The sequence below is a fragment of the Tachypleus tridentatus genome, chromosome 3 (genome assembly GCF_004210375.1).
Source record: "Tachypleus tridentatus isolate NWPU-2018 chromosome 3, ASM421037v1, whole genome shotgun sequence".
Lineage (NCBI taxonomy): Eukaryota > Metazoa > Arthropoda > Merostomata > Xiphosura > Limulidae > Tachypleus > Tachypleus tridentatus.
This window is the reverse complement of record NC_134827.1, coordinates 74,903,130-75,047,308: the sequence shown is the minus strand read 5'-3', so window position 1 is coordinate 75,047,308 and position 144,179 is coordinate 74,903,130. Positions and strand designations below refer to the sequence as shown.

The following is a 144,179-nucleotide window of genomic DNA, read 5'->3' as shown; positions in this document are numbered from 1 at the left end:
TAAAAGTGTCGGGTTTTCAGTTTCCATAGCTCAGTGTTAAGTCACCGACACGCAATACAGTTACGCCAAGACTGACTGAAGCACAACGCAACAACGCCATTGGTCGCTTTAAAGCAGGCGAATCTCGATCAGATGTTGCCAGAGCAGTGAATGTCCACCCAAGCACCATCACAAGGCTATGAAATCGTCACCAACAACATGGATAAACTCGTGACCGTCCACGATCTAGCAGACCTCGTGTGACCACGCCCGCACAAGATCGCAACATCCGGTTACGTCACCTTCGGGATAGGACCACCACTGCGACGTCTACTGCCTCAACCATACCAGGGCTGCGTAGGATTTCCGATCAGACCGTACGCAACCATCTACGAGATGCAGGAATCCGACTTCGACGTCCAGTCAGAGGCGTCATCCTCACCCACCAACATCGTCAAGCACGGCTGCAGTGGACTCGGGCACATCGGGTATGGCCTCATCGACGATGGAGGCATGTTTGGTTCAGCGATGAATCACGTTTTATGCTTCGTAGGCAGGATGGAAGGACCCGTGTTTACCGTCGCCGAGGTGAACGTTTTGCAGCAAACTGTGTGCAGGATGTTGACAGATTTGGTGGTGGCAGCGTCATGATGTGGGCTGTCATCGCCTACAATGCCAGAACAGACCTTTTGCACATTCGAGAGAATCTTACGGCTCAACGATACGTCGACGAGATTCTTAGGCCCCATGTGCAACCCATCATGGTGAACATTAACGACGTTTTTCAACATGACAACGCCCGTCCTCACACAGCCCGACTCACCACTGTCTTCTTGAGACACCACAACATCAACGTTCATCCCTGGCCCTCCAGATCACTAGATTTAAACCCCATCGAACATCTTTGGGACGAGTTGGACCGACGTCTGCGACGGCGACAACCTCAACCGCAGACTCTACCTCAGCTTGCAGCAGCTTTGCAGGCTGAGTGGACAGCCATTCCACAAGATGTGATTCGTCATCTCATCGTTTCCATGGGCAGGAGATGCCAAGCTGTTATTGATGCTCACTGGGGGCATACTCATTATTGACGTTGAGTGACGTTAAACTTCACCTAGTGTGCGTGGACTTCGCCTTTGCAGACTTTGGATGTTCAGCAGTGAATGTGCAGAGTTTCACACATGTCATTCAGAACTACCCGGAATAAACTTGTTAACAAGTTGTCTCATATTTTGCCTTTTGCGTTTCTTTTTTTGAAGAGCATATTAATAACCACTTAAGTTATTTTATAGAAATTTCCTAATAATATTACAACAATGTAGTATTTAACAATATAATGTACTTACACTTGTAATCGTTTTATAAAACTAGTCAAGTCTAATAATGCCAGTTAAATTTCAAAGAATAATGCGAAACGTTGGTTAAAGCACTATTCTCTAGTTTTAGCGTTCTTTCACTGTTTTTTCTTTTCATTTTTACTTCAGTGTAGCAGTAAATATACATAGCATTAGGGCAATGTTAATTATAATTAATTAACAGTAATAGATAATTGTTGCAAAAACTCGCAATCTAGACATAATTGCAATTAACACAAAATAACATTTAGGATATAAGTAATTGTGGTGTAGACCAGTTTATATGAAATAACATTTACCATGTAATCCCTTTAGTAGGAAACAGCCTTTTAAATGTGATTTAATAACTCATCCAGTTATTAGAAAGTAATATTTAACACGTAGATAACTGTGAAACATGCCAGTTGTTACAAACTGATTAAAACGAAAACAAATAGTCGTGATATATTTCAAATCCCATTCTCCGAGTGTATATTGGTTTCCGCTCTTGTAACTTTACTCTGACGATACGTCTATTACACTTTTAACTTAATATGTTTTAGATAGTTCTGTAATTGACGTCAGAGGGCTTATGGGATTAAGTGGTACTTATTTTGTCAAAGAATCAAAAGTTTATTGTCTCTGAACGTAAGGCAGAATTCTAAGCAGCTATTGAGTATTTACTTTAGCTCTCGTTTCCTTTCTCCTGTTAAATACTTTAAGACTTTTTAAAGATTCTGACGTGCAGCTGCCGATAACAGACATTCGACCCAGCGTGGACTCTCCAACAGCTCTTTAAAATGTTAAAAGTTCGCAACAAGACTTGGATGGGAGCTACTGTTATTTAAAGACACGCAGATGGAAGCACATTAGACTCGGAGTTGGAACAGCACGTGATCTGTCTAGTTCTCTTACTTTAAAGCTAATCGGCTTAGATAGTTTAGTTTCTGTGGTGGTCTTAATCTGCTTGAAAATTCATGAAATGCGATAAAATTAAAATGACTGAAAGAACATCGCAGTGAACCACCGAAACATTGTTCCACTAAGTTAAGATTGAACTTCTTTGTAATACAATAATGTACTCCTGCACATTGATTATACGTGTAAACAAATCCAAGTTTAAGTGTGATCAAATAACCAATGATAAAAGAAATCTAAGTTGTAATGATTCATCAAAATAAACCATTATTCTTACAGACTAGATAAATATATATAAAGATGGTATTATAAATTTAACGTTTGTTTGTTTGTTTGTTTTGGAATTTCGCACAAAGCTACTCGAGGGCTATCTGTGCTAGCCGTCCCTAATTTAGCAGTGTAAGACTAGAGGGAAGGCAGCTAGTCATCACCACCCACCGTCAACTCTTGGGCTACTCTTTTACCAACGAATAGTGGGATTGACCATCACATTGTACACCCCCACGGCTGGGAGGGCGAGCATGTTTAGCGCGACGGGGGCACGAACCCGCGACCCTCGGATTACGAGTCGCACGCCTTACGCGCTAGGCCATGCCGGGCCAAATTTAACGTAAGGAGGTGTTCTTCTCAAGTATAATTATTTAAAAATAAAACAACTAGAAAATATTACATGAAGAATAATTTGATAAAACTCAAACTTCCAAGATTGAGACGGATACGTGACCACATTTCAGTAAATGGTGTAATTTGAAACATGTTTCGGCAGCCACGTTTCAGTAAATGATGTTTTATGAAATATGGATACGTAGCCACGCTTCATTAAGTAACTTATTGTAAAATACGTATAGGTAGCCACGTTTCGATAAGTAACGTGTTATGAAATATGTACAGAAATTGATATACAATAAATTTTAAGCAATGAAATGCAAAGACAATGTTTAGAAGTAACAATGCCTATCGGTTCTTGAAATATTAACACCAACCAACACCTTATCAAACACTAGTCAACACCATATGAAACACATGCCAACAACTTATCAGACACCAACCAGCAGCATATGAAACAATGAAATACCACCCAACACCCTATTAAACGCCAGTCACCATTCTACGAGACACCAACCAAGGAATTATCAACACCAGTCATCACTCTATCAAATACCAACAAACAACTTATCAAACACTAACGATCAACTTATCAAACATTACTCAACACCATGTCAAACATCAACTTATCAAACATTACTCAACACCATGTCAAACATCAACTTATCAAACATCACCCAACACCATATCAAACATCAACTTATCAAAAACCACTCAACACACTATCAAACACCAACCATCAACTTTTCAAACATTACTCAACACCCTATCAAACATCAACCATCAACTTATCAAACATTACTCAACACCCTATCAAACATCAACTTATCAAAAACCACTCAACACACTATCAAACACCAACCATCAACTTTTCAAACATTACTCAACACCCTATCAAACATCAACCATCAACTTATCAAACATTACTCAACACCCTATCAAACATCAACTTATCAAAAACCACTCAACACACTATCAAACACCAATCCATTCATTATCGAAGATTCATCGGAAACATCTTGTATATTGCTAATAATATGTTTAATTTCTTTAAATTTCGCGCAAAGCTACACGAAGGCTATCTGCGCTCGCCGTCCCCAATTTAGTAATGTAAGCCTAGAGGGGGGGCAGCTAGTCATCACCACCCACCGCCAACTCTTGGGTTACTCTTTTACTAACGAATAGTGAGTTTGACCGAACCGTTATAATGCCCCAACGACTGAAAGGGCGTCCATGTTTGGTGCGACGGGGTTTCGAACCCGAGACCCTCAGATTACGAGTGGAACGCCTTAACCCACCTGGCCATGCCGGGCCATCTGTTTAAGAGAACCTAAAATGAAAACATGAATCTTTGAAGAATAATTCATTTCCTAGTCCACATTTCGTTGCTAGGGTAAAAATAATAATTTTCACTTTTCATTGTTTAGAAGTAAAATAATGTTTTCTCGTTGCAAGTCATTGCTACGCTGAAAGGCCCGGCATGGCCAGGTGGTTAATGCACTCGACTCGTAACCTGAGGGTTGTGGGTTTGGATTCCCTTCACATCAAATATGCCCGCCCTTTCAGCCGTAGGGGCGTTATAATGTAACGGTCAATCCTACTATTTAGGGTTGTGGGTTTGGATTACCGTCACATCAAATATGCCCGCCCTTTCAGCCGTAGGGGCGTTATAATGTAACGGTCAATCCTACTATTTAGGGTTGTGGGTTTGGATTACCGTCACATCAAATATGCCCGCCCTTTCAGCCGTAGAGGCGTTATAATGTGACGGTAAATCCTACTGTTTATTGGTAAAAGAATAGTCTAAGAGTTGGCGGCAGGTGCTGATGACTAGCTGCCTTCCCTTTAGTCTTATACTGCTATATCAGTGAGGTTTGCGTAGGTAGCCCTCGTGTAGCTTTGCGCGAAATTCAAAAATAAACAAACAAACAAGCAGTGCTTAAGATAAGTTTTTCAGTGATTTTGTTGTAAGTGTTTGTAAAACAATTTTTCTCCTTTTCCTAAAGTTTGTTCTTCTTTCTTTCCCACACACTTACTACACTTTTTGTTCCTCTGTAGATTGTGTTTGTCGCATGGTGACATTATATGAAATAATGCCCTTTTTAACAGCTTCTTTAATGGGTTTGGGTCTGAGATATTGTCGACAAACGTTAATAATTTTCTCCTAAATGGACATCTGGAATATATTGATTAGAATTCAAGGTGTTACCAGATCAAAGAATTTGCAAGTTATTCGTTTGAATTTTGTGAGTAACTGTCATTCTTGTAAACCTCTTTACATGTGAGTAGAAACTACCAATGACCGCATTTTTGCAGTTTGTTCTCAGCTTTAAAAAATCTATTGTAGTGTATTTTCTTTCCCAGTTTTACATTAGAAACAGTTAAGTATTTCAAACAAGTATAAGCTCGATAATTCTTTTAAACCAATATTTGAAAATTTGCAGAATTAATACTGACTTCTAATCAAATAAATCTACCTTCATAGGTCATGAGTAAAAACAGTTTTATTAATGAATACAGATAATTAAATATACTTTTTAACGCTCTACTTTATATTGATTAGTCACTAGAATACATTTTTTTTAACTAGCTGAGTACACTGAAAAATCAGGTGTAAAGTGTTTGTTCATGCTTTCCTAGTTCATCTTTTCCAAGAATAAAGTTAACATTGTTTATAAATAACGGAGTACAATGTTTAATGTACTTTTTATATGCAAAAACGGCTCGTTTGGGTTGAGAAAATATTTTACAAAGAAGAGCGAACAACGTTTCGACCTTCTTCGGTCATCGTCAGGTTCACAAAGAAGGAGGTAACTGACCGGAAGCTGACCACATGTTTGAAAGGGGTTGTGCATCTTAGTGTCGGAATGTAGAGGGCGGTGTTAGATGTTTGAATATATAATTTTTTTTATTTTATTATATTAATATAGGTATAAAGGCGCTCCTTTATATTGGTTTATTTTTGATTTAAGTTGTTGTATAATTAAGGCTTCTTTAATTTTGCGTTTGTTTATGTTTGTTTCTTTATTTAGTATTTGAGTGTTTTTTATGGTTATGTTATGTTTATTTGACTTGCAGTGTTCGAAAACGTGTGAAGGTGACTTTTTATGTTCTTTGAATCTGGTTTCCATTTTTCTACTTGTTTCTCCAATATAGAAGTCGTGGCAGTTATCACATTGTATTTTATAAATAATGTTGGTGTGGTGTTTGTCAGTGTAGTTTTTACATAGTATAGACCTCAGTTTTGTGCCTGGTTTTTGAATAAATTTGGTATTAACTGGAAGGCCATATTTTGTTACTAATTTTTGCCAAATGTTGGTTATTTGTTTGCTGATGTCAGGAATATATGGTATACAGCAGTATATGGTTTCGTGATTTTTTGATTCGTGAGATATATTTACTTTAGTTGGTTAATTTTGCTTTCTGTCCAGGTGTGTGCGTATAATGTTTTCTATGGTTTGTGGGGGAAACTTATTGATGTTGATGAAGTATTGTTTTATTTTGTCTAATTCATCGTTAATTTTATCTGGTGAGCATAGTTTTATGGCTGTGTTTATTTGGTTTCTTAGTATGTTGAGTTTTTGTTTTGTTTCATGTGCTGAATTGTGTGTCGGTTCATGTAATTTTGAGGTTAAGAAATGATATTTGATTGCTTTCTTCCTGTTCACATGTGAAGTTAATGTTGAGATGTATAGAGTTATCACCCATACTGGACTATACATTCCTTATCGTTCTTGAGCTGCATTCTGCGTCCGTAAGGGCCTTAATCTGGTTCAACGATCGACTAGTGTTTTGCCGGACAACCCGTCGAATCATCCTGCGCAACGCCGGCCAAATTTTCTTGGGCCGACCACTTGAAATTCTCGTTTCGTATCCATCAGGGTCTTTTAAGAAATTTGCAACAGCAGTTTTACTACGCCCAATCTCACCAGCGATGGCACGTTGAGAGAGACCTTGCTTTTGCAGCTCAACAATTCTGCCACGTTCAAACTCTGTCAACTCTTTTGCCTTTGCCATGTTTTCACTCAATTTAACACAGGAGATGTCAGTGAGAGATGTTGACAATGCTAATGTATGAACACAAATGACTAAATTTCGTTACGTGTTTATCGATCAACGATTTGTTTTAGCATGGTCTTATACTTTTGACCAGCTAGTATTTAGGCTAATTTCATAGTGTTCACATTTTCCCTATTAAATGCTAAAAACGTTTTTTATTTTTATTTTTCCCTCTTCTTATTGTCATCTTTCGAAGCTCTACTCAAATAAGTGGTTGAATATAACAACACAAAATGCATAGTTTTTTTCTTTATGTTCATTGGCCTTAAGATTTTGACCAAGAGTACATAGAACGACATTATTATAACGGCATTCAAATCACTGAATAAAGATAAAATGTATGATATTAACATCAACTATTTTTAAGGGTTTTGTGAAATCAGTAACTTTTGCTACATGGAAATAAGAGGTAGGCAGTAATCATATTTATGTGAAGTTTATAGTCTCAAGGAAGAAAGGACGATTAAAGATGCATTTCTTATTCTCCTTTAAATGTGTTTATTAGTTACAATATTAATAATATAGTTACAAAGCTAGACGTTGTGAAGTCACGAGAATTAATAATGTAGTTACAAAGTTAGACGTTGTAAAGTCACAAGAATTAATGATATAGTTACAAAGTTAGACGTTGTAAAGTTACAAGAATTAATGATATAGTTACAGATAGTTTTAGCAGAGATAGAAAATAATTCACTAGTTTCAGTAAGTTTGCAAGATAAAATTCTTCCAGCAGATGATCACTGTGGTTCCGTAAGTTATATAAAGACGATGTGAAGATTTAGGCACAGTTTTAAACTCGTGTTTTTGTAACGTGGACACCAGTAGAGTGTGTATGATGGCCAGGGTGCCAAATATCATTACTGATGATTTTGATTGGTGTCTATTCCAAAATAAACAGCGTTAGCGTGAAAACTGTTTACCAGCAATCCTGTCGAGATATGTATGAAATTACCACTGGGGCACCAACACTTCATTGTTAAAGAGCTGTTCTGTTGAATGTTTTTCATCTGGATAGGATGTTTAACACAGAGTTGCTGCTATTTCAGGAGAGAAGAGAAATTTCTAGACTAGAGTGAATAATATTAGTACATATAATACGTAGACTCAAGAGTCATGATATTTGTCACTATTTTTAACTTCGTAAGGTGTTCACTGAAACTTTAGGCGAACTTGCTTGAGTTGGTTTTGGTAATGCGTTAAAAAGGTTCATTTGTATGCTGTCAAGTTACCAAATCGACGTCGTGTGACGTGGTTACGTCGAAATTCTGTTCGATTTTCTTTCACTTAACTTGCTGTGATTTATCAGTTGCACGTTATCGGTTATATTACTTTATCAAGCCATTCGCAAACTGATTAAATGAAATGACAAACCGCTAATAAAGGACGAATATAAATATGTAAGAATTGCTTGAACGGACTTGGCGTTTTAGTTCAAAGATGTAAGCTGTCTTATGGAGATTTAGCAACTTTTAAAAATCTTTTGTAATGCTGGAAATATTAACAAAGAACATTATATCGACGAAGTTTGCATATAACACACCGCCCATATCGTTAAAGTCTCATTAAACTTACACCACGTAATGAAAATGGTGTAGAGGCATAAAAGAGAGTCATTTTTTGAGAACTTTAGGCATAAACATAGTATACAACACTGTAATTGCATACAAGCTACAAGTAAAAGCACGCTCGTTATTAGATTTGTACTACTGTCCTTATACGTAGTTTCTGTGCATTTTGTGGAGCTTACACCTAATTCGGAGAACTAACCCAATATGTTTCTAACGGGAAAACCTTTTATTTGTTGGTTTGAGGGCGTGATAATACAGCTGATTTTGTTGTTTAAATGCAGCAACGGAAGCTTTAAAACGCATTCCTTGAAATGATATACTTTTATTTTCAGTTGCATCCGGAGAATTGTGGTCCAAGACTTGTTACCACAAAAATGCGTTCTGAACAATGGATCCGTGGGTTTTGTTTGGTTTAGATATCCGGCTAAGCTATATAAATAATAATTGCTTTATCCGCCGCTAACTTTTGAACTACTTCAATGTAGAATTGTTATTTGACCATCTCTCTTTTTACGCACCCATTTTGAGACCTTGGAAGAGTTGTAAAAGTGTCGGTCAAATTTAACCATACTAGAATAGTGGTTCAATAAGTTGTCGGTGAGTTGAGTTACTCTCTTTCCTCTGGTTTATCACTTCAAAATTAGAGACTGCTGACGTATGTGGCTCTCATGTAGCTCTTGAGAAATAAACGAACAAAAACAACTTTCTGTCTCGTGTTAAAAATTGTTGTGAGGAACTTAGGTCGATATTAATTTGATAAGTACTCGGAGAAACAGTTTTAATTTGGTTGTTATATCAATTTTACGGTTTTAATGTCGTGGATGCCCCCTAGTGGTTCAGCGGTATGCTCTGAAAGCTTATAATAATAAAAAAACAACGGGTTTCCATATCCGCTGTGGGCGCATCACAGATAGCCTATTGTATAGGGCCCGACATGGCCAAATCATTAAGGGATTCGAATCGCAATCTGAGGGTCAGAGGTTTGAATACCCGCCACGCCAATCATGCTCGCCTTTTCAGCAGTGGGAACGTTATAAGTTACAGTCAATCCCACTATTCGTCGTTAAAAGTTTAGCCAAAGATTTGTCGGTGGGTGGTGATGGCTAGCTGCCTTCCATCTAGTTTTACGCTGCTAAATTAGGAACAGCTAGCGCAGATAGTCCTCGTGTAGCTTTGCGCGAAATTGAAAAAGACAAACAAAGAAACCAACTGTGTAGTTTCGCGGTTAAAAATAAATAAACAAGCATGTCGCCAGTAATTAATAAAAGTGAGTGTGTGAAGAAACATGTATATTATACGAAACAGATAACTGATTACAGAGACTCCCAAAATAAATTTCTTTAAATAACAGCAGACTTGAAACTGATATTCAACTGGAATTTTAATCTGGAAAACCAAATACTGAAACGAAAGGAAATGAAGGTACAACGGGTTAGTGTGGGTTATGAACGAACTAAGATAAAAACATTAACTACGAAACATATGTTGTTAATTTTAACTTACGAGACTGGTGGATGAAAACTGAGTTAATTTAACTCGTATTGTAATGTTGATCTTTCATATCTAACGATTTAAACTCAGACTTTGGCCTTTCAAGAATGATTTATTTAGTTCGGGTTCTAATGTCGGTCTTTCACTCTTGGAACACATTTCGCTTAATTAATTCGAGTTTTGATTATAGTCATTCATTGTATTTTAAAATTTACGCCACGTGAAGTTCACTGTTATTATTTCACCGCAAATAACGTAAGTTGTTGTTTTTTGTCTATGATTATAGCTACTAATAAATCAAACATTTAATTCCCTTTTATTTTTTGTTTATTAATTCAAGCTCTTCAGCTCTCCAATAAAAATTTCAATAACCCATCAGTCCAGTGTTTCAAGTACTAATGTAATCTCCGAGTTATTATATTTTTGCTGCATGTTGAATATAGATTACATTGGAGAACAACTAAGTTATGTAGATATGATGAACCATTTCTAAACACGCATGCGCTCTAGCTAGACTTCATCAATATTTGTTTTTCTCTTCAGTTTATCTACAAAGCAAACTGTTGTTGCATTGTTAAAAGGAGATCATGGCTTCGTTGCAATAATATGGAAATAATTTGTTCTCGAGGTTAAAAGGTTCAAAGTCAATACTAATATTTTCAACCATTAACCTTTTATTTTACTTAACCTTTACACTGAAGGTGACCTAAGAAGGTAGAAATGTTGTTCTCTACTTAATTTCAATTAAAGTTTTAATACCCATAGCAGAACACATTTGTACTTCAAGTGAGTTATCAAGAGAATTAAAGACTGGTAACACGCTAGCAGAAATAAGTGTACAGAATACCTGGGTTTGTCGTGCCTTGTTGTTGCTTTAAGGCAAAGCTACACAACGAGATAACTGTGCTATGTTTATCGTGGGGAATCGAACTCTGAATTAAAACGTTATTCGTTCATGAAGTTAAGCAGACTTCCAGGGCAAATTAGACTTGTATTTTAATAATAACATCCTATCATACTAATTTGATGTGTTATGCAAGTATCCATTGGTACTGTTTTGACGCCCTATTCCGCCGATATCTTAACTTTATTCTTCCTTACGATGTTTCATTATTTAGTTATTTAATTACAATTAAGCCCAGAGCTACACAATGGGCTGTCTGTTCTTTGCTTACAACGAGTATCTAAACCCGGATTTCAGCTGTGTAAATCCGTAGACATGCTGATGGGCTATTGAGGGGGTTTCCTTATAATGTTTTTGTTTGATTCAGAATGCCACACAAAGACTGTCTTTGCATAAATGTCCTTTTGAGATAATAGACCTTAGGAATGGTAGATATCCATCGCTTGAACTACTTTTTGTGTAATCGTCTTAACACAAACTACGGAGCTCGTTCTTGAGGTAACGGTTCGCGGACAATGATTTTTTGTCGGATTCTAAGTCCGATCCTGTTAACCTTTTGCTCACCCCTATCTTTTATGGTGAGAAATTGAATATCGTTCTAAGCTCATGCACATGTTTTGGTTGTCGTTGCGTTTTTTTTTATGTCTGTAAAAGAGTAGCCCAAGAGTTGGCATCGGGTGGTGATGACTAACTGCCATTTCCCTAGTCTCACACTGCCAAATTGAGGACGGCTAGCGCAGATAGATCTCGTGTAGCTTTGCGCGAAATTCAAAACAAAACCAAATCTAAATGTCATAGGAGCAGAAAAGTATCTATAGACCTGTATAAAAAAACACCAATAAACATTCGATGGTTTCTTCAAAGGAGTTTAAGCGTTATTTTTTCTTTTGCTAAGAATGATTGGATCACCAAACATTGAACACAAGTGGCTTGCTTACTCATGACTTCATACTTTAGTCGTATGATTCGAACAATAAATGGTGTTAAGGTGTATATATTAATAATGTCAACACTTGGTTCAGAAATACCAAATACAACAATTTTCAATGACGCTACTTTGTTTCGCCCATTTCCAATCCACTTTATTACATAGTAACTTTAAATTTAACACACACAAACACAATTATATACATTACGTACATGTCGTAAATGTTTCTAAAATACTGCTTATCTTATCAGTTTAGCTTGATATTCTGAATTTTAAAAAATGTATAATTTACATGTGTAATAAAGAAATATGAAACCTAAAAATAAAGAAAAAAGCCGCGTCAGGCTAAATGCTGTAATCAGCAAGTGTAACCAAACCTCTTATTTTAGCGTTGTAATTCTCAAGATTCCTACCAGGGGACAAAAAACAAGAGAAAGAACACAATAATTTTAAATGTCGAGCAAATAATTATTGTTTATTATCTAGTAGTTAAATAATTAAAAACTGATATGATGAGCTGTGATACATTAGGTACTGACCTGTAGGCTACTTTTTAGTGTCTTTATGGCAACAGAGATATATCGACGGTAAGGCTAGGGTAGATAAGGTCTTGTGGTTTATTTATATTTATGAAGAGTTTGGTTCGCTTGCTGTTAAACACAAAGCTTCACAATGGAACATCAGTGCTCTGCCCAGCCGAAACCCGGGGAGAGTAATCCTTCGTGAAATAAAAATTATTTATTATACAAGTTTTGTCCAAACTATAATTGTCCCCCGGTGCCTCAGCGGTATGTCTGCTAAAAACCGGTTTTCGATACTCGTGGTGGGCAGAGCACAGATAGCTCATTGTGTAATTTTGTGCTTAATTCAAAACAACAACAACCAAACTGTAATCAAACGAGTATAATTACATATTTCTTGAGGTTTGAAATTTAAAATTGTTTTAATGCTAAATATGCCGCCAGGAGTCCAGTAAACTTAAATATAATCACAATTTTTGTTTTCGGAAAGATAATTCTATCAATATTTTCATTTCTTGTTGCTTTTTTAATTTAGAAATGAAAGATAAAGTAGTTAGATTGCAATTTTTAGCCCTCTCCGAATGGCTCAGTGGCAGAGCACAAATAGCCCATTTTGTAGCTCTGTATTTAATAACAACAGTCACAACAAAATTATTTTAAATGACCACCTGCTTCTAAACTTTTTAGTTACATGCACTAAATTTTTCAATTACAGTACAGTAAAGCCAGTGCGTTATCAGCGAACTGGACAACATTTATAAAACGATGGGGTATCCAGTAGATGATGTGTTCCCGCGTGATATTCGATAAATTATACATTTCTAAGTAGTATCATGTTCACATGTGATATCCAATAAATTCTATGTTTCCAAACCGTAGTGTTATTATTCTCAAAAAAACCAAAGTCTGTCAAGTAAAAGGGCACCATCGCTTCAGAACAAAACGTTTAGGTCATACAGAAAAACCAAACGACTCTAGTTTGCGTTTGACCCCAGTGCTGGTCCATACATTTACAAGACGATTATTACCTCGTTAATTCACTCTCATCTCCTGACACGTGGTTTACAGTTAGATGGGTTCGAGAGTAATAACCATTAACACTTCTTTTTTGTCATATCACCAAAATAAAAGCCATTTAACTATTCTCAACCTACTAACACTTCTTCATCTAAATTTTCATTTTACTCAACGTAACTGTTCAGAAAAAAATATTTTGTTTTATTATATCCTGTTAAGCACAAAACTGTACATTAAGTTTTTCTTTGATAGATTGTTTAGGTAGAATATTCGTGATGAAACTTTGTAGAATGGACGGTAACTGCCTGTTGTGGAGACACAAGTGGAGAGGATGATGTTTTGAAAGTCGTATTTTACACATGTGTCTCCACAACAGGCAGTTGCCATCCATTCTACAAAGTTTCATGCACAGGAGGTTATCTGTGTTGAGCCCACCACGGGTATTAGAACTCGATTTTTAGCGTTATTAGCCCACATGCTTACCGCCATGTTGGTGTTGCAATAGAAAGGCATGTCTGTTATTTAATTTTATTGTCTGTTGAACTTTTTCTAATGAATATAACCTACTAACCACTTTTGCTGCGAACGTAACCTTCATTTTGTGTCAGATATAACCACTTCTTGTTCTCCCCACTTTCCTGTCATCTTACTGAATCAACTCGTTCTTCCCACTTCCCTATCATCTTACTGAATCAATACTCGTTCTTCCCACTTCCCTATCATCTTACTGAATCAATACTCGTTCTTCCCACTTCCCTATCATCTTACTGAATCAATACTCGTTCTTCCCACTTCCTATCATCTTACTGAATCAATACTCGTTCTTCCCACTTCCCTATCATCTTACTGAATCAATACTCGTTCTTCCCACTTCCCTATCATCTTACTGAATCAATACTCGTTCTTCCCACTTCCCTATCATTTTACTGAATCAATACTCGTTCTTCCCACTTCCCTATCATCTTACTGAATCACTATTTGTTCTTCCCACTTCCCTATCATTTTACTGAATCACTATTTGTTCTTCCTACTTCCTCGTCATTTAACAAAACCTGATTCAGCAATTTAAGTAACTTTCTATAACTTGTTTACAGAATAACCAGAGGTTTGTCCATAGAATTGCTAGCAGCCACTAGGACTTTGTGCAACGTAGTAAGCTAAAGGTGAGTTCGATCATAAGCAAGACACAGGATCAATATATACTATCCGCTGGCATCATTTTAGGTTATCGATTCTTATGGAGTTATAAGTCTGTAATCTGCTAAAAGATAGATCTTCAAACCGTCATGATTACTCGTGTAGATAGAGTGATGTAAGAAACAACTACTTTTAAAAAAACGCTAAAAACATTTAAATCAGACGTTTCAAAGAAGGATATTTTGTAAACATTATGTCAAAATATTTCTGTTGATTATTTTAGACACGGTATAGTTATCAACCCACGTCTACAAAGAAAATAAATAAAGCAATTCGCAGTTTGAAGCTTTAGGTATGTTATAACAGTTACGACCAACTCCCATTTTTCGGGCTGACAAGATTAGCCCAAGAGTCTGAGGTTCCTTATGTTCGTTAGTTTCCTTTTCTTTAGCTTATTATTTCAAAAATTGCGCGGGTTCCGAAACGAAACAAGGTTCTCCTCTAAAGAGCAACAACCCGAAACCTGTCATTATTAGCGCCATCTGTTAGAGTAACATGAATTTATAAATAGTTATTTATTATAAATAAACCAAGTGACAGAAAAATACTTGTTCACAAAACACTGCATAATAGCATTACATACTTCTTAAATAGAGCATTAAAATACATTCAACCGTGTGATACACCATTCATAAACTTTTAACATGCTATGGCAATTTTTTACTTTGTATAAACAATGCACCATATTTAACAGCCTAAAATAATAATTTATATACTCGGCTTAGCGAACTTCAGTCATGGTCGTCTATTTTAGAAACCAAAAACTACTGAGATATGAGAAGGATCTCTCTTCAGAACACACTTGATGAGAATGGTGGAGATGGGAGTAATCAGGCTACTTCTAACTTCCAGAACCATATTTGAGGATGGAGATAATCAGGCTACATCTCCATAATGAGCTATCTTTATTCAGCTCACTACCGATATTGAAACCTGGTTTCTAGTGTCTGTAGACATACCGCCGTGCCACTGGGGAGAATTACCAACCCCATACCACATTATTAGCGACATATATTACTAACGACATGCCATTAGCGACGTATCACATTATTTACGACATATCATATTAGCGACATGTCATGAGCGACGTATCACGTTATTAGCGTATTCCATTTTATTTGTTTTCATGACATAAAACGTGTTTATTTGGGCTTATAAAGAGTTTGATTTGAAGAACTGAATATACCTGTGTTATTCCTAGACACCGCAAAGGATACTTAATACAATTTTATCAATATATAAATATATCACAATAGTATAAAGCTGAAAGAAAACGTAGGCGGTTTCCTCGTTCGATTGTAGACTGTTACAAAATTTTCTCTTGATACAACGAAACGTCAGAATTAAACATACACAATTTTTCTTTCTGGTTATTAGCCATAACTATTTCTATTTTTGTAATATTTGTTTTCTCCAGGCTACATTGCTATCGTATAAAAACAATAGTTCTTTTGTTTGTTTCGAAGAATCGAGTACAGCAACACAAAAAACAAACTTGTGCAAGTCGTCCCAAAAAATACTGAGCTTGTGGACTAGATAAAAAGGTACGTGATAAACAATTACTGAGGTATTTTACGATTCTTTTATAATACCCCCACACCTACAACGTCTGGGGCGATGAACCAATAATAAAAAAACAATGACGTACTATATTAGTATCGCATGAAAAGCTGGAAATTTGGTTTGTATTTGTAGGTAATGTACTCATTTCATACTGAACTGTGCTTGTTTCTTTGATTTTGGATTTCGCATAAAGCTACACGAGAGATATCTGTGCTTGTCGTCCCTAATTTAGCAATGTAAGACAAGGCAACTAGTCATCACCACCCACCGCCAACTCTTGGACTACTCTTTTACCAACGAATAGTGGGATTGACTGTAATATTATAACGCCCCCACAGTTGAACGAACGAGCATGTTTGGTGTGACGGGGATTCGAACCTGCAACCCTCAGATTACGAGTCGAGTGCCTTAACCATCTGACCATGCTGGACCAGACTGTATTAGATTTAGCGTATTTAAGCAAATTATTTGGTTATTAATGAAAGTATTGCAAAAGTAGAGTTGCTAATACGTTTCACACAATTAAACTAAACACATGAAGTCGGTAACAGTATCTCAATGTCGGTATTCACTCACACAATTCATGTAAAAACAGAAGTCAATAACAATACCTCAAGGTCGGTATTTATTTACACAATTCAAGTAAACACACGAAGTCGGTAACAAAACTTCAACATATGAAGTCAGTAACAATGTCTCAAGATCGATATATGTCCAATAGCATCAAAAGATTTATTTTAAAAGAATAAAACAAATACTACGTTTTTACTACAGCGAAAGGTAGAACTATTAGTTTCGACAACACGTTTAACACCAACAGAACAAGTTTTTGCAGTGTTAGTTTAGTGTATACATGTTACTCTAGATAATGACGATAACTGTGTTACTGAAACTAAGATGTTGTGACTAATACTGAAGTATTTTCTTTTTATTGTGCCCCAAAAAGTCGGTTTTTGTATTTGTTACAGTGTGTCAGAAAATAATTATTTCTTTTAAAATATAAGCTTTATTAATTAATAGTTTGAAATTAGTAAATTGGTTTTTTGAGGTGTCTTCAACTCGGCACGGCATGGTCAGGTGGTTAGAGCGCTCAAATGGTACTCTGAGGATCGCGGGTTCGAATCCCCCATCACACCAAACATGCTCGCTCTTTCAGCCGTGGGGGAGTTATAATGTTACGGTCAATTCCATATTCGTTGGTAAAAGAGTTGGGTGTGGGTGGTGGTAACTAGCTGCCTTCCCTCTAGTGTTAAACTGCTAAATTAGGGACGGCTAGCGCATATAGCCCTCTTGTAGCTTTGCGCGAAATTAAAAAGAAAAACAACAGCAACAAAAACTGAAGGCAAGCATTGCAGTTCTTCCATAAAAAAAGTGTTCGTAGATCAAGGGCATTAGTTGACACATTATTTGACCGCTAGTGAGTACGTCATTTTGAAGAAGACAGCCTTCAATGTTACAGAATGAAACTTGTATAGAGAAGTGCTTAAGACATAAAGCGTGGGTTTCAGAGCTACACTTCAAAACAACTCATGGTACATAATCTAACTAAGACATAATTGTTGTTAACAAAGTAATATCCGTTTTCGTGATAAAAGATGGTCGAAGAAACGGGAACAACAGCAGTCCTATTGGACCACATACGTGTCAACACTTCCCTCCCATCATCTCCGATTAACCTCTAATAAACTCTTCATACTCCTTTGATATTGGAAGCTGAAACCAGTGGAAGGATTGTTTACAGATATTCGTGGTCTAAACGGATTGTTTACAGATATTCGGGGTCTAAAAGGATTGCTTACAAATATCTGTGGTCAAAACGGATTGTTTGCAAGTATCAGTGGTATAAAAGGATTGTTTACAGATATTTGTGGTCTAAAAGGATTGTTTGCAAGTATCTGTGGTCTAAAAGATTGTTTACAGATACCCATGGTCTAAAATGATTGTTTGCAGATATCGATAGTCTATAATTGGCTCGGCTGTTTTATGAAGCAGCTTATTATATATTTAAAAAACGGCTGGTATGGGTAGAGAAAGCTTGTTTGTTTGTTTGTTTGTTTTGGAATTTCGCACAAAGCTACTCAAGGGCTATCTGTGCTAGCCGTCCCTAATTTAGCAGTGTAAGACTAGAGGGAAGGCAGCTAGTCATCACCACCCACCGCCAACTCTTGGGCTACTCTTTTACCAACGAATAGTGGGATTGACCGTCACATTATACACCCCCACGGCTGGGAGGGTGGTAGAGAAAGCACTAGTAAAGGATCAAACAACGTTTCGACCTTCTTCGGTTATCATTCGCTCCTCTACTAGTGCTTTCTCTACCCATACCAGCCGTTTTTTAAATATATAATTTTCTCTACAAGTGGGTTTTCTCGTCATCACGGATTATGAAGCAGTTTGTTACGCTGAAATAGGGTTTCAGGTAACAGCACGTAACCATGACCACCAGACTGAGTCCGATCGATGATAGAGGAAGCACTGAATGACATCGAAAATTGTTCTTTTAAAGTGCAACACAGATTATCAATGATAGTACCAACGACAAATATCGGTTATCAAAAATAATACCAATGATGCACGTACATATCACTAAAGATAGTACCAATGACACGAACAAATTATCAAAGATAGTAATAATGACACATACAAATTACATATTCTTTAACATCAAACTAAGGAAGCAAGAATGATTCTTTAACATCAAACTAAAGAATGAAGGTTGATTTGTTAATATTCAAATGTTTGTTCTAGAGGTCAGATATTGTAGGCCATGAAAAGTTTGAATATATTAGGGCCTAAAGAGCAAGTATAATTAACCAGTGTAAAAATGTTAATTTTTTTTCAATATTAGAACCCTCCCTATTCTGTGATAGAAAATACTGCAGTTTTTGATTTTAAATTGAATATCGATTAAAAAAATCTTGAGTTAACTCTTTTTTTATCCAGACCTTCTATTTTTGTCTATGTTTATCAACAAGTGGAAATGGTACCGCCTGATTTACAGCCCTTATAATAAATCCTGGAATTATTAATTCACAAGTTATAATAAACTCCTGGAATTATTAATTCACAAGTTATGTTGTGAGAAAGATGAATAATTAGAAGGGTTTGCGAGTTAATTACATGTCCTATTATCCATTTATCTATAGAAAACTAAAAACAGATAATGAAATCGTTAAGTCAGGGATGTTTTTATTTCAGAGCATTTGGGTTAAATTCCGTTCAGATAACGATAGGAAAATATTATTTTTGTGCTCTTGTAACCGTTTTGTGACACTTGCAGTTGAGCTTTAACTGAATAGTCACGTTTTGAATCTCACATAATAACTTGGTACTTTACATCTGTTCATTCGTATTTTAAAGTAAAAAATATTTTATCTTAAAAAAAGACTCCCTTAACTTAGTGTTGATTACATAAAGTAGAACTTCTGTGACTTGTTCATCAACAGCTGAGTACTCAATGTAAACTGAAGATTTATATAAGGTTTTCATCTCGCTGGAAAGCTACACAGACTATACAAGGAAATATACTTAATAATTACACCTCCGTAAGAGCGACCCCTCCAACGACATCATTTCAGTGAGCCCCGGCAAATTAATGTTTGGTATGTAGTTAGGAGGTGACCCCTGCTAGTTTTTTCTCTCACAACACCACCTGCTGGATGTAAGTTCTAGGTTCTTAACAGAGAAACAAAGTTTGTTTTTTTATTTAGTTTTCACGCCAATTGCAGTTCAGTTTTATTTCATAAAATTGTATATAGTTTTAAAAGACAACATGAGTTAAAAATATATTCATAAATACGTGTGCATATTTATATATAATGTTTTATTCTAACATCCTTCAATTTTCTCATAAAATGTGATAAAAAATAACTGTTTTATAGCAGTTGATGTACACTGTAACTTTAGCGGTACCTTAAAATACAACCAAGCCAGGAACGTTAAAACAGATAAAAGTTGACTGAAAATATAAACGTAGAAGTATAAATGAAACTGCTGCTTTATAAATATTTTATCTTAGACTTAACATTAGATCCAACATTAAAACTTTGGTCAGAATGAGTTAATAAATATATACGGCTATTGTTTCATGAATAGCGTAAATGGAATTGTTTTATTAAATGTATCAAGAACTGAGTTTTAAATATTTAAAAACAATAGTTTTACCAAGAAACTGGAACGTAAATCGAATCATCACTATTATAATTCCTGAAACCAAAAGCTGCTATTTCAAAGGTTGTTTCTGATAAATTAAACGAAAATGACGTAGTGGGATTTGCATTTTAATATCTTTATATATTCAACTCTTTTCTTGTTTTGAATTTCGCGCAAAGCTACTCAAGGGCTATCTGCGCTAGCCGTCCCTAATTTAGCAGTGTAAGACTAGTGAAGGCCGTTATTCATCACCACCCACCGCCAACTCTTGGGCTACTCTTTTACCAACAAATAGTTGGATTTACCGTCACATTCAAAGAGCGAGCATGTTTAGTACAACCGGTATTCGAACCCGCGCCCCTCGGATTAGAAGTCGAACGTCTTAACACACTTGGCCATGCCGGGTCCGAACTGTTTTCTCCTATCTCTTCGGTATTTCAGAGCTAAATCTGTGAACTTACAACACTAAAACTCGTGTTTCGATACTCATTGTTGGTACATGATAGACAATTCATTGTGTAGATTTGAACTTAGCCGCACATGTATTAACAACAAACAAACAAAAATATATATTAACAAAAACAAGCATATATATGTATTAACAACAAACATACACACATATATATCAACGACAAACAAACATACGCATGCATATACAAATATAATCATTAGTTTGACCTATGAAAGTAATAAAAAAATAAATAAAAATCTGTTTTCAAACACGTTTTTCTGTTTATACGTAAAATTTCACAAAAAATTGATAGAAATGAGGATCGTTTGTAAGCACAGAAGACTTTTACTGCTAAAATCCGGGATTCAATACTTGTGGTTGGTACATCACGTATATCCCATTGTTTAGTTTTGTGTTTAACTACGTACAAATAAGCAAGAAAAATCATACTGCATTTTTGATAGTATAAAATATCATGTACATTTTTGAGTACGTTTGAGTGTGTGAGAGCCTTTCACTAAATGTCACTAGCCTCATTGACTAACTTGTATAGAATATTATCCATATAACTATTTAGTTGTGAAAGTGTATAAATGCGTCTTGTTCGTCAACAATAATGTGAGTATAATTCATAAATAGTACATTTGCAATAATACTGGTATGATTAATGAAACACATCGTTTAGAAATTCTTCACTAAACTAATAATTTTCAAATATTTGTGAAAATAAATAAATAAAATATAAGGGAAATCGCTCGCGTTAACAGTGGTTTAGTAGGTTGTATAGATTGTGATTACGGCTGAAAATCTCGCCAACACGAAGACCACACAATTAATGAAACAATGCATTATAATAATTATAAGTAAGAATGGTATATTAAATTAGGTATATTTGTTACTGGGTTCATTTTTTTAGTTTTGATTTTTTTTTCTCATCCATTATCGAGTAAAATCAACTCAGATAGTTCATCTGGAAGGTGGTTTGTGGTTAATCACAAAAGCGCTCTGCACACCTTGGGCATCGAAATCCGTTTTCTAACTTCCTAAATACTTACAGTTTCGGATTATAACAGAATTTTGCCAGTGGTTTTAACTTTGTTCTATAAGTCATTGGTTCACCTTTCGTGCACACAACAAAATATTTAGAACAATTTACTTCATAAACTATAAAATCACCATTTAGACAAACAAACACACAGAAGATACGCGTGTTCCACTCCGTCCACCATTTAGACAGACAAACACACAGAAGATACGCGTGTCCCACTCCTTCCACTATTTAGACAAACAAACACACAGAAGATACGCGTGTCCCACCCCGTCCACTACTTAGACAGAGGAACACACAGAAGATACGCGTGTCCCACTCCGTCCACTATTTAGACAGACGAACACACAGAAGATACGCGTGTCCCACTCCGTCCAATACTTAGACAGAGGAACACACAGAAGATACGCGTGTCCCACTCCGTCCACTATTTAGACAGACGAACACACAGAAGATACGCGTGTCCCACTCCGTCCACTATTTAGACAGACGAACACACAGAAGATACGCGTGTCCCACTCCGTCCACTATTTAGACAGACGAACACACAGAAGATACGCGTGTCCCACTCCGTCCACTATTTAGACAGACGAACACACAGAAGATACGCGTGTCCCACTCCGTCCACCATTTAGACAGACGAACACACAGAAGATACGCGTGTCCCACTCCTTCCACCATTTAGACAAACAAACACACAGAAGATACGCGTGTTCCACTCCGTCCACCATTTAGACAGACAAACACACAGAAGATACGCGTGTCCCACTCCGTCCACTATTTAGACAGACGAACACACAGAAGATACGCGTGTCCCACTCCGTCCACTACTTAGACAGAGGAACACACAGAAGATACGCGTGTCTCACTCCGTCCACTATTTAGACAGACGAACACACAGAAGATACGCGTGTCCCACTCCGTCCACTATTTAGACAGACGAACACACAGAAGATACGCGTGTCCCACTCCGTCCACTATTTAGACAGACGAACACACAGAAGATACGCGTGTCCCACTCCTTCCACTATTTAGACAAACAAACACACAGAAGATACGCGTGTCCCACTCCGTCCACTTTTTCTGTTTGAATTCACTTCACTTTTAATTTCCTTTTCTACTCCAAAAGGTTGGGTTGTTATTCTATCGTATCACATCTGAAACGTACCCTTCTCCTTTCTTTGAATTTAATGTGACATAGAAACGAACGTAATTTATTAGAATTTTTACATTCATGACACGTTTTTGAAGTTTCACCAATTTATGTTTTGTTTGTTTTAAACTCGCGTGAAGTTTACAAAATTTCAACATATGTCACTAAAGTTTAATTGATCCAGCAATCACTGAACAAACAACTCGCTTTTGTTTTTGTTGTTTGTTACCAATCTTTTATGTGCATGAGTATTGTGGGTGAGACTAGTGGCAGTAAGGGACAACGAATGGAATTGAACTTGTAAGAGTAATAAACAGACCACGTGAAGTTCCATGAGACAGATGAGATCCCAACTGGTACCAAAAGATCTGTGTTTACTTTTATAAATAGAGTCTTTTGAGAAATCTTCTATCATTCCATGAATATAGTTTATAAACAACATAAAATACACCCGTAATAATATTGGAAAAAAATAGTGAAAGAATTGCCTTGGGCACTCTGAGAATTAAAGTTAAACTGTTAAAAGGTCTTTTCTGTCCAGGGAACATAGAAGAAGTAATAAATCAATGAATGGCACGAGAAGTTGTGATGTAACTGGTCGCTAGGGTCATCCTACAAAATAGACCAACTAGAGTTGTTTAAATTGTTTTCATCAAGCGTTGCTATAGATCGAAAAGCTATGTAATATTTAAATTTAAATTATCCCCAAATTACTGTGTAAATTCAATAAAGATTGTAATATCTTTTTTATTATTTGTGGCAAACGAATATTGACTTTCACAGTAGCCACGCTTTATTAATGGGCATGTTATGGTATCTTTTATCTTATTGGAAGCTTATTTTAATTTCAAAAATAATGGTAACACAGGTTCAAAGCAACTAAAGGTAATCCTATATTTCTGTAGATTAAAGGAAACCTAAACCCTTTTAATTTCCTTTTCCCATTCTAGCTGATGCATTCCCAAATAATTGTATGTTACTATAACATAAAACGCAATTTAGAAAATGTTATTAGGATATTATTCTACCTATGCTAAATACAAAGCTCAACTGAAAGACGTAAGAAAACATAATGAAATGGTTCTCTTTTTCTTTTGTGTTGAAATTTATAAAAACACCTCATGGTTACTCCGTAATTCATCAGTTAAAAAACCCACAAAAACAGTGTTTGTTCAGATAGAAAATCCTTCACATCCAAGTGGCATGTCGGTATATTTGTGGACTTATACTGTTAGAAACCGAGTTTCGATACCCGTGGCGAGAAGAGCACGGATAGCCCTTTGTGTGCTTCCTGACAAGCAACAACAACAACAGATAGAAAAAACTTTAGACTATTTCACTGTTATTTAGCATCTTGGACGAACAGATAGTGAAGACCTCAGAACTTTAAACATTCTTAACATATCCTGGAACAGTTGGATAATTATGTTCATAATCTTTTCTTGATTCCTATTAGGTGGAATAATTTATTATGAGTACCTTGACTATAGAATGCTTGATTGACTGACTTGTCTTTCTACGGCTTAGAATCTTCAGTTAAATTATCTCTAGTTTTTTAGACATCTAATCCAAGTACCATTTATGTATAGTAATATGTAACAGATTCCCTCAAAATAATCGACATTCCTCACGCAATTTTATCAAAGTACATCACAACATTCGTGGTACTTCATGAAAGTACATCATAACATTCATGGTACTTCATGAAATTACATCATAACACTCATAGTACTTCATGAAATTACATCATAACACTCATGGTGCTTCATCAAAGTACTTCATAACATTCATAGTACTCATAGTAGTTCATCAAAATATACATCTAATGTCTAAATGTTTATCAAACCATTAATTATATCATTATATTCACTCAAAAGTTAAGCCTTTCTTTGCCAGATGGGGCTGTAGAACTTGAAATAATTATATTGGACCTGCAACTCAGCTAACTGTCTATTCCTGTTTTGACCATTGTGATTCTGACATTATTTTTAATGAAATATCTCCCTCACTAATCCTAAGATTAGACTGAGATTCCCAGGGGATAAAAAAAAACATTTACTGACTAAATATTTTTTACGTAAGACAGTAACTCGTAATTAAATCTCTAGCAGCTTAATCCTCGTAAAGAATTATTCATCTGAACTAGAAAATTTTTCCCGAAATAATAGCTTAAAAAATCAGTTTGGAAATGTTCACTGTGATTAGTCGTTTCCACGATGACAGAACAAATGAGGAGATTTTTCACCTACATTAAAGTAGGTTCTAACTTAAAGTAATGAAATGGGAATTAAGTAGCGTTGTGATGAAAAAAAAATTATGTATTTAAGACCGAACAACCTCTTGCACGTGCTTCGACTAGTTGCTATTCTTCGTTTCAATTTTTTCTATCCTGTTGAACACTTCAAGTTGCTTTGTTTACTTTCCGCCTATAAAGTGAAACAAAGTGACATATTTTAAGAGCTGTAGTTTTAAGTTAGATCTTTTAGTTTAAATATTTCACATTCGTAGCTAGAATATTTTATTTCATCTGGCAAGTTTATTAAGAGGTTTAAAGTGTTATCTTAATTTAATAGAGTTCAGGAAAAAATCGTGACTTAACCGATATCAGAAATGGACTAAACAGGGATGGTCTTGGTGTCTTAACCTATGTCAGAAATGGACTAAACAGGGATGGTCTTGGTGTCTTAACCTATATCAGAAATGGACTAGACAGGGATGGTCTTGGTGTCTTAACCTATGTCAGAAATGGACTAAACAGGGATGGTCTTGGTGTCTTAACCTATATCAGAAATGGACTAGACAGGGATGGTCTTGGTGTCTTATCCAATATCAGAAATGGACTAGACAGGGATGGTCTTGGTGTCTTAACTTATATCAGAAATGGACTACTCAATGTTTAACGATAGCAATAGCGGGTACTTTGATGGAGTTTTATAGCATAAATCTTGAGATATCAGCGACCAGTATTGTCTGCTTTGATACCCAAAGTGCCATCGTATAGCACGGCAACACCGTTATCGTTGTGGCTTTTGATTCCCTATTAAACAGTCACTAAATTAGATAGAACACAGCGTTTAGGAAGTAAATGAAAAGTTTGTTTGTTGTCGAATAAATGGAAGCACCAAAATAAAAATAAAACAAAGCTTCGTGAGGAGTTTGCGTGAAGTACGACAATATAACTGATGTTTGTGACCCGTACTTTACTTGCTTATATAAGCTGCACTTAAGCTGAGACGATGTAATAATTTCTATCTTATTGGAAACAAAACTTTTAGCCAAACATAAACTGAACGTATTCTGTGTAAAGTGTTGAATGTTAACAACAGTTCTTTCCAATCAGAGTGATTCAACATTTTGAACGTTAATAATATCCTAGTCCAACCAGACAGATGCAGTAGTGTCAGTGTTAGCGATACATTAATTAAATCACAATAATGTAAACGTTATGAATGTTTCACTTGTGATTGGTTACCATTCAATACTGTATAGAAGGAGAATAAGCGATACTTATTTAATAATTGTTTAGTCTCCAAACTACGTAGAACAAAATCAACCACACTTTACAACCATTGTTTAATTGTAACATTGTTTGAATACACTTACAATATATCTTTTATTTTTTTTATCATTTGAAAACCAATTATTTTAATCATTTAAAAAGAAAACTCTTTTTAAGTTAAATTAAGTTAAATTTATAATATAGTTTATCGCATGTTTTAGTTGGTCTGTGATTTTTTAATGTGAAGATTTGTTTTTTCAATTTTGCACAAAGATACTCAAGGGCTATCTGCGCTAGCCGTCCCTAATTTAACAACAAATAGTGGGATTAACCGTCACATTATAAGGCCTCTACGGCTGAAAGAACGAGCATGTTTTGTGTGACGAGGATTCGAACCCGCAACCATTAGATTAGGAGTCGAACGCCTTAACACACCTGGCCATGCCGGCTCTAAAGGTAAAGATAATATATCTTGTTAATTTGACTAATCCAGTGACATATCTCTCTTCTCAGAGAGAAATAAATTGTTCATTTGTTATATCTCCAGAATTGAATTGTTTTTGTCACATATCTTGTCAGATTTAATTTTCATTGGGAACATACTTTTTGATTTACAAAAACTTATCTTTGGAAAACAAAGATATTTTGTGATAGCATATAATTGTGGTTGGAAAGATGGATTACATATATCAATAATAAAATTGCATTAAGTATAAGATATATTAGTAGGATGTGATTTTTATCACATAAATGGTTCACTCTAAGTACATAACCAATTGTTTGGAAATTTCACACAAATAAAAAATAGTATGAAATATCTCAAATACTACAAAGTTTCGTAAATCACCACAAGGGGTTTTAAAAAACTTGTGTGTTTTTCTTATAGAAAACCAGGAGGCTATCTAGTGAGTCTATAGAGGGGAATCGAAACCCTGATTTTACCTTCGTAAATCTGTAAACTTGCCGTTGTATTAACGGAGGATATTTTAAAAACAATTAAATTGTACATATTCTTTATTTTTTTTACCCGTCGTTCAACCACAGATAAATTTAGGAAAACTTTGAAAAAATATTAATTTAAGGCATATTAAATATTAGCTTCAGATTATTTCCAGGAACTCCCAGGACTTAGTTCACATTTCACCTTTCACACGGTCAACGTTTTAGCCAAGGGTTCTGGTCATTTTATCTACTAATAACATTTTGATATCCGTGATTGGTAGAGTGTGTGTGTTTTTTCTTATAGCAAAGCCACATCGGGCTATCTCCTGAGCCCACCGAGGGGAATCGAACCGCTGATTTTAGCGTTGTAAATCCGTAGACTTACCGCTGTACTAGCGAAGGGGGGGCGATTGGTAGAGTATAGATAGCTCATTGTGTAGGTTTGCGCTTAGTTATAAGGAAACAAACAGTAAATGAGAAGTAGAAGGCGTTTCCCTCGAAAAGGTCTTCATGACACAGATACATGGAGAGTATCTTTACACGTGACACAGTATTTATTTATAGGCCTGAATAAAACATCGTGTCAAAACGCCGTTTTCGTGCAGAATATCGATTAGAAGCTCCCTGAATAAGGCTATATTCTTCTTTAGTTCACAATATTTCCACCAGTGCTACTAGTACTTATTCATGCAATCTGGACTTTTCTGTACATTTCTTGAATCCTTTATAAAGCCTAAAAAACAGTTAGTTACATCGATCCATGATCCTCAGTCCGACCAACCTAATGTTCGTTGACTCTTCCAGAACATTTCTTGATCTTTTGTCGTCCACTCACTGGTCAATATTGATAAAACTACCAGTTACATTAATAATACGTGTGGTGTTAGCACTTTTTTCTATCATTTTCAAACATTTAAATACAGACACGTATTTTAAACCATCCATATAAGTGTGTAGTTTTAATTTGTGTTAATTCAATCCACTCGTACATTGAATGATAACATTTCCACGTTACCACCAAATTTTTAGAAGTGACAACATTTCAACTTTAACACCACATTTTTAGAAGTGACACCATTTCAACCATAACACCACATCTTTAGAAGTGACAACATTTCAACCTTAACATCACATTTTTAGAAGTGACACCATTTCAACCTTAACACCACATCTTTAGAAGTGACAACATTTCAACCTTAATACCACATCTTTAGAAGTGACAACATTTCAACCTTAATACCACATCTTTAGAAGGGACAACATTTCAACCTTAATACCACATCTTTAGAAGTGACAACATTTCAACCTTAACACCACATCTTTAGAAGTGACAACATTTCAACCTTAACACTACATCTTTAGAAGTGACAACATTTCAACCTTAACACCACATCTTTAGAAGTGACAACATTTCAACCTTAACACCACATCTTTAGAAGTGACAACATTTCAACATTAATACCACATCTTTAGAAGTGACAACATTTCAACCTTAACACCACATCTTTAGAAGTGACAACATTTCAACCTTAATACCACATCTTTAGAAGTGACAACATTTCAACCTTAATATCACATCTTTAGAAGTGACAACATTTCAACCTTAACACCACATCTTTAGAAGTGACAACATTTCAACCTTAACACCACATCTTTAGAAGTGACAACATTTCAACATTAATACCACATCTTTAGAAGTGACAACATTTCAACCTTAATACCACATCTTTAGAAGTGACAACATTTCAACCTTAACACCACATCTTTAGAAGTGACAACATTTCAACCTTAACACCACATCTTTAGAAGTGACAACATTTCAACCTTAATACCACATCTTTAGAAGTGACAACATTTCAACCTTAACACCACATCTTTAGAAGTGACAACATTTCAACCTTAACACCACATCTTTAGAAGTGACAACATTTCAACCTTAATACCACATCTTTAGAAGTGACAACATTTCAACCTTAACACCACATCTTTAGAAGTGACAACATTTCAACCTTAATACCACATCTTTAGAAGTGACAACATTTCAACCTTAATATCACATCTTTAGAAGTGACAACATTTCAACCTTAACACCACATCTTTAGAAGTGACAACATTTCAACCTTAATACCACATCTTTAGAAGTGACAACATTTCAACCTTAAGGCCACATCTTTAGAAGTGATAACATTTCAACCTTGAGGCCACACCTTCTTTAATGAATATCAAACCTGCACATTTTCAAACCCTAGCGGCTACATTAAATATCACAATTACTCGTACTATTTGATTAGTGACATCAAATTAATACATAATTCAAATTTTGCTACTGATCGTATTAATCTCGATGGAAGTAGCTTTCTAATGTCCATTATAAAGCACAATTATATACAATGGGCTACTTGTTCTCTGCCCACAACGAGTATAAGCCCTCTGACTTACCGCTGAGCCACCGGGATACGTTTTTGAATTTTGTTTTGTTTGTATTTCGCGCAAAGCTACACGAGGGCTATCTGCGATAGCCGCCCCTAATTTAGCAATGTAAGATTAGAGGGAAGACAACTAGTCATATCACCCACCGCCAACTCTTGGGTTACTCTTTTACCAACGAATAGTGGGATTGACCGTCACATTATTACGCCCCCACGGATGAAAGGGCGAGCACGTTTGATGTGACGGGGATTTGAACCCGCGACCCTCGGATTACGAAACCAGAGCCTTAAGTTTTTGAACCTAGCTGTTCATAATATCGTGTTGAGTTGAATGTGGTAATTAACACATCTGTTTAATCCTTCTACTTGTATGTTACTGATACTATTCATGTATTATCTAAATGCGAGACAAGATAAAATAATAGTTCTAACGAGATGCTACGTGAAACTGTACGCTTCAATTCTTAATAGATATAAAATATACATTTCATAAATTCAAAACGGTATTTCGAGTAGTTCTTAAACTCTCTATCAATACAGGCTAAAGCAACGTCATTAAAGATCTCCTAGCAACCACAAACAAAAATGCTTAGACGTCGTTATTAGTGTATCGGTTTTCTAAATTACAGCTTCGAAAAATCATTACATTTATTTCAAAACCTGCCATATGTCGTTTAGCCTTATAAAAATGTATTGAAAATTATTTCCATTAAAATATATGTATTTTCTTATAACAAAGCCACATCAGACTACCTGCTGAGTCTACCGAGGGGAAATGAGCCCCAGATTTTAGCGCTGTAAATCCGAAGACTTGCCGCTGTACCAGCGGGGGACTCATTAAAATATAATCCAATAGCTTTTAGACGAAACGATCGTAGATATGTCGTTTAAAATATATTACATGATAAAGTTATGTTCTACATCGTAGGCGGCTGGAAAATGGGGACACGTTCCCCCATTTTGACACTGTAACGAAGTATTCCTTTCAATAGGAAATAGACTTGTTACGGTATATTTGTTGTTGAAGGTTTCAGTTTCAATTTATAATTTAATGGTCACGGTTAACACAGAAAATAAATTCCTTCTCGTCGTCGGTGTCCCCTCCACTTCAAATTGAAATATACTCATCCGTCGCTTTGTGATAATTCATATCGATGATGTTAGTACCACTACACAGTAGTTGTTCTCTGTATTTAAAGTATCTTATTCGTTTCAAACAGGATTTAAATTCTTAATTCTTGTGTTTACTTTTCTGTTTATTTTTTCAACCATCATTTTTTTGTCCATCTGAAACCAAACTTCATGCTCGCAATAAAAGGAACCTTTTAGGCTAGAAACCCGATATTGTTCAGACTTTAGTATTATTCAGTTTTAAACTGTTAACCGAATAGCGAGGCCAACTGTTACTGTTTTAATGCACATATTAGACGTTTTACGATAACATTTATCGATTTATTTTTTATGAATTTAATTATCATGGTTAAAATAATTTTTTTGTCAAAATACTGCTTCCCTCCTCTCCTCAGTAATTAGACTAAGGGTGTATAAAGACCTCAAGGACAGGAAAGGCACAGACAACTCGTTCTATAATTTTGAGCTTAAGAAAAAAAAAGATGAAAACATAAAAGTACATTTAAATAAATGCCAAACAAACAGTTCATAAAAATACATTTGAATGGATACCAAACAAACAGTTCAGAAAAATATATTTGAACGAATACCAAACAAACAGTTCATAAAAAATACATTTGAATGGATACCAAACAAACAGTTCATAAAAATACATTTAAATGAATACCAAACAAACAGTTCATAAAAATACATTTGAATGAATACTAAACAATCAGTTCATATAAATACATTTCAGTATATGCTAAACCAACAAATTTAATGAAGATAAGAATCCCAAGTCATACAAATTGTTGTTTTTTGTTCTCAAATATGATTTAGAAGAAAAATGTCGATGCATTCCGGTGAACAACAATAAAAAAGACAAACATGCGTCTTCTAGAAAAGTAATAAAATAAAAATAAATTAGCCCAGTCTGCATGGATATTTATATAAAATAAGTCTGAAGATACGTCTGAAGAAAACATAAGAAATAGAGTTATAGAATTTGGAAAGGACGTTTTAGTTCTTCGAGTTCATAGAACAATGTAAATATTATTTATACCTAACCAGGATTTCTGTTGCAATAACTATTCCTATTGATACCAAACACAATACGTGTATATTTACAAAGTTAATTAAAAGTTATCTTTCACAGAAAGTGTTAAGATAACAGATTTTTTTCATCTTAGTTTTACGTAATTTTGTAATTTAGCAGTGTAAGATTAGAAAGAAAGCAGCTAGTTATCACCACCCACCGCCAACGTTTAGGCTACTCCTTTACCAACGAATAGTGGGATTGACCATCACTTTGTGTCGCGTCCACGGCTGAAAGGGCGAGCGTGTTTGGTGTAACGGAAGTTTGAACCCACGACCCTGAAATTACGAGTTGAGCGTACTGTGTACATAAAATGTAATTGTTTACAGTTTAAAAATACGAAAGTCAAGAATATTCTTGTCTACTTCATTCAATACAAATAATAACCTACGTTTTTAACGTTACTGGTTAGTCACCAAACACCACGCATTCTTAGTTAGAGTGTCACACATAAGTAATTCCTACGTTTCTCTCTGTTTGAATTAGAAATACTTCGTAGTGTGTTTATCATGATCAATACTTAACCGTCTAACTACGAATATATTTAATTCCTTATATAATTATCTTTGTTCTAAAATATTTGCGAAAAACTACACAGAGCTCTGACTGAGCAAAGGCATCTTAATTTTGAATTGATGGACTAGAGAGAAGGCAGTTGGTCAACAATATGTACAACCAACTCTCTTCTGATTGAATAGTCGATTGTGACTGTCACTCTTATAACTATGTCCTTAGCTGGCGGAGCAAGTTTTTTTTTTCAGGAACGAGACGCGAAATAAAAAAATCGGTTTATAGTTTACTACAAAACTGGCCTGGTTCTAGCTTTTAACCTTTACAGCCTACGTCACTGAATATGTAAGTCGTTGTTGATACATTTCGGAAGCATGAGCACCGAGCAGGGTTGCCATGACGATAGTAAAGTTGTTGTTTGTTTTTGTTTGCCGATTTTGTCAGAAATATAATAACATCTTGAAAATTTAAATTGCATCAAACGAATATTCACTGTATGCCCTCCCCTCAGCGGCACAGCTGTATATCTGCGGACTTATAACGGTTTAATCCGGGTTTCGATACTTGTGGTCGGCAGAGCACAGATAGTCCATTGTGTTTCTTTCTGCTTAACTTCAAAACAAACAAACTTATTTTCTGTGGAAAACAAAAACGTTTCATAAACACTTTTTTCTCGTCTGGATATTTGTGCACAAGTATTTTTAATCACATTTTAGCATCTTTTTTGGCTGTTGAATTAGCGTTTGAAGGTACGTTTTGTTTCGAATACACTGCCCCCCCCCAAATGAAATTTCTGCTTTGTCTAACATTACAGCTAAACAAACTTGTAAGCGTTTATTTATTCGCAGTATCTTTGTACTGAAATTACCACTAAGTTTCTATCTTTTAAGCAGATGTATCACACGTAAACATATACATTTAATTTATATAAATATATATACATTATTCTTTTTTTTAAGAGAATAGCAACATAATTTTACTTTTACTCAGTATATAATTTTCTTAGTCATCACGAGTGTAAAATGTAATTTATTTTAAAATTTGTTTCCTCCTGCACAAGATGCTCCTGTATTGATTGTATATCTTGGCGAAGCCGTATGAAAAGACTATTGCTTGAAATAACATCCTGTACGCCTCAAGCCTGGTTCGCAATTTCCTGTTCTAGTATACCTAACAAAAATATTTCAACGAAAGAGGTCGCATCCGTTATATTAATTAAACAAATAAGGTATTTTTAGTCACATTGTCCTTTCTCACATATACATAATACTAGATTTACTATAGCGGTAAAAAACTAAACAAAAATATTAATAAAATCCTTACTTTAATGTACATTTTTACACTGTCGACACGACAGCGTTTTAGACAAGTATAACAAGAAAAGTGCTTTGAAAAAAACGTATAAAATGCGAAGGTAGCCTTCTGTAATGAGGGGAGAGATTACATTAATGGGCATGTAATTCAAATGAGGAAGAATGAGTGTGGTGAGCCTAACAAAGAAAAGGTTCCGCAAAGTTAGTAAGCCTAAGAAGGAAAAGGTTCCTTAAATTTATTAAACCTAAGAAGGAAAAGGTTCTACAAATTTAGTAAGGCTAAAAAAAAAAAAGAAAAGACTCTGCAAATTTAATACTCTAACAAAGAAAAGGTCCCGTATGTTTAGTAAGTCTAAGAAGGAGAATACTCCACGAAATGTTTTTTTGCATAACGAGGAAGGTTTAGTAAGCCTTACAAGGATGATGATAGGAGAATTTAGTAAACCTAAAAAATAGGAAAATCCACGAGATTAGTGAGCCCTCGTTCAACACCTCAAAGGTGTTTTAGAAAGACAAATAGATTCATACAAATTTGTTATATACTGTTAAATAAAATGTGTAATTTGATGTAATTTCAAAAAAATTTCACCAGTGGCACAACTATATGTCAGCGAAATTACAATACTTGAAAGTGGGTTTCGATACTCGTGGTGGAGAGAGTACAGATTACCCATGGTGTATATTTGCGTATAACTAGAAACAAACAACCAAATCAAAGAAGCTGTAATTAATCACGTATTGAAAATATGAAAGAAGTTAGTGTTAACATCATACAATGGTAGAACAAATTAACTATTATATTATTATATTTTCCAATTTGACGTTTTTATAATCTACTCCATTATCGGGCTTTTATCAAAATATAATCGCTATTTATAGCAAAAAACTCTCTCAAACAATTAAACTGGACCATAATAATTTATATGTTTGTTTGTTTATATGTTTCACTTCGTATATCGAGTAAACTAGGTGTTAAGTGTAAAATTATTTTTATATGCGAATTCATCTATAGATGGAAAACGTCTATAAAAGACTGCAGTGTCTTCACATTCGAACAGAGTCTAAGCTAGTCTTAAAACATTGAAATCAATAAAACTATTGTCATAATATGAATGTTTTATTTACATTTGTTTATTACTGAAAACTAAAAGGTTTCATGCTGGTAACATATAAATAACATAATAAACAAGTTTTAAAAAGTTCTAAATTCTCTACAGTTCTTGTGTTGGAGCATAATAAACAAGTTTCTAAATAGTCCTAAAAACCTATAGTTTTTGTTTTGGTAAAACATAAAGAATGTAATTAAAGAGTTGTAAACTCCTTACAGTTTTTGTGTTGGAACATGATAGACAAGTTTTTAAATAGTGCTAAAAATCTATAGTTTTGTTCTCATAACACATAAAGAATGTAATTAAAATGTTCTAAACATGATTTTTCAGTATTTCTTCGGAATTATGTAATATTCGTCATTATGCATTGAAAGTATTAGAAACCCTGACAAGTTGTTGTGTGTTTTTTTCCTGTGGTTCTTTTACATAAACCTCAATTCATAGGTTGAGAGAAAAACACGAAGGCATTCTACTTTGTTGAGATAATGATGCGTTTTCTCTGCATCGACGAAGGAAACACGCAAAAAAACAACACAACAAACGTTGATTACCCTGGCCATGTTTGTATACTTCAACATTGAATAGGACAAAAAAAAATGAATTCGCGGAAGCACATGGTAGTGTCAGCTAAAGAGTACATAGTTACCTTTGCTCTCGTAATAACATAAACGAGTTTCTTTTACAAATAACTTAAAAGTAAATATATTGGTCTGTTTAAGATAGATACATGACTGTAAAGCTTCGAATATTGTTTTAATTTTGTTTTTTTTAAATTTCACAAACAGAAACACCTGATCGAAATTACTTTTACAGAGCAATTTTTCGATATTACTTATATATGTAAAAACATTATTTCTGTTATTGACGAATCTTTTAAAATTACCGATGCTTAAAAGTGCTAGGAAAAAAATACTTAATAAAACGTAAAGGAATTATTGAACACTAAAGTAATATGATAAGATAAAATATATTTGTAATTAATGAAGCAAGAAGGTGTTAAAATATTTACCATGAATGAAGTAAGAATATAATGAAACTTGTTTGTTATTAAAAACTTAATAAAATGATAAAATAATTTTTAATAAACCACTGACTGTAATTACTAATCAGAAACTGTATACATCTTCCTATTAACAAGTCACTAACACTCACGAAACATTGTCAGATAAACACTTATGAAATATTGTCAGTGAAACACACTTGAAACATTGACAGTCAAACACACTTGAAATGTTGTCAGTCAAACACTTATGAGACATTGTCAGAGAAATAGATATAGATCATCTTCAATACAATCTACATTTTTATAGTGATATATATAATAAATCTTTTCATATGCGAATTTTTCAAATTCTTATTTCAATAACAAATTCATAATGTGAAGTGTATAGTTATAACGTATAATTGTATGTAACATATGTGTAAATAAATGTTCTTTAAAATATAAAATCAAATTAATTAAACGGCTTTAATTTTACTTGATTTGTAGATTCATAAAACATAAGACATAAACAGGCTGTCAACATCAATATACCTACAGAACTGCACTGTTTGCATACGTACTTTCTCAGGATATTACCAGTTAGTCTCATAGTTTGGGCTAGGAGCTATAAAGAGGCAATGTTCTGAATCAGTGATATCCAACTCTTTGATTTGTGTGTCATAATAAAAACAAACAAACCTTAGTGAACAACTTCAGGTTGTTGTCAAAGTACAAAAATGAACAATTATCCAACCTTTTTTTCTCACCAACTCACTTAAAGTTCTTTACCTTCCGAAGAAGAGCAACATTGATGACTATCGTTTACTCCTATTGGTCGGCCTGCTCTTCAAATTGGTTTCATCTGTCCGATCTGCTCTCCTGAGGGGTTTCATTTGTTTGTTTGTTCTTTATTTCCTTTTGACCAGTCTGCTCTTCTAATGAGATTAATTTAATCCTCCTGGTTCCAGTGCTCTTCTGATGGAATTAACCTGTCTGGTATTTCTTTAATCCTCCTGGTTCCAGTGCTCTTCTAATGGAATTAACCTGTCTGGTATTTCTTTAATCCTCCTGGACAAATTGCTCTTCTAATGGAATTAACCTGTCTGGTATTTCTTTAATCCTCCTGGACAAATTGCTCTTCTAATGGAATTAACCTGTCTGGTATTTCTTTAATCCTCCTGGACAAATTGCTCTTCTAATGGAATTAACCTGTCTGGCATTTCTTTAATCCTCCTGGACAGGCTTCTGTTCTAATGGGATTAACCTGCCTGATATTTCTTTAATCCTCCTGGACAGGCTGCTGTTCTAATAGGATTAACTTGTCTAATCTTCCTTTTCTCTCGTTGGGCAATTTAAAAGGCTTATATTGTCTTATCTTCCTTTATCTCCTATTGATAGATCCATTTTTAAAAGGGTATAAAGAATCTGACATTTCTTTAACTCCTACTGTTCAAACTGTTTTTTAAAAATACTTCACAAGTGATCTCGAATCGTCAAGTTCTTGAGTTACAATCGTGTGTGGAGCATGAATTAGGAGCCGGCAGATCCATTTTGAGTCATTATCTACTTTTATCTTTGATTATTATCCATTTGTCTACACCTGCACCATCTAGGAACTGGAAAGCGTGAAACATGTTAACAATTATAATTACTAACCAAAACATATGAAAACTTCATAACCCACATAATCCTGTTAGGACCATAATTTCTTCTTGTAGCTATTCAACTGAACTGTCTTTTCCTCATTCAATTGTCTTTCCCGCTGTCGTACAAACATTTTCGATCTATTCACTTGATTCAAGGTCTTCTTACATTTCTTCCAAACGTCTATAGATCTGATCTTATGAAATACCATTTTTTTCGCTGCTGACATCAGTGATCATAAGAAGATGAATGTTATAGCTCTATGTCGTCTCTGAGAAGAAGAGGTTTTACTTAATTAAAACGTCTCATTAATATTAACATTTGTCATTCAGTCAGTAAGAAAACTTGACTTACAAGTGCTAACCACCAACTTCCTAAATTTTATCCTTTCCTAACTGGGACATTTCGATCCCAGTGTACGCGACAGATTCACTACTTATGTTCACCTTAAAATTATAAATAAAACTATATCTAACAAAATAACATTCAAAAACACTTCCAAGTGACGATAAGCAGCGGTAACTGCTAGCTTACAAATTATTGTTAAAGGACACCACCAAATGACGAAAGACAGCAGTAGCTGTTAGCTAACAACTTAACATTGAAGAACAGTCCAACTGATGATATACACTATTATACAGTAACAACTGTTAGCTAACAAATTAACACTGAAGAACATTCCAAGTGACGATAGATAGCAGTAACTGTTAGGTAACAACTTAACATTCAAGGACACTTCCAACTGACGATAGACAGAAGTAACTATTAGCTAACAAATTAACATTTAAGAACTCTTCCAACTGACGATAGATAGCAGTAAGTGTTAACTAACAAATTAGCATTCAATGACACTTCCAACTGATGATAGACAGCAGTAAATGTTAGGTAAAACTGCTCTTGAATAGCAATAAATTGATCAATGCTCAAATAAAGACTTTGCGTGTGCGCAATTTATCAAAATCCACGTTTAAATAGAAACTACAGAAAACGTGACAGTAAAAAATCTTAATATTCTAGTTTCTGTGTTGTATTACTTCTAAAGCTGTTGAAATTGGTGTTGACATGTGTGTCATTAATTCATACGTTACTTTAAGAGTTGTGAATGTAGTATTTGCAGGTGTTCATTAGCTCTTAAAATGTTTAATGTTACAACAATATAATGTTGGCAAAGTGTACCATTGGTTCATAAGTTAGTTATTTTAAGAGATTTCAATGTATTGTTAACATGTTTCATTAGTCCTTAAAGTATTTAGTGTTGGTGGCGTGCCATTGGTTCATACGTTATTTTAAGAGATATGAATGTATTGTTAACAGGCCTTTAAAATATTTAGGGTCACAATAATATGGTGTTGATAGATGCATCATCAGTTCTTTACTTACTGTAAATCTCTACAACATGTCAAATGACTTAATAATTCATGAATTACACGTAATTCTATTACAATGAAGTAGATTAGACCCTGATTTGTGTATTGGTTCTGTTGAACTATAAGAAGAAAAGTTCCAAATTGAAAACAGTGAACTGCTTTGATATACGTCCCCCGCTGATACAGCGGTAAGTCTACGGATTCACAACGCTAAAATTAGGGGCTCGATTCCCCTCGGTGAACTCAGCAGATAGCCCGATGTGGCTTTCCTACGTTACATAGTTTCTAGCTAATGGCGTACTGTAATATTTTTCTAGTTTCTAATTTGTAATCTTTATGCGGTTTCTACCTAACGACATATTGTGATTTTAATCTTTACACAGTTGAGCTAAATTTAAGTTAAAAACGAAAGCCAAGTCCTTATGTCACTCTGATTAAGGTGTCATTAAAAATGCAAGCTAAAATAACTATTTGTTTTTAGGCTTGTTTTTCTGACAAGGACTATACGAAAATTAAACGTTTGATATTTCTCAGTACTGATTGTAATTTTAAATATTATGTTCTCCACTTGGATTCAACGTGCCACTATTCATCTTACGATAAAACTGGGTTAACGAACACTTCTCAAATGGTAAAGATTTTTTATAATCACGCCAATTCCTTATATTCGATACTTCTAAGCCTGGCTCTTCTAGCTTATCACAGTAGACGTAACTTTGTAAATAGGGTTTGAACGTTATACCTTGTCGAAACGTTATAAAGGTGATGGTCAAATCACAGTGTTTCGACAAACAGAAAGCAGCCAAAGAAATAGCGGTGGGTTTTGTTGACTAAATTAGGGCGGGTGTTGGCAGGTGGCGTTACTGTATCGTTTGGTGGAAAATTTAAAGAAACACATTAACATGCTTGTAGAACTGGTCTCTTTATATTAATTTATTTGTCATTTAACTGTTTTTTTTTTTTTTTTTTACGTATTTGGCGAAAGTTAAGCTCGGGAGCTTTAAGTGGTTCTTTCTCGTACACCGGCACCTCGTGGTTGTGGCTAGAACCACTCGTGTGTCTTTACGGTTCTGACTTAAGTACTTCTGGTACGCTTCGAGTACCCTGTCAAAGACGTATTATAGAGCTAAAAATAAAAGTTGTCTTATTTATTCCTTCCCAATATGTTTTATAAATAATAAAGTAAAAATAAATGTAATGTCGGAGAAGCTACAATATATGTCATCTAACAATTCTCTTCCACGTTTTAACCGTAATATACTAAAGTAAAACTTCTCAAAACGAACTAGATCTAAAGCATTAAAAACGCGGCGTACGCTGTTCCATTACGAGCTCAATCAGTGAATTCAGTGAGCGAGTGTTTTCAGATGGTGACTGGCCTAATTTAGGCTTAGCATGTAGCGATTTTACGATAATATGTATTGTTATTAACGTAAACAGGGTGACTTCAATAGAATAAAACAGGTCCTTTGAAATGAGTTACGTTGACAGAAGATATGAAAAACTTTAGGAAATTTTGAGTAACTGTCTTATTGGTGTTAGAACCATTATAATAAATCATAAGGTTACATTTCCCAATAAAGTTGATTCATCTGCTACTTACAAAGTTTAAGAGATTCTGAGTTGGAAAATAAAATCGTTGAATAAGGTCATAATTAATCCTGGATCTGTGAAAGAGATCAGATAAAGTTAAACTATAATATTCAATGTTCTCCAAATATATTCACCTTTACATTCCATTTATAAGAAAGTGTAATTGTTGATGTAATAAATAATATATTAAAAAAGACAGTTTAAAAAACAAGCATATTACGCCTCAAAATAACATTTTAGTATAAGTTAATCAAAAATATGCATTTCTCTAGTTGTTATGGCTTAGACATTTACACAGAACTTAAATGGAAGAATCTGTAACAATACTCAAGTTTTTTTATTAATATATATTACCCACTATTTTAATAGTTTCTGGAGTGTTATTAGTTGTTACTTAATACATATTCCCCACTATTTTAATTTTTTCTGGAGTGTTATTAGTTGTTACTTAATGCATATTCCCCACTATTTTAATCTTTTTTGGAGTGTTACTGGTTGTTACTTAATACATATTCCTCAGTATTTTAATCTTTTCTGGAGTGTTATTAGTTGTTACTTAATACATATTCCCCACTATTTTAATCTTTTCTGGAGTGTTATTAGTTGTTACTTAATACACATTCCCCACTATTTTAATCTTTTTTGGAGTGATTCTACCATGTGAAAGGTTACTCTTTATACTTGCTGTTAAGTGTTGGAAACCAACAGGCCTAAAATATGTGATAAAAAACCAATTATATATGGTCTACATTGCTTACTTTGTATATTCCAGATTGAAAGTCACAAGGGTGTGAACCTAGCATTTCATATCTATTTTTGAAACCCCGAAATATTATATACAAATTTATTTATTACATATGGTAATCATCAATATGACTAGCGTCATTGAAACGATTCTTCTCGGTCGTGTTACGAATAGAAATAATATTCGCGGAACATTTCAGTACGAGGCCAATTATTTAAAGGCCTACACTGAGCCGTGTTATGTATTTAAATAATATTCACGGCACTCTTCAATATAAACTAGTGAGTACTGACCCACCAGGACATGAAGAAAAATCTTGGTGGGCCACTTTAGTAAAGTGTGTAACAAAATGTATTAACCCTCTAGGCCCGACATGGCCATGCGTGTTAAGGCGTGCGACTCGTAATCTGAGGGTCGCGGGTTCGCATCCCGGTCGCGCCAAACATGCTCGCCCTTTCAGCCGTGGGGGCGTTATAATGTTACGGTCAATTCCACTATTCGTTGGTAAAAGAGTAGCCCAAGAGTTGGAGGTGGGTGGTGATGACTAGCTGCCTTCCCTCTAGTCTTACACTGCTAAATTAGGGACGGCTAGCACAGATAGCCCTCGAGTAGCTTTGTGCGAAATTCCAAAAAAGCAAACAAACAAACAAAACATTAACCCTCTATCAGCACAATGAAGAAATAAGTATCTATATATTGTAATCAGCACGTGTGTATTCTACCAATGATGAAAATTATTTTACTCAACAATATTACGTTATCAAAATTACTCATCTTGTGAACTATGTATCAGTAGAACAAACACAAAACTACACATATTTTGAAATGCGTGTTTTTTGTCCTTTAAAGGCGGACAACTTTCAAACATTTGCTTTATTTCGTCTTTTTCTAAGCAGATTGTGTTTTTAAGCCTAAAATAATCGTTAGCGGAACATTAATGTGAAGGTTGTTTTTTTTTCAATAAGTACAAAAGTTCAGTAACCAAATTCCAGTTGAATTATGAAAATTTATAAAATTGTGAGACCGCCTGAGTAAAGACTGTATAGAGACGACTCTAGATCGCATACATTTTCTCCACTAACAAACTTTTGTAGTTGTCCAGTGTTTTCAGTTATTATATCCTATGGTAATAACATGGTATAACAAATGTATACTTCAGAGCAGTTTCCAAAATGTTTGTTTTTTATTGACCATATTGTATTTTTTGATCAGGGTTAAAATAAGTTTAATGTCTAAACTAAACTAACGTGGCAGGGGTTCAGTTTAGAGAGAGAGAAATCGAAGAGTTCTCTCTCCAACTGGGGTGTTCAGGAACTTTGTAGTTCCTCTTCGTCCCCTTTCGTGGATTGTTATTAGGATTAAGTGGTGGGTTTTTTTTTTATTATTATTTTAATAAATCAATTATCGTTATTATTCTTGACTTTTTGGGTGGGGAATGTCTCATTAAATGGTCTTTTGGGTGGAGGCAAAGGTAGCAGTGGAAAGAAGGAAAGGTCGGGACCTGTCTCGAAAAGAAAAAGTTGGGTAGATGTGAACATGAATGTAATTCATTCAAGTTCAGATCAAATCAAACGGCCCGATTCTGGGTCTGGCAAAAAGGTTGCCTGGGCTGGGATCTAGAAATCCAATGCCTGAAGATTTTGATGTGGGGGGAAACGGGAGTACCCCGAGAAAACCCACTTTCACACGACAGGCGCCGAAAGTTTTGCCTGTCGTGTGCCCTGTACCTGAAAAAAAAAAGGAATTCATGTTAATAACATAGTTTTTATGTATTTAGATTCTTTGCTGAGTGGATTGTGATTCTTAAAATATGTTGTTTGGTGATATGTATTTTGTTGGTGCACTTGATAATTTGTGTAGTGATGCCGTTAGTTTGTTTCTGTTTTCTGCTTTTCGATAATATTTCATAGAAAGTTCTGTTATTCTATCTCTTATAGTTGGTAAATTACTAATTTGGTGTAGATAATTTGTTGGTGTAAAAGATGGTGAACTGAATGCGGATTTTAATATTTTGTTTTGTTGCACTTGGATTTTCTGGAGTGTGTTGTTTGACATATTGTATGTTACTTGATATCCGTACTCTATTAGTGGACGGATGTAAGCCTTGTATATTTGTATAATGGTGTTCGGTGCGCATTTTGATTGTTTACCAGTTATAGTCTTTAGATATGAAATCCTTTTTCTGATTGATGAGTGTATATTGTTTATGTGTTTTTTCCATGTTAGTTTTGTGTCGAAAGTGACGCCAAGGAATGTGATGTTTTTGCTCATGTTAATGGTTGTGTTTCCAAGTGATAGATTTATTTTTTCTAGATTTTTTCTTTGCTTCTTTAGTTTTCTATAGAAGGTGATTGCTTGTGTTTTTGTCGGATTTAACACGACCCTCCACTTGTTGCTCCATGTTGAGACGTTGTTTAGTGATTTTTGTACGCGAGACATGGCCATTACTGGGTTTCTGGAGAAAACTCAGGGTTAAAATAAGTTTAATGTCTGTTTCATCATTCTTTTATATAGAAGTTTGTTTTGTTATGAAACAGAAAGCTGAACAATAGGGTGTAATAGTAGAAGAGAGCCCGGAATTTTATTGTCATAGCTGTGTCAACGAAAAAGATTACCGAAATGGTCTACAATTAATATTAGTCCAGTTGTTTGTTTAATGAACAAAGTGTATTTTCCATGAATTACAATAATACATTAATATTAGTGCAATTGTTTTGCGAGACAACAAAAAGTATTTACGAAAACAATAGAATACCTGACGAAAGTTTAAGTTGGTTTTTACTGTATGCTACGCATCAAGTAAATTTCAGATAAATTATGTTAAATAACAAATCATTTCACATATTTTGTTCATTGATTTATGTTAATAATTTGAGGTGTTTATTTAATCATTACTTTCACTTATCCCTCAAGTACCGACGTAATTATTCAATAATTTCGTGTAATATCTGCTACGACTCTGACTCTGACCACAGTACTGGGTGAAATCATAAAATAAACAGAAGAACACGACATTACTCAGCGTTATTTAGCTAATATTATTTTTATACACTATTTTCGAATACCATTAGGCATAGATACTCGAGAAATTTGATGCGTAAATAATTTAGAAGAGATACGTTAAAACCGGTATGGTCATGCAGATTTTCGTCGATAGTTCTAGGGTTACTAATTACATTTTTCGTCTTGAATTAATGTTAGTGTTTTATTTCTGTGTTTCATATTTAGTAATATTACACCAAGTGCAACTCAGTCTTGAAAAAACACATCTGCTTCACTATATACGACGTAGTCTTAGAAAAACACATGTACCTCACTATACATAAATTAATTTGCGTTTCTAATGAGACTTAATAGAGAAATAACTAAGGAATCGGAACTTATATTTGTTTGGAATTATTACTTGTACTTACCTATTGTGTATGAAAACCCGTCCAGCTGAAAAGTGGCGCTTTTACACTTTTTGAACTGACGAGGACCTTTTCGTGAAGCCATTAAGGAAAAGTTTGAAAGGTTCAATGAGCAACTCCTCTCACAAGAAAATGCATTACATAGAACACTTGGCTTTTGCTCCGTAGACCAGCAAATCGTAATAAACCACCAGTGAGGTTTAATGTTTTGGTTGTTGTTGTTCGTGTTTCACTGTCTGTGTGTTTTAAGCGCCATTTTGATTGTTGTTTTAGGGAACGAAAACGGATTATTTGTGACAAGTATACAACGGGTAGCTCTCTTCCTAGTGGATTAGTTGTGGCAAGTATACAACGGGTAGCTCTCTTCCTAGTGGATTAGTTGTGACAAGTATACAACGGGTAGCTCTCTTCCGAGACAACGACTTCTGCTGATGATTACCTAAACATCATTTCATATAAATTATGAGACATTGAGAAAACTGACGGTAAATTTTTCCTGAGTAGAAAATCGTAAATCGCATGACGAAAGCTCCATCTTATAGAAACTGTCTCTATAGAAACTGTCTCTATAGAAACGGTCTCTATTTCTTACTCCTTCAGTTTGTTTTGACTTCAAGCGATCCTAGTGAACTTCATACGCTCAACTGCACGTTGGAAAGAGAACGGTTCACTGTCACAGTCGTCGGCTACATACAAAGAGAAGATATTAGAGGAACCGCCCAGGCTGCATGACTCCGTGCGTAAAATATCGCGCACGCGTCTATTGAGAATCACAACCAACTGTTGCTACGTTGTTGTGGGACCTCCACAGAGCACGTTCAGCCATAGAATGGTTGATATAAAAATAGGAAGACCTTGTGTGAGAATCACAAATATCTGTTGTTGTGTTGTTGTTAGGTCCTACTTCAGAACAAAAAAAACGAAAGTTAACTCACAAGTTAATTAATCTAACCATGTAAAACACACTGTTTGAAATGCTGTCATAAATCAGCACAAAATAAAACTGAAACACACAACAATTAGAGTGATTCATATAATGAGTAGGAGTTTCAGACTAGTCCTAGCTTCATATGTTAAACAGGAGATTAAATCAGTCTTAACTTTATACATTATATGATTACGAAGTCTGTCATTTTCACTGACCTCGAAAAGAGAGTCTGTGATGATTAAAACATGTCTTGTCTCAACTTGGCTTTATTTGTACGTAAGTCCTCGGCTCTTAGACTACAAATACCTATCCTGACAAGACCACGATATTATAACAAATAAATTGCTTCCTTGGAGTCAGGAATATATATCTTCCAATTACAGTAATATGAAAGTCAAGTATACATTTCACATATAACATTAAATTTTGATATTCAAAATCATGTAGGGATGATCTATGAGTTTGCATTCTGTTTTGACATTTTCATCCTTACAATATTTAACATTTACAAAATGTTTTTACAACATGGTTTTTGACGTTTCTCCCCCTTACTGAAAGCTAGTGTATTCTCTGATTGTGTGTAATAAAATTCTATATTATTTGTATTGATAATGTTCTGTCACTAGCTTACACACATCCTTCGCTTTTCTATTGTTTCCTTAGAAAATGAATAATGAAACACCATGACATTCACCAGATATTGAATATGCTTTACCTTAATAACTTTGAAGCCAGTACAACAACACAGTCTTCCAAATTAAAATGCAATAGTAGAAAATACATACAAAAGGTAGATCTATTTTCTAGTCACGTGTTTTTTTGTCCTAAGGTAGATATCCCCCTGCATAGCTTAACGCTAATAAAACATCAACACCTATTCAAAACCTAAACTCATCTTAGTGGGTTTTATCTTAAGTCATCTAAACTCTCTTCCTGAAGGGCCTAGCATAGGAAGATGGTTAGGACACTTAATCCTCAATCTAAGGGTTGTGGCTTCGAATCTCCGTTCATCCAAACATACTCTCCTTAGCTGTCGCAGCTATATAATGTGACTATTAATCCCACTATTCCTTGGTAAGAAAAGTAACCCAAGAGCAGTGAAGATTAACTACCTTCCCTGCAGTCTTTCACTGCTAAATTAACATAAAGTTACAGACTAGTCGTGTTCAGCTTCATTACCAAGAACTACAGCCTCTAACACTGTTGCAAGTACAAGCTAACAGTGGTAGTATATATATTGCAATTAGACATAGATCGAGATGATAAAGAACCTTACCTTTACTTTAATGATGTCATCGCTCGTTTGTGTCAGATTTCGGTGCTGTATTGTTTGATATTCGACGTAGCTGTAATTTTTCTCAGAAAAGAAGAAATGACAAATACTCGAGAGAAGGGTCGAAATTCTCGGTTTATAAGCGTATAATATTTTGTTTGGGTTAAACAGGAGAGAACAAAACAAAATTGCGTTATAAAATAGAATGGCAATGTTCTAAAACTATTTCAATAATACCAATGAAGGTTCTTCTAAATATTAAAAAGAGAAAAACTGATACTTTACCTGTTTAATTAAAAAGAGAAAAGAAACTACACAACTTACCTATAATAGCGAGACAGATCAGAACTGTAACCTCCAAGTGTCACACTTAGAAGTAGGTTAAGAGTTCATGATAGGCTTAGCGGTTTAAAAGTTATACCCAAAAACACTAACACACAAACGTTTGTCAGGTAATGAATTAGATGATAGTAATATAGAATGAAAAAAATCATACGATAGATAAATACTGAACCTAAACAATGTCTGACACATTTCCATGTCTTCTACTATATCAACAATGTACAAATCTTTCTTGGTCTTTTACTATATCAAAATATACAAATATTTCCTGATCTTTTACTATATCAACAATGTACAAATCTTTCTTGGTCTTTTACTATATCAAAATATACAAATATTTCCTGATCTTTTACTATATCAACAATGTACAAATCTTTCCCCGTCTTCTATTAAGCCAACAATTTAGAAATCTTTCATTGTCTTCCACTATAATAACAATATGTAAATATTTACTGGTCTTCTACTATATCTACAATTTAAAAATCTTTCCTGTCTTCTACTGTATCAATAATATACAAATATTTACTGGTCTTCTAGTAAGTCAACAACTTGAAAATCTTTCCTGTTCTTCTACTATATCAAAAACGTAAAAATCTTTCTTTATCTTCTATTATATCAACAATATACAAATGTTTCCTGGTCTTCTACTATATCAACAGTACACAAATATTTACTGATCTTCTAGTATATCATTAATGTACAAATCTTTCCCTGTCTCCTACTAATTCAACAATATACCCATATTTCCTGGTCTTCTGCTAAGTAAACAATGTACAAATCTTTCCCAGTCTTCTATTAAGTCAACAATGTACTAATCTTTCCTGGTCTTCTACTATATCAACAATTTAAAAATCTTTCCTGGTTTTTTACTATATCAACAATATACAAATATTTCCTGGTCTTCTAGTATATCAACAACATAAAATATTTCCTGGTCTCTTACTATATTAACAACTTTAAAATCTTTCCTGGTTTTCTGCTAAGTCTACGATGATCAATCTTTCCTAGTTTTCTACTAAGTCAACAATATACAAATCATTCTGGTATTCTACTATATCAACAATATACAAATATTTCCAGCTCTTCTATTATATCAACAATGTACAAATCTTTTCCGGTCTTTTACTAAGTCAATAATTTAGAAATCTTTCCTCGTCTTCTGCTAAGTCAACAATGTACTAATCTTTCCCGCTCTTCTACTGAGTCAACAATGTACAAATCGTTCCTGGTCTTCTAGTATATCAACAATATACAAATATTTTCTGGTCTTCTACTAACTCAACAATGTACAGATAGTTGTGCTGACCTCAATTTTACAGCGCAAAGTGTATCGCGTGTGTTTTTGTGACAGCAAGACAATAATCGTGAATCCATCGTGCAGGTGAACACCACTAAGCCACACCTGACGCCTTCTACTAAACATCTTTACCTAAAACAGAAACAAACTGTGAACACTGACTATATAGACCAAATAAGGGTTAGGTTGTCGCTGAAATAATATCATTCTCCTGATGGTTAATTTTAACAAATGAAACATATGTTTACCTCCACGGAAATATTAAACCTAACTTGTGATCAATAAACTAGTTAATGGTGTGTTGTATAAAACCCTTTAATATTCTTTATATCGTAATTATAAGATTATCAGAGATATAAACTTTTATATCTATAAAGTTTGGTTTAAATTTCGCGCAAAGCTACACAAGGGCTATCTTCGATAACCATACCTAATTTAGCAGGGTAAGAGTAGATGGAAGGCAGCTAGTTATCACCACCCATTTGCTCTTTTACCAGCAAATAGTAGGATTGACCGTCACATTGTAACGGCGCCACTGCTGAAAAGGCGAGTATGTTTGGTGCCATGGGGATTCGAACCCGCCGCCCTCTGATTACGAGTTGAGTGCCTTAACCACCTGGCCATATCTATAAAGAATAATATATTGCTGTGTGTGTTTGTGTGTGTGCGTGTGTAGACGCCTTCTGGATGTGTTTATATAATTGTAAATCATAGAAGTAATTTATATCAATAATGAAGAAATTTCACAATTTAAAATCAGTCTTAGAAAAATGTTGCAATAATTCTGTACTAGGTAATGCTATGTTTTTTCTTGCTTATTTAAATGAAAATAGAAATTAGTCATAATGTTGAGGGAGGGAAAGATTAGATGGATAGGTCGCTCGACTCGTAATATGAGTTTCGTGGTTCTAATCATCTTCGACACCAAACATGCTCGCCCTTGGAGGCGTTTTGAATGTTTCACTCAATCCCGCTATTCGTTGATAAAAGAGTAGCTCAAGAGTTGGCGGTGGGTAGTAATGACTAGCTGCCTTCCCTCTAATCTTACACTGATAATTTATTGACAGCTATCCCTCGTGTAGCTTTGTGCGAAATTGAAAACCAACCAAACTGTCAATACGAGTAGTGACGTGGTTTTATTCTGTTTAAAATCACGAGTAATGACGTCATTTTATTCTGTTTGAAATCTTTAGAGTTAATTGTTATAATTACGATATCTTAAGATTCCAAAGTGAGATATCTTTTCAAAAATCCAAAATACAATACCAATAGAAAAGAACCCAGATGAGAGAACTTTAGAATAGTATCAAGTGATTTATCTTTAAAATAATCTCAGGTGTGATAACTTGAAAAAATAATCATTATATGATATCTTAAATAAACTTTATATGTTCTAACCTGAAAATCAGTATACGGTTATTTTCATAGTTTATGGTTCTACATTTTTATTTTGTATTCTACTAATTCTATAAATCTTCATTCTGACAATATTCGGGAAAGTTGTTGTTTATTACTGCAAGCTACCCAATTGGCAAAACAGAAACTACGTACATTCAACCACTAAACAAAACCACGGCTGACGTAGAGACGAACGACAAACTTTGTACAATGGCTGATTTTCCCATCCAGAGACGAGATTCTTGGATATTCGTAGACGCCTAACTTGAGTGTAACACATTTTTGTACTCGAACAACCTGAAGACGAGAAACTCTGTGGAGCTACTTAACCTACATACATCATAAACAGTGACCAACGTTTCCAGGTAACGATTTATCGAATCTTTTTCGTACTTCCTCGCGGCCTTCTATTTTTTAAAGCGTTGATTTGTAGCTGCATTCTAAGCGCTAACTATCAGGTTAACCGTTATTAACTTTTAGGATGTGTGATAAATACTCTTTTATTTTTCTTTCCATGCAGTTCATAACACCAAGAGTCACTTTGTCTTAATAACATTTACAGTAACGATCCGTTGGAAACTCAGTCTTATAAACACTAAAATTGTAGATTTCTTTACCTTCACTAATCTACTTTCAGCAAAAAAGCTATTTTCCCACACTGTTTTTTCTTCGCTTAAATCTTGAGTATTGCAGTTCTGGTCCTTACATACGAGTTGTGCGGAACACGTCCCTTATTTCTAAAATGCAGGCACGAATACGCGTCCCACTAATGAAACAACTGCACGGATTCATCGTATAACGCGGAACAGAAACGCGTTAAATTCAACCTTCTTTTCCTGTCGTGGTATGTTCAAGCTTTATGAGTTCCAGAAATGTCTTTTAACACTCCTACGAAAAGTGGGGCCTAATAGGCCTCAGAGCAACTTGAAAGGTTATTAATATTAGGCTAATAATTTTGTATTTAAATGAAATTGCCATTTAAATCCATTAATGAATGGATTAATGAGATTCCCACTGTCCCTATCTACTATCTAGCGAAACCACAGCCAGGGGAACGGGCTTGGAGAAATCAGGACTAGAAACGTCTTTTCGTAGGAGTGTTAAAATATAATGTTCCTAATGACCACTAGGTGCAGTTTAATAATCCTTATTTTTTTTGTATCCCACACGCACCTAATAGGTTTGGTTTGTTTTGAATTTCGCGCAAAGCTATTCGAGGGCTATCTGTGCTAGCCGTCCATAATTTAGCAGTGAAAGACTAGAAGGAAGGTAGCTAGTCAAAACAACCCACCGCCAACTCTTGGACTACTCTTTTACCAACGAATAGTGGTGTTGACCGTCACAATTATAACGCTACCATAGCTGAAAGGGAGAGGATGTTTGGTCTGACGGAGATTCGAACTCGTAATCTGAGGGTCGCGAGTTGCACATGACAATACTCTGTAAAGCTCAAAACATAATGGAAAAGTTGTAAGAAAATAATACCTATGTAGCTCATTATGTACTAAATAGAACTTTTTTGCAAGATATTTCAATATTTTAACATTGTTTCAAAATTTTCAGGAACTATATATATATATATATGTATGGATAGATAGATAGATACACGTGTAATAACATGTTTCATTAAAGCTTTTGATACCACTATATTATAACAGGTCTCTCTGTGGCACAGTAATATGTCTGCGGACTCATACCGCTAGAAATAGGGTTTCGATACCCGTGGTGGGCAAAGCACTAGTAGTTTATCGTGTAGCTTTGTGCTTAATTCAAAATAATTAAATATTACATGAGTAGCCCATGGCAGATATGTTGATATCTTTGATTTCATGGGCTTCCTTTATCCTTTTGATTTCGTTTTCTTAGTATATTAGGTTTCACTTTCTATTTTAATGTTTATAAGTAAGCGTAAAAATGTTGTGTATAAGAGACAGGAAAACCAACTGACACATACAATAGCATTCCTTTCATTTTCTGATAATGTTATCGTTAGATAGTGCGTAATGGCATATGCTATCGTTAGAGGGAGTAGACAATAGAGTCTAAGAAGAACAGTCGAGTTAAAAATTACTCTAGGGGTCTTTGATATATTACTGAGATATTACAGTAGTTGCTGCATTTTTCCTATATATCGGTAAGTTTATCTTTAGAGATTTTTTATGGCTTTTATCGTACCTTCTTAATTACATACGGGAACTCCTGATAGTTTGGGGGTTTGAATGTGGCACATTGTTTGAAATGATGTCAGTTAAAAAATCATCTTAATACTGAAATATAAATCTGATACACTGCAGATAATCGCGTCTGTTGTTTGTGTAATATATATAGTGTACTAAAAGTAACATATCTAAATTAAACTTTTAAAAAATGTACTCGGTAATAAAATGTTTTCCTTTTCTGTATAATTCATTATCAGCTCCTAGTTAAACTTTATATTGATCAGTGACCAAAACCATTTTTGAAAAATTAAAATTTTATTTAGTATGAAATCGTTTAATATACAAACAAATCGAAGATACGCTGACTATTTCCCAGAAATAACTAACTGTGTTAGTGAGTTGTGTTAATGTAAGATGTGTCCGTTGTTCCAGAATTACAAAGAGCTTAAAAGTGTCTACTCTCACAACAGATGTAGAAGTGTCCATTGTTTTCCAGAAACATAAAAATTAGTTTCACCAGGAACTTTCTTTTGTGGAAATTGTCATGTTAACCCTAACGTGTTCGTAATATTTCACAGAAAGACAAAATTATGCAGGTATCATCAAAGCGCATATAATTATCTCTCTTCTTGCGTACAGAGTCATTTAACCTAAGGAAAATAAAACTTAGTTAGGCCTAAGACCTGCTTGATGAAATTGTTTTCCGTTTCTTCTTTCTACAATGAGTGTAATTTTTCTCCATTCAGTTTCCTCTAGGGGATATATGTTACTTTGTTTCCTATATATTTCTTTTGATCTCTGTTTGTTTCTTTTTCATTTTCCTTTGTTTATTTCTTTTGATTTTTATCTATATTTTTATTTTCCTTTTTTTATTGTTTGTTTCTTTTGATTTTTCTTTGTTTATTGTTTTTCCATTGTAAACAGAAAACCACACAATAGACTACTTATGCTCTGCCTACGACGGTGTCGAAACCCGGATTTTAGCGTTATAAGTATCCAGGTTTACCTTTTTGGTCACGGGGATGGCGGGGAAGAGATAACTTACAACTGTGAACAGATAGGAAATATATTAGTTTTGTCGCTAATTGTTAGAGGTTGGGAGTTTGTATAATTTAATATTTATTAAGTGTGAAGTAATGAGATTTTGATGTAGCTTTATATGTCAATAAGGATAACATTTAATCATAACAAACATCCTTTTAAAGCGAACTTAAACTAGTCCGTAATCGCGTGTTCGTTTGCTTTTAATAGGCTCACGTGTCGTGTAGTCTCGTTAAGGCGAGCATAGGCTAAAGTTTTACTATGTAAATAGCTTTTGTTACTTGAATAATAAATTTCATTTTATTTCTCTGCTTATTAGCCCTGGCGACAGCGAGATGGATCTGTTTAGCTGACTTTTGTTGCAGTGGATAGAACATGTGGCTGGATTCTCAAGTGATGCCGCTATACTCGAAGAGACAAAGGAAACAAAACATTAAACAAGAAACTGGGAGAACATTAGAACATCTTACGAAAACAAAACATAGATAAGTAACAGAAAAGTGTTAGTAAAAAAGATAAAGACAAGAACGATTGGAATTTCAAACTTGGAACCTTCGAAACTTACACATTTATTTACTCGTCTATATTTCTGTCTAAACATTTATCTACGTGCAATAATATATAGCATAATTAACCTTATGAATGATATAACAACATTGTTATCTAAAAACTTGATTATCAAGTGGTCATTGGCCAATCACTCTATCTACATTAATACAAGACATAGATTATCTTAACATATGAGAACCTTGTCATCTCATAACTTGATTCTAATTTATGTAAAGAATATTGTTTTGGTTACTTGGTTATCAAGTGAAAAGTCCAGAATTTACGTGAAAAGTTAGAAAATGTACAATTATATATATATATATGTACGGAAACTACAGTAAGCTAACTTAGATTGTTTACCTAAAGAAAAAGAGTGGCTTTAAATGTGAAACTTAGACTGACGTCGGAGCTACAGGTTGAAGCCAGTATTAATGTACCGGACATCTCTTGTCTGTTTGATACATAGATAACAAATGCTTAAGGAAATATCATAGACCTTGATATGTTTTATAAGCCTGAAATACAGCAAACTGTATTTTTCATCACATCTCAGCTGAGAAACATGAAGCCTAGATTACCTTTTGGAACATGTTTGCCACATAGATATTCAAAATAGCCCTTCCTAATTGAACAGTGAATGACTCTTTGGCTACTGTTTTACCAACAAATGACTGTCACATTATAACGTCCCTACGGCTAAAAAAAAGAAAGAGCATATTTGGTGTGACGAGGACTCGAACCTACGACTATCAGATTATGAGTCGAATACCCTCATCACTTGACCAGTAGTTTTTGTTAATTGTTACGTGCAAAGGTATACAATGGGCTCTCTGTGCTGGACCCACCACCAGTATCAAAACCCGGATTTTATCGTTTACATTTACGCATATACTGCTGACCCACTAGGTGCAGTTACAAAAGATTTTTTCATGATAATTTTTGTTACCTAGAGCCAAAAATATTTAATAATTGCCTTTAATTATAAAAAAATAAAAATAATATAACTAAATTTAAGATGCTTGTAATAAAATATTTATTGAGCTCTAAAAAATAGAAGATTTATTTAAAGTAATAAAATAAATGATTGTTCTTTCATGTTAAACGAGATTAAATAAAACATTGAATAAGTGTTGTTATCATCACAGTTGGGGTTTAAACCCCTTCAGTTGACTATAATTTAATGTTTATTCAAACTTACTATTGTGATGAATTTCGTCACATGTGTAATAAATAACTAAAAGTACGGGATGTTATACTATGCCCAGTAGTAGCAGTGCCTTTAGGATGGTTCGCAGTGTTAAAATACCGCATAACGAGCTCTGTGAAATCAAAGATTGGAATTGGTTTAAGATACTCCATGAGAAAAAATTGCGATAGGACCTATGTTATAGTAAGAGTTGTATGAAATACTTTACAAAGGGTTCTTCAAATGGACATTGTTAGTTATAAAAGAGGTAGAAGTTAAACTAAATTCTCCAAAAGAGATGTGAAGTATCTAAGAGTTCTTTATAATTTAGTTCTTGCTAACAACCTTGTTATAAATACAGGTGTGAATATTACCCCGAGTACAATATGTTTGTTTTGTTATTATGCAAAAAATACCACTGGTATTGAAATCCGATTTCTAGTACTATAAATCTGCAAACATACCCGAGAACAGTAAAATATTAGCAGAAAAGTTGTTTCTACGAATGTATAACTTCTCGAAAACCACTTCTAAGAATAGGTTAATTTGTTAATTTCAAATAGTTGTTGAACTATAAATAGTGGAGTGAGCAAAAATAGAAAAATTTCCTCTTTACAAATGCATCCAAGATTGAACTATTTAGCAGCAACAATCTGTTCGATGATAAAAAGGATGAAATGGTATCAGAGCAAGTGTGTAACAGAATCTTTACTGAAGCATGATGGCTGCTAATCAGTATAAGTCTGGAGAAAATTCTAAGCCAATAAAGATGGTTCTATTCACAAAATTGATGGCACTTTAGCTCCTGACACACACAGGCAAACACTGTTCCATGATACCGATCCATCAGAACTCCGACTCACCATGCAGAGACAAACAAAGATTCCTAGCTTACAGCAATGTGATAAAAGATGCACCTGAATGGGAGAAAAATGCTCTCGGTCATATCCTGGTCTGTAGAAAGACCCGAGAAAAATTCTTCAAGTCGTAAGGATTTAAGTGAAAAACAAAAGTGAGAAAGACAAAAAACGACTAAACAATTTCACAGAATTGTAAGGATGGACAAACTAAGCTTGAAACAATACTGTACAACAGCCTTAATCTGGTACACTGTAGGGCTGCACGAGAACAAAATGTAATATTTTGTATAACCTGTGGTAAGGTCTACCTTTACTAATCTAACCACCTATTTTCACTACTTGTTCTTTGCGACTCACGGATGAGTATCGCTTTTATGTTCCCGCAATTATTTTCATTACATATATATATATAAATTTATCAGCTAAATGAGCAGTAGACGATCCATTACAAAATATATACCAATAAAGTTATCTACTTAAAATTAATAATTTATTTGTTTGCAGTTAAACACAAAACACACAAAGGGCTATCGGTGCTCTGCCAATAAGTGTCGAAACCAATTTCTAACGTTATAGCGCTGTGCAACTGGGGAGAACACCTCTTTAACTTAATCTATACCTCGCATTGCAACACACAGACTAACAGACAGGTAAGCCAATAAAGCTTGACAATCAAGATATCAAATGATATTTTTTCTACGGATTAGTTTAATCTACGTCTTGTATTGCAATATACAGACTGACAGACAGATAAGCCGATAACGCTTGATAATCAAGATATCAAACGATATTGTTTCCACACATTAATTTAATCTAAGTCTTGTGTTGTTGTGTATAGACTGAAATATAAGCCGATAACACTCGATAATCAAGAAATCAAATAATATTATTTATACGCATTAGTTTAATGTAGGTCTTGTGTTATTGTATAGATAATAAAGATAAACTGATAACACTTGATAATCAAGATATCCAGTGATATTGTTCCTACAGATTAGCTTAATCTACGACTTGTGTTATTTAAATAGACTAAATCATGAGCCGATAACAGTTCATAATCAAGATATAAAATGATATTCTTTTACGGATTAATTTAATCTACGTCTTGTGTTATTGTATATATAATAAAGATAAGCCAATAACACTTGATAATCAAGATATCAAATGATATTGTTCCTATGTCCTATGGGCAAGTTTAATCCACGTCTTGTGTTATTCTATGTAGACAAAAAGATAGTCTAATAACGCTCGATAATAACGCATTAGTTTAATTTACGTCTTGTGTTATTGTATATAGACTGAATAAAAATCTGATAACACTTGATAATTAAGATATCAAATTATATTGTTTTATCGCATTAGTATAATCTACGTCTTCTGTTATTCTATACAGACTGAAAGGTAGACTGAAAAAAATTGATAGTTAAGATATCAAATTATATTGTTTCTACGGATTAGTTTAATCTACGTCTTGTGTTATTGTATATTGACTGAACGATAAACTAAGAACACTTGATAACCAAAATATGAAATTATATTGTTCCTACGGATTAGTTTAACCTAGGTCTGAATCATTGTGTCTGTATATTGTTCCTATGGGTAAGTTTGATCCACGTCTTGTGTTATTGAATAAAAACTAAATAATAAGCTGATAACACTGATAATCAAGATATCAAATGATATTGTTTCTACAGATTAGTTTAATTTCGACTTGTGATTTTGTGTACAGAGTGAATGATAAGACGATAACACTTGATAATCAAGAAATCTAATGATATTGTTTCTAAGCATTAGCTTAATCTACGTCTTGTGTTATTCAATATAGACTGAAAGATAGCCTGGTAAAACTTGATAATCTAGCTTACAAATGTTATTTTCTCGACAGATAAGCTTAATCTACATATTTTGATATTGTATATAGACTATAAAATAAACCGATAACACTTGATACTCAAGATACAATTGATAAACAAGATATCGAATTATATTTTTTATGGATTAGTTTAATATTTGCTTGATGTTATTACGTATGGAATAAATGATAAGCCTATAACACTTCATAATCAATATATCAAATGATATTGTTTCTTTGGATTAGTTTAATCTACGTCTTGTGTTATTGTGTATAGACTGAATGATAAGATGATAATAGTTGATAATTAAGATATGAAATGACATTGTTTTTACGGATTAGTTTAATCTACGAGTTGTGTTATAGGATGATAACAATCATCATTATTGTTGAAGTTTAAGAAATGTATATCATTAATAAATTACATGCCGATAAGTAGATGACAGTTGATAATCCAGATATAAAATAATATTGTTTGTAAGGATAAGTTTGAACTACATATTGCGTTATTGTATATATACTGAATGATAACCCGATAACACTTGATAATCAAGATATCAAATGATATTGTGTCTACGGATTAGCTTAATTTACGTCGTCTGTTATTGTGTATAGACTGAAATAAAAGCCGATAGTACGTGATAAAAAAGTTATCAAATGATTTTTTTTATTAGTATAATCTATGTCTTGTGTTATTCCATGGAGAGTCAAAGATAGACTGAAAAAACATTAATAATCAAGAAATCAAATGGTATTGTTTCTGTGGATTGGTTTAATGTACGTCTTGAGTTATTTTATATAGACTGAAGGGTAGATTCACACCACTTGATAATCAAGATATCAAATAATGTTGTTTTTATGGATTAGTATAATCTACGTCTTGTTTTATTCTATACAGGCTGAAAGATAGTATCATACCACTTGATAATCAAAATATCAAATGATATTATTCCTGCTCATTAGATTAATCTACGTCTTGCATATAGACTGAATGATAAGCCGATAACATTTGACACCCAAAACATCAAATGATATTGTTTCTACGCAGTAGTTCAATCTACGTCTAGGGTTATTGTATATAGGCTGAAACATAAGTCGATTACACATGATAATCGCGATATCAAATAATATTGGTTCTACGAGTTAGTTTAATCTACGTCTTGTTTTATTGTATATAAACTGAAAGATAATCTGATAATACTTGATAATTAAGATACGAAATGATATTGTTACTACAAATTAGTTTAATCTTCGTCTTATGTTATTGTGTACAGACTGAATAATAAGCCGAAAACAGTTGATAATCAAGATATCATATTATACAGTTTCTACGGATAACTTTATTCTGCATGCTGTGTTATTGTGTATAGACTGCAAGACAAGCCGATAATTATTGATAATCAATATATCAATTTTGCCTGTTTCTACAGATTAGTATAATTTACTCTTGCGTTATTGTGTATAGACTAAATAGTCAGCTGATGTAATTGAATAATCAAGGTATGAAATGACATTTTATTAAAAAATTAGTTTGATCTACATCTTGTGTTATTCTATACAGGCTGAAAGATAGACTGAAAAAAATTATAATCAAGATATCAAATCATATTGTTTCTACGGATTAGTTTTATCTACTTTTTGTGTTATTGTATATAGACTGAAAAATAGTCTCATACCACTTGATAATTAAAAAACCAAATCATATTATTTCTATGGGTAAGGTTAATATACGTCTTGTCTTATTGAATAAAAACTAAATGATAACTCAATAACGCTTCAAAATCAAGACATTGAATGATACATTTTCAATAGATTACTTTAATCTTCATCTTATGATATTGTGTACGGACGGAATGATAACACGATAACACTTGATAATAAAGATATCAAATGATATTTTTTCTACGGATTAGTTAAATCTACGTCTCTTTGTTATTGAATATAGACTGAAAGATAGTCTGATAACACTTGATAATCCAGCTTACAAATGATATTTTTTCCACAGATTAGTCTAATCTACATATTTTGATATTGTATATAGATTGAAAAATAAACCGATAACAATTGATAAACAAGATATCGAATTATATTTTTTATGGATTAGTTTAATATTTGCTTGATGTTATAACGTATGGAATAAATGATAAGCCTATAACACTTCATAATCAATATATCAAATAATATTATTTCTTCGGATCAGTTTAATCTACGTCTTGTGTTATTGTGTATGGACTGAATGATAAGATGATAATTAAGATATGAAATGATATTGTTTTTACGGATTAGTTTAATGTACGCATTGTGTTATAGGAAATAGACTGGTAAATAAGTAGATGACAGTTGATAATCCAAATATAAAATAATATTGTTTGTAAGGATTAGTTTAAACTACATATTATGTTATTGTATATATACTGAATGATAAGCCAATGGCACGAAACGATCAAGAAATTAAATGATATTGTTTATACGAATTAGTTTAATCTACGTCTTGTGTTATTGTGTATAGACTGAATGATAAGCCGATATCATTTGATAATCAAGAAATAAAATTATATTGATTTTACTATTTTTTTTTTATCTACGCCTTCTGTTATAGAATATAAACTGGAAGATAAGTAGATGACAATTGATAATCCAGATATAAAATGGTGTTCTTCTTGTTTGTTTGTTTGTTTTGAAATTTCGCACAAAGCTACTCGAGGGCTATCTGTGCTAGCCGTCCCTAATTTAGCAGTGTAAGACTAGAGGGAAGGCAGCTAGTCATCACCACCCACCGCCAACTCTTGGGCTACTCTTTTACCAACGAAAAGTGGGATTGACCGTCACATTATACGCCCCCACGGCTGGGAGGGCGAGCATGTTTAGCGCGACGGGGGCGCGAACCCGCGACCCTCGGATTACGACTCGCACGCCTTACGCGCTTGGCCATGCCAGGCCCTGGTGTTCTTCGAAAGGATTAGTATAAACTACATATTATGATATTATATATAATTTTAAAGATAAATCGATAACACTTGATTATCAAGATATCAAATGATATTGATTCTACGAATTTGTTTAACCTAGTCTTGTATAATTGTCTATATACTGAATGATAAGCCGATAACACTTGATAATCAAGACATAAAATGATATCTTTACTACGGACTAGTTCAATCTATGTCTTGTGTTATTGTGTATAGACTGCAAGAGAAGCCGTTAACAATTAGTAGTCAACATATCAAATAATATTTTTTTTACGGATTTGTTTAATCCACGAGTTATATTTTTGTATATAGACTGAATGATAAGCCAATAACACTTGATAATCAATAGATGAAATGATATTACTTCTAAGGATAGTTTAGTCTACGTCTTGTGTTATTGTATATAGACTGAAAAATAAAGTGATACCTCTTGATATTGAAGAAGTCAAATGATATGGTTTCTACGCATTAGTTTAATTTACGACTTGTGTTATTGTATATAGACTGAAACTCAATCAGATAACACTTGATAATCAAGATATCAAATTTTATTGTTTCTGCAGATTTCTTTAATCTACGTCTTGTGTTATTGCATATAGACTGAACGATATCCTTATAACACTTGATAATCTAGTTTTCCAATATTATTGTTTCTACAGACTAGTTTAATCTACCTATTGTGTTATTGCATATAGACTGAAAGATAATCTGATAACACTTGATAATCAAGATACGAAATGATAATGTTACTACAAATTAGTTTAATCTTCGTTTGTGTTACTGTATATAGGCTGAATGATAAACCGATAACAGTTGATAATCAAGACGTCAAATGATATTGTTTGTTCTGATTAGTTTAATCTACGTCTTCTGTTGTGTATAGACTAAATGATAATCCGATGGCACTTGATAATCAAGATATCAAATTATATTGTTTCTATGCATTCGTTTATTGTGTATAGACTTTTAGATAACCCGATAAAACTTGATAATCACGACATCAAAAGATATTGTTTCTTTGCATTAGTTTAACCTACGTCTTGTGTTATTGTATATAGGACAAAAGGTAAGCCGATGACACTTGATAATGGTGACATCAAATGATATTGTTCTTACGGATGAGTTTAATCTAAGTCTTGTGTTTTTGTGTATAGAGTGAATATAATCCAATGACACTTGACAATCAAGATATCAAATTATATTGTTTCTATGCGTTTGTTTAACCTACGTCTTGTGTTATTGTATATAGGACAAAAGGTAAGCCGATGACACTTGATAATGGTGACATCAAATGATATTGTTCTTACGGATTAGTTTAATCTACGTCTTGTGTTTTTGTGTATAGACTGAATGTAATCCAATGACACTTGACAATCAAGATATCAAATTATATTGTTTCTATGCGTTTGTTTAATCTACGTCTTGTGTTATTGTATATAGGCTGAACGACAGGCCAATAACACTTGATAATCAAGATAACAAATAATATTGTTTTTACGGATTTGTTTAATCCACGCTATTGTTATTGTATATAGTCTGAATGATAAGGTGATACCACTTGATAATTAAGATATTCAATAATATTGTTTCTACGCCTTACTTCAATCTACTTCTTCTTTTGTTGTATATAGATTAAAAGATAAACTGGTGATACCACTTGATAATTAAGATATTCAATAATATTGTTTCTACGCCTTACTTCAATCTACTTCTTCTTTTGTTGTATATAGATTAAAAGATAAACTGGTGATACTGGATAATGAAGATATCAAATGAATGTCTCTACGTATTAGTTTAATCTTCGTCTTGTGCTATTGTATATATGCTGAATGATAATCTGATGGCACTTGATAATCAAGATATCAAATGATATTATCTTTATGCATATTTTGATATACGTCTTGTATTATTGTGTGTGGACTGAATGATAAGGCGATAACACTTGATAATCAAGGTATGAAATGATATTGTTTTTACGGATTAGTTTAACCTACGTCTTTTGTTTTTGTGTATAGACTGAATGATAAACCGATATCTCTTAATACACAATATATGAAAAGATATTGTTTTTAAGGGTTAGTTTTGTCTACGTCGTTTGTTATTGTATATAGATTGAAAGAGTCTTATAATATTGATAATCAAGATATAAATGATATTTTTGTACTGGTTAGTTTAATCTACGTCTTGGGTTACTGTATATAGACTGAAAGATAAGCCGAGGACAGTTGACAATCAAGTCATCAAATGATATTGTTGTTACGGATTTTTTTATCTATATCTTGTGTTTTTTTTATATAGACTGAAAGATAAGCCGACAACATTTGATAATCGAGATATCAAATTATATTGTTGTTACGGATTTGTTTGATCTACGACTTCTGTTACTGTATATAAGCTAACAGATGCGATGATTACATTCCATAACTAAGGCATTACATTTTGGTTAATCTTTATAATATACCATGGATATTTCTCGAATTTATTATTTTTATTTTCTTTGTTCTGTAGCTTCAAATAATCGTTTAAATGTCTATTGCTAGGTTTAAAAGATTTGTGATTAATCTTGTATGTTGTTTTTCCGAACTGTTTGTTTTTGAATTTCGCACAAAGCTACTCGAGGGCTATCTGTGCTAGACGTCCATAATTTAACAGTGTAAGACTAGAGGGAAGGCAGCTAGTCATCACCACCCACCGCCAACTCTTGGGCTACTCTTTTTACCAACGAATAGTGGGATTGACCGTCACATTATAACGCCCCCACGGCTGAATGGGCGAGCATGTTTGGCGCGACGGGGATGCGAACCCGCGACCCTCAGATTACGAGTCGCACGTCTTAACACGCTTGGCCATGCCGGGCCTTTTCCGAACTTTATGTTCTTAAATGGTTATGTTTGTAAATTATGTATTTTCTTAACTTCTCCTGTTTTTGCCACAAATCCTTTAGAATTACTTGTTAACAGCTGTGTAAAAAATAAAGTGAGTAAATATAAGTATATATATTATACCATCAAGTACGAAATATTTATTTATTATTAAAAGCGTGTTATTCTCGTGCTGACAATAATGGATAAATCAAATACGATATTAAAGTATTAAAACAACGGTTTATTTGTTTCTTTTAGACTTTCACACAAAGCTACACAAGAGCCATCTGTGTCAGCTGTGTATAATGTTGAGCTGGAAGACTAGAGCGAACGCAGCTAGTCAACAGTATCCACCGGCAACTGTAGGGCTGCTCTAATTAAATGTAAAATATTTTCTCAACCCAAACAAGCCGTTTTTGCATATAAATTTCTCAACAAGTGGGTTTCTCGACATCACTGATTATTATTTCCGTTACTCTGTTAATGAAGGAATTAATTTATCTTTCTGCAATGACAAGAGAAGAACCAACCAGTAACCCTCGATAAAACACAGAATAGCATGTTAATTAGTAAGCCAGATTAACTTAAAACAAGGTAAAAGCACTCAGGAGAAATGCAAACACATGAACAGCTATTGCTTGTTTATGTGAGTCCCCTGGTGTTGAAAATATAAACTTCGTCACAGTGATAGTGTGGTGTTCCTCTGATCACAGTGACGGCACCACCTTAAAGTCTCAACTCCGTCACTGTGTTTATTTAATCCATAACGTTAAGCTACTGTCGTCACTGTGTTTATTTAATCCATAACGTTAAGCTACTGTCGTCACTGTGTTTATTTAATCCATAATGTTGAGCTACTGTCGTCACTGTGTTTATTTAATCCATAACGTTAAGTTACTGTCGTCACTGTGTTTATTTAATCTCTAACGTTAAGCTACTGTCGTCCCTGTGTTTTTTAATCCATAACGTTGATCTACTGTCATCGCCATATTTATTTGGTCCCTAACGTTGAACTTATTTTTTCTTCAACGTCACAAACCTATTTGTTTTCCACAAAACTGAATAATGAAAGCCCTAGCGACATGTAAACAACTCACCAGTGATACACTATTTGTATTAATGAGGTCTATTTTATTTTCGCGACTTAAAAACACAAGATATTTTTGTGAACAACCAGTTCCTAAACAAATAACATGATATGTATAAGATAAACAAATAAAGGTCTGTTTGAAACTAGAAGTATTAAAAAGAAAAAGAAAGGTTGAATGTCTCCTCGTGAGAGAAGTATTTACCTTAGAGAAATGCGGGTGTGTATGTAAGCCCACATTTTGTTAAACCACTGGTCCTGAAGGAATTAGTGCAGCGTCGTTACTGTAGGAATGTAGAAAAATTCCAGTTTTGTTTGTTTCAAAATTGTTGTTTTTATCGTTGACGTTTTAAGTTTTATTACGCTGTTCACGTGAATTGCAAGTACATTTTGATTTATTATCCCTAGAGGTCGTGTTTCAAAATCGTCTTAATAATAATTATTTACTGGGAAAAATTCATGCTTTGCTTACGAAATTTATGCTTTTTATTTGTTTTATCTCGTGTTTAAATTCACAAAGTTTATAAAATTCCAAAGACAAAGCTATGTATTTAAAGTAACTAAAACAGTTAAGTGTCTCCTGAAATAATATTGTTTTATTTACGCCTCTTTTACTTCTTATACGATGTGTGACACTTTTTGTTGGTATTTCAGTTTGTTATAAAATAAATGACTAATGACACTTAGTAGCCTAACAGTAGTAATTTCTTTTACAATTAATATTTTCAAATCAATAACTAGAATAAAATCAATGAATCAAATTATAGCTATAGGTCAAATTAATGACTGTGAAACAATAGGTCGTAGTAAGCTCAATAACTCCTGAACAATATTTTGGAGTCACCTCAATGAATCTCCGTCACACCAAACATGTTCGTTCTTTCAGACGTGGGGCGTTATAATTGACGATCAATCCTACTATTTGCCGGTAAAAGAGTAGCCCAAAAGTTGGCGGTGCGTAGTGATTACTAGCTGTCTTCCCTCTGGTCATACACTGCTAAAGTAGGGACGGCTACCAAATCAAGCCACCTCAATGATCATGAAACAATAGCTCGTAGTCAGGTCAATAACTGTTGAACAGTGTTGAGTCTTATCAATCACCATAAAAATAAATTGATAAAACCCAATTATTAGGGAACAATGTTTAATATATGACATATATTCCGTGTAAATAAACCCATTGTTGTACTTTTTGTTCACGATACTTCAGCTTTATAAATACTTCACAGAAAATCAAGTTATTCAGTTAGGCCTAAGTAACAAACTTACTTTGTATTTGCTTCTGGCTTTGTAATAAGACAATTCAATGATACTCATCCCAAGACAAACAATCTGAAGTACCCTTTTTTTGTTACAAAATTAAATTAACACTGAGAAAGTTACATAATAAAGAGTAACATAAGTCCTTTTAGAAAAGTTGTTTTAATTTCCTATTGTATGAACTCAGATCATGAAAGCAAATGCTTGAGTCTTCAAACGTCTTCTTATTGGCTTCTACTGTTTATAAACGTTGCACAGTCCCTTATGTTAGTCCTTTAAGACCTAAATTAATAACGTAACACTCAATTCAGGTTGATCTGATGAATGAATACGGTTTCACCACTTTACCCCATAGGACTAAACCTCGCAGCTCATGGTGGTGAGTGTATTTTACTGCATTATTAATTCGTGTGGCCACGTGAAGCTAATAATTTTTTCTTAAGTAATGTCTTATTTTTTCAGATTATTTATCAAGGCTCTAAATATAGTAAGTCACTAAAAACGAGTCTGTTTGTAATTAAGCACAAAGCTACGCTAAGCAACGGGCTATCTCTGCTCTGCCCACCATGGGTATAGAAACCCGGATTATAGCGTAGTAATCGTCTCTTAAGACTCGATAACAAATCTTTTTATTCTAAAAACACGGTCTAAAACAAATCGTTTTTGTAGTTTGAGGTTTACAAATAAAAATAGAAAAATAAAATGTTTCAGAATTTCGTCGTTGTGTTTCAGTTGGTAAATTACGTTTCATGAACAAACTGATGTTGTTTTGTTTTAAATATATCTCATAACCTACGAACACTAAGTTCCATCAAAGACACGTGGAAAATCGCGGATTTTAATCGGGAAATCTTGGACACAGGAGAGGGCGTTTGAAAAATTGTCACTGACAAAGCCCGATACGGTTTCCGCAACTCGTAATCAAATATGTTTCTTAAAGTATTATCCATTTTTAAGATGTGCGTTTTGTTCAAACCATTAATTTAGTGTTGTCGAAAGAGAGCGAGAAAGAAAACAAGGTAAAAGATAAATCCAAGAATAGTGATTTACGTCTGCAGCATACGTAATTTTTATCACATCGTTAAGCCTATTATTACAATTAGCATAAGCAGTTGTTATGACATCATTAAGCCTATTGTTACCGGCCCGACATGGCCAGATGGGTTAAGGCGTTCGACTCGTAATCTGAGGTTCGAGGGTTTGAATCCCCGTCGCACCAAAAATGCTCGCTCTTTCAGCCGTGGGGGTGTTATAATGTGACGGTCAATTCCACTAATCGTTGGTAAAAGAGTAGCCCAAGAGTTGGCGATGGGTGATGGTGGCTAGCTGCCTTCCCTCTAGTCTTACACTGCTAAATTAAGGACGGCTAGCGCAGATAGCCCTTGTGTAGCTTTGCGCGAAATTCAAAAACAAAAAACAAACAAACCTATTGTTACCATTAGCATAAGTAGTTGTTATTGCTTCGTTAATTCTACTGTTACCATTAGCATACGTAATAGTTATCACATCGTTAAGACTATTGTTACCATTAGCATTCTTAATTATTATCACATCGTTAAAACTATTGTTATCATTAGCATACGTAGTTGTTATCACACTGTTAAGCCTGTTGTTACCATTAGCATAAGTAATTGTTATTGGTTCGTTAAGCCTGTTGTTACCATTAGCGTACGTAGTTGTTCTAGTTTCGTTAAGCCTATCGTTACCATTAGCTAGGAAATGTGATCGGTAAATGCAATTAAGGCCAATTTTCAAAAAATAAAAAAAAACTTTTGTGCATGTTCATTTTGAATCATTTTGACTTCGTAATCTATAACATTAATACACTCGCGAAATGTTGATTTATGTTAAAAAAGATATAATCTAAGAAAAAATTCACTAACATTTTATCTTATATTCTAATTACTACAGTCGCTTTATGGCGGGAACGCGATAAGGTTAAGTTGAAGTCTTTGTTATCCTCTGCACAGAGGGAGCTGTGTTGAGTTGTTTCTTTTTTTTCCAGCGGAAGTTCATTTGTTATTTTCTTCCTTCTCGTAAAATCTCCTGAGGATTATTACTTACGACTTACTAATAAAACAAGAATCTTAATTAATCTGTTAATCTCCATTTTTACTAAATCTTATTTATTAGGCAACTTAAGAAACCTAAGATTTATACCTAAAAGAGAATATCGTCTATATGTTTTCGCTAAAGCATAAATTTCCATTAGTAACTTAACTAAACGCATACAAAGAAATTTCTTCTTAAGCCAAGGCAAGACGAAGCCTCGAACCTAGCGTGTAATGAAGGCTTTGATCGATAAATCTGGGGTTTGAGGCTATCTCTGTCCAACACGGATATCAAAGACCGATAATGTTACAAGTCCTAATATTTTAAGTGAAAATAGAAAAAAAAACGTCGAGAAAAAAAAAACAGTACAATCACGAGAAAAAAGTTACACTAAGACGTTAATCGAAGGCTTAGTCTTAGCCGTATGAAAACCTTTTTAAAATAATTTGATGCCGGCATGAAGTGGTGGTTAGGGCGCTCGATTCACAATATGCAGATCCTAGGTTCGAATCCCCTTCACCTAACATGTTTGATTTTTCAGTCAAGAAGCCTTATAATATTACAGTCAATCCTATTATTTGTTGGTAAAAGAGTAGCAGTAAAGGGATATTGATTAGCTGCCTTCCCTCCAGTCTGTCACTGCTAAATTAGGAATGACTAGAGTAGATAGTACTTATGTACATTTGCGCGAAGTTCAAAAATAAGCAATGAACCTTTATGAAATGGGTGGGGAGGATTATAACGAGAGCTAATGAAAACAAAAGGGAATCCTAAATAACTCAGTTGTGTTTATATTTCACAATTGTCAAGAAATGGAGATACGGGCTAAAAGTTTACACTTGAAAAAACACAAAAACTTGGAGTCATTATGCTTCGGCTGAAAAGTTTTGATTCTGTAACGTATGTACTCTGACCTCCAAAATATGAAGAGCTAATGTTAGCCGCAAGTATATTTGTGTATTTTATAATATAAACGTGTTATATTTCATCAGGATCTAGAACGATATGGAGAAGATCAATGCATTAGCCAACTTAGTGGTTGAAAGAAAGGGAGAGACATAAAACTCCTCTCTTGTGGGAATGCCAAAGGAAAGCCAGATCCGAATTTTGACTTTTAATTTCCTGGGGTGTCTGAGTTTGTTAGAATAGTAAGGGCAACAGACAGAAGGCCCAATAAGTGGCATAGGGAGGTGGAGTTCTTGAACACCAATAACCATTCTGCTCCACAGGGAACTCGTGTGCGCGAGTCGAGTTTGAGTGAAAATTGCCAAAATTTGTAAGCTTGAAAGGCAGATACAGACACACAGAGGCCATCTGGGATAATCAGATCTGAAAGTCGATCGCTTGATAACATCCTCTGTCAATGGGCCAAAAGACACTAGGCGTGTAAAACTCTAGACTTATAAGACACTAGGCCAGTAGACTTACAAGACACTAAGCCTGTAAGAAAATAGAACTGAAAGATATTAGATATGTCAGACACGAGTTATTTGACACTAGTTAATTTCATGAACTATTCAACTGAATAGTGTGTAGCAGACGATTATTTCAGTTATGGAATATCCAATTTTATACTGAGGGACATTTTTTAATATTTTCTTCTGTTAACGTACAATAATATAAAACAGTATACACTGCTTCCTTATAAAGTTAATGTGTAAATTTACAATTGTATCAAAATACGGTGAAGCAAGAGGTCGTGTTTTGTTGTTTTTCTTAATGACTAACATTTCAGAGTCGCCAAGATGAAACTGGTTAAATATTTAGCAACTGTTAGATGCCAATGTTGCTGTTTGGAAATATATTTTTCTTCTCTGTTTCGGACCAAGAATAGTCCAGTAGACAGCGTGCTGGACTTCTGATCCCAACCTTTCTGGTTCGAGTCCCGATGCAACAAAATCGCGCCTTCTACATAGAGAACGTAGGTGTATTACAGAGTAACAGTCAAATTCTGTTATTCGATTATCACAAACTTTGGCGATGGGGAATCTGTGCAAATGCCTTCCCTCTAGTTTATAATTTTGAAATTAAAGACATAGTGCAAAAATACCTCGATTAGCTTTGCACGAAGTTCAACAAAACAACTACAGATAGCCCATGCATAGATACGTTGAAAAATTTTGAAATAAACAAAATATTCATATATTTTTGCTTTCAAAATATTAATATTATGTTTGCATAATTCGTAGTATATATACACAGATCCGGAGGGAACACATTTGTATAAATGTGTTGTTGAAATACTAAAGTTGCCTATCATTTGACAAATAGCATAAGAACTTAGTTTACGAAGTCGTAGAATGGTTATTTTCTCTTCTGCTCAGATCTAAACTGAATTCTTATCTGCACAAAAACAATGTTTTTGACTTATATAGAAATTACAAAATAGCATTCGTTATTTAGTTATTAAGTTTATACGTCTAAAACAAAAATGAAGAAAATTTGAAAACAAAAAGAGGCGGAGAGAAGGGAAAAATAATATAATTTACTGGGTAGAAAGTTTATCAGAAATTACTTCGGTTTTTTTTATTCAGTCAAAGGTTATTCATCCACCGTCATTGGAAACTGTTATTTTATCCTATCTGTTTTCGACTTTGAAATATTTAGATTTCAAGACTCGACATTGACAGCTGTGTTAAGATATATGTATATGTTTTTAAATATGCTGATTTTTATTTGACGCTGCATTTAAAAAAACAACAACATACGCTTTAAATCTATCCAATACTTAACAATTTGATGACTTTTAACAAATTTATAACTTTAGTTACTTTGTTAAATTCCAGATTCAAAAATAAAGAGTTTTCCCGAACAGCACTTCCATGGACTTTAGTTAGAAAGAAAGACTTAACCGAAACAGTCTCGGAATCCTTTTAGGTTAAACGTGTGTTTTAGACTAACATATCTTTACTATCCACAGAATCCCGAAGTTATTTAAAGTTTATTACCTACAAAAGTAATATCATTCCTTTCTGTTTGTATTAAATTACTCTTTTAGATCACGTGCAACCCTCAATTTTTTTTCTTCGTTTAGTGAACAGAAACTAAAAACTCCGCGTTAACATGGTCTAGATACACTGATTAAAAATGGAAGCGAGAAAAATTGTAGACGCAGAACCACTTATGTTACACCTTGTCTTCTATTAGAATACCTATCAAGTTTATTTAACTACCATACTACTTTTAACTGTTTAGTTGAGAAATACAATTTAAAATAATTAGTTGAAGACTATAGCTTATTTGGTTAAGGACTAGTTTAAACTATTCGGTTGAGGATTTCTGTTTAACAAAGGGTTGTATGTTAGTTTATTAACTCGATTTTCATTCTTGACTTGATGATATCTTACTACTGGAGTTTGAGGAAAGCTTTATTTATCTTTACTTATAGGCTTGTGGAAACTCTTTATACATAGATTAAGAATAATTTCTGCACCTTAAGTTCAAAGTTTAAAAATTATTTTCTCTCTACATGTTACTTCGTTATGTAATGTCCCTCGAGTTGATAAAGCGGTATAAATTTGACCAGAGATACTAGCAATACATTTTAAATATCTCATTTATTTCGACGCTATTTCAATTAAAATAAGCACTCCATCAAAAGAAGGAACAAATGGTAAACTTTATTTTAGTGCTAATCTAATAATAATAATGTAAGGGTAATCTTAAAGGATTTGTTAATCTGGACTACAGTCATGTAGTATGACGTACATTCCGTAGTTACTGTGTAATTTTGTACCTTCTGGGGGGTCGTTGTTAACATAAACAAACTCCATTTTTAGTAAATCTGGGTGATAATCTATACCTTAATCTACATCTAAATCTGTATTTTGATATATGTGTAAATCTGAATCTAAATCTGTATCTTAGTTTATACCTAAATCTGTATTTTAATATGTCTAAATGTGTATTTTAATTTATATCTAAATCTGAATCTAAATCATTTTAATCTATATTCAAATCCTAATTTAAATGTATATTTAAGTCCTAATCTAAATCTATATTTTTTAACTCATGTCTAAATTAAAACCTAAGCTTGTATGTTAGTCTACTTCTAAATCTGTATTTTAATCTATATTTAAATTTGTATATTAATCTATATCTAAATCTACATTATAATCTAATCTGAATCTAAATCATTTTAATCTGTATTTAAATCTAAATCTATATTTTAATCCATCTCTAAATATATATTTTAATCCATCTCTAAATCTAAATATGTATCTTAATCTATATTGTAGAATTAAAATATAGGGAGTACATTTATAAATTTTTCTGTTCACTTTAATGTAAACAAGTGAAAACTGTTGTGGCCATCTAGTTATAATGTAATCATTAACACAACATATAAAACTAGTCGTGTGACTAAGATAACTCTCTGATCTGATGCTGTTTTGAAACAGAATATCACAGCTTCACGTGACGTAATATCCTCACGTTCGTATAATAGTAGTGCCGTTTTCACATATCATAGTTAAATAAATTACTTAATTTTCTAGATATATTTGGATTATTTGTTCTAGCTGCTCTACGTGATGAAAATCAAACACAGCGACGTGCATTCTAATTTATATTTTCAAATTAAATACTTATGTCATCTTCCTGCTATGAACAATGTGATTAAAGAGGAAATCCATTAAGTTAAAGAAATGTTTATTTAAAATATATCTAGAGAAAACGTAGTCAATGCTTTGACTACTATTAAATTATGGAAAGAGCAACAAGCAAGTGTTTATTTTAAAAACTACTTCAAAAAACAACATTAATTGATTTCATATTTTATCAGTGATTTTCCCTATGGAATAGGAATCTCTGCATATGTTTGGCAGATTTGACCAGACTCGTAACCACCATATAAAATTAGAAAATAAGTATAAATTATGCGTTTTTTTTTTAAAACTGCAAATTATAACTCAAAAACACAAATGTTTAATCTAATTAGCTTAACTTTCACAAAACATCTGAAACGTCGTTCACCAAAACAGTCTAAAAGAAACTTCAGTTTTCCAACTAAAAACCTAGCTCTTACATACGTTATCTGATTCAAATACAGAACGAAAAAACAACAAAATGTTATAGTCTGCGGTGAAGTCTAGATTTCAGGCTTCTTGAATCATTCGTGCTTTCTCGTTGTTACCTTTGTAAGACTGGCAACATCTGCATCGCTGACTCAGTGGCGCCCCCTCGAGCATGTAAATGTCAGAGCGACGACAAAAGACAATGAGACCAAGAAGGGTTAGAAAACCAAAGAGTCCACCCCACAGGATGGCTTGCTGTCTTCTGTAAAGTTAATTAATAGTTAATTAAGAATACAAGTGAGAACTGCCTTTTAGAAATGAAACAGAACCAATCTGCTACCAAGTATGATATTCCATACTGATGCTTCCAAAACATTTAAACATAACGTATTTACCATAGAATTTGGTGACAATAAAAATTAAATGATTAAAAACTAAAACAATTGTCAAGTAGGGACCTAATTGATAACATTTCTTGATTCCCAAGGTGTTTCTTAAAGTTATAATAAGTCTACCAAGCCGAAAAAGTTAAATCAATATACAAGAAAAAATTCAACTAACAACAACAATTGACTACAAAAGAACAAATACAGACGTACACAGTGTTCGAAATCTGAGTAAACAATGTGCGTGAACATACCGTGGATTTTATGAGACAATTAATATGGACGTTCAAATATTCTGTAGTAGTCTATTGAAATAGTACCGTTGAATGTTACTGTTTTTTATGAATACACGTACTTTCTGTTTTGAATTATGTTAATTACCTTCAATCAAGATTCAAACTGTAGGAAACTGACTTCATCATTATGTTTGTTTGAATATTCAAGATACATTATGATGTGAAGTACAAACAGTTCTAAAGATACTTATCTATTAGGATAAACGTGTAATGTGTTGCATCAGAGACAAACATGATGTAAAGTTGAAACATTTCTAAAGATAACTTAACTATTAGGGTTAACATGTAATGTGTTGTAACAGAGACAAACATGATGTAAAGTACAAAAATTTCTAAAGAAATTTTAGGATAAACAGTAATGTGTTGTAAGTAAAACAAACATGATGTAAATAACAAGCAGTTCTAAAGATACTTTAGGATAAATACGTAACGTATTGTAACAGAGAAACATGATGTAAAGCACAAACAGTTCTAAAGATACTTATCTATTAGGATAAACGCATAATGTGTTCTAAAAGAGACAAACATGATGTAAAGTACAAACAGTTCTAAAGATATTTTAGGATAAACATGTAATGTGTTGTAACAGAGACAAACATGATGTAAAGTGGAAACAGTTCTAAAGATACTTAATTATTAGGATAAACACCTATTGTGTTGTAACAGAGACAAACATTATGTAAAGTACAAAAAGTTATAAAGATATTTATCTATTAGGATAAACATGTAATGTGTTGTAACAGAGACAAACATGATGTAAAGTACAAAAAGTTCTAAAGAAATTTTAGGATAAACAGTAATGTGTTGTAAGTAAAACAAACATGATGTAAAGTACAAACAGCTCTAAAGATACTTTAGGATAAATACGTAACGTATTGTAACAGAGAAACATGATGTATAGTACAAACAGTTCTAAAGATATTTATCTGTTAGGATAAACATATAATGTGTTGTAATAGAGACAAACATGATGTAAGGTACAAACAGTGGTAAAGATAACTACCTAATTTGTAGGAATTAGTAACAATTTTATAATCTATATCCAATAATAGTCTTACATGACTTCTGTTTTGTCTTTCTGTCCACAACATGATGGTTTTCCATACTCTTGACAACACTGATGGCTTTCTTGACACTGGTAAACGTTGTTTGGATCAAACCATCCTTTACTCTCGTCCACCATACAGTCTCGCTGAGCTAGCGATAACAGAAAATAAAAAGATGTTTTCATCATATTATGAATAAAGTTTTATTCGATACGTCAGTTAACCCGATAAGTCAGACATATCTGTGTCCAGTTTAGAACTACTGATCAGAAGGAAAGAAACAGATATGTTAATTATGTCATGTGTATGAACACAGATGTTACGTTGTCTCGTGTAGGAACACCGATGTTACATTGTCTCGTGTGAAGGAACACATGTGTTACGTTGTCTCACCTGTAGAAACAACGATTTGACACTACTATATGTATCGAAACACAGAGCACACAATGTCCCGTGTATAGGAACACAGTTCTCAGCTTGGTTAGTGTGTAGAAACACAGATATCAGATTTTTCACTTTAACCCCTGTGTTGACACTCAATGAGCCATGTATTAATTAACAAACAGTCTTAACACAACTTGTATCAAAGGTTAAGTGTTTTTTTTTTACGACAGCAGTTCATAAGCTGAATAATAAATGTAATTCCTCTTTACTGCTGAACTTTAAACAGCCTAAATACAACGCAGCTTGATATATACGACTGTTAAAGTCCATTACCAAAATATTTTACTACTTACTTACCCGTATGTAGAATTATAAATGTCACTTAATACACTGTTGCCCGATGAAGGTCCACATTCTGTAGGTATTCTAACCTACAGAAATGTCCACGTATAATTCTACACAGCAATTTATTTACATTATAAATTTTTAAAAAAATCTCACTTACCTCAATGGCACAGCGGTTTGTCTGCAAACGTAAAACTATAAAAAAAACGGAATTTGATGTCCATAGTGAGAAAAGCACAGATAACCAATTTTGTAGCCTTGTGCGTAACTAAAAATACTATCGTTAATTACATGCAGCCTTACCTCCAAAAGCCAGGATAACTGCGGAAAGAAATAACAGTGTCTTAAACGGCGTAACCTCCATCTGGTGAGTCAGCTTCCAACTTTGTTGTTTTCAAATTAAATATAGCTTCTGTTTTCTTCTTGTATTTCATATGGAAACCCACCGGGTCTCGTAATTATTTACTCTTAAAACACACGTCACACTTGGCGTCATCCGCGTAATACAGCTTATATTATTCACTCTTTTTTTTTTTCTTTCTTTTCAAATCGGATTTGTTTGATTTAGTTTCCATGGCAACATTTTCAGATTAAAGCTACCAGTATAACAGCGGCACATGCTTGTACAGGTTAAAGTACATTTGTTCGTATGGAACATGCCTAGTCGTGTAAAACTGTTTAATTTAGGATAGGATAGATTTTATTTCCTGTACGTAGATCGCTACAGTTGTTACAACTCTGTCCGACTTGCTGCTGTAAGGATACTAAAATTAACCAGCAAGACTTATTTGGAGACAACGGTTTTGTTATTCATTTTTGTAACCTCTTTTAATTTAAATTCTAAGAAAAACAGAAAACAAAACAAAAATAACACTTTAATAAAGGCGTGGCCAGAAGATTAGGGCACTTGACTCGCAATCTACGAGTGGTGGGTTCGAATACCTTCAGTGAACATACTAGCCATTTCAACTGTTGGGTCGTTATAATGTGATTTTCAATCCCACATTTCATCGGTGAAGAGAAGTCCAATAGTTGTTCTATCTCCAGCCAGGAAGATAGCCTTTGAGTAGCTTTGTATGAAATCTAGACATTATTACGATAATACGAACGCTAAAATATCGTTCGAAAAAAATGGTCCAGTGTGGGGTATTCCACCCTTCAACAGTTACCCAGTAGTAACAGAAATCCTAATCGACAGCAGTTCATTATTATTATTTTTAAAGTTTCTGTTTCATATTATGCATAAATATTCTTGTTATATTGTTCTAACCGGTAACGAAAGGTTTATTTTTCTTGTGCTTCAACGATTTCTTCCGTAAGTCAGAGTCTAAGTGGCTCAGTGGTCTTTTAATTCTAAAATTTGAGTTTCGATACCCACAATGGTCACAGTAGAGAAAACCACCTCTCGTTGCATGGATTTGCGCTTTACAAGAAAACAGTCAACTGACATATGGTGCAAATAAAGCTAGTTGTTAAATTTTACTTTGGCTTATTGTACACAAATAATTAAATTAAAGAGTAAACAAAATTATTCACTAATTTCATTAAAAAAAAAATTAGTCCCCTAGCAAAACAGCTGGTGGGCAGAGCACAGATAGTCCATTATATAGCTTTGTGCTTAGCTGCAAACAAACAATAACAAAACAATTTTATTTCTTATAAATATTTTAATTAATTGTATTTAATGCCCTGTCGGCAAAGAAAATAATAATGAAATAAAAATTCAAGTACTGAAAAGTTTACTGTAATTTTCTGCCATCTTTTGATAAACTTATAAACTATTATTTCATATTAGTGTGAGACGGATAAAGAAATATAATTTTAGAACAACATAACTATTCATCATGGCTTGATGCAGATGAATAGGGTTGGATACATTTATATAGGAAACAACCATGTATAATTATAAAGGGAAATAAAGTTACTGTTAGCAGGAACGAAATGATTAAGAATAACGTTACAGACATTTTCGTTTTCCACGAGTCGTTGCTTAAGAACTAAACAGTTGGGCTCGACCTCAAATAAACCGTTTATACCATTACTTGATTGTGATGAATGGTCTGTAATTGTTATAAAAAACGTCATCAAAAGAAATGCTAAAAAATATATTCTGACCTTTTCTCAAGTACTTAAAGTATTTTATTGTTTTCCAGAAAGTTATGGACTTATAACAATAAAATATGGGATTTGATTATCTGCAGTAGATATAACACTTAACTCGATGTCGCTCTGCTCTAAAACAAATAACAACAACAAAAATAACAAACAGAAAGTTACTAATTAATAATTAAGCTTGAGTGATCGTATAGGCTGTGAACAGTATCCAAACGTCACTACTTTTAACACTCGGTTAATTTTCACTATAATCTGTATCACATTGAATTACAATAATAGTTACGTACATTAGCCTTTTCAGTTACAACATTTTAATAACTTCAACTACAACAGTTAATCGTAACTCGTTTGGACTCGAAGTTTTTACTTTTCAAACGTAGATCACCTGTCCGTTAACATTTTGCTTCAAAAACCTTATTGATTAGTGCTGCCATCTAGAATACATTTCTTATATGATTTAATTCGGTTTAATTCCAATGTGTTTTGTGAAATAGAGTATTTTTTAACAGTGCAATCTTGCTGCAGCATCAAGACACTACCGACATACATATTCACAGTTTGGTAGTATTTAGACTACGCCCAGCCCCAATATATGAAGAAATCAATTTCTTTATGCATGTAGATATTCTTATCTAAGGTGCTTTATTTTCATCATAGTGCGCGCTCTTATTATATTATGCTTTACAAATACAGATCAGGGTCGGCATGGCCATATCTTTAGGGAGCACTCGACTCCCAGTCTTAGGGTCGCGGGTTCAAATCCCAGTCCCACCAAATGTGCTCCCCCTTTCAGCTATGAAGGTATTATAATGTTACGACCAATCCAACTATTCGTTGGCAAGAGAGTAGCCCAAGAGTTGGCGGTGGGTGGTGCTGACTAGCTGCCTTTCCTCTAGTCTTATACTGATAAGTTAGGGATAGCTAGCCCTCATGTAGCTTTGCCCAAGTTAATCGAAGTAAAAATTTGTTCAAGTATTTCTATTTCTCTCAATATTTGTAACATTCCTGTACTTTCTCACAGTTATTAGTAGAAAAATAAGAAAAACAAAAATGTGAAAACTATACGCTTAGTCAGGTCTGATAACTTGGTTTCGAGTCCTCTACAGAGTGAGTTTCACATAGCTGAGTAAGTTTCTGAAGTTGACAAGGAATAGGGCAACTAAACAGACAATCTGAATGACGTCATACAAAGTGTCGGTTTGGGGAACGGGGGTTAGGATGTGAAGTGAACCGAACACTAGAGTGAGGGAAGGGAGATGAGACTTGTTTTAGTTGTTGTTGTTATAACTTTAGTAGTAAACATAACCCTGAGTTTGTTGTTGTTATTAAAATATTTATAATAAACATAACGCTCTGTCTCTTGTTGTTGATAAAATATTTTTAGTAAACATAACCCTGTATGTGTTGTTGTTGTTAAAATACTTCCAGTAAACATAACCCTACTTTTGTTGCTCTTCTGCTGGTAAAATATTCATAGAAAACATGACCCAATATTTCTTCTTGTTGTTCTAGTAAAATATTTGTAGTAAACATAACCCTGCGTTTGTAGTTCTTGATAAAATATTTGCAGTAAACATAACCGTGTGTTTGTCGTTCTTGTGCTAGTAAAATATTTGTAGTAAAATTAACCCTATGTTTTGTTGTTAAAATATTCGTAGTAAACACAACCTTCTATTTCTTATTGTTTGTAAAATATTTGTTGTAAACACGCCCTGTGTTTTTTGTTGTAGTTAAAATATTCGTAGTAAACAAAACCCTGTGTTTGTTGTTGATAAAATATTTGTATTAAAAATAATACTGTTTTTGTACTTATTGGGCTAGTGAAATATTCGTAGTAAACAAAACCCTGTGTTTGTTGTTGATAAAATATTTGTATTAAAAATAATACTGTTTTTGTACTTATTGGGCTAGTGAAATATTTGTAGTAAACATAACCCTGTGTTTCTTGTTTTGAAATATTCGTAGTAAACATAACTCTGTGTTTGTTGCTGTTGTGCTGATAAAATGTTTGAAGTAACGTAACCCGAGTTTGTTTTGCTTATTAAAATATATCTGGTAAACATAATCCTATGTTTGGTGTTGTTAGAATGTTTGTGGTAAACGTAACCATATGTTAGTTGTTGATGTGATAGTAAAATATTTGTTGTAAACAACCCTCTACTTTTGTTGTTTTGCTAGTAAAATATTCGTAGTAAACATAAACCTGTGTTTGTTGTAGTTGTTAAAATATAAGTCGAAAAATAACACTGAGTTTGTTGTTTTTATTAAAATACTTGTAGTAAACATAACTCTGTGTTTGGTGTTGTTGTGATAGTAAAATATTTGTAGTAAACAAACCCTTTGTTTTTTGTTATTTTGCTAGTAAAATATTCGTAGTAAACATAATCTTGTGTTTTTGTTGTGTAGTGAGATATATGTATTTAAAATAGCCCTGTGTTTGTTGTTGTTGTGATAGTAAAATATTTGTAGTAAACAAAACCCTCTGTTTCTTTTTGTTTGTAAAATATTTGTAGTAAACACAACCCTGTGTTTTCGTTGTAGTTAAAATATTTGTAGTAAACGTAACCATGTGTTTGTTGTTGTTGTTAAAATATTCGTATTAAACATAACCCTGTGTTTGTTGTTGTTTCAGTAAGGTATTCGTAGTAAACATAACTCTGTGATTGTTGTTGTTGATAAAATATTTGTAGTAAACATAATAGTGTGTTTGTACTTCTTGAGCTAGTAAAATATTTGTAGAATACCTAAACCTTTGTTTGTTGTCGTTGGTAAAATATATTTGCTGTAAACATAACCCTATCTTTGTGGTTGTTGTTAAAATATTTGTACTAAACATAACCCTCTGTTTCTTGTTGCTTGTAAAATATTTGTTGTAAACACAAAACACAACCCAGTGTTTTTTGTTGAAGTTACAATATTCGTAGTAAACAAAACCCTGTGTTTGTTATTATTGTGCTTGTAACATATCTACAGTAAACATAACCCTGTGTTTGTTGTTGTTGTTAAAATATTTCAAGTAAACATAACCCTGTGTTTTTCTTCTTGTTAAAATATTCATAGTAAACATAACACTGAGTTTGCAGTTCTTATGCTAGTAAAATATTTGTAGTAAACATAACCCTGTGTTTTTTGTTGTTGTCAAAATATTTACAGTAAACATAACTCTGTGTTTGTCATTGTTGTTCTGGTAAAATAATCGTAGTAAACACAATTCTCTGTTTGTTGTTGTTGGTAAAATATTCGTTGTAAACATGACCCTGGGTTTGTTGTTGTTGTGCTAGTAAAATAATTGTAGTAAACATAACCCTGTGATTGTTCTTCTTAAATATTTGAGGTAAACATAACCCTATTTTTGTTATTGTTGTGCTAGTAAAATATTTGTAGTAAACAAACCCTCTATTTCTGTTGTTTTGCTAGTAAAATATTCGCAGTAAACATAAACTTGTGTTTGTTGATATTGTTCTAGTGAAATATTCGTAATAAACTTAACCCTGTGTTTGTTGTTTTTGTTCCAGTAAAACCTTTTTATTAAACATAACCCTGTGTTTGTTGTTGTTATCATACTAAAATATTTGCAGTACACATAACCCCGTGTTTTTTGTTCTTGTTTTAGTAAAATATTCGTAGTAAAGATAACCCTGTATTATTTGTTGTTGTTGTGCTAATAAAATATTTCTAGTTAACATAACTCTAGGTTTATTGTTATTCTTAAAACAACCCTTATTGTTGTCCTAGTAAAATATTTATAGTAAACATAAATCTGTGTTTGTTATTGTTTTGCTAGTAAAGTATTTCTAGTAAAAATAACCCTGTATTTGTTGTTGTTAAAATATTTGTATTGAAAATAATTCAATTTTTGCTCTTGTTTGGCAAGTGAAATATTCGTAGTAGACGTAACTCTATATTCGTTGTTCTTGTGTTAGTAAAATATTTGTAGTAAACATAACCCAGTGTGTGTTATTATTGTGCTAGTAAAATATCTATAGTAAACATAACCCGATTTGATTTTCTTATTAAAATATTTCTAGTAAACATAATCCTGTGTTAAGTGTTGTTGTTTGAATGTTTTTAGTAAACATAACCATATTTTCGTTGTTGATGTGATAATAAAATATTTGTAGTAAACAAATCCTCTGTTTTTATTGTAAAAACAATAGTTTTTTTGCTAGTAAACTATTCGTAGTTAAAATAAACCTGTGTTTGTTCTTGCTGTGCTAGTAAATTACTTGCAGTAAACATAAGCCTCTTGTTGTTGTTCATAAAATATTAGCAGTAAACACAACCTTGTGTTTCTTGTTCTTGTCAAAACATACTTAGTAAACACAACCTTTTTTTGTTGCTGTTCGTAAAATATTTGTAGTAAACACAGCCCTGTGCTTTTTTGTTGTTTGTAAAATATTTGTAGTAAACACAACCCTGTGCTTTTACTTTAGTTAAAATATTCGTGGTAAACGTAAACCTGGATTTGTTGTTGTTGTGCTAGTAAAATATTTGTAGTATACCCACCCCTGTGTTTTTGTTGTTTTTCTAGTAAAATATGTGTAGCAAAAATAGCCGTGTTTGTTATTATTGTGCTAGTAAGATATTTTAATAAGCATAACCTATGTTAATTGTTGTTGTGATAGTAAATTATTTCTAGTACATATAACCCTGTGCTTGTTTTTCTTATTAAAATATTTGTAGTAAACAAAACCCTGTGTTTGGTGTTGTTGTTAAAATGTTTGTAGTAAACATAACCATGTGTTCGTTGTTGTTGTGATAGTGAAATATTTCTGGTAAACAAACCACTTTTTTGTAGTTTTGCTTGTAAAATATTCGTAGTAACATAACCTGGGTTTGTTGTTGTTGTTAAAATATTCGTAGTAAACATGACCCTGTGTTTGTTTTCTTTATTAAAATATTTGTATTAAACATAGCCCTATTTTTGTTGTTATTTTGCTAGTAAAATATTTGTAGTAAGCATAACCTGGGTTTGTTGTTGTGCTAATAAAATATTTGTCGTAAACCTAACCATTTTTTTTATTTTTCTAGTAAAATACGTGTAGTAAACATAACCCTGTGTATCTTGTTCTTGTGCTATTAAAATATTCTCAGTAAAAATAACTCTGTTTTTTGTTTATGCGCTAGTACAATTTTTGTAGTAAACGTAATTGTGTGTTTCTTGTTGTTGTTGTTAAAATATTCGTAGTAAACATAACTCAGTGTTTGTTATGCTAGTAAAATATTTGTAGTAAACCTACCCCTGTGTTTGTTGTTGTTGAGCTTGTAAAATATGTGTAGTAAACATAACTCAGTGTTTGTTGTACTAGTAAAATATTTATAGTAAACATAACTCAGTGTTTGTTGTACTAGTAAAATATTTGTAGTACACATACCCCTGTGTTTGTAGTTGTTAAAATATTTGTAGTTAACATAACCCTGTGTTTGTTTTTAAGTTGTTCCCTGTGTTGTTAAGTTGTGAAAAATCTACAAATCTGTAGTTAAGTTCAATATATTTGTATTTTTGAGATATCTATGATGTGCCTATTAGATATATCTAATATATGCATCGAAATTTCAATTTTGTTTGTTTGCCTTTTGAACTTAAGTACAAGGCTATAGCGTGGGCTATCTGTACTTTGCCTAGAATGAGTATAGAAACCCAGCATCTAGTGTATAGTCCTCAAGGCTTACCTCTGGTCCACTTGAAGGGGGCGGGACACCATTTAGTTGACACTTAATTGACCACTCTACAAACTTACGTATGGGCCAAACCATGTAGCTGCAACCATTTCACGTTTTATCACGCTTCTCCCTGCATTAAGCCGTTGATTGTAACTGTCTTATCCTATTATATTAAACGTCACGATCACGACTAAGCAGCGTGACAATGCTGCATCTGTTTCAAGACGAATTACGTCATCCCATACGACACATGTTTACATCAGAAACTAGCTGCTGATACATGTCTTCACAACTGGTTATGTCTTCCATACATAATAGGATTGCTGAGCTATCGGATCGCCACTCTGGCATCTGAAATTGCAGCTCAGTTCTGACAATTACAAAACCAAAAAAATAAATAAATAAATAAAATAAAATAAATTAAAAATAACATGTTCAATTTACGCCCGAAATTAACTCTCTTATATAATTAAAATACGAGAGTGTAAGAGAAATATTTTGACAGTTTGTAATCATTCGTGTCCATTAGTAAAACTCTCTCAAGTCGTTACGTTATTCTCTCTCAGGCGCTGAATAGTTTTAAAATAGTGAGACATTTTTGTGAGTGGTTATTAAAACACTTAATGAAATAAAATATATAATTTTTTGTTTTTTACGTCTACACATTCTAAAAGGCTTATTTATCATTTACGTAATAAACAAAGAAGGTCTGTTGTACTTTGTTTGTTAATGCATTTGAAATATAGTAAAATTGTGTTACTGTTAGTGGTTCTTATATGGTACCTAGTTGTTGTCTCTCCCCCAATCTCTACTTAAAAGTAATGGAAGTTTTAATTAATGTAATAAATAGATTTGTCGGTTTTAAAAGCTAAATTCATTATTTTCTGTTGTTGTTCAACTTCCCATATAAGATAGAATTTTAAAAATCGGGTATTTATGTATTATATGTTTTTGAATTTCGCACAAAGCTACTCGAGGGCTATCTGTGCTAGCCGTCCCTCATTTAGCAGTGTAAGACTAGAGGGAAGGCAGCGAGTCATCACCACCCACCGCCAACTCTTGGGATACTCTTTTACCAACGAATAGTGGGATTGTCCGTCACATTATACGCCCCCACGGCTGGGAGGGTGAGCATGTTTAGCGCGACGCGGGCGCGAGCCCGCGACCCTCGGATTACGAGTCGCACGCCTTACGCGCTTGGCCATGCCAGGCCCTGTATTATATGAAGAAAAGCATATAACAAGTACACTGATAGTTATTATTATAGCTGTTGTAGATCAAATAAAGTTATATCACATAAGAGCTTACTATTGTATGGTGTTGTATATCTGATAATGTTATATAACATAAGATATAACTGTTGTATGGTGTAGATATTGTAGAATAGTGCCGGTATTCCAGTCCTAATAGAATATCGTTGATGATATTGTAACTATGAAAGAGTTTTGGTAATTTGATGCAGACGAAAATCATTGTTTATATTTTGGTGTAGATTGTTTGTCGTTTGGTCTAATGAAACTTTGTTGATATTTTTCTATTCATTGCTGTACATTTACTGTAAAAACAACATAACGGAGATTGTTGTTTGTTTAGTAACTGAGTCTCATAAATTGAAACTAAAACAGCATTTAATTATTACCTACAAAGGTTTGTTTGTTTATTGAATTTCGCACAAAGCTACTCGAGGACTATCTGTGCTAGCCGTCCGTAATTTAGCAGTGTAAGACTAGAGGGAAGGCAGCTAGTCGTCACCACCCACCGCCAACGCTTTGGCTACTCTTTTTACCAAAGAATAGTGGGATTGACTGTCACATTATAATGCCCCCACGGTTGAAAGGGCGAGCATGTTTGGTGCGAAGGGGATGCGAACCCGCGACCCTCAGATTACGAGTCGCACGCCTTAACACGCTTGGCTGAAAATGTTCGAAAATGATTTGAAACTCTGTTTGTAAAACATTACACTCATAATGAAACTGACATGACCGAACTTTGGCACATATTTGTTGGTTTCATTAGAAAATGTAAAAGAAAAAATGTTTGGCTTGCGGAACTACACTAGATCCCCCATCCCCCCAAGCTGCTGTTGTAACTCACGCTCTCGTGACACTGTGTATGTACACGTGTCGAACACAGGTGTGGGTAGAACAATAACCAGATTTATATAGACAAGAATACGAAAAAAAAAGGTGGGTATAAAAAATGAGATTCTGTCAAAAGTAATTTTAATTATTTCGTTCGATGTTGTTATTGGCACACCTTGATCACAGCACAAGGCAATCAACTCGCGATACTGCAGGCTCCCAAAAATTAGGTTTTTAAATAAAGTATTTTTATTTAATAAAAGGAAGCTCTATAAGATGTCACACCCAATTCCACACTCATGTAACACTAATATTGTTGGTTAATGAACACATAATTACACTTAAAAAAGTACAGCTCGTAAGAGGTTTACCCTAATATTATTAAAGAACCCTATCATAAGACAAACATTTTAAAACACGAAATGAAACATAGTATAAAAATGTAGTTGTTTCACGAGCCGCTATAATTTTCGTTTATCAATTGCTCTTGTATGCTTAATATATAAACTAGATTTAAACTTCTAGCTATAATTAATCAACGATCTGATTTAGCTAGTTCTTGCAAGAAATTTCAGTTCGAGGGTCATTATTTGTTTGTTCTTGAATTTCACGCAAAGCCACCCGAGGACTATCTTCGCTAGCCGTCCCTAATTTAGAGGGAAAGCAGCTAATCATCACCACCCGAAGCCAACTCTGGGGCTACCCTTTTACCAACGAATAGGGGAATTGACTATACATTATAACGCCCCCACGTCTGAAAGGGCGGGCATGTTTGGTGTAACGGGGATTCGAACCCGCGACCCTCGAATTACGAGTCGAGCGCTTTAACCACCTAGCCATGCCGGGCTCCGTTGTTTGTGTTAATTAACCCATGTCTATAAGTATATGCCCACATACTACACAATGAAATCACGTCTCGCTCTGAGGACTTACGACGCTGAAAACCTGGTTTCGATACATATGATGGGCACAGCACAGATACCTTACTGTGTAGCTTTGCGCTTAGCTACAAACAAGCAATCAAACAAACATACAAAAAAAAAGACTCTCACATACATTATGTGTCGCAAATCATATTAATTAGATGCTGAAAGTAAATCCAGGGAATCTTTGTGTCAGTTTATTTATCAGGAAATTACCCGTCTATTCTGGTGGAAAAACAGTTAAAGTGTAATAGCTGTCTTAATAAGTTTTACGAGCCACTGAACAAGGAACGAGCGAAAAAAGAAGAAAAAACATCCTAGTAAACAGACTTGGTAAGTCAGCATGAACATTGTAACAACTGTGTTATTTGTTAAAGCCTATTTCTGATATTCTTCTTTATCATTTATGTAGAATATTATTTCTAATCGTCTCGCCAAAAATGGTTCGTGTTCATTAATAATGAGGGCCAAATTTGATCAACGTTTTGACCAAATCTTTCTATTTGTTTTCAGAAACCGAGGAAATGAAATATAATCGACTTTGCAAAGTTGCCGAGAATGCGAGGTAAGGAACCCCTGTGAGCCCCATTTTTATCTGCGGCTTCACATAGTCACCGGTTTTTCGACTGTCCTAAATATGTAATTCTAATATAACCTGTGTAAACAGACAATATTTAAATCCAAAAAGTGACACAATATGGATCGAAAGATGATAGCAGGAGGATATTTTAAAAGTATTGAGGTTTGAATTTTAAGGTGGGCACTAGGAATAATGACAGGAATATAAGCAAGACAGATGATTTGGTCAGGTAGTAAGAGATTTAGAAAGAGTTTCAATGAGAACAGCGTTGGAAATACCAGTGGAAGGACGAAGAAGTGGACATGGGAGAGGTGGGTGGAGAGATAAGGTGGACGGGAGTAAGGGGTGGTGGGTGGACAAGTGAGGTAGGCAAGGATATGGGGAGGTGGACGGAGACGCGACACGGACAGGAATATGGGAGGTGGAGAGTAGAGAGATGAGATGGACAGGGATATGAGAAGGTGGATGAAGAGACAAGGTGGACAGGGAAGTTGGAAGGTAGGTGGACATACGAAGTAGACAGAGATGAAGGAGGCCAGACCAACCAGAAATGATGCAGAAGATGGTGATTTATGGAAAAGGAAGCCCAAAACAGATGGCCCCAAACCACAATATGATTAAAATTGTAAAAGAGGAGTGGATTTCAAAACACACATGATTTCTGTATAAAACCTTCGTAAGCACGAAGCACAAGGAGAGAAAAAAAACCCAACAAAACACGTACCATGCTTTTGAAAAAAAGTCTTCAAATCGATAAATCAGGCTAAAACAGTGGCACCTGAAACGAACCCTTTTACAAAGCGGAACGTTATAAGCTGTACTTTTCTTTCTCTATAATTAGAGCAGATATGTGTATTACCCCCACCCCCTTCCCGAGGAAAGCTGTAGGAAGATGAGTAGTGTCTATATGTTAGAGTAAATAAAGCTTTACACACTATTTGAGCTCTGAACACATTCGAGACTTGGCGGTGGAAGCTAATTAGAGAGTCTCACTTGTACAAGGAAAGGAATAAGCTTCCCATGGTATAAAGAATGAATTACTTTACAACAGCAGGTTAACATGGGGTATTTAAGGTTTCGAGAATGTGTATTGTATTTCCTCTTTACTGCCTGTAACACGTAAAATGTTCTCTCTATATTAAAAACGCTGCCATCCCCAGCAAGTCTGTGAATTTTCCGGTCTATAATTAGAACTTTGAAGTTAGATTCAAACACGTGAGGGTTTGGTTTTTTGTTGTTGTTGTTTAGTTTTTTTTAAAACCACACATTGGACTGTAAAAGTATAATTGGCCTTGTTTGAGACTGACGTTACGATTTTCTTAGCAACAGAAAACTTTGTAAAATTAACAAGTTAAAACGAAACAATAGTGTATGTTTACTTACTTGTCTGCCAACTTATAAATGAATTAATAATCGCTTTAGATTTATATCATTTTCCCACCGTTATCTAATGCAATTATATTTTATAATAATGTCACAAGATGGCGTTACTACACAAAGGAGAGTTATCCCTTCCTTGGTGTGATATTTCTATGATCTTGGAAAGCGCTAATAATTGGAATTACACTATGTAACACAAATTTTGTTTCTGGATAGTATGTATTATTTCTTAATTGCTTATGTTGTAAAAGTACAAAAAATGGCCATTATTCCCTTCAAACTTTGCTTTTGTGACCTGGATAATGAAATCTAGAAATTAACTTATTTTCTATGTAAAAACAATGCCCCCCGCTAGTACAGCGGTAAGTCTACGGATTTGCAATGCTAAAATCAGGAGTTCGATTCCCCTCGGTGAGCTGAGCAGATAGCCCGATGTGGCTTTGTTATAAGAAATACACACCTACATACACACACTGTAAAAACGAGCAAATTTGCTCATTTACATAAGGTCTGAATAAAAGAGCATATGATCCAAGGTTTACGTGCATTTATATTAAAGTTATACAAAAATGTTTTGAAGTGAGTAGTTTTTAGAGATTTGCAATTATAATGTAAATCACTTTCACGTATCAGCCCCAAAATATAGTCTCCCATCATGTTTTCGTTATACACTCTCAGGTCACAAAAGTAAAGTTTGAAGAGAAAAATAGGTCTTTTCCATTTACTTTCGGCATAAGCAATTGTGAAATAACACTTTCTGTCCAGAAACAAGAAAAAGTATAAATTTTGTTACATAGTGTTATTCGAAAAACCCGAGCATCAGACACCTGAATTGTGTGATAGGAAAGCAACGTCGTTTTTGTCCTCGAACTCAAGAATCTATCCCTGTCGTAAAAACATTTGACATGAAACTAAGAAATAAAAATATTGTTTATTTGTTTCGCAGCAAAGCCACATTGCTGTGTCCACCGCTGGGAATCAAATCCCGGATTTTAGTATAGGAAGTCCGTGATTATCTACTTACAATAAACAAAGAATCTGCGTCGTAATTACTGGAAGAAATTAAAAACGTCATAACAGCTTGGAAGACGGATTTGTTTGACGACATCAACAAATACTGAAGTATAGAGAACGATACATCAGCTTGACGAATCTACTAAAGAAAGTATTTAAAAACGTACACCAGCTGGGGAGTCTGGTTAGTTTAATGAAAGGAACTGTAGCAAAGGTCACACTTGCTGGTGAGTTAGGTTAGCTGGATGACCTATTGCGTAGAAAGTATACTAAATGTCAAATTAGCTGATGAGCCAGGTTAACTTCACCTATTCTGTAGTAAGGATAGTGTCAGGTTAGCTTGACATCTTCTTAAGGAAAGTAGAAAACGTTTCTTGAATGATCATTTAAAAGTCGTCTAGTGCTGAATGAGTTATTTAAATTTCACCATAATGTTATCGTTATTAACAGAGAATATTGAGTCCTAACAATGTTCGATGTAATCAGAGCTCCCAGATGAAGATGAGATTGGGAATCTCCAACAAAAACGATTCACTAACCACCAGTGTGGTGCTGGGGAGTGAATTTTGAGGTAAATGGTTGTGTTTGAAACCCCTTATTGGTTTAGCAACAGGGGGGAATTTGAGGTTTAACGGTGATAGTTAGGGCCTCTGATCGTTTGGAGGGACAAAAGGACAAAGTAAGATTATGACAATTAATGGTTAAAGTCAAGAAAATCGCACAAAGAAAAATTAGATTACATAAGAACAGTGAACTTGTAGTGAGACTGGAAAAAGAATACTTTTTGTGAGATGACAAAATAAGTAATATGGAGCCTCCTGGAATGTAAACTGTAGTATAGGAGAAGATCGAGCCATAAGATAGGAGACTAGGTTATCGGTCTATGAAATCAAATTCTAAATACATGTAACAAGACACATCCGGCCACTGTTGTTCCAAAAACACTGTGGCTGCTCCCTCCCCCCACGAAGACAGAACAAAGAGTCTGCCCAGTCATCCCCCTCTTCTTGGTTATAGCAATATGAATATTGTAAGAAACAGACCAATCAAAATGTATCACATAACCAGATCACAACTTGAAATGTTTCTAATAGTCTGTGTCCATCCATGAAAGGGTTCTTAACCTCTTATAGTCTCTATCGATCTAGGAAAGGCTCTTGGTTTCTTATAGTTTCTATCGATCTAGGAAAGGCTCTTGGTTTCTTAGAGTCTCTATTGATCTAGGAAAGGCTCTTGGTTTCTTAGAGTCTCTATTGATCTAGGAAAGGCTCTTGGTTTCTTATAGTCTCTATCGATCTAGAAAAGGCTCTTGGTTTCTTATAGTCTCTATCGATCTAGAAAAGGCTCTTGGATTCTTATAGTCTCTATCGATCTACGAAAGGCTCTTGGTTTCTTATAGTCTCTATCGATCTAGAAAAGGCTCTTGGTTTCTTATAGTTTCTATCGATCTAGGAAAGGTTCTTGGTTTCTTAGAGTCTCTATTGATCTAGGAAAGGCTCTTGGTTTCTTATAGTCTCTATCGATCTAGAAAAGGCTCTTGGTTTCTTATAGTCTCTATCGATCTAGAAAAGGCTCTTGGTTTCTTATAGTTTCTATCGATCTAGGAAAGGCTCTTGGTTTCTTATAGTCTCTATCGATCTAGAAAAGGCTCTTGGTTTCTTAGAGTCTCTATTGATCTAGGAAAGGCTCTTGGTTTCTTATAGTCTCTATCGATCTAGAAAAGGCTCTTGGTTTCTTATAGTTTCTATCGATCTAGGAGAGGCTCTTGGTTTCTTATAGTTTCTATCGATCTAGGAAAGGCTCTTGGTTTCTTATAGTCTCTATCGATCTAGAAAAGGCTCTTGGTTTCTTAGAGTCTCTATTGATCTAGGAAAGGCTCTTGGTTTCTTATAGTCTCTATCGATTTACGAAAGGCTCTTGGTTTCTTATAGTCTCTATCGATCTAGGAAAGGCTCTTGGTTTCTTATAGTCTCTATCGATCTAGAAAAGGCTCTTGATTTCTTATAGTTTCTATCGATCTAGGAAAGGCTCTTGGTTTCTTATAGTCTCTATCGATCTAGAAAAGGCTCTTGGTTTCTTAGAGTCTCTATTGATCTAGGAAAGGCTCTTGGTTTCTTATAGTCTCTATCGATCTACGAAAGGCTCTTGGTTTCTTATAGTCTCTATCGATCTACGAAAGGCTCTTGGTTTCTTAGAGTCTCTATCGATCTACGAAAGGCTCTTGGTTTCTTATAGTCTCTATCGATCTAGAAAAGGCTCTTGGTTTCTTATAGTCTCTATCGATCTAGAAAAGGCTCTTGGTTTCTTATAGTCTGTGTTGATTCAAAAAATGCTCTTAGTTTCTTATGGTCTCTATCAATCCAGGAAAGATTTTTAGTTTCTTATAGTCTGTGTCGATCGAGGAAAGGCTCTTAATTTCTTATGGGCTCTATCGGTCCAGGATAGAGTGACAACTTAAATTGACAACTTAATTTCTTATAGTCTTTGTCGATCCAGGAAAAGGCTCTTAGATTATCATAGTCTGAATCAATCCAGGAAATTAAACACACAGGAGTATTCGTTAATTACTCAAAGAAAAAGGAATATTGTGAACCAATCACAAAGACTATTTATTGGGATTATTTTGACAAATAGATCACAAAAACTAAATTTGAAGATTATAACTCTAAAAACTGAGTTTCGATATCAGTAGTGGGTACAGAAAAGATAACTCGTTGTTTATCTTCACAGAAAAATACAAATATTTCAATCACGGACATATAGACATTAAAATCCATTAAAACTAAGTCTCCAACAATAATCCATCGGGCGCGGCACGGCCAGGTGGTTAAGGCACTTAACTCGTAATCCAAGGGTCACAGGTTCGAATGCCAGTCACACCAAACATGTTTGCCCTTTCAGCCGTAGGGGCATTATAATGTTCCGATGAATCCCACTATTCGTTAGTAAATAAGTAGTCCAAGAGTTAGAGGTGGGTGGTGATGACTAGCTGCCTTTCCTCTAGTCTTGCACAGCTAAATTAGAGCCGGCTAGCGCAGGTAGCTCTCGTGAAGCTTTGTGATTGACAGCAAACGAACAAAACACGAACGATGGATTGTTTAGTTTGAATTTCGCGCAAAGCTGAAGGTTCATGGGGTTCATCAGTTGAAGAAGTTTGGTCGTGAATGTTATGAAACGTTTTATGGTTTTGAAACAAAAGCAGTTAAGTCAGTTAAACAACTGTAGCTTGCAGATGAAAATAATTATATTTCTTAAGTATATTTAACACCATTCTGACAGCGTCAACGGTAAGTTGCGGATTGGTAAAATTTAAATGACGATTTCCCATGGTGGACTAAGCATATATACAGCTTTCACTATGTATTATGTAAGGTTGCACAAACATATATTGAAAAAATAAACTCCACGTGACTTGCAAAGAAACACAACTTCTGATAATGTTTCAAAAAAAGAAAGCGTTTGGTAAGTAGTCGTAAAAATCAATTTCTAGAGTCCCAAACAATGAGAAGTTACAACAGTGTAGAGTATTAAACAACGAGAAATTACAACAATGTAGAGTATTAAACAACGAGAAGTTACAACAACGTAGAGTATTAAACAACGAGAAGTTACAAGTGTAGAGTATTAAACAACGAGAAATTACAACAATGTAGAGTATTAAACAACGAGAAGTTACAACAATGTAGAGTATTAAACAACGAGAAGTTACAACAACGTAGAGTATTAAACAACGAGAAGTTACAACAACGTAGAGTATTAAACAACGAGAAGTTACAACAACGTAGAGTATTAAACAACGAGAAGTTACAACAACGAGAAGTTACAACAACGTAGAGTATTAAACAACGAGAAGTTACAACAACGTAGAGTATTAAACAACGAGAAATTACAACAATGTAGAGTATTAAACAACGAGAAGTTACAACAACGTAGAGTATTAAACAACGAGAAGTTACAACAACGTAGAGTATTAAACAACGAGAAGTTACAACAACGTAGAGTATTAAACAACGAGAAGTTACAACAATGTAGAGTATTAAACAACGAGAAGTTACAACAACGTAGAGTATTAAACAACGAGAAGTTACAACAACGTAGAGTATTAAACAACGAGAAGTTACAACAACGTAGAGTATTAAACAACGAGAAGTTACAACAACGTAGAGTATTAAACAACGAGAAGTTACAACAACGTAGAGTATTAAACAACAAGAAGTTACAACAACGTAGAGTATTAAACAACGAGAAGTTACAACAACGTAGAGTATTAAACAACGAGAAATTACAACAATGTAGATTCAGAAATAATGACAGGTTGTAAGAATGTAGGGTCTAAACAATAAGAGATTACAATATATATTCTCAAACAGTAACAGATTACAATATATAGTGTCAAACAATGACTGGTTACAACAATGTATTTTGAAACAATGACAAGTAATAGCAGTGTAGAGTTTCTAGCAGTGACATTGTTTGTATATAGGTCTAACAGTCACTACATAGTACTTTATTTGTAAAGTTCGTCGTGACAAAATATAAGCTTATTTAAATTACAACTAACTCTTCGTTTTAAAACAACAATTATGTTCGTCCACAAAACTTAAGTTCCTTCATGGGCAAGCTTTCCAAGTTACCTTTTCATACTCTATAATTACTTGCTATTGTTTTCTTTTTTCTTTCTTTTTTTCCTTCCCGTGCTGTCAAAATTCTCCAAGAAACACAAACCAAAGCTTACACGTCTTTACAAGGGTGACGTTATACTGACAAATAGCCACTTGGAGTGAATTTCTTCTCAGCCCCTATTTTTCATACAGCAACGGTATTATGAGCTTTACGACTAAGAGCTAATATTTACCTTGTATATATTTGACATTACGTCCACTGCACGATTCTGTTAATTCAAAAGAGGACTGTAAGATTAAAAATGAAATTAAATAAACACAACTTTTCTTTACCCATCCATCCATCACCCAGCGTCAATGGAAAGGCATGGTAAACTAGCTCCATGGTCGAGCAGCGCGGTCACGTGCTAATGGAAGAATCCTAAACGTATATTGAGAAATGGGGAAAGAAGCGGGGAGGGAATAATGAAACTAAAATGATGCATTACACCAAGCTGAAACTTTCTTCATAAATTAATTGGGTAATCATTACGGCGACGTCACGCTGCGCGAGGTTTCTAGGTGAAAAGTGCCTGACCGGAGTTTATGAAGCCGGATGTGTGGTGAAAACGGCACGTCGAATCTTGCAGAATCTCCACCCATAGTCTTGGGCCAGTGGCGGGTGTTAAATGGTAACCGTCGGAGTACAAAAGAGGCCCTATTGACTGTGATGTATAAACTCGGGATAGACGACGGGGAGATCTTTTCGAGATAAGCAAGACTGATGGAGACTTTAATTTGTTCTTCTATGTTGCGTTGACCCTTTCGGTAGAACTCGGAGGAATTACGCAGCAGCTCTCTGCATAACTTTGAATAATTGACCGTCGTTTGAATTTTGATAGAAAACATAAAACGCATGCGTGTGACATTAAAACGTGAGTAGGCTCAAAAACGCCGCAATTTATTCTTTATAACAGAACGAAAAATAGAAGGAAAATAACAGATAAAGACAACACAAATAACCTTACATGTTTTTATTAAATAGTTCTATATTCAGAAAAAAATTAAAGCGAAAAAATCTCATTGATTCAAGATATTATTGACTGTTTGTGTTGTTAAGCGCAAAACTATACGATGGTCGTGTTTAACACAGTTATCGAAACCCGGGTTTTAACGTCATACGTTTCCACATTCACTGCTAAGCCACTAGAAGATTTTATGTAACACATGTATAATAGAACTAAAATATAACAGACAGACAAAAGGGGTGCTGTTGTGACACACCGATCTCTATAAAAGGGAACAAGGGAAACATAATCTTTGAACGTACCCTTTATTTTTCTGGAAATTATTGATCAACTATTTAAACTACCAATCTGTTTTACTTCCGACAACAACACGTTAGTCAACCAACCTCTTAGAAAAAATAAAACTGTCTTAACTGAAGCTTAGTCTGTCTTTTTCCAAATCTTAAACTTGTGTCTTCTTGTTTTATTATCCCCACAATGTAGCAAAACGAAATCAGGGGATTTTAATCTATCATTTCCTCCCTACTCCTAGATAATCTTATAAACTTCAATGACTTCACCTCTTTACCCTTCTTTTTTAAGAAAAAAAAAAGATAGGAGGTTTTAACCTACCAATGTGTAATTTTATATCCCCAAGTCATCATAAAAGACCTCCAATTAGGAAAAGGAATATTCTTTCGAATATAGGTAAACAAAACTAATTATATTACTTACTTGTAGCAATTAGTCAAGTAAACAAATAAATACAAAAGAGAGGATTCTCAATAGCCTCGTCTAAAATTAGATATCAAATATTTCAAGAGATTAAGTATCAGCTAAACGTTTGTACTTGAAAAAAACAAAAGCTACGGCTAAAAAGACCTCAGTGCCAGTCTATGAGCCGCTATTCCGAGGCTAAAAAGAATGGTCAACTGTTTCTTTCTTTTTTTAAGCTAACTAACTGTTTTCTAAGAGCAAAGTTAAGCATTGGGTCATCTGCATTCCGTCCATCACAGGGGATCAAACCCCAGATTTAAGCCTTGTAATGTCGTAAGCTAACCGCTCTTTCGCGATTAAACACCTAAATACTCAGGTGTCACAAAAAACTGTGCTAAATGTGCGTATAACAGTGAACACACTTTTAAGTCCCTCATGCAGAAATCTATACTCATTGTAACGGTGTATTCCTACTAAGAACAAACTGAACAAAGCAGAAGTATTTCTCTAATAATTAATCCTGCCGGCAGCCTTCGGGGTCGGAGCATTAGAGCTGGAGGGATGGTGTGAACCGAAAATCAAAACCAAAACGTACTCTTCGTTTGCTGTCACGATTTATTATGTAAATCACACGGCCAAACAGTTACCGTAATATGGGGTTGTCAGACCAATGAAACAAAAATGGGGCATAATCACGCCTCGACAGGTGACATGAATTACTCACAGTCAACTTCTCGATAAGCTTGTCCGGTCAAGCAAGCACGTGCATTCTGAACTGCAACACTAGAGAGAATCATACACAAAATGCACGTGTAGTAATCTTCTAACAGATCATTTTACTTCTCACCAAATAACAGGCATTTCGTGTAAGCTTTCAATTTTCTATGTTAAGAACTCTATCGTGCAGTAAACGGTTAATTACATTGACGTATATGATTTGTTTGTACGTGGCTACACCACAGTCGTTAATACCATAAAAACTATCTTTGACAACTTCGTGATTGTGTTGTGGGCTAAGATTATTTAATTACTATTAAACAATAAACAACGTGTTCTTATTCGCCAAAAGATGTTGTGGTTACATTGATCTACCCAACGTTATTTTTTTTTTTAAACTAGCGAGAGGCGAAAAAAAAAAGTGTGACAAGTACATTAGAACAAAAGAAAAACAAACTACACTTAAAAATCCTAAGTTTCGAGTACACGTTAGCTTTAACTTCCGGTTAAGTGGTGTACTGGATGGAGTCTTCTTGTTAAAAATAATTAAGTTGTTGTTGTTTCTTATTAAGCACGAAACTACATAAAGGACTATCTGTACTCTGCCCACCACGGGTATCTAAAGCTGGTTTCTAGCAATAGAAGTTTGTAGATATACCGGTGTGCGAATGGGTGGCAAAGGAATTAAAAAATTAAACAAGTGTTATCACAACAAAACTACTAAACACCAAGGTTTATTGGCTCAAACTGCGCACCCTATAGGCTAGTTTTTGGAACACGATTTTAAGTGTGGTGATAATTTATCAAATAGCCCAAAACAACAAATCAAAATTAAAAGCAGTGAAAAAGAAATATCTATACTAGATAATAACCTAACATCTACTGCAACGCCCCCTACAATCTCGTACCCGTTTACACTTTTGTCTCTAAGACCAGCGCCCGGTAACGGTCAGTTGCAAACTCTCTCTTTGTTAACCTGAAGGATGACCTGAGAAGGTTGTTCACTGTTTTATTAGTGAAAGTGTTAATGCCCATACCAGTCGTTCTGAGATACATATTTACTTCAAGTGGGTTTCTCGTCATCACGAATTTTATTGGACCAGTTCTCGATTGTTCTCTAAGCACCAATACCTGAGAAAGTAGATTTAACTCTTTTCAAGTGTTTGTGAAAACCACTAATATACTGAAGGTTATAAATACCGCTTTGTGTATAGTAAAATGCCTAAGTAAAAACTACGAAGATTTAATAAACTCTATATATTAACACAAAACTTAATGATGATGCAACAGGCCTAACATTTTTGGTTTTTTAATTCGATTTTTTGCTTCTTCACCAGTATATTTAACCTGGTTACGTTCGCATACTGCATATGCGTATTTCACACAGTGTTATGTTTGTGTGTACGTGTGTTTTATACGGTGGGGAGGACGTGATGTACACATGCATCATATTTAATGTTGGTCTTAAGCAAAAGCAAGACATGTGACTGCTACTTCAGATGCGCGCGCTGTTTCATAAAACAACAGAAAATTATTTTGGTGTTTATTATCGCACCTATTGCCCATCCCCAGTGGCACAGCGGTATGTCTGCGGGCTTACAATGATAGAATCCGGGTTTCAATTCCTGTGGTGTGCAGAGCACAGATAGCCCATTGTGTAACTTTGTGTTTAATTAAAAGCAAACAATCGCAGTTGTTTAAACACTTTGAAATAAGAAGTAGAACGCGGATTTCAGTTATTACTTTAAAAAACAAATATTAAGTGTTAGGGGACAGGTCCTTCTAAATCTCTGTTAGCGCGTAACATAATGTTAAAAAAGAAATATGTTTTTGTGTTTGTTATCACAATTATTTAATCCTTTTGAAATAGTAACTAGACAGTGAGTTTGACTACTATTTTTTTTAATGTAATGGTGGGGGACAGACCCTCCTTAAACAACGTTAACGTCCAATCAACTTCAAATGAAAAAAAGTAGAGTATTTCTAATTATTTATTGTGTTTAGATTCAAGTTGATGTGAAACTTTCGCACCAAGCATCTGTTAGTATAAACTCGATGAATAAATAAATTAAACTTTATCATTGTGATATAAAACAACATCTATATGGACATACAGGTATGTATAGAAATAGATTCGTGATGACGAGAAACCCACTTGAAGTAAAAATGTATCTCAGAACGATTGGCATGGGTATTAACACTTTTACTAATAAAGCAGGGTTAGTTCTGAATAGTATATAGCATGTTATTAGACTTCATATCGAAAGGTCCAATGTTTAAGTTCGTGATAAGCCACAGAGCGCGTTCCACACTTCACGTATGTATGATATGAATCTAACTTTCCAGCGTTTCCTAGCAACAAACTAAGAAGTACGAGTCCTTGATTCGCGGAAAGAAAGAAAAAAATTATAGTAACCAGTTTAAAGGTGGGGCCCATAATAATCGTGACGTTATTTATTTTATTTAAATTAAACACCCACTCTATTACAACACTACTTCATGTAACAAAACGATTTACCGTGCTGATTTATTCGTTGATTAGCTGTAAAGTCTAAAATGTTTGTTCGTTCCAAAACAGGGTTTCTGAAACCATGGTTCGTGAACAGACATTTCCAAAGGTGACTATTGTTGTACTTTAGATAGTCAGTGGATCTTAACAGTGTTTACAAATAGATCTTGAACTAATAACGTCTGAGCAATACTGTTCTAAAAATGTATTAGGCTTGAAGCTTACAATCTTTTGTTGTTGTTGTTTAAACAACTAAACGGTTGATGTGTCCTGCTATATTAAACAATTAGATGGTTGATGTGTGCTTTCTTATTAAACACTTAGATGGCTGAATTGTGCTTCCTTATTAAACAATTAGATGGCTGATGTATATTGCCTTATTGAACAACGAATAAATAGCTTTATGTCTGTACCATATAAAAATATACATTTATCGCCACAAATTTCGTTTCGTAGAGTTTTTATGAACGAGATAAAAAGTGTTCAATCTGAAACGACGTATCAATGAAAGCACATTTTTATCTGACAAAGATATTAGACGGTTTCATTGTTATACTGTTTTCTCATGCTTTCACTTATTTCGCTGCATTTGTGTATTTTATCAAGCAAACATTTTAATTCACAAAATCAATTTGCTTTGTTTGTCGTTAAGCGTAAAGTTGCAAAATGGACCGTCTAGGCCTTGTCCACCACGTGTATCAAAACTCGGCTTTCAGCAGTATGAGCCTTCGCTGAGCCTTTAGTGAGACCATAAAACGATATGTAAGTAATGACTTTTCTGTTTTATCAAACAATGGACATCCACTTGTCCTTATTATTTCCTAATTATGTTGGTTATTTTTGGCGCGTGAATTCAAATTCATATTTTCGATTTGATAATTTTCTCTGCGCTGGCTCAAAGGTAAGCCTGAAATCTTATAATGCTAAAATCGGATTTTGATACTCACAATTGGCACATAGCACAGACAATATCAAAGAAACAAAAATCTAGTTGATAATGGCCATATATACAACGGATAAAAAAACAACAAAATTAGTTCCTTGATAAAAGCCGTCTACCTGCATAGAACTAAAACTAACCCAACAGTTAGCATAACAATAGAATACAGTGTCATAAAAACAGCAGCTCTTAGCGATTAGTATCCTTTGATGATTTACCAGTTCGGTACCCTTGCTGTTAGCGGTATTTTCGACCATTATCCAAGTAACGCTTCACTAAGTTAGTCCTAAGTTCATTTTCTAAACTGAAAGGTAATTTGTTCCTCTGTATAGAAATATTTATAATAAAAATAAAAATAAAAATAAAAATGAGAAAAGCAAATCATATATATAGGTTAAAAAGTTTAGCTGTTACTGTTAATGAAACTATTTGTTTTCAGAAATAAAACTGACGGCATTTCAGTTATCTGAGTCTTTTAACAAAGCCCAGCATGACCAGGAGGTTAGGGCGCTCGACTATAATTTCTGAGGGTCGCGGGTTCAAATCCCAGTCACATCAAACATGCTCGTCCTTTCAGCCGTGAGAGCATTATAATGTGAAGGTTAATCCATACTAATCGTTGGTAAAAGAGTAGCCCAAGAGTTAGTGGTGGGTGGTGAGGGCCACCTGCCTCCCTCTAGTCTTACACTGCTAAATTAAGGACGGTTAGTGCAAATAGCCCTCGTGTAGCTTTTTTTGCAAACTTCACAAAACTTGTTAGCAAACAAATTCTAAGTTTATGGTGTAATACGTCCACAACAGTACCAGAAATCAACGATCTTCCATTAGTACAGTTCCAACAATCAACTGTTAGCACAACCGTTCTTGGTAATGTTGTAATTATTTCAAGACAATAAAGAAAAAATTACAATGATATTTCCATGAAAAATAATTATAGCAGTGTTAAATAGCATCCAACATATTTGACCGAATAAAAGTTTATTTATATATTAAGGTTATATAAAGGTTGGGTACTTTATATTAAAATTATCTTGGACTCTAACCATATTGTCACAGTACACTTCACTTCTTCTGGTCATATTCTATCTGACGACCATTCATTTTCATAATAGTCCTACAGTAATATTTCAATTTCAAAAGACTCCGTTGTAAGACTTTTGCGGTCCAAATAACGCAACTCTTCCCTGTGAACCTTCTATAGTCCATCTAGATGTGATGTTCAATTTGCTTTACATACTGTCCCATTCTATGTCTAGGAGATCTCTGAGAACTATACAGTAATTAAAGCATCAAAATTTAGATCTAAGTGGTAAAAAAAAAGCGGGCTCATATCTTAATAAATACAACCAGCCCGAAGCAGGAAGGGAGACTCCAAGAAATATAGGTGGTCCGAGACAAAAATCGCCATCGTGGCCGTTCTTAGAACAACATCGATGAGAGTAGTGAGAGTAGAGGCCAAGTAGGTATCTTTAAACATTTATTGGGAAGGAATAAGATAACCTGATGAAGAAGAACCTGTGGATTCTGTCAATGTTTCTTCCACAGCACCACCAGGGACAGGGTCAAAAAAATACTGTTTCTTTTCGCTTCCAACCCTAGTGACAGTCACATAGTGACGGTAAAAAATATAAAGTATTCGAATCTTATATAACACAACTATAGATAGAAAAACTACTAAAACGATGTGGTAACTAGAGAATAAATGGATAAAGGTAAAGGGTTTTGCTTTGGTTCATAGATTTAATTAATGATTTATCTGCTGTAGTGTCTGCAGTTATGACTAATAATATCAGTTGTCAGGGCCTTCTTACTACTAACTATAGATGTTTATTTTGGAAACCAGTTTCATTGAACATATTTTTGCAGTATTCTCTGGTTAATGATACATCTAAATAACATCTCTTACCAGTTGTCCGTTTCTTTTAAACATTGTTAACGGCACACACAATTATAATTTTTTTTCCTCCAACTATTATTTCACAGGTAAGAAATTTTTAAAGGTGGTTACGCGTTGTAGGAGTGAATCATGAAAAAATAATTTCTTTTCCGTTAGTGGCACAGCCGTATGAATGTGAACTTAAAACACTAGAAAGGGGTCTCGATACCCGTGGTGGGCAAAGAACTGATAGTTCATTGTATAGCTTTATCCCTAACTACAAAAAACAAAAAAAAATATTTTCGAATTAGCTTCAGTAATATAAGTAGTCAATCTACACCTCTTTTCAAAGGAGGAGATAAAAGTTGTCCTTGTAGTTAGATACCAATTAGTCTTACATTAGTTTTGGGAAAAAATTTGGAAAGTCTGATGAAAGTTACTTTGCAAAGTTATTTAACAGTGTTTAGAATTTTATCACGTAGTCAATATGGATTCACTAAGGAAAAAATCTTTTCTCACAAATCTTTTGACATTTTTGAAAAGGTTACTGCTTATGTAGATGACCGTAAGAGTGTAGATTTGGTGTATCTGGATTTTCAGAAAGTTTTTGACAAAGTGAAACATGAAAGGCTTACAGAGAAACTTATTTCTGTAGGTGTGGAGGATAAGTTACCTAATTGGATAGAAGAGTGGTGTGATGGAAGACAGCAGAGAGTTGTTATATATACAGTCCAATCAAACTGGATTAATGTCACAAGTGGGGTGCCTCATGGCTAAGTCTTAAGACCATTTATCTTTTTGGTTTACACCAATAACACAGATGATGGAATGGTCAATAAAATACTTAAATTAACAGATGATATTAATGTCTTTAGTTCTACTAGCTATGAATAGGATGTTACTGGTTTACACAAGGATTTATATCATTTAGTGAGTTGCATTAATAAATGGCACATTGGTTTTAATTATAATAAATGTAAGATAATGCATGTGGATTCTCATAATTTTATTATACATATATTTTGTATGGGAATAACCTTAACAGTGTTATGAAAGAAAGGGACCCTGGTGTATGGGTTGATCAGTTTCTAAAGCCATCCAAACAGTGTGCTATTGTTAGTGGTAGGGCAAATAGGAGCTTAGGTTTTATGTATAGAAATATTGAATACAAGTTTAAATAGGTTATAATTTCATTGTACAGGTCACTGGTTACGTCACACTTGGAATATTGTGTTCTGTCTGGGACGTCTTATATTAGGGAAGATATTGAATTATTGAAAAGAGTTCAGGGGAGGGTTATAAGTATGGTGGGGTTTTCATACAAGAAGAGGCTAAAATCTCTCAAATTGAGTTAGTGGGGTCGAATTGAAGTGTTTAATATTGCAAAGGGAATTGATAGTTTGATGTACCATCTTTTTTCATATTTAACAGTGAGAATAGCAGGTCTAGGAAACACAACTATAAATTTTGGCAAGGTAATAGTTATATTCAGTTAAGACAGTTTTATTTTTCTAAAAGGGATGTTGGCCTTTGGAATGAATACCTTCAGATGTTATGGAGGCAGTAAATTTAAGTGTGGTTAAAGAGAATGTTTGATAACTATATGAATGATAAGGGCTAGCACTGAGTGTTTAAAATCCGGGTTCGATTCTCCCCGTATACTCACCAGATAGCTCACTGTGGCTTTGCACTTTGATTAACGGCATTCAGTTAGTTGTAGAGCTCTCTTATAACATTTTGAACCTTTTTCATAGAGTTATTCTAGATAATTCGATAAAGTCCAAGATAATCTACGGTACAGGTTTACTCTTAATCTATTTAAAGTAAGACTCACCTTGAAACCGCGCCTAGGTAGGCTACTTACTTGTCATCTTGCAGGCGCGGTTACAAATATCAAGCTGCAATTTTAGTTCGAAAATTCCTCCATACATTTATCACACTACTTAAACAGAGAGTAAGAGAAGGAGATGCGACGACTTGCGTGTCATCTCCACCTCTCTTACAATCACACGCTTTTTTTGATAAGAAATGAAAAGGTGTATTTACGTAGGTGGATGCTAGGCAGTCTGTTACATCACGCACGTGCTAACAGATTAGAAGCTAATAATACTAACATTTATTATTCTTGGCTTTTGGAAACATTCAGTAAAATCTGTATTTCTTACACTACAACAAAGTTACTATTTGGCGTTTTTCTTTTATTGGTGATAACCAGGGCCGAACATGGGCTAATGTTTGACGTGTTATGATGTGGTAAGGTGTCCAGAGCTCGACACGTGCGTGACGCCTTTGAAGACGATCTGCACCTTCAACTGCAAATGTGTCATAAAAGTAGCAGTCAACTTCGTTTATGGTCCGAATAGCCGGATAAATTACCGATGTTCACCGATGCTGCTGGGTGTCTTTCGTTTGGTCTTTAATCCAAAATTAGGGATTTTTCACCCACACATGTAGCATACGTGCGAATAAGATGTCGTTTAGATTCAGCAACTATGTTACAAAACTACCATTTCTATCGTATTCGTGTCTACTGTTGATTTGTTTCTATATGTCTAAACTATTAAGACATTCCGTTGTCCCTAATTTTGAACTGCACACTAAAAGGAAGGCAACCGGCCGGCAGAACCTGCTGCCAACTCTTTGGCTGCACATTACGAACAAGTATTGGGATTGACTATCGGTTACAATGTCCTCACAGCGAGTATCTCAGGCGTCGTTTTTTATTTTGTTTTTACTATTAACTGAGGAATAATAAAATGTATCATAAAGATACTGTTTATTCAGTACATAAAATATGTTAACATTATGAAAATAATTTGGTTAAACAATATAATATAGGCAAGAGAACTTTGTTGAAACGTATATCAGACGACATGTTCTTGATGGCATTTCATTCATACTATAAACTAATTATTAAACTGTTGAATGATATTTCTATAATAAACATAGGTTAAATTACTTTAAAACTGCAGAGTATAGTTAGTTTTTTTTAATTAATAATAAGTTTCAGTTGTTAAGGTTTAGAAGAATATTGAGAAGGCCTGAAAACAAACATACTATTTCTGTTTAAACTATATCGTTGTGCCCTTACTAATTACACAGGAAATCGTGTTAATTCTACAATATCTGTGAGAAACACGTTGCGTAACAAAAACCTGCTTTCTGTAATAGTGAACTAATTGTTACGACAACAATACTAAACGAAGTTCGAGTTTACTCACCGATTTTGACATTTTCACTTACTATGAAAGCTGTTGCTTTTGGCAAAACAAAAAAAGGATAGTTTGCACACTTTATCGAACTTTATAAATCGAAACACGAAGCGTGGATTATTTTCACCACTCAGTAGATTTGCTGTTGCCAATAACAACGAAAATATTACCTTCGTTTCTCACATTAATTTCTGAGTGATTACTGGGTTGATTTATTCTACAGTATGAATCAGTTTACAATTTTTTTACAAATTACTGGCAAAACCAGTGGAGACAGAAGCGTAAATACCAGCTTTTGTACAACACTATTTTTCTTGTCTACTGGTATCTCAGTGGTTAACCAGATAGCTCATAACTCTAGAGTTTGGGGTTCGATCATAATGGAAGATACAACACAGACAGTCCGTCGCGTAGCTATGGTATAACCCCTTTATGTCTTCTGATTGCCCAGCGGTAAGCTTTAAGACCTATATAGCTAGAATTCAGGTTTCAATTGTTGCTGTGGACACAGTGTCGTTAACAGTACATTTGAGTTGAAAGTAAATAGAAATTGTTATTTTAACACTTATATGTAAACTATACTCTAAAATTATCGATTTTCAAGTTATTACTGAAAAACAACTAACATTTGACAAAAGTTTAAACTTGTAATTTGATCTTTGACCTTGAAAACACACTCTTACCAGGACACACTAAGACCGCATTTATGAACACTTTTATTCCGATTGCAGCTACAACATTACTAAGATACTTAGGGATATAAATCACGTATAAGTATGCCTAGACCCCAAATAAACACAATCGCAAATAACAGTTATAACAACGAAACATAAAAGAAAGTGGCAATACGACCTCCATGTTAAACTAGGGTGCATATTAGTAAATCTTACCCTAGAGCCCTCTAGTTTAACAATTGGAAATTAATTGGAACGAGTACAAACCTTGTAGGGCAGTCATCAGGACCACCCATAAAACGTACCGCTAGGTGACTAGTATAACTTCAATAAACAATTAATCATAGGACTTACTCGAACAAGCAGCAAAAATCATTACACAGGGAAAGAAAACAAGTTAATATTAAATACGAATTCCCTGTATACATATTAAAGATATTAAACAATATTTTACCCAGTGTTGAATGAGAAATATTCTGCAAGAGAAACACTAAAAATGGATAAGTAAGCCAACTCTACCCTATTCTCAGGATACCAGCTTTGTATTAAATTATAATAAACTACCATCATTTGAAGGTTAACAAAGGCGTGAAATGTTCGGCAAGATACATTTTCAGCAATTAAACCGGAATATGGGCGCCTGGACTATATTACCTCCACCTCTCCCTCACAGTTCTTCCTTACCCTAGACGCACTGTTGCACCCTGTAATTTAACTTTGACAGGATTAAAAAAAAAATGGATTGTTTCATATAGGTTTGGCGCAGATGACCAAACCTCCACACTTCAAGGATAAGTGCCTTCTGGTACTGGCTCAAATATTCCTACTGAAAAACCAGTTACGTTACAATACAAATGTTTTGGTGTGTAGATGGTAACAGTATTTTTAAATAATTTAACATTAAATTAACATTTAGCATTATAAGAACATGAAAAATACAAGATGTTAGCAATAGTCTAGAGTCTTGTGACAAGATATTGTTATACGACAATAAATGATTGGGAAAACTGACAGTAATAAGATATTGTTACACTACAATAAGTGATTGGGAAGAACTAATTGTAGTAAGATATTGTTGCACTACATTAAGTGGTTGGGAAGAACTAACTGTAATAAGATATTGTTATACTACAATAAATGATTAGGAAGAACTAACTGTAATAAGATATTGTTATACTACAATAAATGATTAGGAAGAACTAATTGTAATAAGAAGCCCGACATGGCCAAGCGTGTTAAGGCGTGCAACTCGTAATCTGAGGGTCGCGGATTCGCATCCCCGTCACACCAAACATGCTCGCCCTTTCAGTCGTGGGGGCGTTATAATGTACGGTCAATCCCACTATTCATTGGTAAAAGAGTAGCCTAAGAGTTAGCGGTGGGTGGTGATGACTAGCTGCCTTCCCTCTAGTCTCACACTGCTAAAATAGGGACGGCTAGCACAGATAGCCCTCTAGTAGCTTTGTGCGGAATTCATAAACAATTGTAATAAGCTATTGTTATACTACAAGAAGCGACTGAGTTGTTAGACGTTTTACGTAAAAAAAGAATTTTCTCAACCCAAACGAGCCGTTTTTACATATATATTTCTCTGCAAGTGGGTTTTCTCGACATCATTGATAATTGTAATAAGATATTGTTATGCTACAATAAATGATTGGGAAGAACTAACACCATTAAGATATTGTTATATTATAATAAATGATTGGGAAGAACTAACAGTAACAATATATTGTTATATTACAATCAGCGATTGAGAAGAATTAACTGTAATAAGATATTGTTGCACTACATTAAGTGGTTGGGAAGAACTAACTGTAATAAGATATTGTTTTACTACAATAAATGATTAGGAAGAACTAATTGTAATAAGTTATTGTTATACTACAATAAGCGACTGAGTTGTAAGACCTTTTTAAGCTTGATCGATAAAACGTTTCTAGGCATATACACTGATAAAATAATCATTACACTAGAGATGAGAAATGTATAAGTCGATATTATCAAGTTTTCTAAATGTAACGAAAGTCTGAAACTGACACCTAGTGTCAACACACATAACTGTAAACCCTTCCCTTTAGTTCACACTTTCAGCCTAAGTTTTAGCACGCTATCCACCCAAATCCTGCTTTGATTAATTCTAATGAGTACTCTCGCAATGATAATAATAGGACACACCCGTCATCCCTGTGTGAAGGTAATTCGAATTACATACAAATTTCATTTGAGGGCGAAATCTCACGTTGGTCCACGACGATAGTATATACGTTCGTTACAAAAACCTGGAACTTTGTGTGACAGCTGTAAAATATAAGTGTTTTACGTTCTTCTCAAAATAGTTTTACTTGCAGATATAGTGATATAATTATGGAATTGTTTATTTTTAAAGCCTAATCAATAATTTAATTACTGTATCAATGACGAAATAAAGCTGAAAATTGGTGATGTCCAATAAATAAATGTTCTTTTTGTCCTCAAGAGGTACTCACCAGATTCAAAGTTAGTGCTTTTTTTCTGAAGACGTAACTCTGTGATATCATTAGAAAGATGGTAAAAATGAAATAGTTATCTGAAGAAGTAAATCCATGATGTCATTAGATAATGTTTCATGTTACGTGGAAACTTAAAAATACTAAAGTCACTATGACCGTTACGGACATCTGAGTGGCATGAGTGCCAAGGATCAAATTTTCGTACTCGTGCGAATAGTTAAACTGTAGGTACCGATTTGTATTTGTTTTAATATGTTTTTTTTGGAACTACATACCACTTTTCTGAGCTAGGCTTAGTGACCAATAGGAATAACACTACTTGATACTACACAGACTCTTAATTTTCTAGATTCATTATCGTAGCCTGATGACAGAAAAGAAACTCAACCTATCCTGCCCGTGTTTCATTTCACGTCCGCGCTTACCTTTATGAAACACTGCACACGTCATGTGAAAGTAGGTTTGCTCGGGGTTCTCCCGTTCCCCCCCCCTCACATCTAATTCTCTGACTTATCTGACCTCGACTTTCGCCTTTACGGCTTCGTCCGAATGTTTGATGATTCTTGTGAAAGATACTCACCGGATCCTCCAGTTATCAAACACTAGACACCAATGACATTCTAAGCATGAAATCTTTAAAACAGATCCGCGTGCGGGACGAAGAGGGATAATCCAATTCCTGAACGCTCCAACTTGGGAAAGTGAAAAGTTAAATACATTGTTTTGTTGTTCTACAATAGAGAAGCGAAAACCTCGTCTCTTTTTATTTCAACCGGCAGTTTAAAGTCCCAGAAGTCATTATGTCTATTTAATCCAAAATTTCATTGAAACAACAGGTATTCTATTACCTCTACAAACCAAATATCGCTAGTATTTATCTAAATATTTTGTTCCTCAATATCGTACACAATTCGGGGTGATCGTCAAATTTTACTAAAAACCTTTACAACCATAAAAAAAAATGGTGTAAGTGTCAAAACTGTAAATAGGAAGAGCGGCATAACGCCCTAAGGGCTGGCGCTGCTACAGAACAGACGGGCCTCCTTACCCCTCCCTCAATAATGTACAACATATGTAATAATTCTTAAAAGTCTCCACAATTCACAGAGCTCTGTCGGTATGCTTTCGAACCCTCGCCGCCAGTGTACAAGCAGGCCACGTGATTTCCAAGGTTCCAAGGCCATTACAGCAGTGACCTCTGGCTGTGCATACCTAAGTCACTTTTATCGGATACGTTATGCTTCATCCATTTGCCTTTTAATAACTACCTATGTTGACTAGCGATTCGTCACAGTGATTTACTTAGCCGCAGTTCTCAGACTTATGCCAAACACGCCCGTTCTAGCCACAGGCTTTGTACCGATCAACTAGGGCTAACACGTGCACACAAGCTGCGACATGTTTGTTTAGCAAACACGTGAAGGTTTAGAAAGGATTACAATAGAAAATCTCTGACATATCAATCATCTAACAACTGATACGACAATATACGATAGGTTAATTCACCGTGACTTTACACATATCATTAACCGCCTACAAATGTAGTCATTCCACGGTACTGAAAATATCTAGTTACAGCTAACTGTGACTATTTTATTTAATGACTATTATAGAACCACAAATGGGTAAATTATTTATTGATTTATACCCATACCAGCAAGAGGATTTAGATCTCCAACAGCAAGATAAGTTTGACTCACATCAACAAGTGGTAAAGCTTAAACACAATACCCGATGACCATAAAGTCCAGTTAATAGTCACATAGCAACCATTATGTGCACCTTTCATGGTTTGGTTTTAAATTTTGCGCAAAGCAACACAAGGGCTATCTGCGCTAGCCGTCCCTAATTTACCAGTGTAAGACTAGAGTAAAGGCAGCTAGTCATCACCACTCTTTTACCAAGTAATAGTGGGATTGATCGTAACTTATAACGTCCCCACTGCTGAAAGGGCGAGCATGTTTAGCGTGACGGGGATTTGAACCCACGACCCTCAGATTACGAGCTGAGTAAACTACCTGGCCCGCATCGTTCATAAAATACACATATTTCTAAATGGTCAATCAGAAAAAGAATATTTTTTGAAGAGTTCGTGTCCAATTCGTTGCTGAGATTTTTAGTTCCTGAACGATATCTTAATAGGGACAACAGTGTGAGCGATCAGTTTCAAACTCTCTTTGTTAATCTGAAGATGACCTAGTTCTGTAGTTTATGTTAATTAAAGTTTTAATACCCATACCAGCCGTCTTTAGAATACCTTCTTACTTCAAGTGGGTTTCTTGTCATCTTGAATCGATGTCTTAAATGTTGAATTTTTGTTTAATATAGATAATGTCTATATTATATTTTTAATATAGCAGTTAAACGCCAGCAGTAAAACGTACAGCAGCCAGTTTGTAAGGTTAAATCTACCTCGGGTTATTTACTTTATCAACTCCATTTAGGTATCACCATTAACAAATAACATAAAAGCATTTGTACGTTTATTTGCTGTTAAGCGCAGAATTACAAATGGACTATCTGTGCTGCGTCCATCAGACTTACCAGTGATCTACTGGAATCTAAATTACCCAAACATTGGAAATCCATATTCAAAAAATTGATGAAGCCATCACACTCGGCATAAATCATCAATATATCATCAGTTTTCTGACAACTTCCTAAATCCATGTTCAGTTGTCTATTAAAATTAACACATTTTATTCATCAGTCATCTCTACGTAAATAAAGGTAAACTTCGCTGTACTTTCATTGCTAGATAGATAAATTCGACGCACATCATAACCTATTTCCATAGACCTGTATTTAAAAGAAAGGCGCGTTCCATCCGTCAGTGTCTTTCGTCCTTAACAGTCAGTTAAATGTAGTCTTCTGAGGTCCTGACCTCACACCTGAAGTGTCGGTAACTTTATTTATGTGACTTGACATTTCAGAACTGTTATAAAAATGAATACGCCACCTACATTCGTCTGCTCTACAGAACGTGCGATAAGAAGTAAATAATTCAGCGCGTTCATCCCAAACTAGACCCGCGTCTGTCTGTGAGTGCTGAGTTATAGTTGCCAAAGAATAAAAAACAACTTGAAATGGCCACGTACTTGCCAAAAATAAGATGAAGCCACCTAGTGCTAGCTTTGTTTATTAGTCGACCCATATTATTAACGAATATACTTTCAGCTCAAAGTTGTTGTGAGGAGATTTTTTGAACTACCACTTTTATTATATTTCACAACTCACGTTACGTCTATCGTGCAAAACAATCACAAAAACTTTCTCCAAGAAGACATGTAACTGAGTTCTTGTTTTCATATATTCATGCATCACCTATATAAAGACTGTCTCTAATTCGGGATTGATAGAGTAGAGGGAAGATAACCAGTCTACGGTACCAGCCATTAACTTTAATCGAATAGTAAAATTGACTGTTGTTGTTATAACGCACCCAAGGCTCTAAATTACGAAGAGCGATTTATTTATTTGTACTCGATACATTTTGTCCCCTTTTAATCAATGATCCAAGCAGTTAACGTATCTGACTAGGGTTCCGAAGGTCTCAGGTTCGAGACGAGGCTTTACGAAACAAATTTCGAACTTTTAGCTATTAAAGCGTTATAGGAGTGACAGTCAGTCCCACCATTTCGTTAATAGTCCATTTTATGCGAAAGATGAATAAAAACAGTTTGAAATAATATAACCAAAACATTAGTTTTTATTGTTTTATTTTTATTATGAACGTAGTATTGAACAAACACGAAGAAAACACAACAGTGAATGTGGTGTTAGCTGTCAATGTTTAATATTTTTTTTCTATTTCGTATAATAACGCATTCCTTCACTATTTCATGGTGCATTTGTAAAGGTTTAAAAAAAAACAACAAAATAATTTATAGAATTCAACTGTTCGTATAAGCGCCCCCTACCGAGTAGGTGAAGAGGGTAAGATCTATGAATAATAAACTTTCTATTAAGGTTGTGGCTAAGGAAAAGATCACGGGAGGTACAGTAAACTGTCAGATCTCTACGGGGTTCTAAGCTCTAAAGAACAGCCACTGTGTAAGGGTTTCTACACCTCGTGGGTTTTATTTAAAAGACTCATTTACAGGATCACTTGACGTAATTAGTAACTCACGACAGAACTCCTAGATCCCTAGCGGAGGAAATACAGTACACTTCTTCCGATCGTGGTAACTGCTGCAGTTTAACTACCAGGAGAGAAATCATTAGTTTAATCTTCTTCCCTTCCACTTTCCAGCTTTTTATTTACTTGTTTCTTGAATTTCGCGCGAAACTACTCCAGAACCATCTGATCTCGCCGCTACTAGATTAAAAATGATACACTAGAGGAAAGGCAGTTAGTCAACATAACCCGCCGCCAACTCTTGGATCACTCTTTACCAAAGAACAATGGGATTGACCACGTCACAATATAATGACCCTACGGCTAAAAAGGCGAGCGTGTTTGGTGGCGAAATTCGAATCCTCGACAACCACATTGCAATCCATAACCACGTGGCCATGCCTTGAAACTTTATATAATATTTACTAATTTCGAAGAATATTAGGTATCTTCACCCACCCGAAACCCTCAAAAAGTGAAATTTATAAAAATTAGGTCACTTCTATGAATAATATGAATAGTCTCAGCTCCTGTAGAAGATATTATAATATAGTCGGCTTGTCATATTATATATTCATTAATAATAGCTTATTGTTCTCTTAGCTAGAATCAGATATGAAAATTCTAACAAAAGCCCAGTTTTTATCGTTACAATGCATGTGTCCTCCGCTGGTACAACGGTAATTTTACGGATTTACAACTCTAAAATCAGGAGTTCGATACCCCTGGGTGGACTCAACAGATAGCTCGATGTGGCTTTCCTATAAGAAAAAAACACAAACACAGTGCACCTACTGAGGTTTGGTGATCTAATATTCAGTCTTGTGTATTCCATTGTACGTGCTGGAACTTGGTGGCTCTATAACTAACTTTGTTTTATGTTACATTTCAGACATCTAAGTGTTGTTTTACGTGTTTGTTTTTCAAAAGATGTCTCTCACGTGTTGAACGCGATACAAGAACCTCCATGATCATAAAACAACAAAAATACATATATATAAAGTACAGACGTCGTTGAATGTAACTTTCAACTACTAAAGGGTAGGAAAACAAAACGTTGTTATATAAATACGGCAGCCTTTATTTAAACACCAACTTTTAAGAATAAAACTGCATTTTTCCGTTCGAAGGACACCTGCATAAGGCATTACAAGAAATCTGTTGTTTCCTACAGTTTCTATTACCGTTTAGAACTTTAAAGCACGAGGCGACTTACAGGCCCACCATGGCCAGGTGGTTAAGGAACTCGACTCGTAATCTGAGGGTCGCGGGGTCGAATCTCTGTTACTCCAAACATGCTTGCCCTTTTAGTTGTGGGGACCTTATAATGTGACTGTCAATCCCCCCATTCGTTGATAAAAGAGTAGCTCAAGAATTAACGGTGGGTGGTGATGACTACCTGCCTTCCCTCTAGTCTTACACTGCCAAATTAGGGACGGCTAGCGCAGATAGCCCTAGTGTAGTTTTGCTCGAAATTAAAAACAAACAAACCAATAACAACAGTCTAATTGCTAAACAAGTGGGAAGTAATTTCTAGACACAATATGTATCTTATGTAATTCTGAAGACGATAAACAAGGGAGTGGAATAAGAACCAGATATTACGAGGTGGCGCTGCAAGAAAGCCGCATAGCAACAATTACTTTTAAGAAGATAAAATGAGCAATAACTTAGGTTTATATCTCAAACTACACGAATATACAGCGTTAAAAGAGAATTGTTTAGAATCGGGTTAATTTATGCGATAACAGAGTATTGTGTTCAAAATGATGAATCTTCAGAGCTCTTAAACAAACTTCTGTAAACTGAGAAACCGTGAACATCTTGACCCATCATCATGGTGGCGGTTTGACCTTGACCTCAGCTATTATTACTGTTGGCAGTCCTGTGCTTCTACATTTAGGGTAATAACGGCGTTGTTTATTATAAAGTTTTCGTTATGATTCTTCTGTTTCGGTATGTTGTTCCCGAGTTGGTGAGAACATAGCTCTATAGAAAAAAATTTATTTACTGTGTTTTTGTTTGTTGTTTCTTTCTTTTGTTTTACCCAATACAGTTGCCCTTTAGACGGTGGCAGATGAAATGTCTTTCTTCACCCAGTTGGAGAAGCTTAGTCTCTTGTACACGTCGCTCCTTGAATGCTGAAACTCTGGTGCTCATTGTTTTTACATAATGTATCCCTTACAATTTACTCCTCCTCAGCACAATGTGTCCCTTTTCATTACAATGAATCCATCTTCAATATATTGTATTCTTCTTCATTACAGTGTATCCCTTCTCAGCACAGTGTGTCCTTTCCCTTTACAGCGCATCCCTCCTTAGTTCAGTGTGTCCCCCTCATTACAGCGTGCCTGTTCTTAACACACGATGTAATATAAAATGCAAGTTCAATATAAACCTATGTTCTGAGGACAAACACATTAATTTACACTTTTTGCATCATCCTAAAATTTTAATACGAAAAAAAATTACAAAATAACATCTCAGAAGTCTACCGGAGACCTCAGTAGTGTTTAGTATCAGCTGTGTATTCCGTGTTATTGTTTTTGAAACAATACTAGTATTTAGCACCAGTTGTGTATTCCGTGTTGTTCTTTTTAAAACAATACTAGTGTTTAGTATCAGTTGTGTAATCCGTGTCGTTGTGTTTTTAAAACAACACTAGTGCTTAGTATCAGTTCTGTAATCCGTGTTGTTGTTTTTTAAAACAACACTAGTATTTAGTATCAGCTGTGTATTCCGTGTTGTTGTTTTACAACAATACCAGTGTTTAGCATCAGCTATGTTTTCTGTGTTGTTGTTTTTAAAACAATACTTCTGTTTAGTATCAGCTGTGTAATCCGTGTTGTTGTTTTTTAAAACAACACTAGTGTTTAGTATCAGCTGTGCATTCCGTGTTCTTGTTTTTACAATACCAGTGTTTATCATCAGCTCTGCATTACGTGTTGTTGTTTTTAAAACAATACTAGTGTTTAGTGTCAGCTGTGTATTCCGTGTTGTTGTTTTTTGAAACAATACTAGTATTTAGTACCAGTTGTGTATTCCGTGTTGTTGTTTTTTAAAACAATACTAGTGTTTAATCAGTGATGTCGAGAAACCCACTTGTTGAGAAATTTATATGCAAAAACGGCTCGTTTGGGTTGAAAAAATATTTTACAAAAAAGAGCGAACAACGTTTCGACCTTCTTAGGTCATCGTCAGGTTCACAAAGAAAGAGGTAACTGACCGGAAGCTGACCACATGTTTTAAAGGGGTTGTGTAACTGAGTGTCGGAATGTAGAGGGCGGTATTAGATGTTTGAATATATAATTTTATTTATTTTATTATATTAATATAGGTATAAAGGCATTCCTTTATATTGGTTTATTTTGGGTTTAAGTTGTTGTATAAGTAAGGCTTCTTTAATTTTGCGTTTGTTTATGTTTGTTTCTTTATTTAGTATTTGAGTGTTTTCTATGGTTATGTTGTGTTTATTTGACTTGCAGTGTTCGAAAACGTGTGAAGGTAACTTTTTATGTTCTTTGAATCTGGTTTCCATTTTTCTACTTGTTTCTCCAATATAGAAGTCGTAGCAGTTATCACATTGTATTTTATAAATAATGTTGGTGTGGTGTTTGTCAGTGTAGTTTTTACATAGTATAGACCTTAGTTTTGTGCCTGGTTTTTTGAATAAATTTGGTATTAACTGGAATGTCATATTTTGTTTCTAATTTTTACCAAATGTTGGTTATTTGTTTGCTGATGTCAAGAATATACGGTATACAGCAGTATATGGTTTCGTGATTTTTTGATTCGTGAGATATATTTACTTTAGTTGGTTGATTTTGCTTTCTGTCTATGTGTGTGAGCATAATGTTTTCTACGGTTTGTGGAGGAAACGTATTGATGTTGATGAAGTATTGTTTTATTTTGTCTAATTCATCGTTAATTTTATCTGGTGAGCATAGTTTTATGGTTGTGTTTATTTGGTTTCTTAGTATGTTGAATTTTTGTTTTGTTTCATGTGCTGAGTCCCAAGGAATGTATAGTCCAGTATGGGTGATTTTTCGGTGGATTTCTGTTTTAAATTGTGTGTCGGTTCTTGTAATTTTGAGGTTAAGAAATGATATTTCATTGCTTTCTTCCTGTTCACATGTGAAGTTAATGTTGGGATGTATAGAGTTAATGTGATTGAAAAAATTAAGTATGTGTTCTGTAGATTTGAATCCCGCAACCGTGTCATCTACATATCTGTACCAGTATAGTGGTGGATGTAATGCTGTGTTAATTGCTTGTGTTTCAACTTGTGTCATAAAAATATTGGCTAGAACTGGTGATACTGGGTTGCCCATGCTTAGGCCATTTGTTTGTATAAAGTTGTGGTTGTTGAACATGAAGTTTGTCTTTATCGTGGTGAATTCTATGAGGGTTGCTAATTGGTTACTTGGAATGTCTATAGTTGGGTTAGGGTCTCGGATATAGAGTTCTAAGGCTATCTTGCAGGCTTCAGTGGTTGGAACTTCTGTAAAGAGGGATATAACATCGAAACTGGCCAGTAAGGCTTTATGATTAAGTTGATTTAGATTAGACTTGAAATTAAAAGAGTCTTTGATGAATGAGCTGGCTGATGTTACTTATTTGGAGAATGCCCATGCTATGTATTTACCAAGATTGTAATTAAACGATTCATATGTGGACATTATTGGTCGTAATGGACAATCTTGTTTATGAGGTTTGGGGATGCCGTATATTTGCGGTGTGCGTGAGTCGGTTTTACGTAGGTAGGAATAAAGTGTTTGTGAAATTATGTTGGCTTTTTTTCATTTGTAGTAGTAATTTGTTCAGTTGCGTCTCGTGTGTCTTTGTTGGATTTGTGTGTATTGGTTTAAATTTGTTCGTGTCTGATAGGATGTTATTCATTTTTTGGATGTATTCATTCGTGTTCATTATGACTATAGCGTTACCTTTATCTGCTTTTAGAATTTTTATGTTTTTGTCTTGTTTTAGGTTTTTAATGGAATTAATGTATCTTTTTGTAAGGTTGTTTTTTAGTTTTCTGTTTTGTGAAATTATGTTGATGGTTTTGTGAGAAAATTCTTTGAAAAAATCGTTTAAGATGTATTTTTTAGGTGTTTCTGGAAAATATAAATTTTTAATTTTACCTGGGAAGTTTGGCTGTTGGATGTCAATAAAATTATCTAAGTTGTCTTCTGTCTGTTGGTTGTTTTTGTTTGTTTCCTTGTTTTTGTTTTCTGTAGAAAGTATCACAAGTCTCCTGGATAGTTCTTCTAAACATGTTTTAATTTCTAAGGTTGGAATGTACCTAGGTGCTATTGCGAAGTTGAGTCCTTTGTTAAGTAGATGTATCTCGTCTGTGTTTAATTGTCGGTCGGATCTGTTAATTATGAGGTTAGTCAACGGTTTGTCGTGTTGGTGCATCTTAGTTTTCCTAGTTTTTTTGTTGTGGCAGATCCTTTTGTCTCTGTCGTTCTTAGTATTGATTTGGTTTATGTTTCATTGTATAAGTCCGTAAATCTCTGGTTTAATGCAGCATGCCAGTTGATGGTCTAGGTTCATTTTTTGTTTTTGTAAGTCATGTAGTTCTTTGTATTTTGTGTTCAACATGGCTTTAAGTAGTTTTTTCTGTAAATTTTGGATAATGTTTGTGTATGTATTAAAATTTTTTGACAGCTTTACCTTTACAAAATTAGGGGTTAGTTGTTCTTTTCTACATTGTTGAATAAAATAAATGTCATTTCTTCTATTAATAATTCGTTGGTTTAAATTTCTTAGTTTCTTAACGATCGTGTGAGCGTGTACTGTTAATTTTTGCATATAAAAATACTAGTGTTTAGTATCAATACATTTATTCTCACCACGTATCGTATTTGATCATTATACAGTTTCTTTTAAAATATCGATCATTTTCCATCTTAAATACTTACGATATGAGAAAACATAATAAAGACTGTATTTCTTTCTTTCTTTCCATTTCGTATATTAATTTTTCACATGCTTGCTGGTTTGAGTGTAAAAGGATATTTCACTACAATGGTAATTTCTATGTCGTTTAAGTCCCAAATTAGTGGACAGAGCCCAGTTAACTCATTGTGAGGCTTAGCTCTAAGAAAAACAACCAAATCGAGTAAGTGGGAAAGGATTAAAATGTCGTTCTTGGTGTACTGCCGCCTGGTGGCTTAATGGTAAGTCTGCAAATTTACGACGATAAAAATCGCGTTTCGTCGCTTGTGTTGGCCAGAGCATACGAAATCCATTGTGTAGCTTTGTGCTTTACAACAGACAAACTATTTTGTCGTAGAGACTTTTAGTAGAATTTAATTAAACAACAAGGAGCAAGAATATAAGCTTTGAGGAAGCACTCTTCCAACGATATTTAGACAATATTTATTTTGTCAAGTTGCTGTTTTTTGTTGTTAAGCACAAAGCTACACAAAGCACATCATTGGTAACGACACTCGCTTTCTGGTAATGAAAGTCTGCAGACTTACCGCTGTGCCACTGGGGGGAGGGGCGTTTCGTTGTGCTTAAATGAATACTTGCTAAATGTGATTCTCCATAAATAACAGTTTCAGTGTTATTGTTTTTTGTAAAACTATCTGGTTTGTTATAAGGCAATCTGCGTCATTGAATTAGTAACGTATAAACGCCACACATTTTATAGTTTCACACCAGTGGAAACAGCAGCTCATATTCAGTATTAGATACACACAGTTCCTGTACTTCTCTTTCCTTGATAAGAAAACGGTATTCTATGGATTTACAACGTGAAAATCCAGGGTTCAAGTCACCGCGATGAACTCAGCAGATTGCCCAATATGACTTTGCCCTAAAACAAATAAACAAGCTATTCTTTTACTAACGTTACACAAATTTGTTTAGTGAACGACCTCTAAACGGACCTGGAGTTTGATTGATCGTGTCACTTACAGCCCTCTGGCTGAAACATAAAAACGTAAAAAGAGTAAAAAAAAGCTTTCGATTTTTTTTTTAAATTTCGCGCAAAGCTACTCGAGGGCTATCTGTGCTAGCCGTCCCTAATTTTGCTGTGTAAGACTAGAGGGAAGGCAGCTAGTCATCACCACCCATCGCCAACTCTTGGGCTACTCTTTTACCAACGAATAGTGGGATTGACCGTAACATTATAACGCGCCCCACAGCGGAAAGGGCGAGCATGTTTGGCGTGACGGGATGCGAATCTGCGACCCTCAGATTACGAGTCGCACGCCTTAACTCACCTGGCCATGCCAGGCCAGACGCTTTGGAAAAATATTTCCTTGCGATAGTCTAAATTAGAAAGATTCTCTATCGCATTTATTAGTTATACAGATTAAACGTACCTAAGTTTTAATAGCTCTTTCTACACGTATGTTTGTATTCCATGAAGTAGGTCCAGCTGAAAGAGGGGGTGGGGTAGTTCAACCAAAGCCCCCTGGTAATTATCAGTGAGGGGTAATTACAGGTATGTTCTACGCTTTAGCTCCATGGAATCAATTAATTCACTTGTCAGTTCTGTATTAAGCTAACTATTGCAGGTCATACAGATATCTCAAGGTTGTTTATTATCTTTTATCTTCAAGATTATTTAATACAACAAAGGAAAAAGAAAGGTGCCTTCATAGTTACAAACTGGATCGTTTGTTCGTTGTTAGGCACAAAGCTGTCTAATGGGTTATCCGTAGTGTGGCCACAGCTCGGTTCAAATTCCGCAGTTTAACGTCTTAAATAACCAAACGTACCACTGAACCATCACTGAAAATACAGTTGTAAATTCAGAAAATAATTTAATGTTTTACAGTTATATTTATTCAAGAGAACCTGAAAAGAAATGATTTGGATTATATACTATAAAATGCTTCATTGTTTGATAAACGTAACAATAAAAATATTGTAAAAAAATCAAACTTTTTGTTGTATCACTGCAAGGTTTTGTCTTTTTGAAACAAAATTATCGATAAAAATAACGTTTTTTTTTTTTTTTAAATTTCACGCATAAATGCACGAGGGGCATCTGCACTAACCGTCCCTAATTTAGCAGTGTAATACTAGAGCGAAGGCAGCTAGTCATCACCACCCACCGCCAACTCTTGGGATACTCTTTTACCAACTAACAGTGGGATTGGTCGAAACATTATAACGTCCTCACAGTTGAAAGGGCAAGCATGTTTCGTGTGACGGGAATTAGAACCCGCGACCTTCAGATTACGCGTCGAGTGCCTTAACCACGTGGCCATGCCGGGCCTATTGGGAAAGTTACTGGCTAAAACCGAACAATGTCTTTATGTAAAGCTCACGACTTGATTGACCATTTGATAAATGTGGCCATAATCAAATTAATACTTTGAGACAAACAAAGACAACTAAATATTTTCCAAATATTGCGATTATTATTATTACAATTATGTCGAAGGATTAAGAAACTGTCGGTTAATCAAATGGATAGATAGATAAATTTAAATAATGATATGAAAGTGTACCCCGATGGTAGAGGAGTGAATCTACGGATTTATAACATTAAAATCAGGGGTTCGATTCGTCTCGGTGGACACAACAGATAGCCCGATGTGACTTTTTTATGTTGCTGTTCTGGATTAAGCATAAAGCTATAAAATGGGCTATCTGTGCTCTGCCCACCACGTTGTAAATTCGTAGACATACCACTGGAGGTAATATGTGTGTGTTTGTCTTATAGCGAAGCCGACATCAGGCTATCTGCCGAGTCCGCGGGGGTTGTGGCTTTGCTACAAGAAAAAAACACAAAAATGGAATTTAAGTGCTATGATAAATCTAATGTAAACATAATAATTCTATAGTCCTGACAATGTGGAGCAGATACACTTGGCTTAATCATTTTTTTCTATAAAATATTAATCGCTGGGGAAATTTGCAAGAAAAACATATCTTAGTAATTAAAGAAAGCGACAGTGAAATAATTGGATACATTATGGTATTTATTTCTTTTTTTCACTCCCCCTGCTAGTACGGTGGTAAGTCCATAGATTTAAAACACTAAAATCAAGGGATCGATTCCCCTCGGTGGGCACAGTAGATAGCCCGCTGTGGCTTTGTTATAAGAAAACACACCCTCTTTGTTTTTTTAATGTTCAATTTAAACAAACGCTGAACGACAACAAGAGAATACAGATAGAGCCATAAAAACATACTTATTGTGTTTCAGGGACAGCAAAGTGTAGAAACAAAAACAATAATACCTAAGCCCGCAGGCTATTGTTTAGGGCACATGATTAATATATTATACACTTCTTTTGTTTAGCATATTTTACGACATTCTTTATACTTAAAAAAAAACTGTAAAGATTTTTCACGTACGTTAAACTTGAACAGAATTGTCGTCAGATCATTTTTCATGTACGTTAAAATTGGAAACTATTGTTGCCAGATGTTCATTTTTCATGTATATTAAACTTTTACAAGATTGTTGTCAAATCATTTTTCATGTACGTTAAACTTTGAAAATATTATTGCAAAATGTTCGTTTTTCATGTTCTTTAAACTTTGAAAAGCGAATACATGTTTAGGGCACGTTTCATCTACGGGCGTCTGTTTAAACGTTTTCCTTGTTAAGAGCAGCTACACATTAGGCTGTCCATAATCTAGCCACCGCGGGTATCGATACCCGATTTTTAGTGTTATAACTCGTACGACCTGCTTTGAGCCAGCAGAAAGAGGAGAACTACTGGCGTGTAGCCAGTTTATTTAATTTATCCATGTCCACCTAACGGAAAACTACCAAAACATTTGTCATCCCTTTCTCTACTCACGAAACATGTGTGGCCCACAAAAGTGTTTTCGGAAATTAACAACACATATGTTTAGTTCTAATAAAAGTCCCCCCCCCCCGATGGGACAGCTGTAAGTCTACACACTTAGAACACTAAAATCCTGGGTTTGATTCCCTGAAGTGGACACAGCAGATAGTCCAATGAGTTTTTGCTTCAAAGCAAACATAGAGTGTTTTTTTTGTATGTTATAATCTTTATTTTATGGTATGCCATTATCTTAACATCAACGATTTTGTAATAATTCAAGCTTTACATCCGAGATATTTATTTTCAAATTTCTAACGTCCTTGTAACTACGAAGTGGTAATTACTGTTTAAATAAATAAAAGAAAATTTGTATGAGAACAATAAAGATCCAAACCTCGATCTGTCTCGTGATTTACAAATATTTTACCCATCAGGCCAAAACGTACCTTACCTGCAAAATTAAGGAAAACTACCTTCTAACACTTTCAAAGTATACTTCGTCTCGTGACACTTTAGTTTATGATAAAAGTGTAAAAAAACTTGAGTTTTTTTTTCTGTAAACATTTTAAACCCGTCGAGAGTGGGGGTGGGAACGTTTCTCTTTTTAGCTTCACATCTTTTTTTCACTTACTTTTTCGTTTTTTTAAGTTCCATTTCTTTATATGTACATCTTTCTTATTGTTTTAAAACCCGATTGAACGTATAGATGTAGAAATGTTTAATTTTATGGCTTCAAACATTATAAGCCTTTGTGTTTTAAAAATAATTAAATCGTAAAGATAAAACAAAAAACGAGCAAATTTCTAAGAAACTCGTTAATTGCTTCTCCCCCCCCCCTTCCAGGCGAATGAGTTTTCATCGTAAGCAAACTTAATAATGAAACATCACATAATCTTACTGTCGGCTTATATGGTGTTTATTTTGATCTGGACAGACGAATCAGACTAATCTCAGCGTAGGATGAGATACGTATGTTGCTAAGTTATTTCGATTAAACTCTAAATTTGTTTTTATCTCGCTTTTGTTTTTTAAAGTCAAGAGTTCTTGTAGAACAGAACTTAGCTAGTGCACCAGCTCTTAACATTAAAGCCTTTGTGTAAGTTATCTTAGAACTGAATGTAACCACCCACTACTCCCTATGTTATTAATATATAATGTATCATTATGTTGTTTTAACTTTTTCTCTTGTTTATTGGTCATATAGGCCGCTCTAAACAGAAACATTTATTCAGTGAACAACATAACGAAATGACAAAATATCAACACCAGATTTACGACTGTAATGCATTGTTTAACCTTACAAAGATTGATTTTATTTAGTTTTTTATCAGTGATAACACTTGTCATGCTCTTATCAGCACATAGTTTACGATGTGAGAGAAACGTATCGTAATCCATGGTAACCTTGACAACACGATAACACTTGAGTTCACGAACACGAGCTGCTAGGTTGATAACTTCCTTCTAACCCACCAACACCATTAGTATGGTTTTTGTTATCACGTTACGAGATCACAGACATGAAGAGACTGTTGTGTCACTTGAATTGTCTCACCCCATCGTAATTACAAGCGTTTCCACGCGACTGAACATATGATTAAGCAGCACAACATACATCTTAATATTTCCAACATCCAAAACATCCAGCAACACACTTAGCATATCAAACATTTTAATGATGTAAACATAGAAAAGTTTGAAATTCGAACAAAGGCTTAGGATAAGTAAAAAACGACGTGTTAAAATAACACGAATAACCTAATGCATTCTTTAGACTCTACTTGTTTTTTTGTTTTTTTTTTCCAATTGATTCCAAATCCAATAACAACTTTCAACGTATCTTCGGAGACAAAAATCGCATGATCATATTTTTTGCTGTTGTTTTATTTAGTTGTTGTTCCTGTTGCTAAACACAAAGATACACAATGTACTATATTGATTAGGGTTAAGACCGGCATGCAAAGCCAGATCTGGTATTTCTAGTAATTCAGATTTACCACTTAGCCACTGGGGAGAGAAAGGGGACCCGACATGGCCTAGTGGTTAGGGCTCTCGAGTGGTAACCTGTGGATTACAAATTATAATTCTATCACCGTGCATGATTGCCCTTTCATTAGGACTGCGTTATAATTTCACTGTCTTTCCTACTATTTGTTGGTAAAGAATAGCCCAAAAGTTGGCAGTGGGTGGTGATGACTAGCTGTTTTTCCTCTAGTCTTATACTGCTAAATTAAGAACGGCTAACGCAGATATCCCTTGAGTAGCTTTGCGCGAAATTGAAAACAAACAAGCCAAACTATTTGTTGGTAAAGAGTAGCCCAAGAGTTGGTGGTGGACATTACTGAGCATTTGCTTTCCCTCTAGTCTATTACTTCAAAATTAGGGTGAACTAGCACAGATGTCCCTCGACTAGTTGCCCTTCATCTGGTCAGCAATTCTTCAAGATCTCTAAATCTGGTTGGTTAGCCCGCTTAAAGCATAAAGTATGTTTCACTTTAGGAATACCAAAATACCAAATGACTTTTGAAAAATGTTTAAAAAAAGGCTGGAATTTTCAAAATGAATTCAAACAAAACATCTTTACAGAACAAAGTGTTCAAGATGATTTAATTGACACAAAACTGAGAAGATAACCGTCAAAACATTATATCATTGCTAAATTGGAGACAGATAGCGTTGGTAACCCTCATGTAGCTTTGCACGAAAATCCTAAAAGAAAATACATTTTCTCTCACTGTAGTGAGCATAGCTCCAGATCAGGTTTGAAATTTACTAACATTTATTTGTTGGCGTCTTGGAGAAATTTCTCTTTTATAAATTCCAATTTCTCCCCAGTTGATTAGCTCTTGAGGTTAAAACTAAATACTATATTTGATAAATTTACTCTTAAGGAAAAAGTAATAATATGTTGATTCCCCACTCCTCCCTCTTCTAATCCTCAGTGGCTCAACGGTAAGTCTATAGGCTTGCATGATACTAACAATCGGGTTTCAATATCTCTTGTGGGCTAAGCACTGTGTAGCCCATTGTGTAGTTTTGGGCTTTAAAACATCCAGATCAATCTACTGAAAATTATTAGAGGGAAATTCATATACTAATAGTACTTTCTATCTGACGATATAAATACTTCAGGATATAAATGTTTTTAAAAGAGTAAGAAAGCTTTCGAGTTTCTTGTTGTTTTATCTGCAACTTAGCTAAGCCTAACTCGTGTTTCTCTTAACCGCATCCCCTCTTTACCATACCAGTTATAACTTAGCTAAGCCTAACTCGTGTTTTTCTTAACCATATCATCTCTCTATCATACCAGTTTTAACTTAGTTAAGCCTAACTCATGTTTCTTTAACCACATCACCTCTCTATCATACCAGTTTTCATGGAACAATTACTTCCTTTCTGCCGCAGATTGACTCAAGATGGAGTTAATTAACGAGAACCTTTGTTATTCTGAAGAATCACTCCCAACACGCCTGATTAATGGTTTACATCAGTTTCAGGTAATCAGGGCCAAACACCGCACCAGTAACGAGATAAGCGAACTGATACCGTAGATGTGACCTGGATCGGTTCTGAAGAGATTGTAACAATGAGATACAGACACGCAAGAGCTTTCAGTGCAAGATGCTAAACGCTTCGCTGTAAAAATGTAAATGTGTAATATCAATTTTAATCCATTGTATGAACGATTAGTATCTTTAACGTTAAGATAATTTCCTTCCCACAGATAAACTTTATCTTATGTTTGGCCTACGGACTGTTGTTTATTATTTTATTCATTTTGAACTTGTGTTTATACAACCTAATAATGTTACCCAACTTCAAGATAAATTAATGTATATATATATATATATATTAGTTTGTTATAACCCAAAACAAACAGAAACAAAAATAAATTAAGAAATTAAAAACGTTGCGCGAATTGATATGATCTCAGGGTACAAGCTATAATATGGGATATAAAATGTACCCTAGGTTTTGGAGGTGAGTGTAAAGTAGGACCAATCTTGCGGTGGGGATGCACCTTGTATCTGTCTTAACCTCCATGTGAAGGGTGATATAGATGTGAGACGTTGTGGGCTTGAGCACCCGTATCTCACTCTCATAATTTCTATTATTTCTCATCCTATTTCTTTATTTTTTTATTTATGTGAGACTGGCGAATGGAGATTAAGATTGATAGACAATGTATCCCCACCACAATGTGGGTCCTACTTCCTATTCACCTCCAAAACCTAGGGTACATTTTATAATCCCACATTATAGCTTGTATCCTGGGGTCTTTTCGAGTGGTGCAGCGTTTTTTTTAATCTATTCTTGTTTCGGATTGTTTTTTTAAGTTATAACAAACTCATATGATTAGTCAGAGGTTTGAAGTTGCTGTTTTTAACGCAGTTTTTCTTTTGATTTTGTTTACTTAACTTTATCTGTATTAATATTCTCTAATACTATAATGTATATACACTGCTGTCCAAAATCTTAAGGCCAATGAACATAAAGAAAAAAATATGCATTTTGCTTTGCTAGATTCAACCACTTATTTGAATAGAGCTTCGAAAGATGACAATAAGAAAAGGGAAAATAAAAATAAAAACCTTTTTTAGCATTTAATATGGAAAATGTGAACACTATGAAATTAGCCTAAATATGGTCAAAAGATTAAAACCATACTGAAACGAAGCGTTAATCGATAAACACATAACGAAATTTAGTCATTTGTGTTCAATCATTAGTGTTGTTAACATCTCCCACTGACATTTCCTGTGTTACATTAAGTAAAAACATGGCAAAGGCTAAAAAGTTGAGAGACTTTGAACGTGGCAGAATTGTTGAGTTGCAAAAGGTCTCTCTTCACGTGCCATTGCTAGTGAGATTGCAACTGCTGTTGCAAATTTCTTAAAAGACCCTGACGGATACGAAAAGAGAATTTTAAGTAGTCGGCCCAAAAAAATTTCGTCGGCGTTGAGCAGGAGAATTCGACGGGTTGTTCGGCAAGACACCAGCCGATCGCCGAACCAGATTAAGGCCCTTACGGACGCAGATTGCAGCTCAAGAACAATAAGACGGCATCTACAAGAGAAAGGCTTTAAAAACCGTATACGTCTTCAAAGGCCACTCCTCCTTTCACACCACGAAACAGCTCGTTTAAACTTTGCTGAGAAGCACCAAACATGGGACGTAGAATAGTGGAAGAAGGTTTTGTTCTTTGATGAGAAAAAATTTAACCTGGATGGTCCAGATGGTTTCCAACGTTACTGGCACGATAAGGATATCCCACCGGAGACATTTTCTACACAACACAGTGGAGGAGGTTCCATCATGATCTGGGGTGCTTTCTCCTTCCATGGAACAATGGAGCTTCAGGTTATACAGGGGCGTCAAACAGCAGCTGGCTGGCGACATTGGCATGTTGGAGAGAGCATTCTCATTGACTGAAGGCCCTCGCTTGTGTGGAAATGACTGGGTTTTTCAGCAGAACAACGCTGCAATACACAATGCACGCAGGACAAAGGACTTTTTCATGGCGAATAACGTGATGCTTTTGGACCATCCAGCGTGTTCGCTCGAACTGAACCCCATTGAAAATGTTTGGGGGTGGATGGCAAGGGAAGTCTATAGAAATGGACGTCAATTCCAAACAGTGCATGATCTTCGTTAAGCCATCTTCACCACTTGGAATAACATTTCAGCCAGTCTTCTGGAAACGCTTATATCGACCATGCCAAAGCGAATGTTTGAAGTGACGGCCGTGCAACTCACTACTGAAACCTCTTGTTGGGCATTTCCTACCATGTTTAGAACTTCTTTTTGGTATGGTCTTAAACTTTTGACCAGCTAGTATTTAGGCTAATTTCACAGTGTTCACATTTTCTCTATTAAATGCTAAAAAAGTTTTCACTTTTATTTTCCTTTTCTTATTTTCATCTTTCAAAGCTCTACTCAAATAAGTGGTTGAATCTAACAATGCAAAATGCATATTTTTTCTTTAGGTTCATTGGCCTTAAGATTTTGGCTAATAGTGTATATACATGTATATATTTATTTACTTATAACCCAGGCTTTTACATGTAAGTTTGCATTAAATAGTGCAAGACTTTGACTGGCTTCTGTACAATTAGAAATATAAGAATGATCGTTGGATAAAGAGTAGGGTTAAAGTTAAAAGAGGTAAATAATGAAGTACGATATTTCAATAAATAGATATATGATCCCTCTGTCGGTTAGCGACAATTTTGGAACCTTATAACCCTAAAATACGGTATTAGATTCCTTACGGTGGACAGAGTGCAGAGAGCCAATTATAAAGCTTTTAGCTAAAACATAACATTGGATGTAATATAACTATTCAATAATAAAGATTTCAAACTGTGCGATTATGAAACGTTTCATGAGTTCCTTAATTTATATAACGTTATTATAGGTGTTTCTATAGTATTTTTATTTGTTTGTTTTAATACAGTGTTGAAACTTGTATAATGTTATTTTAGTTCTTCGAGATAACGAGAAACTCACTTGAAGTAAAAATGTATTCTAAACACGGCTGATATGGATATTGAAACCTTGTTTCGACCATCTGTGTTCATCTTCAGGTTAAATTAAAAAGGTCGAAACATTGTTCTTTATTTTATTTTAATTAAAGTTTTAATACCCATACCAGCCGTCTTGAAAATACAATATTATTTTAGGCTTTTCTTTAGGTCTTTTACTGTTACTTAACTTTTATAATATTATTCTAGGAGTTTCTGTGGTATCTTATGGTTTTTATCCTTGAATTTTGTGGCCTTAGGAGATTTTTAGGTTTTTTACAGTTCTTTAACTTGTGTCTTGCGATTGTAGCTGTTCCTATAAGTGTCTTACATCTATTTAACTTGTGTCTTGTAATTGTAGCTCTTTCTATGGGTGTCTTTCGGTTCGTTGGATCTGTTCGTACAAGTTTATTGTTTTATATTTCATTGGTTCATATTTATACCTGTTTTAAATATAATTCTGAAATGAAACATACCACGTGACGACTTGTAATAGTTGATCAATCATTCTGCTATTCTGTTGAGGGAGGGTCAGGTGCAGATGACCTCTAGCCCCTGACTAGGGGGTCGACTGTTATCTATAAACCGTAGTAACCTTTGTTTTTTTCTATATCCATGCTTCCTTTTTAGTTCTCCAACGAAGATCGAGTTTTGGTTGTAAGAATGCATGTCGTTTAACAGGTTGACATTAATATATTTTGATGGTGAGCGGTAAACTTCTGATACCGCGACATACACGACATTATCAATATATATATCTAAAGCGTATCAATTGTTATTTTAATAACATGTTGTTTTCCTCATGTTTCAGGTAACTCACAACTCACATTTTCTCAAACATTAATTTACCTTAAACAGTTATTTCGTGAAACTGTTTTTTTGTTGTTGTTATTGCTAGATAAAAAAACACGATGCTGTACCAAGGTCTATCTGTGCTCTGCCCACCGAGAAGTAAATAAGTAAATAAAAGGCAAAGGTAGAAAAGTTATTGCATTTTATTTAAATATTAATTCACGTTTAAAAGCTATTTTCATTTGGGCGAATTTAAACTCTCGCTACCCGCTCTCCCTAAGAGCATAAGAGCACGAAATGGGTGTAAATATACAAAAGTATACCAAACAGATGTTGTATGAAGGTGTGTATCCTTCTCTATAGCGTATTTATGTATTTTCATCAAATGGGAAAATACAAGGATGATTTTAATATACGTATAACAATCATTGTACATGTATCGATACATTTATCTTTTTTTATGGGTGAAATGTGTACTCGGATAATACAGACTTTTTTATAGGTATATTTATTTATTTATATAGGTGTGGTTTTAGAAATCTTAACGTTTTTGGAGGAACAGAAAAAAAATTACAAATTACAAAAAATTATTTTGGGGGTTGTGTGAAGGGGTTTACTACTGTTCCCTTAGCTGCTATCTAGTAGTCTTTAAAACGTAACTTGAAATTTGAGGAAGACCCTATTCGTTACTTGCAAAACATATATTATTTTGAACCGCCCCTTGCAACACGCCCAGTGTATGACAAGCTTATGATACAAAGCATGACACGCCTACTGCCTCATCTTGTATTTTATATACTGGGACCCGCATATTATGTAAACCTTGGAAGACAAATGTGGTTATGGCATATAAAAACTCAGTGGTTTTCAATTGGATATATTGGATATCCTTAAGGATAATGTTTAGGCGTAAAAATATGGCGTTTTTTGCTTGCTATCGTTGTGGTGTATAATTATCACTTACGCAAATAAAATATTAGAAGCTATTGAAACTTGAAAAATGTTGGCACGTTTGCTTAATAATCTATTGTTGTAAAAAAGAAAATTGACGGCTACTCCATGAGAGGTAAGAAAGCGAGAAGTCTTGAAACTGTTTTGTCGCTAGGGGCAATAAAACTTCTATAACAAGAAGATAGCTTGCACTGACCGGAAGTTAAGCTTAACTAAAGGTAATTGAAAATGTTATTGTTTGGTCAATAAACGAGGCTTAGTATCACAACGACATCTTATGAAAGAAGTCGTTCTGGAGATACAGTTTAGGAAATATTTCATATCTGAAGAGCTTACTTAGTTTACCTAAGTATGAGTCAAAACGTGGCTCCTTCATTTAGGTTCATTTAATATAAATTACAGCTCTATATTAATTTTTTCATAGTAAACCATTTTTGCAAGTAAAAAAAAATATAGAATATTATTTATTGTAGAGATACCCCGAACTATCTATCCGTTCTTCGCCGATTTTTATCATTACAAACTTACTGACTTATCACTTAGCAACCTGTGTGGGAGTGGGGGAGTTGCTACACGAGACTGAAAAAACATACATCTTAAACATTTTATTTAATAACTAATGGTGTTTAACATTTTTTCTTTATCTTAACTAACCGGAAAAAATATTTTGTTAAAATAAGGGGAAAGATTTATATGTTTGTTTTTTTAATTTCTTGCAAAGCTACACGAGGGCTATCTGCACTAGCCGTCCCTAATTTAGCAGTGTAAGACTAGAGGGGAGGCAGCTTGTCATCACCACTCACCGCCAACTCTTGGGCTACTCTTTTACCAACGAATAGTGAGGTTGACCGTCACATTGTAACGCCACCACGGCTGGAAGGGCGAGCATGTTTGATGTGACGGAGATTTGAACTTGCGACCCCAGATTACAAGTCGAACGACTTAACCAGCTGGCCATGCTGGTGCCCTTTTAAAGAGACCTGGCTGGTCAGTAATGTGAAATATTAATTATGCTGTATACCTTAATCATTTATTGACATTTTTTTAAGTTTTCGTAAATGTAACGTACTCTTCCTTTCCTTTTGCACCTTTTACACTGCTAAATTAGGGACGGCTAGTTCACAAAGTAATCGTGTAGCTTCACGCGAAACAAACAAACAACCCCTTTAAAAGGTTTTGTATGTTCTCACATTCGTTTGTGTTTTTTTTTTCCAATATTTCTATTTGACTTATTTCCATTCTCTGGATTCTACAGTATTCCGTGATTCATATTTTTGCTCCTGTTGTTTGTTGCCCAAATTTAGTGCTCCTCGGTGACATAGCACTATGCCTGCAGACTTGAATAGCTAGAATCCGGGTTTCGATACCCGTCGCAGGTAGAACACAGATAGCCAATTATGTAGATTTGTACTTAGCTACAAACAAAAAAACAAAAACAGATGGGAAGTAATTTGAACTTATTTTTATAGTAGTTTGTCTTGGTTAGCCCTGTGCTCGGCACTGTTGGTGATGCCATGTAGTTTGTCTTAGTTAGCCCTGTACTCGGCACTGTTGGTGATGCCATGTAGCTTGTCTTGGTTAGCCCTGTGCTCGGCACTGTTGGTGATGCCATGTAGTTTGTTTTGGTTAGCCCTGTGCTCGGCAATGTTGGTGATGCTATGTAGTTTGTCTTGGTTAGCCCTGTGCTCGGCACTATTGGTGATGCCATGTAGTTTGTCTTGGTTAGCCCTGTGCTCGCCACTGTTGGTGATGCCATGTAGTTTGGTTAGCCCTGTGCTCGGCACTGTTGGTGATGCCATGTAGTTTGGTTTGGTTAGCCCTGTGCTCGGCACTGTTGGTGATGCCATGTAGTTTGTCTTGGTTAGCCCTGTGCTCGGCACTGTTGGTGATGCCATGTAGTTTGGTTTGGTTAGCCCTGTGCTCGGCACTGTTGGTGATGCCATGTAGTTTGGTTTGGTTAGCCCTGTGCTCGGCACTGTTGGTGATGCCATGTAGTTTGTCTTGGTTAGCCCTGTGCTCGGCACTGTTGGTGAAGCCATGTAGCTTGTCTTGGTTAGCCCTGTGCTCGGCACTGTTGGTGATGCCATGTAGTTTGTCTTGGTTAGCCCTGTGCTCGGCACTGTTGGTGATGCCATGTAGTTTGTCTTGGTTAGCCCTGTGCTCGACACTGTTGGTGATGCCATGTAGTTTGTCTTGGTTAGCTCTATGCTCGGCACTGTTGGTGATGCCATGTAGTTTGTCTTGGTTAGCCCTGTGCTCGGCACTGTTGCTGATACCATTTCCTGAATTTTAAAAACTAAACACAAAATTACACATTCAGTTTTTGTAAAATAGACGTTATTTTCCAATTGTTCGTATACGATTTGAAGCCGACAGTTCAAGAATTGTATGAATGAGAGGAAAATTTCACCATATTTAACTCTATAATTTTTCCATGCTCCAAGATGCTTTAACTTTTATATTTGATGTAATTTCCCGAAATATATTTAATTAAGCATTTTCTGACATTTTAACCATTTTTTTTTTTCCTTTTTCAACAGTATCTGACAGGAAACTCCCTAATATTGTTGATTCCATAAGTGAAAATTATAAAACATAATATGACACTTTTATACATAATTTCGGAAAGCAGAATTATGGAGCTTAAGGGCTACACGACAAACCTATAAGGCAAACAAATAAAAGGCCAAACCTTTTAGGGGTTTGACTCTAAAACTAATATCCAGATACACTCCTTTCGAATCTCTTTAGCATGCACAAAATGTTTTGGGTCTGTAGGTTTTTCATCCTGGAGTTCTAGCGATCACAAACAGACTATTTTATTATTATAGATGATAAATCTTCTCTCATGATCCATTTACTGCTTGAAATGCTCGTGGATTCTGTGAAATTATTCCAATCTTACCATATTCTTGTTCATTTTATAGTATCGTAACTGAGACTGTATGCACTTCGATGGTTTTCTTTTGGCTTGAAGACACTGGTACCTTCTTCATATACGTGTTGTTATTTATTCTGACTGTTCGAGGAGTATTCCAGCACTGACCTCAAAAACACATTACGTATTCAGTATCAACTGTCCAACTCTTGCATGTTTCGTTGTTAACTCTGGATGCGAAATAGTTTCTGGAATTTCTGGCTACGAAAACAACTCTTTTCATTCTCCAGCCATGGATTTGGTCATAAAGTTTTCCTTTAGTCATTTATTTTTAAATAATCGACTTGTATTCTCTTGGCTCAGTTTGGGGCAACCTCTTTGATTGGTACATTTACTTATCTTGTTTTTGTCATCTTCTTTGTAATAATTGACGTACATTATCTTGGGTTCAAATTGGGGCAACCTCATTGGTTGGTAGATTTACTTATCCAGTTTCTGTTATACTCTTTTAAATAATCGACTAGCATTCTCTTGGTCTCCGTTTCAGGAGCCTTTCTCTTTAAGTTCATTCTTGGTCATCATCATCAGCTGATACTTTAACTATGCCTATTTGCGTCATTCTTTACTAAATAACTGACTTACCTTCCTTTAGAGCCTTCTTCACTTGGCCTGTTTTCTTACTGGTTTGAACACCAGAAGGTATGGCGATGTTCAGATTGAGGTTAGGAACTTCCACACGTATTTACAACCAACACAGCAAATTCAGCGTATTTTATTAATTGTGATACCATGTTATACACCACTGATCTTGTTTTTTAGTTGTTCAGCCTGTGATACTACTAGCCAACAACTTCACTTCACTTCACTTTCAAAGATTTCGTGATTAACCCCTGTTCATTATCAAAAGGTTCTTGTCTACCTCTTCACTTTACTACACTGGTTACCTATGGTTTATATTTTTTTAAAGACTTTTCTCTGACCTCACTGGTTAACCATAATGTTTTATATTTCTCTAAACACTTTTCTCTAACCTCACTAGTTATCCACAATGTTTTATATTTCTTTAAAGACTTTTCTCTAATATCACTAGTTTCCAATAATGTTTTATGTTGCTTTAAAGACTCATCTCTAACCTCACTGGTTACCAATAATGTTTTATATTTCTTTGTAGACTCTTCTCTACTTGTTAATATTTTATTTTCATACTTATAGGTCAGTTGTATAACTATGTTGTTTTTTTTGTATTAGGAATAGAACCTGGTATATAATCCACTTATAATTTCAAAGAAACGCCACTTTTCCGAGAAGAAGAAGGCGGAGTTTACGCCTCTGCATATTCATGTTCACTGCGTGTTTGTGATGTTTAGGTTTTCATGTTTGTGGTTCTTCTCTGTAGACTGGAAGAAAGAAGTAGCTTCTGTATTTTATTTCATAATATATGATATTAGATAATGTGAAGAATAACACATAAATATCTGTATTTTTTGAAATAAAAATACAAGTGTTCAGGACTATAAAATGCATTTTTGGTTTATTTATCGCTTTAAAACGTTTTTTTTTTTTTCACAGAACAAATGGGAGGGGGGAAGTCTAATAAGCTTTTATGTTTTGACATGCTTAATTCAAACGCTGTGAGCCACCGGGGGGAGGGTAAGGGGATGTACATGATCTTTAATCATACTCGAAATTAAGTTGAGGTCCCTGTGCTCTTAGAATAAACGTGACTTTGCCAATCTATTCCTACCTGGTTGTATAAAGGACACTGTGAGATGAGAAAGTCACGAGCTAAAGTCTGTTAGAGGCCGACGTTGAGGGGTTGGTGTGGAAATTCGTTTCTCTAAATACATGGAATGCTGACCCCTTAAACACGTGAATGCAAAGGTCAAATAGAGAGAAAACAAGGTCCAGAAGAAGGTTATGTGTCTTAGAAAGGATTTAGATGGTATGGTGTTTATAAATACTGTTTGAGAAAGAAACGTAAACTGAAAAAAAAACTTCATCTTTGATTGTACATTTCAAATAAACTGTTTGTTTGTTTTGTTACCTTTATCACTTATTCTATGTCAAAAACACAATTGTGTTCTTTAAACAAATCAGATGTAATATTATTTAATAAATATGGAATCTATAACAGCTTTAATACCTTAAAATCCTGAACTGTATAAAACTCAGGTACGTCTCACTGGTATAATACTGCATAAAACTTAGGTATGTCTTATTGGTCTAATATGATATAAAACTTACGTATGTCTTGCTGGTCTAATACTGTATAAAACTCAGGTATGTCTCACTGGTCTAATGTCACACAAAACTCCAACTACCGTATGTCTCACTGATCAAATGCTACCCAAAACTCCCACTTTGGCATGTCTTACTGATCTAATACTACATTAAACTCCAGCATGTCATGTTGGTCTAATGCTGCATAGATCTCAGATATGTTTATAACACAATAAACTCATACATTTCACTTGTCTTATACAAAAATGAACAGGCATATCTTGTTGCTTCGAGCGCTCGACTTACAATCTGTGGGTCGCGGGTTCGAACCCCAGACTCCTTTCAGCCGTGGGGCTTTATATTGTGGCAGTCAATCGTACCATTCAATGATATCAGAGCCTTTAAGGTATTGGGTTATGTTGACTAACTGGCTTCCTCTAGTTTTCATTGTTAAATTTGATACAGTCACCTGGAGACAATACAAACGCTAAATAGATAAATTTGTTCTAGAATCACTAATGATGCATAAAAATCTAAGATACCCCAGAGATCAAAAGTAACCTCGGAAGTAAAAAAAGGACCATAAACGTTAACATCTTACAATAAACTGCTCACATTTTACTAGCCTAATAACAAAATAAATACATTTCTCACTGGTCTAATACTATAATAGAAGTTTAATGCTACTATAATCTTAGGCCTAAGAAAAATGTATCGTAAGTAATTATTTCACTCTAAATGCGAACCTGAAATATAATTTCGAAATATCTGCATGAGTATTTTATGCACTGCTGCTCAATAGGTTTAATATCGAACTGATACAATAATAAACTTCAAAAAACATCAGAGTAACTATAACATAAATTGGAAAGTTATGTACTGCTTAAATGTTTTACTCAAATTTATTTATATATGATTGACATTATATTCTGATTTGATCATATTACCCATTTAGATTAGGCATAAAAATAAAACTGGTAATAATCATAGCAAATGAAAGATATTATTCTTTCAGTCTTATTTATAAATAGTAGAATACGTTGTTTTGTCAGTTAGGTAGCCTCCCTCTCAACGAACTTTTTGAACATAAACCCAATAATATCTCAAGGTGCCTGGCATGATTTAGTGGTTAAGGTGCTTAACTCACAATTTCAGGGTAACGGGTTCGAATCCCCATCACATCGAACATGCTCGCTCTTTTAGTCGTAAGAGCGTTGTAATGTTACAATCAATTCCACTATTCGTGGTGGTGTCTAGTTAGTTGCCTTCTCTATAGTCTGTCACAACTGAATTAAGGATAACTAGCGCAGACAGGCCTTGAATTTCAAAATAAACCAAATAATGTTCGGACAGCTTATTTAGGTTAATCCTAAGGCCATATATTAGGCTAAACAATTACTGTAAATTTAACAAGCAGAGTATTTAAGTAAAGAGGAACCTTCATTAAACTTATATATCTATTCAGAACTATGATAATATTCGGGAATGATTTACCTTCGAAAAAAAAAAAGATTTATAGGATAAGGCAATATTTATTGGGTTTTCTACCGCTTTATCAGGTTTTATAACACATTAAAACTCTGAACAGCTAGCATTCGGAAACAATTGCCAAGTTCTTAAAATAACAGAGCTAATTTTTAATTAGTTCTAAAATCGGGAGTATGTATGTGTGCATGCATGTAGGTATGTCGGACGGAAACTAGTGTCTTTATTGAGCATCACAATATTCGGCAAAAGAATAACTAAAACGCTTTAAGTTATCTTACGTCAATGATTACAATATTAGTTCTTTCGAACAACACAAATTATTTTACGTCAATAATTGCGTGTGTGTGTTTTATTATAGCAAAGCCACATTGGGCTATCTGCTGAGCCCACCGAGGGGAATCGAATCCTTGATTTTATCGTTGTAAATTTGTAGACTAATGGGAGACAGTCAATAATTGCAGTATTAGTGCTTTCGAACAATACACACTTTGCTCTCATCGCTTGTAGAGAAACCTTCATATAGAAACGAATTCTTCACTACGTTCTTGTAAAGATTTTTGATTAACGTTCAGTGACTTTTGGAGACTTAACAAGATATTTTTTTTCAGTGCTCAACTAATTAGTTAATAACTTGGAGAATGCCCGAAAGTCAAGTTTGCCAAAGTCTCAGTTCTAACTGCAAGAGACTCGGCATGGCCAGGTGGTTAAGGTACTCGACTTGTAATCTGAGGGTTGCTGGTTCGAATACCTGTGATACCAAACACACTGATACAAAAACTTAGCAAAAGAGTAACCCAAAAGTTGGTGTTGGGTAGTGATAACTAACTGCCTTCCCTCTTGTTTTTCACTGCTAAATTATGGACGGCTAATGCAGATAGCCCTCGTGTAATCTTGCGTGAAAGTCAAAAAACAAAGAAACAAACACGTTACATCTTAAGCTACAATTACACATACTTCATTTCCTTCTGAAAGTTAACATTTAACGGTTTTTATTGGAATATTCTAGAAAAAGCATTTTCTGCAGGGAACAAATAATAGCTTTAATAACACTGGGGAACACTTTTTCAGTAACTTTAAGTTGCATTGGATATTTTAACTGATTCTGAAGGAGTTTTAGGCGCTGATTTCAAATCTGAAATTAGTTTTTCTCTACAAGCTCTAGTTTGTATGCAATTTGAGGTTAATGAAATTGTACAAATGTGAACTTGCGTAAACCATGTATAAGCATTTTCACGTCCATTTTTTGAACAGCCACCTTGATAAGTTCCCTGACAACCTGGGGGCTGTGAGTGACAAACAAGGAGAACGATTCCACCAAGACCTAAAGGTCATGGAAGAACGCTACCAAGGGAGCTGGGACAAAAGTATGATGGCTGACTACTGCTGGAGCATTAAACGAGATTGTCCAGATGAAGTGTACAAACGCAAATTCCTACCTGAATAAAATACACAAACAAATTGATAAGCTATTCCTATAATTTCCTATAATAACGAAAAATTAAAAAATAAATAAAAATGTCAAATTGCATAAAATCTCTAGCTTGCAGACAAAAACCGACTTCAGATTTGAAATCAACACACTCAAGTTGACTATAGAAATGTCTTTTTTTAAATGCAACAAAATGAGTGTTCCCCAGTGTAATCAGGAATAAACCGTTATATTTCTAATAATTCCTTTGATATCCATAAATGTCCTTTAACCCAGAGAATGTATTATTTCAGTTCTACGTTTGAACTTCAAACATGAATTCGTCTCGTACAAAACTCCTGCAAATCCATTGAAAATGGACCCGAATCCCTATGGTTACTTAATAATTAATAAGCTATATATTTTTTTGCTATTAAGTAACAGAGCTTTTTTTCCTCTCCTTTTTATCAAACAGATGTTTAGTTCTTTGTATATAAAACTATTATATTTCATTAGAAGAAAGGAAGAGATGGATGTAAGTGCAGTTCGTTAATAGTGTTTGATTTTGATAATACCCTACAGAATTAACAGAACAATATACTCATTCCTTATATCGGAAAGAAATAGTGAACAGTGCCCGATAAAGATAGCAATCATTTATTGCTAAGTTTAAGATATGCTATTCATGTGTCTTAGAGAAGAGAACATTCACTCAATATTATGATATGCTATCATTATTATTTACTTGGTAGTTTAGTGTTTTTCAGGATACATTTGTTTGTGTTTTGAATTTCGCATGAAGCTACGCGAGGGCTACCTGCCCTAGCCGTTCCTAATTTAGTAGTATACAACTAGAGAAAAGGCAACTAGTCATCAACACTCACCGCCAACTCTTTTACCAACGAATAGAGAGATTGACCATCTCATTATGATGCCTCCATGGCAGAAAAGACGAGCATGTTTTGGTGAGAGAGGGATTTGAATCTTTGATTCTACGATTACGAGTTGAGCTCCCACTAACCACTTGATCATGCTTGACCTGCTAAATACGACTGGTGATTTTTTTCGATAAATTACCGAACCAATTCGGACAGGCCAAGAGTAACAGAAAAGTTCATTTCACAGAGTTACACTAGTTGTTAGACCGTGTACACCAAACCAAATATAAAAAGTATAAGTTTCACTAATTTCAGACAAGGTTAGCTTGTGTAACTTGCTTAGAAGAGCGGTGTTAAACGGTGACAGCAGCACCATCTGGAACTAATGGTTTCAGTTTTGTTTCAGGGATAGTTTCAGTTTTGTTTTTCATGGCGTCTTGTTAGACACTAACCTTATTCTGACACGTGACAACAGCTCAGCTATAACGCGAGAGGAGACTGTCTTTTGTAACTACTTCTAAGAAAAAGGTTTTTTAGACTCGTGATTTCTTCTGTATTCTTGTGTTTATACAAGGCGATTATCAACAACAGTTTTGACACCTTTTCAACGTAAGTGAGCGTGACGTTCTGACAACAGACACTAACCCAGCCATTGACCTTCTAGGGCGTGGTAAAGTTAACTCCACCCTTCGGCTGTCGTCATTTTATGAATCATAAGCTTAATGATTATTTTTACCCTGGAGACAAGCTACAGACAGGTAAGTTGTTTGTACGATACAACACGTTATAGCACAATTTAATCTGTGAAGTGATTTTCTCACACGTATACAGTACTAATAATGCAACTCATGAGGTTTCAATGGGGCTACTGATAAGCAAACCTTCAGAAATGCACCAGAGAACTTAGCATATGGTAATATTTGTAATATAGCCTTATTCTGTGCATCAAGCAGCAAAACGATCCATGTGGCAAACTCACTCTAGCGTTCCGGAACAACTAATACTATTCTTAACCATACAAATCAAAACGTTTCCATAAAAATCTCGCTAAAGCTAGAGAAACTTTTTAAGCTGTATATCCGTCGGTTTGGATATTTCCGGCTTTGCCAGTTTTTAAGTTAATAGAAAATCTATTACTTAGTATCACGGTGTCCACGAGGTTGTTGCCATTAAGTTTACCAGTTTGTTACCATGGTATTTACCTTGGTATTTAACAGTTTTTTTCTAACTATGTAAATTCACAGATAAGAGCTGTTCCATTAAGGTAGATTTAGCCTCAACCACAGTATCATAAACACACTGAAAACACTACAATAAAAGTAAAACTAAACAGCTAATTATAGATTATTTTACCGGCTTCATTCACGTCAATCCAACAACTTAGCAATTCCAGTAAAAATAACTTGGTGTCGAGATTAACTTTATTATTTGTTCCAGGCTTAAAAAGCGACATTTGGTGAATATTGAAAGTTTAGGTTAGCTTAGTTCATAATTTTCACAAACTCCAGTCTTATAGCTTAGCTTTAGGCTACAATATAAATTACCTGTGTTTATTTTATTACCCATCTTTCGAGATTGGAAATTAAAATTTCTCCCCCCCCCCCCACAACAATAAGCATAATCCCTTCAGATTTGGAGTCTGTGAGTATTTTCATATTTTGCATAATATATATAATTACTCTAATAATTTCATAAATTGTTTGCTCTTTATTTGTATAATAGATAAAATAAATTTAAGATGTTTTATGAAACTGATAAAAACATGATTTGTGGGCGTAGCGGTAGTCATTGTTCGATTCCTGAATAACCTAGATAGTGTGAGAAATTGATAGTAATTTTGTATTCATTGCAATAATCCATCTTTCAAAAAGCTTAGGCAAAAAAAATAAAGACAGGATTCGATCGGACCTACAGGTGTCAAGTTTTTCTTACTATTATCACCAACAAACTCACATTTAGTGTGAATGATTTTCAATAACAAACACGCATACAATTTGATTGCTTGTCCCCAATGTTTTTACTGTTTATTTATTTACAATATTTATAGTTTATAACATTTATTTACTTGCAGTATTGCTAATTTATAATACTTATTTATTTAATCTATTACTAGTTTATTATATTTATTTACTTAAATTAATAGAAGTTTATCATATTTATTTGTAGCTTATAACATTTATTTACTTACAGTATTATTCTTAATAATATTTATTAACTTAGAGTGTTAGAAGTTTATAATATATATTTACTGACAGTATTTGTAGCTTATAATATTTATTTAAAGTAATACTAGTATATAATATATATTCACTTACATTATTTGTACTTTATAATATTTATTTACTTAAAGTATTGATACTTTATAATATTTATTAACTTAAAGCACAACCAGTATATAATATTTAGTAATTTAAGGTATTACTACTTTATAATGTTTATTAACCAAAAGTATTAATAGTTTATAATATCTATTTACTTACAGTGTTACAAGCTTATAACATTTATTAACTTAAAGTATTACTTGTTTATAATATCTATTATTAAGAAGTATTATTAATTTATAATAATATTACTTACTTACAGTATTACTAGTTTATAATACACTGTTGGCCAAATTCTTAAGGCTAATGAGCGTAAAGAAAAAATATGCATTTTGCGTTGTTAGACTCAACCACTTATTTGAGTAGAGCTTTGAAAGATGAAAATAAGAAAAGGGAAAATAAAAATAAAAACCTTTTTTAGCATTTAATACGGAAAATGTGAACACTGTGAAATTAGCCTAAATACTAGCTGGTCAAAAGTTTAAGACCATACTGAAACGAAGCGTTAATCGGTAAACACGTTACGCAATTTAGTCATTTATGTTCAAGCATTAGCTTTGTCAACATTTCCTGTGTTACACTAGGAAAAACATGGCAAAGGCTAAAAAGTTGACAGAGTTTGAACGTGGCAGAATTGTCGAGCTGTAAAAGCAAGGTCTCTCTCAACGTGTCATCGCTGGTGGGATTGGCCGTAGTAAAACTGCTGTGGCAAATTTCTTAAAAGACCTTGAGGGATACGGAACGAGAATTTTAAGTGGTCGGCCCAAGAAAATTTCCCCGGCGTAGAGCAGGAGAATTCGAGGGGTTGTCCGGCAAGACACCAGCCAATCGCCGAACCAGATTAAGGCCCTTACAGATGCAGAATGCAGCTCAAGAACAATAAGACGGCATCTACGAGAGAAAGGCTTTAAAAATCGTAAACGTCTTCAAATGCCACGCCTCCTTCCACACCACGAAATAGCTCGGTTAAACTTTGCTGAGAAGTACCAAACATGGGACGTAAAAAAGTGGACGAAGGTTTTGTTCTCTGATGAGAAACAATTTAACCTGGATGGTCCAGATGGCTTCCAACGTTACTGACACGATAAGGATATCCCACCGGAGACATTTTCTACACAACACAGTGGAGGAGGTTCCATCATGATCTGGGGTGCTTTCTCCTTCCATGGAACAATGGAGCTTCAGGTTATACAGGGGCGTCAAACAGCAGCTGGCTGGCGACATTGGCATGTTGGAGAGAGCATCCTTATTGACTGAAGGCTCTCGCTTGTGTGGAAATGACGGAGTCTTTCAGCAGAACAACGCTGCAATCCACAATGCACGCAGGACAAAGGACTTTTTCATGGCGAATAACGTGATGCTTTTTGATCATCCAGCGTGTTCGCTCGAATTGAACCCCATTGAAAATGTTTGGGGGTGGATGGCAAGGAAAGTCTATGGAAACGGACGTCAATTCCAAACAGTGCATGACCTTCGTGAAGCCATCCTCACCACTTGGAATAACATTCCAGTCAGCCTTCTGTAAACGTTTATATCGATCATACCAGAGGGAATGTTTGCAGTTCTTCGCAATGACGGCCGTGCAACTCACTATTGAGAGATCTTGTTGGAAATTTCCTACCCTGTTTAGAACTTCTTTTTGGTATGGTCTTAAACTTTTGACCAGCTAGTATTTAGGCTAATTTCAGTGTTCACATTTTCCCTATTAAATGCTAAAAAAGTTTTTATTTTTATTTTCCCTTTTCTTATTTTCATCTTTCGAAGCTCAACTCAGTGGTTGAGTCTAACAAAGCAAACTGGCCCGGTATGGCCAAGCGTGTTAAGGCGTTCGACTCGTAATCTGAGGGTCGCGGGTTCGAATCCCGGTCGCACCAAACATGCTCGCCCTCCAGCCGTGGGGACGTTATAATGTGACGGTCAATCCCACTATTCGTTGGTAAAATAGTAGCCCAAGAGTTGGCGATGGGTGGTGATGACTAGCTGCCTTCCCTCTAGTCTTACACTGCTAAATTAGGGACGGCTAGCGCAGATAGCTTTGCGCAAAATTAAAAAAACAAAATAAACAAACTAACAATGCAAAATGCATATTTTTTTCTTTATGTTCATTGGCCTTAAGATTTTGGCCAGTAATGTATTTATTATCTTACGGCATTACTAGTTTGTAATATTTACTAACTTAAAGTATTACTTGTTTATAATATTTAATTACTCAAAGTAGTACTTCTTTATTATATTTATTGATATAAAATATTACTAATTTATGATATTTATTAAGTTAAGTATTAGTAGTTTATAATATTTATTTACTTGATTCGGATTTATTAAACTGGATCGATTGACATTCTTATAACGAATCCACACCTGGCACGCGAAGCGACAAAACGGCTTAATCTTTCGTCACTACACTCTGTCAACACAGAACACAAACTGCTAATCCAAGACTAACCAACAATTCTAGCCATTACTGGGTGATAAGAGTACACAACTGATAAAACAATGCATTGTAATCGCTATAAGTAACAACATTATATTGAGTTAGCTATAGTTTTACAGAGTTGATGTCGAATTCTATTCTTAATATTAGTGTGTGTGTATTAAGAGTTGTTCGGTCCGTCATGGCCAGGTGGTTAGAGCGCTCGACTCGCAACCTGCGAGTTAGAATCCCATTCACACTAAACATGCTCGCCCTTTCAGCCGTGGGGGCGTCATAAAGTGAAGATCAATCCCAATATTCGTTGGCAAAAGGGTAGCCCAAGAGTTTGTTGGCGTTGGGTGGTAATGACTAGTTGCCTTCCCTTTATTCTTACATTGGTAAATTAGGGATGCCTAGCAGTGATAACTTTCGTGTAACTTTGCGCGAAATTCAAAAGCAAATCCAAAATGTTTAAAGACAATTCAAGTGTAATTACGAAATGGAAGCATAAATACTTTTATCTTTTCGTATATGCATTACTTCCGCCATCTTTTACCGATGTCTCATACTAGTAAGGACGTGAATGTACATGGTTTTTACTTGTAAAAATTGACTTACAAGGTGATAAAATTTACGGTTGTCACTCACATTCGAATAACTTAATTTAACTCCAGTTATGATAAAGATACTTTA

At 34.5% G+C, this 144,179-nt stretch overlaps 2 protein-coding genes and 1 long non-coding RNA gene across 6 annotated transcripts in view; 1 reads left to right on the top strand and 2 right to left on the bottom strand.

The window, feature by feature from the left end:
- LOC143247206 (dual specificity calcium/calmodulin-dependent 3',5'-cyclic nucleotide phosphodiesterase 1A-like) overlaps window positions 1–45,323 on the bottom strand; it is a 135,158-nt gene extending 89,835 nt beyond the window's left edge. The window contains exon 1 of the mRNA XM_076494881.1: window positions 44,642–45,323. Coding sequence (XP_076350996.1) covers window positions 44,642–44,723 — 82 coding nt within the window. The 5' untranslated portion in view covers window positions 44,724–45,323. The remainder of the gene's footprint in view (window positions 1–44,641) is intronic.
- Window positions 45,324–71,293: 25,970 nt separating this feature from the next.
- Window positions 71,294–103,237, bottom strand: LOC143247203 (uncharacterized). 4 transcript variants are annotated; one of them, XM_076494875.1, is made up of 3 exons: window positions 103,216–103,237; window positions 74,511–74,649; window positions 71,294–73,032 (listed from the first exon to the last, which is right to left on the bottom strand). In XM_076494875.1, the coding sequence occupies exons 1-3, from the start codon at window positions 103,220–103,222 to the stop codon at window positions 72,852–72,854; spliced, it is 327 nt and encodes a 108-aa protein (XP_076350990.1). In that variant the 5' UTR covers window positions 103,223–103,237; the 3' UTR covers window positions 71,294–72,851. The 4 variants fall into 4 exon arrangements, with proteins under 4 accessions (XP_076350990.1, XP_076350993.1, XP_076350991.1 ...); XM_076494878.1 differs by lacking the exon at window positions 103,216–103,237 and adding an exon at window positions 83,016–83,159; XM_076494876.1 differs by lacking the exon at window positions 103,216–103,237 and adding an exon at window positions 75,531–75,749.
- On the top strand, window positions 98,514–134,259 carry LOC143247205 (uncharacterized). The gene is made up of 3 exons (XR_013026433.1): window positions 98,514–98,644; window positions 99,188–99,297; window positions 134,007–134,259. It is a non-coding gene; the product is annotated as an uncharacterized LOC143247205 (long non-coding RNA).
- The last annotated feature ends 9,920 nt before the right edge of the window (window positions 134,260–144,179 follow it).

Excerpts from the sequence above, each read along its gene's own strand:
- LOC143247203 (XM_076494876.1), bottom strand. The coding sequence starts at position 75,591 with ATGGAGGTTACGCCGTTTAAGACACTGTTATTTCTTTCCGCAGTTATC. Across the intron at positions 74,650-75,530 it reads AGTTATCCTGGCTTTTGGAG|CTCAGCGAGACTGTATGGTG; the intron begins GTAAGGCTGCAT and ends TGTTATCGCTAG. Across the intron at positions 73,033-74,510 it reads AAAGACAAAACAGAAGTCAT|AAGACAGCAAGCCATCCTGT; the intron begins GTAAGACTATTA and ends TTAACTTTACAG.